This window comes from Vanessa atalanta, chromosome 6 (genome assembly GCF_905147765.1).
Source record: "Vanessa atalanta chromosome 6, ilVanAtal1.2, whole genome shotgun sequence".
Lineage (NCBI taxonomy): Eukaryota > Metazoa > Arthropoda > Insecta > Lepidoptera > Nymphalidae > Vanessa > Vanessa atalanta.
This window is the reverse complement of record NC_061876.1, coordinates 173,777-317,955: the sequence shown is the minus strand read 5'-3', so window position 1 is coordinate 317,955 and position 144,179 is coordinate 173,777. Positions and strand designations below refer to the sequence as shown.

At 33.1% G+C, this 144,179-nt stretch overlaps 1 protein-coding gene across 2 annotated transcripts; it reads right to left on the bottom strand.

Annotated features, from left to right (window-relative positions):
- Positions 1–28,573: 28,573 nt before the first annotated feature.
- Positions 28,574–138,394, bottom strand: LOC125064564 (somatostatin receptor type 2-like). 2 transcript variants are annotated; one of them, XM_047671670.1, is made up of 5 exons: positions 138,182–138,394; positions 98,570–98,631; positions 68,581–68,723; positions 30,537–30,588; positions 28,574–30,321 (listed from the first exon to the last, which is right to left on the bottom strand). In XM_047671670.1, exon 5 carries the CDS (start codon positions 30,261–30,263, stop codon positions 29,010–29,012), a length of 1,254 nt encoding a protein of 417 aa, XP_047527626.1. In that variant the 5' UTR covers positions 30,264–30,321; positions 30,537–30,588; positions 68,581–68,723; positions 98,570–98,631; positions 138,182–138,394; the 3' UTR covers positions 28,574–29,009. The 2 variants fall into 2 exon arrangements, with proteins under 2 accessions (XP_047527626.1, XP_047527627.1); XM_047671671.1 differs by lacking the exons at positions 98,570–98,631; positions 138,182–138,394 and adding an exon at positions 78,728–78,738.
- Between the last annotated feature and the right edge of the window lie 5,785 nt (positions 138,395–144,179).

The window sequence follows — 144,179 nt, the reverse complement described above, 5'->3', positions numbered from 1 at the left end:
TTCTTGGGGCTAAACGGAAGAAAACATGCATTATCTTATACTTAAAATAATCTTAGGTCTTCTCAGCGCAGTCAATACCAAGCCTAAGAAAGCCCACATAAACATTGTTCGTCTTTCTGCACACAGTCTTAAGAAACACAGAAGTAATACAGAATATGTTTAAGTCCGTCTAATAGCATCCCGTAACAATGCGTCATGACGTCATCAGAAATTCAATATGGCTGCTGTTGGCCGTTGCATTGAATGTGTTAAGTTCTAAGATTTAATTAACAAACAAATCATCAATTCTTATAGCTCGGAGTACAATACCATCAAAGCGTGTGAAGGCAGCCTTATCGCCCAACGTTATCACTTTTCGGCAATCTTTGTGACAAGAATTTAATTAACAGATTTAAAAATAGATTAACGAAAAATTGCTAGTAAATTATTTTCAGTATTAATCAAAAGCATTATATTAGCAATAACATTTAAAATAAGGAGGGATTTATATCAGTTTTATGTACCTCAAATAGAAGTAGTCAATAATGGTTTTTTTTTACCTTTCTGTTTAATTTTATTACAACCAAATCTGCATTTCGGTAATGGAAAGTAAGTAACAAATAAAAAGACCACATTTACAATTGAATACGTTCCCGAATTAGATGTAAGTCTGGAAATATTTTCTTATACTTCGAACTTTTCCTTTTTAGAGTTCTGTACTGCTCGAAAGTATACTGAGGTTTAATACCGAATAAAACGGGAGGTAATGCTCTCCACCATTGACGTTACTTGGAAATATGTGACCACAATGATTGTTTTTCTTTCATTTGGTTTTTAGTTCCTTTTGGAGCCTTTGGAAAAGCGTAATTGTAAACTAGAAACAGATTTTTTCTTCACAAAATATATATTACATGTACAGCCACAATTCCTTGTACCTCTTAATTTTAGATATAAAATATATCAATATCTTTTAGGCAAGCGATTGATTTGAATATGCCATTCCTTGAAGGTGCACATTTAAGTGGTTAGGAATTAGCTTCTTCAGAGCAAAATACTCGATTCTATAATTATTTGTCCACCCGTTCGAATTTAGTACCACTGGATTCGACAGCAGCGCTGCGAGACGAAACCGAGTACTCTTTAATAATGTACAGAACTCTCGGTAAAGCAGTGCAACTCACACTTTGTCGGTTTTTCCCTCCCAATTTAGTGAGCACTCTCTGATGAAATACTACGTCATGTTACAAAGGAGCCTAATGATTTTTCGTCTACTTTAAAAGTACCTAAACGACATTGACGTTCGAAAGAACGTTCGCTTATTTTTCATTTTCTAAATATATTTACGCAAAGTTTACTAAGTAATTTATTGAGAAATGAGTTCGTGTTCGCGTCTGTGTTTGCCTCAACGTATTATATGGTTTTTTTACCTTTAAAAAATTGTTGTGATAAAATATATTTTGGTTTTCGTAGTGCCATAATTTTTGTTATTGTTTTTAAAGAAATTAATTTAAAAAAATTGTACTTGGTAAATATTTTTACAATTTTAAATTTTACAATCATTACATGGGCATAAATTATTGGGTGTTAGAGAAAGGGTTGTGGGTGGTAAGTAGTGACCACTATATTTACTATCCTTTACGTTGACAGTCTTACAAACTAAGAGAACTAAGATGTTTTGTCCCTTGTGCGTTGTGTTACACTGACTCACACAGCCTCCATAACAGATCACAAAAATAATATGAATTGCTGTTTGGGGGGGCTGTAGATGACGTGATGATAGAGTGGTTCTCACATGGGATTGCTAAAAGCCCTTCCACCAAGTATTGCTTTCTAAGGAAAATACATACATTCCTTCATAAATAATTATAAAAAAACTTTGCGTCAATTTGTAATTAAATGTTTCACAACGTTCGTTACTTTTCCTTCCAAAAAATCTTGTGAAAAGTTTACAATAAATTTATTTGGTGATATTTAGTGAAAATAACACAAATATTTATAATATTATTAATTCAGTTGATTATGATTAAGACTTACTAGATTATTACCAAGAGAGTACATTTTTGTGCAGGGTTCCGTGGGGTTTATCCAAAAATCATTTATTCTACAGATTTGTATTCTGATTTGAAGAAGTGAAGTTTTAATCCAATTACAATCATAAGGAATATAAAATTTAAATCATATGGTAATAGCGGTATTTTGCGGGAGCGTTATGTGATTTACATTTCTCAATGAGCCAGTCAGTCTATGGGCTCAGGTGACACACCATCCAATGGTTCACTAGCTGGTCTGTATTCTTATAATATAATAAAATTCTTCGAAAGCGTTGTATGATTTTTATTTCGGTGAATTTATTGTACAACCGTTAGAGATATTTTTCCTTGCAGCATAATTATTCCGAAATAAAGGGGTCGAATGTTATTGTAGACAAAGAAATATCAAACTCCTTTTTCTTATATTATGTCAAGTCCAAGGTAAACGTGAAATTCAAATGATATAAACACGTTACCCGAACGATAAAGGAATGGGAAGTTGTCTCGATCAAACACGCGTTGTTTGATCCTGTCTATCCTCCAACTCATCGAATGTTCACTCAGAACAAAATATGTGCTAGAAAAGGCGACAGTGAAATTGACATCTTATAATGGAAATGTTTTTATATAAAATAGGTAAGATGGTGTTGTAAGTGGTCACCACCCTCTATAGACATTGGCGCTGTAAGAAATATTCACCATTACTAACAGTATTTAAAACGGGACATTCGTAGATAATGTACAAGTGTCGTGAACAAGACATTCGTAGATATCGAATATCGAGCTCCAACAAATAAAAATAAAAAACATGGTAAATATCCCGTTTTAAATACTGTTAGTAATAAAATTAACCATGTTAATTTAAAATCTAATATTAACCATTCCTTACATCACCAATGCGCCACCAACTTTGGGAACTAAGACGTTATGTCCATTGCGCCTGGAGCTACGTTGGCTCTCTCACCCTTCAAACAGGAACACCGCAATACAAAGCATTGATGATAGATAGGTATGTGACGGGCGGGTGGTATATACGGGCTTTCGTAACGCCCTTCCGATGAAAAGTGTCTTCGTTTGTTACGACTCATTCATTATGCTATATCTAAAGTATATTATTGTGAAAGATTTCGTTACTTTACGCTTTTGTAAGATTTTTTTGTACGATTATAATAGTGTTATGTCAAAAATTATTAAATCGGAGACATAAATGAAATTGTTTTTGTGTCAGAAACTTTACATAATGTACGCACATTTCATCAACATTTACAAATGAAAACTCACACACTGAGGTACTGAGATTTCTAGTTACATTCAATTCTGCAATTCGTATAAAATAGGTGAGCGGTGCAAGGAAATGTTTAGTAATCCATCCTCTATGGAAGTCATAAAATAGTATGAACAATGCATATCGTTATTCTATCGACTGTTGTCACTTTCAGAATTATTTCTGTTCTTTGGACAATAGTTTCGATTAATCATTAGTTCAAATATACATCGAACTGTTATAATAACTGTTGTACTTCAAATTTAATAGCGGACCAATTCTACCTAACTGAGTCACCTAAGCATCGTCGTTAACTGACAGAAAATACGAAAATATATACATATACAATAAGGAAATCATAATATTATTTATATAACGTTTCATGTTAGTGCCTAGATATTTTCTTGGAGTAGGAGAGACGGGCTCAAGGGACATACAATCTTAAATCGCAAGGTTGACCGCGTACTGTATGTCAGAAATATTTTCTATTTTATACAGAGAAAATGCTATGGGCGGTAGTGACAACCTCTTTCAGGTGCCCATGACGCCGTCTGCGTTATTGTAAACAATAAAAATAATTATTTTATCTTAATAAAGGCGTATTCAATCTCTAGATTATAATATAGGCATTATTTAAAAAATAACTTGAATAGTTTGCGTTTTAATTTGAAGCACATAAGCAAATTTTTTGAGATAAAACCCATTATGTTAACGTATTCAAAGAGTCGATTACAATTTTCGAACGATTTATTAACAAATAGCAGGAAATAAAAAGCCTTAACTTATTTACGTTAAGTTACGTTTAACGTAACGTAAAAAATATATTACCAGGAAGTATGTATCGAAATGGTAAGAACGGTTCTCGATGGGTGACCTTATATGGAGTGCTCTTCAGAATTTCTGGATATGGTTTCCATATCATCATTATACAATTGAAACATAACAAAGCGACGATAAGGCAAAAATCTTATTAGGTATTCGTATACATTTACATTGAATTCAATTAAATCACGACATCGCGTAATGGCACGCGTAATAAGCGCAGAATTTCCTCGTTGAATCGAAATTCCGATTCTAAGGGCTAACAATGAACAATCCTTTCCGTTGCCCACGAAAGCAATTATATTGGTAAATAAATAGCGGAGAGTGGAGATAATACCTATACCTGGAATTATGTTGTGGTATAAATCACAATTGTAATAAAATAACTACTGATGTTTATAACTAATGTTGATGGCTGATTGATTTAATTTGTACTTTGAAAATGATTAATCCAAAATGGTAATATGTGAAATGGAAAATTAAATTAAGTGTATCAGGATCGTTCGAGTGAGAAGCTTCGTGCAGAAAACCAGAATGTATAATAACAATTGAATATTATGTTTCGATTGTTTGATGCCTAAATAAACGTACGTATTTTGAAACATTTATTTCTTTCTCAACAGCCTTGGAGTCCGTGTCATTTTGTTTCATTATTTTGTAAAATATATTATTATTGTATGTCACCGTTACATATTTATTATTATGTAAATTAATTAAAATCTATTTGTTAAGTAACAATGATATATAATGCAATAATTTGATTATTGTATTCAATTGAATTATTATAGTACTGTAAAATTATATTAAATGTTATTTAAAAATAATACTACAAATTATTGTATTGGAAAGCTTAAAAAACAGATCTACAATAATTAAAATAAATTAAGAGCATGTGAATGTTCATTGATTTCCGTGCAGGGTAATAATATATCAATTTTATTTAATTATAATTATAATTTTGTGTAATTTAAATGTCGTTTTTTTTTTAGCATTAGCAGCCTGTAAATTTTCCCACTGCAGGGCTAAAGGCCTCCTCTCCCTTTGAGGAGAAGGCTTGGAGCATATTCCACCACGCTGCTCCAATGCGGGTTGGCGGAATACACATGTGGCAGAATTTCGTTGAAATTAGACACATGCAGGTTTCCTCATGATGTTTTCCTTGACCGCCGAGCACGAGATGAATTATAAACACAAATTAAGCACATGAAAATTCAGTGTTGCCTGCCTGGGCTTGAATCCGAATGCATTTTTTGTGGTAATTTAAAATTTAATATAATCTTGTAAAACGACTATTTAAAAGAGCTCATAAGAGTCTACTTGAATATATATTTTTTTGATCTGATTTGTCCTACTGCTGGGCAAACCGCTCCGAGATGGAAAGATTAGTAGCGTATTCATGCTACTTCTGTACGTTTGGAAAAAAATTGCAGTTTTGTTAAACTTGTAAGATATTCTGCAGTTTAAGTGCATAAAAATGTCGAATTTCCTCTCCACTAACGATACGATGTGAATATTAATGTTAAATGAAAGTACTTCGCATAAATTTGACTTTCAGAAACTATTAAGAATCAATTTCTGTTCACACATGTAAGTGACAGGCCAAATTGAATACGTAAAAGGAAATTGACGATATATTTTGGGCAAACGATTCCATGAATTTTATTTGCTGAATCAATATAGATTTCTTTTCATTCCGATTTCATACTTTTATTTATTAATCATTTATTGCTGTAATGATTCTAATAAATAAATATTTTGCATGTAATCTAAGGTCAACCATTTATAACGATAAGCCCTCCGATGTGATTCGATTGTAGAATTAGGAACCAGAAATAAGATCATAAATTCTTTAAGTGCGTTCCAGTAAAAGATATTTCGTTTTATTTGCTATTTTGATAAATGTGTTTAAGCGATGGACTGGAAAATACGCAGAATTATCATAAGCATCGAACTCCTAACATATCTCTTACATTACTGATATATTGATCTTGGTAGAATCGTTTGTCAACATCGGTTTTGTGCTGTAACCTAAACCTCAATTCGGATGAATCTATAGCTGAAAATATGCCTGACGTCGTTGCCAAAAGTAAAAGGTTTAAGCTGTTTATTAAAGCTAAAGATATACCATAAAATTCATGCATAAACCTTCTAATCTTAAACAGAAGGTTTGAAGTTTACCCCATCATGTTGCTCCACCACGAGTGGGAGTTTTTTTTTATTGCCGAGCACGAGAATTTACTGGTACTTACCGGATTTAAGCGGCTTATTCGTCGTCAGTTCCCATTCGTGTCACTCATATACAAATAAATATTATTATTGTTACACATTTCGCTCGTGCGATGCAATCAATACCAATGCAGCAATTCCCAATCACATCGAAATAAAACAACGAGTCTCATTAATTGAAAGCGTCCGCAGCTAATCCCGCTCCTAAGCAGCATTTCAAGATAAATTGGCGCAAGTTTTGCACATTTCCCAACCATACTCGATCAATCTCTAACTAATCCGTAATAATAAATTAAAACCTTAATTCCTTTGGTCTTATTTTCTTTCTTCTTGGATTTACTTAAGATTATATTTATCACAAGACCTGTTTATGAAGATGATCATGATCTGATCGTTTTCAGTCATGGAGGCCATACACAGTCTGTCACAGGCCATGCACTGCGAGCCTAAAATGATAATGATAATCATATCATAGACTGAATGAACGATAATCTGAGACAACTGGACAGGATTGCTTTGGCAGATGCGTTCCAACGGAGAGAAGGAAAAACGAATACTTTTAATTTAAAATTCTGAGCAACTAACCTAAAATATTTCTTTTATTAGGCGTATACGCAAACTGTCCACTAGAACAGCGTGGCAGTTACTGACTGTTTTATAAAATATACTTGACAAGTATCTAAAGAAACGATAATTTTATAACTTCAATATCATAGCATACGATAGATGCAAAAATAATATTGGAATATTCTCTACGAACTTCATTATAATACTAAAACAATTCGTTCAAAATTGAATTCATCTTTTCACTTATTTCGATTGAATCATAAAAATTCTTTACAGATAACACTACATCTGAAACGGCATTCGCTGTATTCAGTTATATTTTCTAATTCAAGTGACCACTAAACCAGCGATTTTAATAAAGACATAATACAATAAAAGACAAGATTCGCTAGTAGCTTACATTTACATATTAGTGTGACTTATCACGTCTATAATTTATTCATTTAAATAATTGTAATATTAATATTTTATATATTTAAAAAATACACGTCACTCCAAAATTTTGTTTTTAAATGAATGCTAAATTAATTAAGTAATTACTAATATTCCTATTTACCGCTCCTTTTAATCTTATCACTTATGCTAGGAGTGGGGACGATAATAACAAGAGGCCAGGGTTGATCCTGCGACTTTTTACATCGCTAGACGGCCCGTAAACCATTACTCTATTAACGCTTAAAATATTTTTTAGTAACATTATACGGTCAGTCTTTGTACGTTTACATTAATTAAAACTTAAATTAAGAATGTTTTCATTGAGCTGTGTATGCACTTGTAGGTTTTATGTAACCAAATCTAAACAACATAAAACAGAAATACCTTAGTTAAATGAGTAGTCTAACCTTGCCCTTTGAGGGTTATTTTCGTAAAATGATTTTGTAATCACATAAAGGTAACACAACAAATATATAATATAATATCTAATTATTTTCAAGCTCGTGGGTCTTAATGTTGTGGATATATAAGCCACTCAAATCCTCTATTTTCGTTTCGTAAGTGAATTTATAATAAGCATTCGAATATTTTGTAACTTATTCCAATAACGAGTGAGTGATAGGTATTTATATTGTATGTTATATTTTGTAGCTTAAAAATGTAAGTTTTTACTATTATAATATTAAATGGGCAACTAATGTATAGATCAACTCACGATGATATATTTTTATATAAATTTAATTCGGCTTTAATGATTTGGTTCGAATTTTGATATATATAAGGTTTTCATTTTAAAATTATTCTATATAGGAGTCTTTTTAGAAAAACGCAATTTGTATAGTAGAAAAAAAAATATAATGTATAAATTATAAGTACATCGTAAGTGTGCTTATTAAACTGATAAATTCAATTCGAATTTCTGCAACGGTCAATGTTGAAAGGTGCGTTGAATGCAAAAAGCAGACCTCGTGGCCACACCAGACAATGCCGGCGTAGTCGGAGCACGTAAGATGGGACTATTCACCTGCAATCTCGGGATGCAAATCGTATTAACGTCTATTGTGCTCACTCTTATGTTTACTTGGATTTGTGAGTCGGATGGTGCAGTTTGTTATTTAATTAAGAATCGATCTAACTGCGACCTATTCCGGCTTCGGAATCATTTTATAAGAATAATTATATAAATACTCTCTCTCTTTTCAGAACTCCTTGTTTTACTGATACAAGAACAATCTTTCTAGAAGGATTGAGTCTCATTTCGTTATCTGAGTTAAGTCCTGACGAGATGTCGTTGTTCATAACCACCCATTTCGTTGTATTTTGGCCCAAGGGTCATGTGATAATTTTATAATATATATATATTTATAATTATATTGTGTTATATGCATGACTATGTCTATGTTATGTATTTCATATAAATTAAATTAACATTTGATAATATCTTCACCGCTTTATTCAACTTCAAGTCTGCCCAAAAAGGTATCACTCCCCACGGCATGAGATCGTTCTTTAAGCGATAAGACCGTTTTGTCATATTTTTGTTACATATATTTTATCTCTGTGTGATATATTACACCGCGGTGTATAATAAAGCCAAAAGGCTAACCGAAATGTCCGAAAAAAGGAAAAATATAAGGTAAAATTTCATTCAGAGCTATTTAACCAATGTGATATAAGTATTCGCCATATTTTCATCCGATATATTCGCCCGTGCCGCACTAGAGCATCATACAAGACGGCCCGAGTATTTATTTACGCGCTTATCAAAAGAGGGTCCGTGACCAGAATAAGGTGGCGGGATCTTAGGAGATGTTGCATCTTAGAGGCCTATGTCCAGCAGTGGATTATGATCGACTGTTGACTGTTGAATATTTATATATCTTGTTAAACTATTGGATTGAGAAGTGTAAAAAACAATTTATTTATAGAACCTTATTGCTCCAATTTAATTTAACTAGTATAATTGTATTTAATTAACATGACTGTATTTTTAGATGTTGAAAAAGAGTAACTACTGAGTCTCTTGCCGGTTCTTCTCGGTAGAATCTACATTCCGAACCGGTGGTAGCTTTACTTTAAATAGTTTGTTAAATGACGATTCAAAAGTACTACTTGAATAAGGTATATTTTGATTTTGATTTTGATAAAAAGCGTTAGTTAGTTTTTTACGTCTATTACCAATAAAATGTTTACTGAGACTGTCTAGAAGAGATTGACGTATTTTGACTTTTCTGTTGACATTTAAGAGATTGCCAAATGATTCATACATAGTTCTGGCAGCGTTCATCTGATTTTTGTATGAATTATTAAAAATTATCGAGAGTATTCTGTAAGTCCAAAAACTATGATATTTTAAAATCCATACCAATATTATTATGCAAAAGTAACTTTGTCTGTTATCTATTCACGATTAAATCACTAAAAATACATTAATGAAAATTGGTATGGAGGTAGTTTGAATCCCAGGGAAGAACATCGTTTTTTATCACGTAATCATAAATTAAGGATGTGAAAAGGGGGACGAAAATTCGTATGGGGAATCTATCATTTCTTAAGTAAGGAATATGAAACTCATCGTAATTTATCTTTTCGTTAATTTATATAAGAAATAATTATATTTTTCATTTAAATTATATTAATAATACTAATTCTTAAGTAAATCGAGCATTATTTATCTTAAAAATATATTTAAGATAAATTAGATAATTAATTTGTTTTTTTTCGTCTTCCAAGGAATGCTGTTATGGCCACAGTGGTCTGACGTTGAATTATAATTAAACATCAGACCACTGTATAATTATTTGTAAATGATAATTCACGTATTTCACAAGTACATAACATATTATTAACACACGTAGAAGTCTTGTTGTTTATTCGAGTCGGATCATTGAATCTGTGAGTTAAATGAAATGCCTTAAATGTGTTCAAGGTTGTTTCTTTTAAGTATGTATCAAAATCGCTTCACACGTTTATATATTTATTATCATAACACACGTTTTGAATAATATCCTCAATAGTTGTGCCCAATAGTAAAAGTTTTCTTATATACATTATATTTTATTTTAGGATATTAAATGGGGTTATTTTATTAAGTAAAAAATATTTATTTAACAATTTTCGCGTGATTTCTAGAGTTGGGACCTGTCTTTATTGATACTATAACTGTTCCAGGAGTCTTCTTTAATATAAACTCAAATTCGTCAAAGATCTGTTCACTCACGAAAGCAATCCTCACGTTTAATTTTATCGAAGTTCATTATTATGTGTGGGTGTCGCTCGTACTTATAAGTCTTAGTAAGCGTGAGACTTACAAAGATAGCATTAATTACTAATAATTAATTATAAATGCCGAAATTTAATGTGAAGGGAGACGACTTCGGGAATGAATAAAGTTTTGCGGAAGATGAAAAAACATTTTAGCATGAACATAATATTTAAAACCAAAAAGAAATGATAAATAACGAACTTGTTACACAATATTAAGGCATAAAGGCTGCTGCGCTGTCATCACTCTATACCATACGCAAATGTGCCGCGTGTAGACTGCTCTTGCATCGGCCCCGAACTCATCTCTACACAATCCGCGTCACGAGGCGTTGACCAGGCACACGTGACGTTAGAAAGCAGAGGCCTTATCTTTTCACTACTCTAAATTTACAATCAATTATAAATATATAATTGTTGTAACTTTAGTTAGTCTAAATTAATTAACGTTTCGTGATCGTCCATTGCCTCTATTACTTATTATATAAAGTTAATAAAAACAAACAAACGAACATAATTCTTTATTACATTAGCAGGATAAAAATACGAGTCGCTGTTGTGTTGTAATGTTTTATTCAAATTACGTTGACTCTATTCGCCTCGATGGTTATCTGACAGTAACCTTAGATCAAGGTAAGATATTATTATTCAACGCGTTGGTTGCTTGTAAGGGACACGGAGGTGAGATGAAAATCCCTGTGAATAAATACGCTGAGATCATAATAACAGATAGACCCTCGGAACGCCGAAACTATTACAATATTTAAATTTCGAATGCCTTTTTGGTCTAGTTGGTCTGGTCGCAGATTCCGAGCTTGTGGGTTCAAATCCCAGGTCGGTCCGATAAGGAGATGTTGGGTTTTTCTGTCTATAAATCTCAGTAACCAAGGAATAGAGAATGCACACCTGTTGTTGCGCACACAGTCGTGCACTGCAATATGTCCTGCGTAGTTGGCTGGTCTCCTATGAGATACCCGCAGTGACCGAAATCGGAAAAGACGGCATCATTTAAAGCTATTAGAATAATTTTAAAATAGTGCACACACGTGGGACATTTACTCTCATTTATGGAAACTCGATTTTTTTCTCTAGCTTGAATCGATTGGAATCTTGTAATAACCTAAGGATAATTACTAGCCTGATGGAACCATGAACAAGACGGTGACTGAAATCGATTGGGAGTGGAAGGTAGAGAACTGACTTGGCGCTAGTTGGGACCTCTCCTTATAGCAGTAGATTATGATTGAGTCAGTGATGAGGATGATTTGTTGATGGAAAATTTGTTACATCTCATTCTTAAGGTTAGGTTTTTTAATAACAGCTTTTTACGCGTTGTAAATGATTTTAAGGGACCGCGTCTTCGGGGATGCGTCGTTCTTGAGCGATATTTCTCTATATTCATCGATTTATATTATAATAGACGTAAACCCGACTTTGCTCGCGTAAAATAAAGAAATCTTAACAAATATCAATATACTAACTACCGTACCGCTGAACGAAATCATTATTTGGAACACACTTTCTGAACGCACCCGTAAACGTCAAACTGTCATGTCATTGAATTTCATGGATTTGATGTCGAAATATCTCGATTATACGAATTTTGCGGATATATACATATATGTTATCGACTAAAAAATAATTATTTTCTCTATCTTCTCTATTATTGTGGATAAGTTTCGATCGAGTCTATCGTAGACCTGCACGAAATTATTAATATAGATAGTAGAATTTACCTAACTGAAATATTAATAAAGACCAAATAAGCAAGTCTAATTCATTAAACTTACTCAGATCTACACTCTAGTGCTTGAGACGTTGACATGAGCTTGTTATTTCAGAGTATTGGAACGGAAGTAACACAAGAGCACGTACTCCCGGAGCAGACAAAAGACAGGTAGCGTTTTAAATCTTCAAAACTACTGACGAGCGAATTCAATTGTCAGTATTTTAAACGACCTTCGAATCTAAAAGTACATCGGTCGCGTATTGCTTTTTTATGGTAATATCTTTGACTTATTCTATAGTTTAGTAGATTGAAAACGGTGATTTAACTCGTGAGTTACGGATTTAAATTCTTCACCACATATTATTTTAATAGTTTTGTTGACATCTTATTCTCATAATAGTCATTAAGAAATTAAACAAATTTTAAGGCATATAATAAAACAACTCACATAACCTTAACTTCCATTATATTAAAACCACTCGATACATATATTACTTATAACTTTAACAGCAAAGTCAGCAAATATCCGTCCCTCCAAGTTTTTCTCTCCGTCTTTTTTCTCCAGTTCCAAAATCCCGCGCTTGTCCGTGCCAGGCAGTACCAGCTCGCCTCACCACGCCACGAGACGGAAGTGACGGGAGTGCCACAACACAGTGTCGATAACCGAATCAATAATCATACTTCATACACGTTACTTTAATTTAAAAAAAACGTATTTAAAAGTCAAAGCAGTACTAAATATTATTATTGCAATTAAAATTATATAAGTATATTTTAAAAAATCATGACAGGCATTATATTTTGGTATTGGTACTGTTATAACAGTCCCTTGCACCCTCTAATGCCTACTCATCACTATCATTGTCTTAACGTCCCCTAGCCTAACGTGTAGTCAGTCAATTTTATTCGAATTTCCATATCCGACGGTTGTCTTAAGAAAAGTCAATTTAATTTCCTTTTTCAAAAAGTGTTACTCCCAAAACCCTACAACAGTACGAATACACAATTGCATATTTAGTCGTCCGTATATTCAATGAAGGCTGTAAAATTGTTCTGTTATTTATCTAAAGAATCCTATACACTAAAATAACTCGATAGATGTCGAAAATGACTATAACCACTTGCTATGAAAAAAAAAAGTAAAAAAACAATATACATGTTATTTTAATAATACGATAATATTTCTTAAACGAAGTTCATATTTCTAACCCTACACGAAGTTTTAGGAAAAATATTATCTTGAAGCTTCTTCGTTTCATTTCAACATAAAGATTCATATTTAGAATTCTGTAGTTGTATTTTATTCATAAATGTCCTTATGATGATATCTGAGTTTTATGTTATATAAAATAAAGGTGCATTAACTTAGTAATTATATTTACTTAAGGTAAATAAAATATAAATTCCTGTCTGACTATTGAGCTATCTGCAATCAACAGTAATTTTAAAATAAAACATAGTAACGTTTCATTTAGAGGAGATCTTAGGTTCGTGAAGTAAATCTAAACAGAAAAAGGAATCAACGGATACATTCAAATTCTTGGATAGCAAATATGGCATAAAATTAGTCTCTGAATAAAAAATGACTAAAACCTATCTAACGAGAAAAAACATTTAATTAAACAGTTGAAGCAATTTGCTTAAATTAAAACATGGTTGTTTTTTTAACTTATTTTTATTTTACCGGTGGCAAATGATCAGAATGCTCACCTGAAAGTGAGTACCACCGCTCATGGAATTCTGCAACACCGGGGAGCGTGGAGATAAGTTGCCAGCCTTTAAGAAAATTTTTAAGATTGTTTTTATTTTTAATTAATTTTAAATCAAACGCAAGTCAAACACTTCCCTCGGAATTATAGGATTATTTAATTTAATTTAATTTAATTTAGCGAAACTATTAAAATTATAATAAAAATAAATTATCTTTTTAACTAATTGTCTCCGATACATCTGACATTTAAGAAAAATCTCGAATCTCTATTGAGTTATGTTTATAGGTCTGATTTTTTTAATAAAAATAACAAAAATAATAAATAAGATAAAATTACCTTTTATTTTTTTTTATATAATTAACTGAATACTGTACCTATTGTCTCTTTAACGAGATGTTAAATTTTATTGTTCTGAATACTTTGTTTATGTTATTTATTCCTACAAATAGCCTGAGTGGGATATTTTCCTTTAGCTATATTTCAAATTTCATAACTTATTTTGACAAAGTTCTTAAGTGATTCATATATTTGGTAACAAATTCAACGAACTCTGGCTCACAAGTGAACTTTATCGCTTTCCGCCTTAGATATTATATTATGGTAAAACTTATACAACTACTTTCTTCAGTTATTACCGCTGAATATGTTTTACAGGGAAATTAAATACGTTTGAAGACAACATTATATAATATAATCGTAATTATTATTATATATTTTAAAATGACTATGTTTTTCAAACGCTTTTAATGCGTAAAACATCAAACCAGTTAAAATATTTTAAGTTACTCTTAAAATAATTAAATTTGAATATAATTAAGGTAAAATACAATTAGTATTTTACCTTAATTATATTCAAATGCAAATCATTATTTTATCGATTTAGTCGGAAATTATGTCACTGAGCTTCTTCAGATAATTGTGATGCTCTGCTTGAATAGTTAAAATTATATTAGAACTAGGAATAGGATCCCGATGGAATTTCCCACTGGCAACATCATAAAAAATTCAACCGAATGCTCTTTACTATTAGAGTTTTTTGGTTAATTTCATGGCTCTACCCCGACTTTACCTCGATCACCGGTGCATTACTTATTTATTCACGATGAATGTCTTAACTTTCACAACCAAATTAACCCTCTCAGGGTGACATTAACTAATACACTAAATAAAATACTAAACACCCATTTCTGTCCTTCTAACTTAAGAATGACGTACTTCCATACTAATTATCATCTCCAACCCCTCAAGGAACGATTTTTATATCGATTTACATATTTTAACTTAAAAATTATAAACTTCTACATTTTTTTTGCATTGGTTTCGTGGTAGATTTTCGGAGTCACTTTACCAACTGTCCTTTTATTATAAAGATAAAAATGAACATCGATTTCTACATTTCAAAGAGGAATAATTAATTTTAATAAATTAACAAGCCTGAAATCTCGTTATACTTTTGGCTCTTTATTCATTTTAAAATTGTATTAAGTACGCAATTATGAGTTGAAACGTTTCTCTTAAAAATAATTTACCCGCACTCACTAACAGATGATTCGCCGTCGTATTCAAATACGTATTTAGAAAAAAGAAATCAGTGCTATTTTAACATCGGTAAGACCACCGGAAAATAAAATAACGAATCGAAAAATGTAATTTAACATTACATGACGCGTTGATTTACTAATATTACAGTGCTGATGTGTTTATTGCAAACGATGTACTAAATTCGCTTGATTTATACGATGGCTAATGATACTATTTTCTAGGAAATGTAGCATCACGCGCGATTAATCTCTTAAATCCCTGATAATGATCCTTCATTAATTGTGTACCAGTTCATATTAATGATTCAAAAATAATATGAAATAAACTCAATCATTAAGTTCCAAGTAACAAAGATATTTGCAGAAAATGTTCGCAAATGTAACTCGATACCTTATGATCGTTGGTATACAAGTCACTTTTTCGAAATGTTGAACTATTTCCTTTGAAAAGTTGTAATAGAATTAAGGATGGGGACGATTCCGTGTGTCGTAGTTTTAATTCAATTGTGTTTAGTTATTATTGTCTCGCTGGTCTAGAAGCCATCTTAACGAACTGTAGATGCCGATGTTTTTGGGTACTGGACTTTTCCGACGAGAAGATCTTAATTAGAACGAGGTAAACTACATGTCTGTTGTTTAAATATAAATTGTTTTTATAATTTCGATGTATTAACTACTATACAAGTAACTTTATAATAAATAATTTCAAACAGTTTTTTTTTTTTAGTTTTTGTTCTTAAAACAATATCTTCAGTAATGGGATTGTATTGATCTAAAAAGCATATCGCTATATTTTTTGCAAATTAAATTACAATTCTAACACGTAGGGCCTCACATAAGTTTCTTGATGGTAGGGCTTTGTGTAAACGCGTTTGGGTAAGTACCACCCACTCATCAGATATTCTACCGCCAAACAACAGTACTCAGTATTTTTGTGTTCCGATTTGAAGGGTGAGTGAGCCAGTGTAACTACAGGCACAAGGGACGTTACATCTTAGTTCCCAAGGTTAGGTAAATATATAATATACACACATACATAATTATATGTATGTGTGTATATTATCTTTAAATTCCATTCTCCAAAGATTCTTGTGTTATTGCCTTTCTGTGTTACATATACATCTACCGAGAAGAATCGGCAAGAAACCCGGTAGTTACTCTTTAAGTTATGCCAGCAAAAAATATGTATAAAATATCCTGCCTCAAAGTCAATAATTACGAGTATTCGCTCCAAGCTTATTTTATTATATAATCTTGTGTAGATTAGTATGCCTTACTCATTATTGTTTTTTGTTAACTAATAATTTGAATTTATAAATCAGCAAGTTAAAAATATTTGCGAAATTCCGTTAGAGTTATTTCTACACAGAAGGGTATTGTATTCAAGTTTGTATTACGTAAGTTTACGAATTAATAACATCTATCGTAAAGATAGCTCTGTAATATATGTGGAAATACTTGATTAGTATTATTTATTGCTACTGGTAATAAGGAAAACTGGAGGTATTTCGTTATCATGTCGGAATGTTCTCTGATGGTAACAAAGTTGTATTCTATCGGTTTCAATCCATTAATCCTGTAAACATTTACGAACTTCGCCAATGTTTACCATAAAACTATAACCATCTATCATTTTATTGGTAAACTAGTTTGCCAGTGGCTTTTCTGTCTTGAAAGTAATCTTTTAAGCTGTGCGGACCTATGACGAACTACTGAGTTCGTGACGTCAAAACTACTAAACTTATTGGTTTAAGAGTAGGATCGACGCGGAATCGCCTGTAGATGCTTATAGGCTGTTAATTGGAACTAAATTAATTTATTGAATTTCGTTAATTCTTTTTGCCAAGTGAACCGGCGGTAATAACTAGTGAATTATATCATATGTGAACGAAGCGCTACGGTGCCTTGAAAGAATGAAAATTCGGTGAATGAAATTATCGATCGGAATGAATGAATACTTTTATAAACAGATTATGATACATATTTAAATATTGACGGCTGAGCTCGCAGTATCGATGTTACAGACAGTCAATATTGAACACGTGAAAGCTATTAGGGGAGTTACTTGTGAGTGAATTGCATGTGAATTTTTTATCGAAATTGCTAACATTAAATCGTTCAAAAATATCTACTAAACTAGAACTGAATAGCGTTTAAATATGAAAAAAAAAAATTCAACGATAAACAACTTAGTATAATAGTAGAATTGATACGTTTTAAGCATTATTTTTCCTGTCTAGGAGGAAGAATTGGAACGCTTAACTTATTTTGAAGTAGGAAATAGGTCACCTGTGAAAATAAAGGACTTTTCCATCAAGTTGTAGCCGAACTCCTCCGAGCCTCTTTAAATCACAAGAGTTTTTACCAATATTAAACAGTTTATTATTTAGGCGATGAGGAAAAAGGTATTCATTGATGTCCTTAGAAACATACGTTTCGAGAATACTTAACAGAGAGGAAAAATAATGCTGCGAAATAAATGTATCTGAAGGGAAAAAATCTATATTTTACGTAAATATTTTAAATTCGAGACATTATTTAATAGCAGAGTTGATAAATTCAGAGCATCTTCATAATGGTTAAATTAATTTATTCGTGTTATTTTCAGTGTCAACAAGAATTTCAATAGCCAGAATGACTTGTATTTATGTTGTAATTAAAAGGGCACCCTAAAGTTAAAATGTAGCGAAACGGGAAAAGTCAAAGATCAAATTTAAAATTTAACTTTTGGCAGAAATATATTTAAAGCAAAAAGAAAACATCTTAAATTCAGAAACGGTTGATCTATTTTCTATATTAGGGATTTTCTATATAGGGGATCTTTGTGAAGACTGAATAGTATTAGGGCCTTTACTTCAGTCAATATGCCGTGACTCTTCACGATTTCATACCAGAAAACCCGAATTTAGAGAGTTAAACAGGAAAAATACCAGTGATTGTATATATTATAATGGTCTATAGGGAACAATTAATGGTTTCTAATAAGAACATGATAGTGCTACTTACTTTAAGTAAGTTTTTCGTCCATTCTTCTGCTCATTTTTTAAACGCAAGTTGTAATTTGCTAGTCATGCCCAATCTATGGACCTTCACTCTATATCAATCAAATATATGTATTTCGAAATGAATTCGAAATTCTTTTCTTAAGTGTTGAACGCTTCGCCTTACCTCGAGTACTGTAAATATATCTTTAGTAGCAATCGTAAATCGAGCAATCGATACACACGTATTCGTATTTATATGTATTTAGATTTTATGTGTCAATATGTAGTCAATACATGCATACACTAATCTCGCAAAACAGTAATTCAGTAAAATATTCATTTTATTCTTTGGACCCATGACTATTGCACTGTTGTTTGAGGGTAGAACATATAAAAAAAATCAAAATATACTTTATTCAAGTAGGCTTTTACAAGCACTTTTGAATCGTCATTTAACAAAGTATTTAAAGTAAAGCTACCACCGCTTCGGAATGTAGATTCTACCGAGAAGAACCGGCAAGAAACTCACTAGTTACTCTTTTTCAACGTCTAAAAATACAGTCATGTTAGTTAAATAAAATTACACATATATGTATGTCATGTCTCCTGCTTGGAAGTCAACAAGCATTAACTCCACGCTTTTTTATCATCAATATAATCTTGTATCGAATAATATGCCCTCTTTACCAATGTATTTTTTACAATTGACTTGAATCTATGAATGAATATGATAAGTGGGCGGTGTAGTCCATAATATAACCGAGTGATGTGATGAGTGAGTTATGCAGACATTACTTATGTATTTAAATATAATTGAAAATGTAAGATCGCCAGCAATATTTTCTGTTTGGACTGTTATCTGTCTCTCTCTACATATGAACAGTAAAACAAAGTGGTTTTTAGCTTCTATCCGTATATACGCTTTTCTCTTAACAACTCAATGAATTATTTTACGGTTTTCACATACAAATAGAAATAACGATAAACGAGGGTTTGTTTATATAATTTGTAAATATTTTGTACAAAATCGCTGAATTATGGCGGTGTTTTATTCAAACATCGTTATCGTGCGCTTTCGGCTACATATATACGAGTATGTATGCACTAAAAATTGTGGATCTTAATAATTCCACGATATAACATGTGTATTTTTAAATTTACACTCATAGTAATTACATATATCTATTACCAAAACTGTTATCTCTAATTCATTATTAATCCTCATTCAGATAAATGTTAAGTTGGTCATATTCAGTTAGTTATCCAGTACATTTAATATAGATTTTTTTACAGTACAAGGTTTAAATGATGCGGGCGGTCGGATAAGTGGGTGTGATAATAGAATTAATACATGCTTGCCAATGTAAGCATACTTCTCATTTTCTTTATTAATATACAACCGCTAGAAGCCGGGTTTCGGGAACGGGTTTCTAGTTTGATATAACAGATAAAAGGGAAACTTAATTGTATAATACTTATCTCTGCTTCCCTGTAATTAATAATGAACTTGTAACCCTTACTTTCCGTTTGCTTACGGTACAGAGAACGTTTTTGAGCAATGGTATACGCATAGATAATAAGATACCGGGATATATAATTAATTTACCATTAACAAAATTAAAAAATATATATTAAAACTAAATTAATAAATTAATCTTATTATTCATTAAAAGAATACTTTTTCACTAATTATGGTGAAAAACAGCATTGTAAATCTGTTTTTTTTGGAAAGAGCAACTATGCAATTTTCTTGCCGTCTCTTCTTGCTTCAAATTAGTAGCTTAAGAAATATTAATATAATAAGATATTATTCATAAAATCATATAAAATACTAGTAATTTTCTACGTCTTTAAAGTACAGCCATGATTTTCTTTAACGATTCTTGTTGATGTGTATCATGTTGAACAACGTCAATATTTCCATTATAAATATTTATCTTGTGTCCTTTTTTCTCAGCACTTCTTCTTTGTTTGTTAAACATAATCGTTTTCTTTTATCGTATAAGAAAATTCCTCCAACAGCGAGCGATATCGAGTATGAACAACTTTAAATGATTCAAGTTTTGTATTTTAATATTACTCTTTGTTCGACTTTTAAATGTTGCAATTGCTGTTTTTAACTTTAACCGACGTTTCGCTAATTGCATTTGTCGTGGTCACGAGCTGACTTACAATCAAAAGCTGTGATCGTGAATTATTCAATATAATGGAATTCTTTGATTCCGATAAATTAATATTATGTTAAATGTACAAATATTATCGTTCAAACAAAATAATTAATTTGAATTGACAATAAAGTATTGTTCTAAGGTCCATTTTTTGTTTTTTTCTTAAGTTAATTAATATATTTCTTACATAACATAACATAACATAACATAAGCATCCCGTAAATGTCCCACTGCTGGGATAAAGGCCTCCTTTCCCTTTGAGGAGAAGGTTTGGAGCATATTCCACCACGCTGCTCCAATGCGGGTTGGCGGAATACACATGTGGCTGAATTTCGTTGAAATTAGACACATGCAGGTTTCCTCACGATGTTTTCCTTCACCGCCGAGCACGAGATGAATTATAAACACAAATTAAGCACATGAAATTTCAGTGGTGCCTGCCTGGATTTGAACCCGAAATCATCGGTTAAGATGCACGCGTTCTAACCACTGGGCCATCTCGGCTCATATATTTCTTAAGACAATGATTTTAAAGAGCTTTAGGTTACCGTCTGAACTTATTTGTAAATTCTGGACCGTGAACTCGTTGAAAACAACAAAGCCACACAATATTTTATTTTCCAACTCAATTTGCAGAAGCGTTAACTTCAATTTCATTTGGAGATGACCAGGAGTACGTAACTGGTATGTTAGTAACTTTTGCTGTGTTCCTGAATCGTGCCGGCCAGATGTTACGGAGCCAACGCGAGCGAACTTTTAAAGCACTTAATTCAACAAAATACGACAGTTTAACAGGTAAATTTAATGTTTTACTCTACTTTGAATTTATGAAAGTTTAATGAAAACATATATTCATAGTTAACAAGAACAATGAAACAACGTTAATAAGAAAAAAAGTGGGAGCTCATGGCAGATGTGACCGAAATTAATGGCCATTGAATGTATTTATAATTTGAAGTTTCGCCAGCAAAAAAAAAACATAAAGAAAAAGAGAGTACTCTTTGCTTAAACCGCGTAAAAAAACTTCGTTTCAATAAATAAATACGCGTCACGCACACAAGGGGCATGATGACATAAGAAGGTTTATTGCCGCTACCGTGAGGCGTTCGAATATGTCATACGATACCAAGGCACGCTAATACTTGTTTCACATCTAATTCTAGGAAGTTTTTTTTTGTAACGAGTTCGGCCAAAAGTACTACTCCATAGATACTGGCACTACGTACATTATAAGCCGCACCTTAGCAAGGGCTTATGCACATTAAATATGAGATGAAAGATGTGATACCCTTGTGCCTTTAATTATATTTTTATGAATTATAATTACAACCGGCTTTAGATGTAAATACTATTTCGTCTTTCATTTAATGACTAGTGGGTCGCACGCGAAAGTTCTCGTTTATACAACAGATTTTTACGAACTTAGAAACCTATGACAGTTTTTTTTATTTAATTTAATTTTAAACTGACGACGTCTGTTCGTGATTACATTTGTTTTTTTCATGATTTACATTTGTTTTTTTTTATACAGCCATAGCGCCGTGCTCTACGTGGCCAGTAACTTTTTCATGAAGAATCCTCTTTATTTTTCTGCGCATCTGCGGCTGAAGCTCTTCAAAATGAGACTATAACCGATTTTTATGCACAACTATCATCTCATTGTCACTAGACTATCATCCCATAATCACTGGGACAAAAATCTGCTTAATATATAAGATTATAATTCAATTATAAAAAAATGAGCCAGGGTGGGTCAGTGAGTTGAATACGACTCTTAACCGAATATTGCAAATGCAAACTCGAGTCTACCCTTCTCATCAGGAGGAAGATATTGCCCAACAGGAAGTCTTCTTAAGTATATGAAACATCACTTCACACCTTTGCAATATGACAATCATTATAATATATATATATACAAGTATGTATATAAGTTAATACCTTTGATTAAATATAAACTGCATGTGTTGAAACCACAACAAACTTAGTTGAGCAAAGTGAAGTTAGGTAATACGCTATATATAAAGTACTTACATATTCAAAAGGGTACTCGGACAGATTAACTGCGAGCTCAAACTTATGGTTGAAGCAGACACATTCTGTGGTACCGAGCTGGGGATTTAAAATATTAAGAGATAGATGGCAGTCAAGTAATTAATTTATGCTGGCTTACGAGCTGAGAAGGACCAATGCTCTTGTGGTTAGAACACGTGGATTTTAATGGACAATTGCGGGTTCAACTGAGTTGTTTAACCTCGCTAGAAAAACGTTAATTACACGTTTCCCGTTTATAAAATTAGCTATTTCATAAAATAAAAAAACGGGCATCTAAAAATAATCACTCGATGGTAAGATGTCACCACCGATGTAAATCGATAAGTGAAAAAGTCAAGTAATATTCTTCTAATTGTAGTCTATGATTAAAAACAAATACAACATGTCTTAAAGGAAAATAAAGTGTTAGGGCTATTAACGCTATTTCGATATTCATGGCTGAAATAAAATTAATTAGTTGTTATTTCATTATTTTTTCTTCTGCTTTGTATCTGCGTACTCGGTGGTAGGGCTTTGTGCAAGCACGTCTGGGTAGGTACCACCCACTCATCAGATATTCTACCGTCAAACAGCAGTACTCAGTATTGTTGTGTTCCGGTTTGAAGGGTGAGTGAGCCAGTGTAACTATAGGCACAAGGGACGTAACATTTTGGTTCCCAAGGTTGGTGTTGCATTGGTGATGTAAGGAATGGTTAATATTTTTAAAGCGCCATTGTCTATGGGCAGTGGTGACGACTTACCATCAGGTGCTCGTCCGCCTCCCAATATCATAAAAAAAAAACATATGTAACAAAGTTATACTGCTTATTAAAGTAATATTCAAGCAACACTAGCCCTTAATAGTAATATAAATAAATCTAATAATATTTGCTCGATGTTTGAATGACTTGATCTTAATACATTTTTATTTATTTTGGCTTATAGCCCGATTTAATCATAAACCTGCCGCGGGCATTTTAGTTCCCCTGAGTAAATTGAAAAATGTACCTACAAAGAAGGTTAAGGAAAATCCATTTCTTAAAACAAAATACAACATTTGATCTTAAATTATAATCAGCGTACATTGAAATTATTTTATTGTATCGACGAAATTCTGCATTAACGTACTTACAAAAAAAAAAAATATTTTTTCAAATATTCTACATAGAACTTTAGATTTTGATAATCTTTATTCTTTAAGCGTTCATCAGGACTAATTGAATGCTGGTGTACTTGGGGATTATTTACGTTTTTGGAAAGCTTTCGGTTTCCGTTAGAGGGAAAGAATTGTGACTAAAAAGTTCGTCTGGCTGTTTATTTGGACTACTATGTCCAGGATTATTTTTTTCATCGATACAATTTATTCGAACTTAAGTATTATAAAGATAGTTGGCTGATAAGCACAACGACACACATAAAAACTAACGAATATAAAACTATAACACTTAAAAATTTGACCCTCTTTATATTTGTAGTGGTTATTAATTCGTTTTTTATTTTTAGTTTTTTCATTTTTACTCTGTTATCTTCACTGGATGTGTGAGCAGGCATATCTGTGTGTGTATCGTTCTCTCCAAGTTTATTCGTACTACCTTATATTTCATTTTGATAAGTAAGTGAGTCAGTGTAGTTACAGGCACACCGCACAAGGAACGTCTATTTCGCAATGTCTGCCAAAGACTATAGTATGGTAGTATGCGCATACGATCCAATGACGTCCCGTAGAAAGGGATAAGTATATACCGTTGGTTTACGCACAGATGCTTTTTTCCAGCGGTAAAAAAAGACGAAATGAAGTTATTGCCATCAATTGGTCTGTTAGCCTTGTTAGCTTACCTTCCTACATAATAATTATTGTTATATTTACAATTTCACTTGGTGGTAAGGTTTTGTGCAAGCCCGTCGGGGTAGGTACCACCCACTCATCAGATATAGATATAGATTCAGCCGCCAACTAGCAATATGGTATTGGTATTGTTGTATTCAGGTTTGAAGATCTATGGGTGGAGGTAACCATCTTGTGACTTAACATCACGGCCCATTTGCCGGTACGCCTACCTATTACATATATATATATTTATATATTTTTCCTTATCGCAAAATATTTGACTCAATTATATCTCAATTTACTTCCGTGACGCGACTGTTCCAATCTACTAATAAATGAGAATTTCAATTAGTATTAATTATTCCGAAAATAAATGAACCATCTTGTTCGACTGTCCGACACCATTTTGATTCCTAAGCGTTAATTTATATTCAAAGACTGAGAAAACGAAGGCGATTTTTCTTTTCAATCTATTTAATTGAAATAATTAATATAATTGGATGTGCTTTAACTAATTTTGTTCTTAAAATCAGTGTAGTCAAAAGCTTTGCGTAAATTATTTCAAATGCCGTTATTAATAAATTTTAAATGACATTCATGATAATTTATTTATTTTTGATTTAATGTAATTAACATTATGCAACTCTTCTGGGTGACCACACATTTGTGATTCAGGTGCGTTGCCGGCCCAAATGTGTAAGCTCTTTCTTGAAGGTTCCCAAATCGTATCGGTATCTGACGAACTCTGGTTCCATAGAGTGGTTGTGCGAGGCAGAAAATGACTTAAAAATTTCGCTGTTATGGATCTAGGTGGTGCCGATGTAACTTGGAGTTTTGTTACGATGTCCGAAGGTGAAATTCAGCATTCGGGATTCATCCAAACAATTCCTCGGAACCTTCCTCGTGAAAAATGCAGTAGAAGGTGCAGAGTGATAGCTCAACGCAATAGCTCTACGCAAAGTCAAAGGATCAAAGAGGCTAGTAAGCCTTGATCGTCGATAATTCGAGCTGCTCTGCTTTTGAATACGGTCAAATAGAAAAATCAGAGACCAGTTGAAGTCAATATTCTTAATATTATTGAGCACCCAACTTTTTTGATGCCAATTTGGCTTAACCTTTCAATTGACCGCGGAACTGAACGAATTCGAAACATCAACGACACGATTCCGATACTAGCTGTGGCAGCAGGGCGAATGTTCTCAAATCGTGAAGATACAACAATAGTGACAACCATATGAGTATACATAATATTGTTGGAACATACTAAACATAACGTTTGCTTTTATTTTAGAAATGAGAAACAAAATAATAATAGTTTACTAATCTCATATTTAATAACATTGCATTTGGAAATTGATAATAGAATCAAATAATATTAACCTGGACCGTCGTCACAATTAATTAAGATAAATGTCACTGTTTTTTCAGTTTAAGTATTAAATTGAGAACTGTGATGGCCCAGTGGTTACAAGATGTGAACCTTAATTGATGAATCTGACTTCAAAGCTGGGTCAGTGATGAGTTCAAGCACCACTGAATCTTGTGCTTATTTTATATTAATAATTATTTTTATGCTGAGTGGTGAAGAAAAACATCGCGAGGAATCTGCACGTGGTTTATGAGAATCTGCCACGTGTATCCAACAACTCGTATTGGGACAACGGGGTGGTATAAGCTTTACTATGTTCTTCTCAAAACGGAGAGGTCTTTGAGCAGCAGTGGGATGTTAACAGTATGTTATTTTACTTTTATTACATTTAAATTTATAACATTTAATTCGTTATCACAAATAATTGATACGCGCTTTTCAAAATTTTAATAGTTATTGACAGCCTGTGTTAGTCCAGTGAAAATTTGGCATTCTTGGAGGGTTAGCAATGGGAACAAATATGGGCTTTTGCTTTCACTTTACATATTATATTAACAAGAAAGTCGTGACGTAACTTAACTTAACGGGACTATCATAAAAATGTGTAACCCTAATTCTGTTGCCACCGAGAGTCATGTTGCAGCTAAAATAACCTACAGAATTAAACGAAATACCAAGATCATACAGAAGTTTACAAAATTGAATTAAAAGCAAGTCACGTTTTACGAATTTAGCCAATTAAAAGTTTTCCTGCGATTTCAATTCGCCCCACAAGCAGTGTGATAACCACTCATTGGAGTGGAAATGCTTATAACTTGAATATTGCGAGCTGTCGGTTACACGAAAGCCTTAATTCGTTTTCTCATTATGTTCTATTTATGATACCAAGTCGATTAGCTTGATTAATTGATTTCAGTCTCTCGCAATCGAACAACAAACTTTTTTTTAATCAGCCTTCATGCGATAATTAGTGGTTTGGTAACTGTAAAGTAGTTTTAGTTGGAGTATTGTATATTTATGTGTAACCTTTTTCCTGAAACTTTCTTGAAATTTGTAGGAGACTTCGTGAAAAGGAATGAAAGTATGTAACAGGCGTATCTCGATGCTACAGTTGGTCGTCGGATATCATCAATCCATTTTTCGAGACGTTATAATATTAATATTCTCATTACCAAGGTCAGATGTTAAACTTCATATACGACTATTGCAACTTATTTATCCTTTCTAAAATTCATGTGTCTGTATTATTTTATTATCAGGCAGTATCAAAATCTAAATTTTAGCATTATTGGTGATCATACAGAATTCAAATGCAAATACAAGTTACCATGGGACTCTACGAAGACTTCTTCATTGACTCAGAATATGTGTCTAATTATAGTAGTTAGTACTTACTTAAATTATGTCTAACCTGTATCGATAGTCGATGCCAAAATGTTTCAAATTCGTTACAGCCAGCTATCAGAAATCAGTAATTCTTAACAGTAGACTGGGGTTTGGCAATTGGCAGGGTTGACATTCATGTGCTTTGAAAAGTTGACGAAACTTGCTGTTTCATTAGATCATAATAACACACAATATTATGTTACCTAGTCTTCGATAAGAATAGTCACCGTGGCCAAAACAAACAATAATTTTTTATCATTGCGCCTTTTATTATGTTACTAGAAATCATGTTCCTCTAAGATAAACAATCAATAATTAACGCGTTTAAAAAACATAATTTTCGATAAAAATCTATGTTAATTATAATTATTATATTAACATCATTTAATTATAGAGGATATTTTTAATAATTGCGCCCTTACTTTCGTTATTTATCCGAAAGAAAACTGTTTTGTAACACGACAATTCTAAATATTTAGATTTTTACCGTCAAAGTTTTTAACTGACATCAGAGTCGAGGGACATAACGAAATGTTTAATTTTAATGAACAAGTGGTCCCAATCACGATTAATTGGCGACTTTACTTACAAGTTCGTAACGTGTTTTTTTTTTAAACTAAAGGGTTATAATTTATTTCTTGGTCTATGTGTGCGTATATATGTTTGAGTTATTTAAGTGTTCTAACTACTGGCTCATATATACATTCAAATATAAAATATATTATACAGTGAAATATAGATATCCTTTCGATATTTGTCCCAGTAAAACGTTTGACCAAAGGAAATTGTAAAGTATGCAAATTATTCAGATACGGTGTTAAATTGAGGGTTATGAAGTTAATATATGAAAATACTTGTAATATAGGACGCAAAGGCTCCCTTCACCGCAATATTCTGATGGAATTGTATTACTATGGCTTAGTGGTCGGCTGCGACCCCGCCGGGCTCGACTCTATTCAGCTTATGTGCCTGTATTTGCGTATCCATCCACGTCGCCTGGCCTCTTCGTGTCTCCGCCTCTTCCTTCCTCGCCTCCTCGCCTCCTTACCCTCCCAACTACATGTCGCCTCACGTGATTGATACTCTTTATGAGAGCTAATATTTTTCGACCGTGCCTATTCTCAACTTTACGAACCACAATAAAAATCAGGGTATTCAAATAAGAAAATTTATTCATCACGAATTCAATTTTTTATTATAACTGTGAAATTGTGACAATTGTGTGAATATTTACACGATATGTACATTTATACAATAAACAATATTAATGGTATACAAATTAACTATTCGCCTTGCGATAAACTACCTAAATATTAATAAATTCTTCGTTACAACCCTAGGCCAAATAACATCGTTTTATCCATCCATCGAACACTTTACAAGATACAATTTAAGACAATCACTTATAAACAATTTCCTACCAGAAACTTGTACTCGTATACGCAGGTCCACACATTACATTTATTTTCGTAGAATATAAACCATTAAGAATTAAACCTTATTCTAAACTAAGTAATTCCGACAAGTGAGGAGACAGGGCTCGTGTCTCACGCAGCTGTCAGACACAATCACACAATTATTCCAGTCTTTATAACCCTAATCTATAGAAACAATTAAAGTGTCCTCCTCTAGCAGAGTAGCTGAGGCCTCGCGACACCGGCGCGAGGCCCGCACTCAAAGACGCGAATGCGAAACACCATTTGGTGCTATAAGTGGTGCCAGGGTAGATGGTCTTGTTTCCATGTGAAGAGCTTCGCTGGCAGCAATGGACCTCGAAGTTATTGCTGTAGATGCCTCAGACCTAGATCCACAAGCACCTTCTCGTGGACCTGTGAGACCACGAGCTTCCGCTAGAGCACGAGATTGAGCACGCGCTGCACTTCCTCCCTTCTTTCGGGGTATGACGCTATTCTCAACATGCAACGTAGCATTGACGTCCTTTCCTGCTGCACAAGTACAAGCCTTTAAGAAACTCTTCTTAAAATTGTCCGATAGGAAAGCGTAAAGAATAGGATTCATCGCGGAGTTACTATAACTGAAACAGGCCGCCACAAGGAACACCGTAATTGTAATGCGACTGGCGCACTCCGTTGGTGGTGAATATATCAAAGCAACTTGAAAAGCCCAATATGGCAGCCAGCAGAGCACATATACAGCTATGACCGTAAGTACTAATTTAGTCACTTTCCTGTGGGAGCGCTTCTTTTCTTTCGATTTGTTCTTAGGACCCACCGTCTTTAGCTTTCTTATTACGAGACAATAGAAGACAAAGATAAGGGTTAGAGGCGATGCGAAGCCAAGTGCAAAAGAGTACAGCGTGAACGAGGCCTGTCCTTTATTGAATTCTCTTTCTGGCCACACGATATTACACGATAGTCCGTTTTCAGTTTGTATCAGTGTGGTATACATGAAAATGGGCGTCATAACCAATGCTGAAGCCGTCCAGGCAGCTGCTGAAACTATTCGTGAGACAAAAGGTGTTCTTAGACGCGGCGCTGCTATAGGGTGACATACTGCTATGTATCTATCAGCACTCATGATGCAAAGAAATATACTGCTCGTAAATTGGTTTATCCCAGTGGATATCATATACGCCTTACACATGAATCTTCCAAATGGCCAAGCTCGTAGTGACATCGTGACGATCAGGAATGGTATTCCTATGAGAAAGCATTCATCAGCGATTGCCAAGTTTACAATATACATGTTAGTCACTGTTTGCATTTTTGAATATCGAAGGACGACATATATGACGAGCGTATTCCCAAGTAGGCCGACAACACACACTATAGCGTAGAGGATCTGTGTGACTACATACACGACGGGGAGGTTGATGTTGGGACAATTTTCATAGGTGCCGTTTAAAGTTCCATTGTGGTCGAAGGAGTAATTGTCGTGCCCATACATTTCCACGTCTTCGAGCTCCATGGCTAATATCAACTTTTTTCTTCGACGAAAACAATCTTGTCCACGAGCAAAGATTTACCTGTAAATATAACGATAAAAAATCGTTAGTTTTTAATAAATTGGCGTAAGCGATCATAATATTTTCATAATATTTTTTATTGAACATAAAAGACTAGTCATCCAAACTTAGTTTGTTTTTATTTCGTAAAAAACTTTGAGTATCGGTTGATTTTATAAACTTTTACTATTATTTGAGCGCTGCTGATTATTATTTAAAATAAAATTGAAACTTACATATTGCTTAAGCAATTACAGCCACGACAGCTCCGACATCTTATTGTTTTATCTGAAACAAAGGAGAAAACAAAACTTTAATATCACCAAACAACTAAGACAGACTCAGCGAAAACTTTAACTTTACACAGTTTAAATATATTTTTCTAGCATGTGAAAATAATTTTCTATTTTACGTAACTAGTTATAATATGATATAGAATTATTCGAACTGTTAAGAAGTTTATGTGCTCATTCATTGGCTTATTAAAAGATAAAGTTACAACAGTACAACGATGTAGATAAAAAGTTTTCTCCATGAAAAAAAAACTTTATATTTGAAATATATACAAGACTCACTATAGCATTGTCGAAGTCTACTATTCTCATATAGATATAACCTCCCCCCCCCATTACTGCAATGCTATTTAATAATTATGTTAATGTGTGCATCTTTGTAAAACAGCGGCGAATTCAGTCAACTAAGCTTTATCCGGCTTCCCAAGGGTAATACTGTGTAGACAGTCATATGTGTGTGACACGTAGGACACGGAATTTTATCTAGAATATTTTTAGAGGAATATTTCCACTGTATATTAGTTTCCCTGTAACTACAAAGTTATACACCGCGTGTACGTAGAAACTCACAATGGATTTAACTAATTAGTACAAAATATTCATAAATGGTATCAATATTCCTCGCGAATCAATTTGTCTATAAGTGAATATACAGATTTATTTGGAATTCGTAGAGATTAGCGAAAATACATATGTAAACATGGCGATGGATTTAACAAATAGGGATACAATTATTTCACATTACGAAACCATTATTGAATTTCACACGCGGATATTAGTTACTTTAAAAGGCCGCTGACAAGGAACAGATACAACACTAACGCTAATAGTATTCACAGTGGTCGTGTTTATGTAAAGATGATGGGTGGGCGCCGGCAAATAGAACAGTGTTTTGTCTTCAATTAACGTCACATGGTTCGTGTTATTGTTGTAACGGATTTAGACTCTGTACTATTTCGTTTTGAGTTTTCCTCCATTTGCTATCTCATGAGACTAAACGATTTTAAGGTTAGTCTTCGGCTTAGCAGATCGGACCAATTAATATATTGGATTATTTTATCGAATATATCTGAGTAGTAATGCCATGAAAATTATGAAAATCCGTTCGACGGCTGAACTACGGTCTCATCGGATTATGAGAGTGTCTGTGCTTGCGCACACAGCTTGGCGCAATAATATCTCTTGCCGCTGTGTGGTCTCTATAATGGTTAACATGACCAAAATCAGTAACAAGGACATTGTCAACAGTATTAGGAAGCGTTATTTTAAAACGACAACAAACAAAGCCTCGCGAAACCGCCTGGCACATTTTAGGTCGTGAGGTCCACCAACCAAACGCTCAAATTTGATAAATATAAAAATTAAGGTATCCTCGCTAAACAATTCAACGAATACTAACAGATATTTTATTACTTTGTAAGCTAAGAGTAGTACTGTTAAATTATTCTTAGTAACCGCTTATGGTTTTTGTGTAAAATTTTTTTTATAAAATATTAATAACGTCGAAATAATGTTTATAATGACAATGGTTGTTATGTACAGCATCTGCTAAATCCTCAAATCCTTTGTAACATCGAAAGCAGTTGAATTGTTTATTAATTCTGAAGTCGGTTAACAAAACAATGTGGTAATTTCAACCATCATTTAGTTATTTAATTTCTTACGATATATCTAACAATATATTTAGGATTAGCTGCCAAAGTACATACAGTACATTTTATAAACACCATCCATACCCTAGTGTCAGCGAGCGCAGTGACGCAACACGATGAGTGCGAATAAAACGTATTGTTTATTTACTATAGTAGTTAGGAATACTCAGTGCACAGTTTACTCAAGACAATATTGTCTCAATTCCATTTTTTATTTGAAATTTCCAGAACATGCAGCTTGTATACGTGTTATTTTTGTCCTTATTTTATAAAATAATAAAAGAAAGGGATACTACTAAAAATACACGCGATCAAGTCATCCCGTTACTAGCTCTCGGTGATGCTGCTTCTGCTGTTGTTTGGTGATGGTTAATATTATTATTTGTAACCAAATTTTGTATGGAACTACTCCAGTAAGATACTTTCTCCCGACCGGTCACAGCAAAGCGTCGTAAATCAGTGTTGGCTGTTTCATTTGGGACAGAGCACGATTGCAGACGTTGAATATACTTAATTTTGATTATTGTATTTGTGCGGTTTTTTTTATACATGGCTATATAGTTTTTCTTTTCTTGTAGACATTAGTTATGTTTTTTATGGTTTTTTTTTTTGATAAAATTCTACTAACATTTAGTGTCCACATTGTGTACATAGTGTAGTTGTCTCTTGGTCAAATTCCTTGAAAATTTTATGACTCTTATTCTCAATTTTTACTGACACGGAATATTACGGAAGATATTAGAATTCAACAGATGTATTACTTTACATATTACATACAGGATTATGTTAAATCGATCGACCCGATTATGCTAAGTAGATTTTAAAGGTTGAGCTCAGTTTCGATGTTACTAGAAATCTCTGGAATAATCCTTTAACTGGACGAGATACACCAGCGAATAAAATAAATCAATTTGACTAAAGGTCGTGAATTCAATCGGAGCCAGTCCAACGGAACTTCAAAGTACTAAATTGGTGTAATCAAATAATTTCAGGCTTGGGGTAAATGTCTTAAAGTCAGTTTGTGGCAAACTGTAAACTTCTTAGCCTTAGAATATAGATAATATGTTAGCCATACTATAATTTATCATCACTATGATTATTTTCTAATATCTACTTCTGGCATATGTCAGTCATTGAAGACCATAGGTGACGTGTCATCTCCAACATCGAGCGTAGTAAAATCCGTTGCTCTGTAACATATTTTTTACATTCCGAAATCTTATCATTTAATGTTATTTTATAAAATGTTAAATAAAAATAATTTATAAGAGCTAATTTGAATGAAGTATATTATGATTATTTTTTTTGATTTTATGAGTACGGTATTATGACTTGTTATAGTACGCAGTACGTGCGCGCATTACTTTTCATAATCTCAAACACAGCGTACGTGTAAAGCAACAAACCGTTTGTTTATGTTTGTACGGAAATATTATTTGTTATTACGGTAATGGTAATAAATACAAGCGAGTGGGCTACGCTTGCGTATTCTCAATATAACATAGTATAGAATTCAAATAGATATTCATATAAACATATAAACTAAACGGTTATTTTCTGACTGTTTTCGTGAACAGGGTATAAATATATTGTAAATTTTGATATAATATTTACAGCAAGTAAGTTACACTGTCATAGTACAGGATTAGTGTCTTTAGAGTTGGAGCCATATCCCGCTTGGATATTGGACTATGAAAGGGAAGAGAATTGTTGAATAACAAATATCCTGTTTTCATGTTTAGCCATCTCAGGTGTATTTACTCAGCCGAAACTCATGCTGGACGACGCGGAAATGATACAAAGTCGGTGTGGAGAGCTGGGAAGTGAAAACCGAAGGAAGACTTAGCTGGAGAAATCTACAATATCATGCTAAGACCTATCCGTAACTACAACGACATATTTATGATGAAAAGTATATTTATAAAATAAAACTGGTTAAGAGTGTTCCAAGGGTTTCAATACTATTATAGAAAAAACAATTGAAAATGTGTCGTCAACAATGTGAACAATAAAATATAAACATTTTAATACAAGAACTAAACTGTGTGGATATTTGAATAATTACGATTGACGCAAATGTACAAAAGTCATTCTAACTATAAATAAACCTTGCTTAGATTTATTAGGTGTACTAAAACTCAGACTATAATATCACCAGAAACAAATGTGGTTTAGATTTGACCGATAACTGCTACGAGATGAATTTAATACGTTATTGCAGATCAAGTGGGAAGTTTTGGGATTAATTATATACAATGCTTAATTGATTATACATAAAACAAACCCCATTTAACAGTTAATACAGACTATTATTGTAAATCTAGTGGGAACTACAGGCTTCACGGTTGCGAACGCAATAACAATCAATGAATGATATCGCTCATTTGAAACGTCGATAGTTAGAAATCATACAGGTTCCTAGAAAGCCAATTAATTATGCAGGTCGAACATACATATGAATGTATACCGTGAAATTTGATTTGTTTTCTCGAATTTAGTATTATAATACATATATTATATTATATTAAAATCGAGGTTTCCATCGCCTGATGTTCTATGAAATAAGTGATGGTAATACTCTTAATTAGGGAACTAATTAAAATATCCTTTAAACAAATTAGTTCCGAAAGTCCTCCATTAGATTGGATAGGATTTTAAGAGGATACGTTATATAGAAATAACTGTATATTATCGGTCCAGGTGTATTAACTTCCTAAGCTCTATATTAGTTTTATTCTAGTGAAATGTACGTTAGTTTTCTGGCTAACTTATAATTAAGTTTCGGTTCCTAAGCTCTTATTTTCGATTTCGAATTACCAGACAGATTGGTACAAAGTTTTTTTTTAAAGAATTACTACGTGGAATGGCAGACCGCCGGAAATTGATCTTTTAAATTAACGTGCCCTGAAAAGCCTGTAACTCTGGTCTGGGCTCTCTCCGGTATTATCGTATTGTTGTATCAACAGACTATGAGACTGAAGACAAGGAGAGTCCAATTATACTGCATCCACTAATGTGTATAGTGCAGAAGTGTGTGTACTATAATATGATAAGTATAACATTTTTTTCAATATAATTGAAAAAACATACGCGACCTACCGTAATTACTTAATTAATTTATAGCCAGTATAACTTGAAATAACGTTAGGATGAGTACGATACCCTATACGTCCAAAACATTATTAAAAAAATGTTTAGATATTTAAAAGTTATGGTCGAATTAACAATTACCTACGTACATAGATCCCTTTAAAACATTACATTTAATTTGGCAGTCGTTTAAATAGAGATCAATTACTGGTCGCATAAATGTGACTATAGAGAGCTAATATCAGACAAGGAGCTCAGACTGAAGTCAATAAAGTGAAAATCTAAATATTATGATGTTAATTATCAACCGCAAATATTTTAATTTCCATGTGACGCCGCTCGCAGGACAGACCCGGGACATATTTGTTCAGCCATAGTCTAACTTTATCTAATATGTAAATGTCGCTTTGATATTACCATGTGAAGTTTCATTAATAACAATTCGTATAGACGGCGAGACACAATAAACAAATTACCACAGTCATATGATCCGTGCTTTCCCTGCATTTCTATTGTATTTTAAATGCCTGAAAGGCTTCACAATCATAATAACAGGATAGGAATTTTATAATATGAAATAATAAAAATTCAGTCGTAATTTTTCTATTTTACGATTTTTTTTAAGCAAATGTGACTTCGTGTGTTTCATTGGTCTTCTTAATATGTTTGGATCTTTCACGAGCAGCTTCAACGATTGGTGGAAATACATTTACCAAATCATTTTACGAACTATACATTTTTCTTTCTTCTTTATTCTAGATTGAAATCCGCTGAAACCTTTAGTTATGATTCACGTGCCCTACTCACCATCTTCAAAATATATTCCATTTACAAACACGGTCTTGTCAAAGATTTATTACAGATAGGTAAATCACGGAACAGGCAACTCGGCCGAAAATAAATTCAGTTTTCGTGTCCATTGTCAAAGGGACATTACTTTTTTATGCCCTAATACCCTAAAAGCGAACGGGTAACCTAGGAGTGAACGGCGTATTATTTGGGACTTTTTATGAGTCATCCTTTTTTACTTTAGTGTCGACTTTGTGTGGGCCCGGAACGATTATTTTATATTGACCCTTATATTTACTTATTTACGTTTGTATAGTTTGATATTTCAAGAAATAGGAGATACTTGTCTGAAAGCCGGTTTTGTAATAATTTCTTATCGAATAATACATTTTCCTTACCAATTTTGACATATAAGGCGAAAAACATTAAAAATAGATATCGTTAATAATCGTAACAGATTCAGAAAGATGTCCTTCAGTTTTATTTTGTTTTTAGCTATTAGGGTTTTTAATAAATTTAATATTTTTATAATTTTTCAAAGTGTTAGTCACAAATCTTTGCCTTGCCTTTATTTTAACTGACACGAACAAAATAATTTCAATAAACGAACTAACTTCGTATATATCGAAATAGTTTATATATTTAGTATAGTCCTTTTAAATGCGTTGCTTTAATTTAACAGCTTTGTTAAAAACATTTTTTTTTTCAGAGTGTGTACAAAACAACACAGAACTTGTCTGTCTCATATGACCTGCACCCTTCAAATACCGGACAGCAAAGGGCCACTTATTATATCATCGATGTCCCAGCCTTTCGTGCGAAGCATTTTGCAACCTCATTTCTTATGCCCACGAGAAAAAGCAATGAAGGAATGTCTTTTCGATATTTGTGACCGATGTTCAATTCAATAGCCATTTATGCGCTCCATCTTCCTGAATTCCAATTACCATCACGGGTGATTGTGGGCAATTATCAACGGGCACCAGCTTCCAGCACTTCAGACATGCAGAAGTGTGCGTGTTAATATACTTATATCTTATCACTTAATTCTCAAATATCGACGGGATGACAATCCGACAAGAGCGGATATATTACTCAAAGCCACGTGGATTGCTCAGTTTTAATCAGTCTTCGACAAGTTTTCGCAGTGTCTGGTTTAAAGATCTAAAGTTAGAATATTCAAACTAAAATAAATTGTATCTTAAAATCAGATTGTAATATTATTAAAATTCCATGCAAAACCTTTAAAGGTCGATACGAAATCGACACGAACATCAAATGCCTAATTCGCACGTGACGTAATACGTCTTATCATTCGCGTCTCCCGGCGCCTTGCCTCGCGTATTAAAATGTGTCAGTTCGGCCAAATCGAATATGTCATACACGTAAAAAGTTGAACCTTAAATATATGAAAAAATAATACGAAGAATTCTTATTCTTATTTTAGTCCAGATTCGTGATATTATTTTGTAAAAATATGAGGTTCATTGGATATTAAAAAAAATCTAATTAATTATTACAAACTTGGTCTGGTTTTGCTATAATAGTGATGTCCAAACAATTAAACCTTCCTTTTGACAATTTTTCTACATAATAACCGACATAATGTCACATGAAAATCAACCAAGACTAAGCCACGTTTAATTATATCGTATGTTATAGAACACCCTTCAAACTCTTGTACCTAAATTTATAAATGAATAATATTATTGATTATAAGTAGATAATATGAATACTAAACACTGTTAAACAACTACTCATACTTAATAAAACTTTCCATAACGGTTAATTACCAAAAGTTAGTACAATTTACGAGCGTAATTAGTTAAATATCGATGGTATAATAACAATACGTAACGTCCAGAATCTATAAACAAAACCCTTAAAGGGTCGATATTAAATCGAAACGACCAATATTCATTTCACGTGCAGCACGGACACGATCTTAAGTAATAAGTCGCATTATGCAAGGAGCAGCGTGGTGGAAGTTTCAAACCTTTACCTTAAAAGGTTTTAACCCAACCATGGGAAAACAACTTTACTTTGGTAAAACATGATCGTGGGCTATAAACGTATTTTAAAGATTATTATTAATTGCCGGACCCGAATTCTTACGGGTGAAATAAAATTTTTTTAGTATTTTATTCTTTTTTTTACATAAAATTCTGGGTTCCGATTGCCGCCCACATTCTGTGTCCAATTTCAGCCAGCCAACCCACTCGAATACACAAATAAACAATAATTAAAATTGGTCCAGCGGTTAACTGTTATACATGCAAAACAAATATATATACGCAGGTAAAAATAATAAAATAATATATTTTTGAAAATATTCCTATATAGTTTGTGAATATTTTATCAACTCTTGATGTTATATAGTTATATATTTCAAGTATTCTAAGATATATAGCTTCAGCGAGCACTAATGTAGTCATTCGTCAACTGGCTTGTTAATTGTCGCTTGACGTGGATGATGGTGACATATGTAATCATGTCATGACAAGCCCTCGTCGTCGCTATGAATATACGGGAGTACGATAATTAACGTGACATTCATAAAGTTAAACTTTCAATCATCAGATTGAAAATTGATAAATTGATATCAGGATTGTGATGATTAATAAATTTGGAACTGTGTATGTTCCTGTCTCAGGATGCAATTAAAATCTTGAATCCGATCTTTTTTCTGTGTCATTAAAAGAGGTGTTTGGGAAAATGGTGATGGTGAGAGGTCACCGCCCACAGACTGCCACTGTACGTAATTTCAATCATTCTTTACATCGACGATGCGCTACCGCGAACTGTACCGATAGCATATCACATAAATCGACTCATTGATGTGAGGTATGTGTATGTGTAACAGTGGATGCCTTCAGCTTTATAGATAACAATAGGACAGACATTTGCCAAAGAAGCTATTACGTGTGCAATGAATTATTTTTAAAAACATGTTGGTCTGATGTATTGATTTTAGGCAAGAGGTATTGTTTTAAAACTTGTAAGAATAATTTTGATGATACTTCACTGAGTAAATGTATAAGGCTTAAGACAATTGAACCAACAATAGGACGTATATCGTGAGTTGAGTGAAACTATTTAAGTAGCTGTGATAACATTACAGCATTAAAACTTCATGCCGGACATCTATTAAATATTTATTTTTTTTAATGGACAAAACAGCTTCACCGCACTCCTCTGAAAGTAATCTCATCATCATGTAATATTTGAGACCTATAACATGTTTTTATGGAGGGATTTCATGCGGAATTTTTCTATCTTAGATTAATTTATAAGACAGAATTGAGAAATACAGGTATTTGTGTTATGAAAGCTTCTTAGATTCTACCTTATTGAGAGTTCATTCCCATAAACCGGAACACAATAATACTAAGTATTGTTGTTTGGCGATAGAATATCAGGATAGCACAAAGCTTTACCGCGACTAGAAGTAGAAGAGGTCTTATCGTATTTCCGGATCAGGTTTTGCGAGTGCGACTTGTTCGACCGAAATCTATCAATACGTCATAACTAAAATTACTGATGACATCTTTGTTTGAAAATTTTCTAAAATTTCTTTTTTGAGAAGACTGTTAAAATTATATTTAATTAGATAGTTTTCATGTGATATCGGAAGCATTTGTCGGTTGATTTCTATACTAAAATTGCTAATTTTCCTCGTGTTGATCTGCAACTTTGTGTCGTATTTGATCACCCCAACTATTTCATATTGTTCCTGGAATCCTTGACGCAGAATGTGAGGTATTTTCGTATAAATATGTAATACGAGCAATACCCGCAACTTTGCGGTGGCTTTCATCAGCGTATGTTTCAAATAAAATGTATTTCGACGATTGATACAAGCGACAAAAAATATTTAAATAGCTATTTGTAAATTATAAAAAAGCTGTTAGTTTAACGCCCTGAATGCAATGAATAGTTAAAACGTACAAATAAATTATGTACTTTAATATTTGTTACTGTAAAACGTATCGCCGTGACATCAGTTTGGATCTAATTTGAATAATATCTTCTTCCACATCTATACTATAGCAAATTTAATGTATTAATTTAAACTTAAGTATAACAGCTATAAAATATAAGCTAAGGGATCTTGGATTTTGTCTCTCGTGCCTCTAATAACACTGACGCACGTACTGGAACACACCGATACAAATTATTATTGCTGTTTGACTGAAGAAAGACTCCTTAAACGTGTCCTAAATCGGACCTGAACATAGTCTTATCACCGGTAATAAATAATTACTGCGACAGGCTACTTGATTGTTTGTATTTTATGGGATAACCTTCCTATTTTTAATTTATATACATGATGATAATCACTAAGGCACTCGTAACTGCTTGACCCACAAGGCTATCAATTTATTATATCAACGTACTAAGATGTACCTTGCTATTGGAAAACAAACACATTTTTATTTATTATACATGAGTATTCGAGTTTGAAAATCCTCTTAGTAATTACTTCAGTTTATTTGTATATGTATTACTAAAGATAACGTATATTAAAAGCAATGTTTTGTGATATAAACCATAAAATACTTTTATTTAAAAAACATGTTATTTCTAAACAGAATTATTAAAACAATCTTTGTGTTCGTCCCTACTAAATAGACCATAAACCTTTTTTTATTAGTTTGCCAAAACAGCGACTAGAGGGCGACATAGGCGGTTGGCGACCCCGAGCGTGCGCTTAGAGCCAGACTGTGATTATTTAACTTGTTGCGAATCACTTGATACCGAGCACTGATCCACGCTTACCCTCGCTAATTTATAATCAACTTTAAATTAATCCTATTAAAGTTGACTTTACAACGATACAGATTTTCGGTTTACTCGCTTCCAAAATCCCAACCTTAAATTAATGTATTTTAAAAGTGAATATCACAAAACTTTCGTACCACACCGGTTACGTTTTCAATAAAATCTCTCTCGTAATGGGAATATTGGCTGTGACGAACTCGTGTGCTTATTGAATGATGGAGCCGATGGCGCGTTTCGATTGAAAGAATTCGTTGCAACTTGAATTTCTGAGACAAATGTTGATAAAATGAAAAATGTCCCGATCAAACTTTACGATGCGAGAATATTGCGCGAGCGATTTTGGATACTTTTAAACTTTGACTGTTCGTATTAAATTTCGTACCTGATTTCAATTTGTAAAACAATTTCAGCTGCACAATGTTTCTGACCATAATGAACGTTTGAAACACATGTCCTTATATTAAGCCAATAATAATTGTATCGGATTGAAAGTGACGGAAAAAACGTATGTACTAATAAGCTAATTCTTGTGACGGACCGCTGAAGGAACTTAGTCTATAAAATCTATTAAAAACTGACAATACAATACAATGATATCATATTATAATTTTTGGCTATCTTTTAATAATATGTTTTCAAATATAATGTGTTTTCGTGGTAAGGCTTTATGCAAACACATCTGGGTTGGAACCATCATCTCATCACATATTTATTATTGTGTCCTAGTTTGAAGGAGGAGTGAGCCGATGAAACTACAAATCAAATCAATATATGCTTTATTCAAGTAGGCTTTTACAAGCACTAAACATCATTGTTTTAAGTTTGTTGAGGCATCATTGATGTCAGGGATGGCTTATATTTCTTCAAATACAAGTCTGCTATCGTATTTAATTTAAAAAAGGCTATATCGAATGTAAGCTTTAAAATCAAAACTGGGTTTCCGCTTCATAAATTCTTAATCTTACGTATGTCTCAGAACCAAGAGTTCGTGTAATTCCCAGATACAGTCTCATGATTGTCCTGATGTTTATCGCCTTACATTTCCTTTATACTGTTCTGGTAGATTTAACAGGGGTCGGCCTGGCCGGTGCTTTGTCTGCTAACAATGACTGCTTACAAATGGTTACATCGGAAAACCTCATACGTCATGTGAGACTATGAAAAGTTTTACTACGGATATTTTACAAAGGAGCCTTATTTGGTAATCTCGAAGATTTTTTTTCCTTTGGAACCCTTTCGAACAGCTAATAGACTTTTTCGGTTGATTCTATAAGATAGGAAGCAGGGCTGTCGATGGGCCGTCGAGTGTAAGTAAGCTTCATCCGTTGATATGACTTTGTTATAAATAGTATTATGAAAATGGAACCATACATATGTCTAACGTCTTTATATTATGCTTATCAGGCTTATCGACTACAGTATATGGGAGTGACCATAACATTTTCTGATTCTTATACTAATATTATATGAGTTTATTTTTACAGTTTAATGTAATTTTATTATAATAATTATTTAATATTATTTTCTCTTGCCCTGTTCTCTATTTTTTATTATTTTTGAACGAAAATATTTTATACGTATCTTTGAATTAATTGTTTAATAAATGTAATCTTATACTGTTGTGTTTCATTAATTAAAATAAAATAAGTAAATAATATTCATTAACGGTGTAAATTTTTATTTCAAAAACAAATGTAGATTTTATAAAAACAGCATGGTATTAATAACGTTTTACGGTTAAATATTGAATTCAACTTTGGACAATGTCGGTACTTGCTCTATCTTCCTGGCTGATTTCCACAAGGGAAATGCAAAAGTGACATTATAAATAACCCGCTTCTCTCACTATCAAACCGATGGGACTTCAATTTGTTAAAACTGGAGAGACTTCTGCGCAAGACCAGGTTTTACTTAAACTTTCAAACTTCGAGTTGCTACTGAGAATTTGTTAAGGGAAAAATTTAACCTATTTTATATAAGATTTTAAATTAACATGGTTATTTTTATTACTAACAGTATTTAAAACGGGATATTTACCATGTTTTTTATTTTTATTTGTTGGAGCTCGATATTTCGACATTATCTACGAATGTCTTGTTCACGAGACTTCTCGTGAACAAGACATTTTTAAATACTGTTAGTAATAATTTTTTGTTTTAACGAATCCAGCTAGCTACTTAGCCAGGCAGTTATCACCATCACCAAGTGACTCTACCATAACAATTTAGAACTATCACTATTCCAGAATATTTCGCTTTAATTTTACATTGTCCAAAAATAGCTAGAATATATTATTTGCGTGACTAACTTTCATTTTGATAATGCATTTTGTGAACTATTGTATGTTTGCGGCCGCAACAAAGTTTGAATAGAACACAATGTTGCTTTTGTTTTACGTTAATATTAGCATTCATTCAAATAAAGCCACTCTAAGTGGAATCTATTATATCTGTAACTTACATTTTAATTTTTCTTTTACACTAAAATTTTAAGGTAAATAGATAAGTATTATGATATTACGCTTTTAACTTGTATAAACTGGTGGAGATGTACCACGTTTCTCCATTAAGAATAACTTCGTTAAAACTTTAGAAGGTGCTATAGAGTAGAAGCCTAAATTTAACACTACTTGGCTTAGGTTTTTTTTGTCATTTAACGGAAAAGCTTATTTCTTCTCCCCGACTTGGTAAAAAATATTTCCACCTTACTCTAACATTTCACCTGTGTAAGTTACGTCACGATGTTTTCCCTCACTACTAACCAAAAGTTTAATAATGTACACATTTAAGTACATCATAAGGCAGTTGTATTTGCCAGGATTTAGATCCATCGTTATTCCGTTAAGGACCTATTTCATCCACGGTTTCTGTCTGTTAATATATTATAATAGTATATAAAGATACCTTAAGTAAATAGTAAACCATTCAAAATAGAACAAGTTTTGGCTAAAAGCTGTTTTATTTTAATACAATACTTATATAATTTATTTGTATTATTTTTATAAAAAAAGCTATTGGTAGGTGTTTTAAATCTTGGAAAATTAATCTGGCTGGAAAAACAACGACGTGCCTGAGCATCGAGCCTCAGCAGCTGAGTGGTAGTTTAATTCTCTGTGTAAATTTGCACTGCAACGTTCAATTATGGTTCTGATAATAATTGTCGTTTTAAATTGGGGTTTAGATTTCACTTTTATATCGTTGTTTTGTTAAATAAAATATGTTATTATTATTCTCAGATAAAAATAATTAAAAGCAAAGTTGGTGCTACCACCAAAACTTTACGGAGGATTTGTAGTACAATACCAAGTATTGCTGTATTTTGGTGTGTTCTGGTTAAAAGGGTGAGTCAATATGAGTAACTACAGGCACAATGGACAATATATCTTAGTTCTTTAGGATTAATATTTCTTACAATACCAATGTTCATGGGCAGTGGTAATCACTTACCATCTGGAGGCTAAGTTGACACAACATTGAGTCCCTTAAAACAAAAACAAAGAAATAAAATATTACTATATTAAATAAAGTAGACATTCGTGAGATGTCGTCAAAGGCCGCCACACAATACAATTTAATTAATTACCAATAGATGCCTCCTCCACAACAGATCGTATTTGATGGGAACCAATAGGCTTTAATTAATTCCACGTGCATCAATTTGTAGGTCTTCCTACAAATAATTATATTATATAATAACTAGCTACAAATAGCTACAAATAATTGTTTTTACTACACTTCATTGTGGTACGGAGACTTAAGGTAGATCTTGTATTAATTCGTACGTATCAATGTAAAGAAAGAAATATAAAGATTTTTTTTTCTGGAAATAAAACCAATCGATGGTCAAAGAACCGTTCAGAAACGTTTGTGTCCTAATTAAGTTTATAAGACCAAAGACTTGGGAATAAAGAATTCGTCCAGTAATCATTAGATAGTATAAAACAAAGTCGCTTACTGCTGTCTGTCCTGTATGTTTAGATCTTTAAAATTACACAACAGATTTCGATGCAGTTTTTTTGAATAGATAGATTGATTCAAGAGGAAGATTTATATGTTCAATGCACATGCACAATACAGTAGAGAAACACTGACAATCTTAGAGGTTTCTCAAGTATTTTCAAAGATATTACAGATTTAAAACGCAGGGGAATAGCGGTTTGTATTATCTAACGACTGAAAAACTGTGAACGTTGTATGAAATTCTGTAGTATTATGTGGCAAAATTGCACCAGTGCGAAGCTGGGGCGGGTCGCTAGTATTTTATAAAACTAATTGACGTCCACACTTCGCTCGCGTTTTTGGGATCGGTCAGGTGTTAAGGATAAATATAAGCATAAAGTCTTTGTCATTCCTTGCGGTTCAAGCTTGCTTCATTCAAAATTTCATCAAATTTGGTTTAGAAGATTGACCGTGAAAGAACAACATACAGACAGACATAAAGACAGAATTACTTTCGCCTATAACATTAGTATAGATGAAATATAGCAATAAAATCAAACAAAAAATCTGTTGAATCATTTGCATTGATTCTTGTCTGGTCTAAGATATGTGCTAATTAAAAATAAGTGGATTATTTCTATAAAAAAGCTTTAGATTCGATGTCTTGTTTAATTTGAGATATTAGAAGTACGATATTTTTAAATAATGTATCTGAATTTACGCTCACTCGTTGAGGCTAGTATTAAATACTATAAACAAAAATACGCGAAGACATACTAAAAACACAATTAACCCAGTTTGCCTTTCTACGTTTCGCTTCAAACACGAAACTTAATCGAATATTTTTGACGCGTTTAATTTATACAAAATATGAACACGTTTTATTACGCCGCTAAATTGGTGCGTATTAATAACTTAACACTGTCTAAAACATTAATATTGTTCTGTGTGTATTCTCACGTTTATTGTAACTAATATTATAAATGTGAAAGTAACTTTGTCCGTCTGTATGTCTGTCGCTCTGTCATTGTCAGACCAATAAACCGAATTCGACGAAATTTGGTATCAAGAAAATTTGAACCGCAAGACATAGGATTCTTATTTTGCCTCAAACATGACAACGAAGGCTTAAAACGCGAGCGAAGCCGCGACTGCTACTAGTATAATAAATTTAAACTGTACAAAAGCAATTTTTTGGACATTTTTAAATGACAAATATATGTGTTAGGTGGCTAAGGATGAAGGGAATTTAAGTATGAATAATATTGATCTTAATTGTTAACTTAACCAAATTCTTGGGTTAATTTTGAATTCAAAGCTCCAGTTCAGCCCCCATTTGTCATCACTGGGTAGGCTCAGCTCCGCAGTTTACGCTATAAGAAAAGTTTGGCAGTGAACTGATATCGAAACTGCCAGAAATGTATATTTCAATTATTTTCATAGTATTGAGTTGATTTCAGAGTATTGAATTGAGAGATTACGAGATCCCACTTAGGTTAGCCCTAAGTGGGATCTCGTAGGTGATTTTCATTATCTATATTAAAAAAATTGTCGTCAATATCAAACATCAAACTCCCAAATTCGAGGTATTATTTATATTACATTCATAAAAAACTTCATCAAACGATTAAAAAACTAACGTTAAAACATTTAATTAAAACCATTTGCCTCAACTGAAGGGTTTTTTTAATCCTGCATATGAATAAGGTCCATGCAGACGTTGCTTAGTTTAGCCTACTTTTGAACGTGAAATAAAATTATTTTTGAATTCCATAAGCTCCATACATTTGTGGACATTTGCTTTTAAGGTAAATATTTAAAAATCCTCAAACAAATACCACTTCTACAAAAACATCCGCTGTGTAAACGTCTCCCTTGTTAATGAGAAGGATTCAGAGCTTAATCCACTAAGCTGCTCTGCTTTTGTTTGCGAGATATATTTATCTATTTATGGAATTTATTTTAGAGCACGCAGAAGTTTTCACAGTTCTATCACAATATATATTTTTTTAATATATTAATGTTTATGTCGTTTAAAAGGCATTCGTGTTATAGTTATATCTCTAAGTGATAATCTTTATTTTTCTTGTTGCCGTTCTTTTTAACTTACCTTATTGTAAGTAATGATCTCTTGCGAAATTTGACATTTTTATCATTGTATACAAGTTAATTACTTTTCGACCGCCTTGTTCGTCTAGATATACGGCCGCTAGTCCTAAGTTCAAACGCCAGGTCGGGCTGATAAAAAGTTACTGTGTTGGGTATAAAAATCAGCCAATGTCCTTCTTGAACTTCAAACTTGCTTGTGAAAGAGCAACAGACGGAAAGACAGAGCTATATTCACATTTAATATAATATTAGAAAAGATTAGGCTATTAAAAAAATACGCACACAATTTAACTGATTTGTTCACTGTTTCGAATATTAAATGGACTTTGAGCTATCGAATATGTATTATTCGAATATAAACTCTATGTAAATACATTCTCGTTGTTCAGACGACGATCCCCAATTTTCGTTCGAATTGCACAGAATGCTAACACGCAAATTACAGTTTGACTGCATTCAAAATATTCCAATTTTGTATATATTTGTCGACCAATACGAAAAATAATTTACGAGACGTAAATGCAAACTGAATTTGTGGGTAATATTGAGAGGTCGCAAGAGGACCGTTTAAATTAACTTCGAAGACCCGTGGGTGTTGAAGAGGACTCCGAAATTCGGACGTCAACAAGCTTGTCTGGTGATAACTACTCGTTGGCTTCTACTCGTAATTGCTTCGTTTCCAGCCAATGAAGTTACAGTTGACAGAAAACGTCTGTTTGTTATACAAATAATTTAACGAATTGTGAATCTGTTACATTTTTAACAGAATTCACAAAACGTGGATGGTCTCACATGTCTGAATACATAATAATCAATTATGCCCTAACAAATATACTTATTGAAATTTTGTTAATTTTGTATTTGAGGTGTATTATATTTTTAAACTTAACAGTCAATGTTTTGTATAATATAATATTTTTTGTTATGAGAATCAAGAAAACAAGAAATCTCTTTATACGATGTATGCGATGTCACTATTTTTAACTCGCTTATATTAGCTTCACTGTTATCTATGTATTTAAAAAAATCTTGGAATCTTAATTTCACCCACTTCCCGGTTTTCGATTAGGATGAAATTTTGCACACGCACTGAGTTCTTATGACAACACATGACTAGCTAAGAAACGTTATTATAAATCCAACATGGCGGCCTCCCCAAGATGGCGGACAGGCTATTTGAAATGCACCCCATGATATGGGTATTAAAAGAAAGTGTTTGCTTTTGTAATTTTTAGTGCGTGCTAAAACCGTGTTTTTTAGTTTTTTAAGCTATTATTTTTATTTCTCCTAATATGAAATACGTACAATCGTAAAGATTCGCTTACAATAGCATGTTGCACATTTTATCGTTCCTATGAAATAAGACCAATGTCAGTCTCTATTATATTTCGATTTCGTTTAGTAAAATATGACGTTGTGATGTTATTATATTTCATTTTATTTAAAGACAAATGTAATGAAACTCTCACTGAAATACTGAAAACGAAAGCTTAAATTAAGTTTTACACCAAATATTTGAGATAAACAGTTTATCCGATACCAATATCCTATTTTAATTTGATTCTATATATAAATCTAAATTATATTGTTAATGTAATATCTAAATTAATTTTAAAAATATAATATCTATTGACGCTCTATAAGACTCTACTAAAGTGAAGAATATTTTGACTTTTGATTTATTTTATCATTCATTATTATTGTTACCAAAATATTATTAAACAACTAGCTGTGCCTGCGACTTTGTGCATGTTTGAATTTAACAAAAAAGTTATTGTTGTAGCTTATGTTTTTTTTAGTTTAGTTACTCCTTATTACATCGGCTATCTGCCAGTGAAAGTCCCGTCCTAATCGGTCCATCCGTTTCAGATATTAGCTTCAACAAACAGACCGACTGACAGACAAAAATTGATAAAATATTATTTTGGTATATGTACCGTGTATTCATACATATGCATTTCGTAAAATGCGGTTATTTTGATATTACAAACAGACACGCCAATTTTATTATATGTGTAGATTTTAAAAGCACTTATAACATACTTCTAGTTGTATTATAAATTATAAAAGATATAAAAAAGACCTGCTGAGTTTCTGTCGCCGGTTTTTCTCAGATCAGGGTGTTTTCTGTTCAGGTGGTTGTGTTTGATTTGACAATCAATAAGTAAGTGTAATGCTTCTACATTGAATAAAGGAATTCGATTTCATTTAATAGATTCAAACCATTATAGCATTAGCAGCCCGTAAATGTCCCACCGCTGGGATAAAGGCCTCCTCTCCCTTTGAGGAGAAGCTTTGGAGCATATTCCACCACGCTGCTCCAATGCGGGTTGGCGGAATACACATGTGCCAGAATTTCGTTGAAATTAGACACATGCAGGTTTCCTCACGATGTTTTCCTTCACCGCCGAGCACGAGATGAATTATAAACACAAATTAAGCACATGAAATTTCAGTGGTGCCTGCCTGGGTTTGAACCCGAAGTCATCGGTTAAGATGCACGCGTTCTAACCACTGGGCCATCTCGACTCTAAATCATTATAGTTCAAGCTATATTTAAAAATGTATTTATCTCATTCTTCGTCTCTTTTGTATTTAATAAACCAACATTATATTCATCTGTGTGTTCACTGCCACAAAGGCCAAAGGCCGACTTTCATGTTAAAGAGAAGAGTTCAATATTGATGTGATCGATACGTGTGTCAAAACTTCATCCGACACGAATCTATTCCCTCGCGATGCTTTCCTTCACAGAATACGAAATGCATTACATCTCGCCTCATGTATCATTTCATTTAAAGCATTCAGCGCCAGTATGAGTACATTGCCTATGATGAATGAGTACAAATAAAAATGCAAAGTTTTAGGTAGTTTAGATATATTTCTTTATTTTCTTGGCGGTACCTACGCATCAGATATTCTGCCGCCAAGCAACAATACTTGGTATTGTTGAGTTCTGGTTTGAAGTATGTGTGAGCCAGTGTAACTACAGGCCCAAGGTACACAACATCTTAGTTCCCAAGGTTGGTGGCATTGGCGAAGTAAGGGATGGTTAATATTTCCACTTACCACTTAACCTCAGGTGGCCCAAATTCCGTTCCGCCTACCAATTACAATAAAAACAAATTGCCTATGACGAATGAATACAAATAAAATGCAAAGTTTTAGTTTATTTAAATACTTTATCTTTTTGTATCTAAGTTCTTCTACCCGGCTTACAGTATAGTCAACGAGGAGAAATCGTTACGTAATGTAAAAGCGTTACGATCCCTCCAGATGACCTACCTCTCTTTATCTTTGACTCTTTCTCTTATACACGCTTTTATATAAAATTATTTTAACTTAGCTTCTGTCGTTATTCACACTGGATTTATAATAACAATTTCATTTCTTGTCATTCAATTATTCTCAAACATTGAAAATATATTTCATTGCTTACTTTTTATACATAATACCTTATAACGAAACCAACTTCGTTCCAATCGTGTGTCCGTGATACATCTCTTTTTTAACATTTTCTATCTGTGAATGAATCTAATTTTACTATATGGAAAAACATTTCCTTTGTCACTCCATTAAATATCAACTATTAAAAAAAAAACATATTTTTAAATTAGCTTGTTCGACTTAAAAATCTTATTTTTATTAAACACCTAATATAAAATAATCTAATCTTAAAAAATCACAGAGCCAACCAAGTTTTTGCTCATGGTAACGTATTTTTCATGGTTAAGTTCTAATTTGTGTTCTTACATAATAAAGACACCGAAATCGTTGAGTTTTTGAAAATAACTTCTGTCTGCACAATTACTAACAACAAATCGCTGAACCTTCATCATTTTATCCATAAACACGCATGAGAGCAATTGTGTGGAATAATCGCCTTCTTGAGGCACGAGATCTCTGCCCCGTTGGTGATTTATAGCACGAATATCTTCAGGCTGTTACATTTCCACTTTTACCTTTCTCTTGGTTATGAAAGAAAACTGTGACATATTTTTGAATTACGCACACCTTTTCCAAATCAATAACGGAACCTCAGGTCATGGCAGGTACATGAAATCAATACTGTCTACCGCTGACTGGACGTAGACAGACGATGGTGCTCAGGTATGGAAATTTTTCGCTGAGACTCGAAAACCGAACTTAGCTGACGAGGTGCTACTCTTAGTACCTACTTGCGGAAACATTTATTAAGTGGGTAATTGGAATCGAATAGCCTATAATGTGATTATGGTTAATTAGTTACCATGATTATAGTTTAATGGAAATTCAATGCTAGTATGCCCTAGGATGGGACAAATTCAGCTGTAAGAACAGTCCCATATTCTAATAAATTCGATATTCAATTATAATATATGTCTTGATATATTTATTTTAATATGAATTTAGTATGTTTGATAGTAGATGATGTAACAAGGTTTATGTTTATGATACTCAATTTTTTATTTTTACATTTGAGTTGATTGAATGAAAGGTAAATTGCGGTTTACGCTTTATCACGTATTAAAAAATACTTACTAGATTACGTTCAAACCAATTTTCGGTGGAATTTTGCATGGTAATGTACATCATATATCTTTTTTAGTTTTATCATTCTCTTACTTTCGAAGTTACAGGGGGGACACACATTTTACTACTTTGGAAGTGTCTCTCGTGCAAACTATTCAGTTAAGAGATCTATCCATAGATACGTCACACGAGTTTTGAGTTTCAGTTCTAAGTATGGGGAACACCCAATTAACTGTTTTTTTTTTTCTATTTTTGTGTGAAAATATTTATGCCTTTCACATAATACATCTACATACCAAGTTTTAACAGTATAGTTCTTATAGTTTCGGAAAAGAGTGGCTGTGATATACGGACGGACAGACAGACAGACATGACGAATCTATAAGCGTTCCGTTTTTTGCCATTTGGATACGGAACCCTAAAAACTGAGCATCATATGACGCACGGAAAATGTGAAATGTCGTAATTGATTGTTATTGCTATGTTACTCTTACTGCTAGGTGAGACAACAGATAATTACATCAAAATCCAGAAAAAAAATGTATTTCGACCATAAACAAACTATTTAAAAGATCTTAAGATTTAAAAGACTAGTAACCGTCATCCTTATTTTAAGTGTTCATGTCAGTCCTTAAAAATCAAAATTGTCAGAAAAATGTTCCCATTCCATACACCGCTAATGAACGAGTGATCTGGTTTACTGTTTATCTGGTGAACTATCAAAGACAACTATACGAAGTAGTTGATGTTTCTCGGTAGAATAAAGATTAGACAGTATGATAGCTTCGGTTGAACAAAGCAAGTATTTTTATCGTTTATAAATCTTTTCGTTTTTAACGGACAACAAAAAAATAAAAATCTTTATTTCTCTTTGGACATAATATTGTTTGAAGATTGACGTATTACTTAAGCTTATATAATGGTTTAAATTAAATAGAATTAATTCATTTTGTTTCCTATCTTTTTTATTTAATTTTCGTTTTGACAGAATTCATTTAGGCAAGACAAGTGAAAGGACGAGTGGTGTCGTGGGACTGATTGGAACGAAGGCACTTTCGGTATTTGTTATGTATTCAATAATAGGTATTATTAATTGAAGTTATTAATAAAAAATCAATGTGAATTAAAGCAATAACAAAAACTAAATTAAAACGAACCGTATATAAAAGAGACAGGGTGAAAGAGATAAAGAGGGAATGATCGCCTGGGGGGTGTAAAACCTTTTTTTCCTTACGTGATGATTTCTTTACGTGATCAAACTGAAACTCAAATTCTTTTATTCAATATAGAAGCATTACACCAATTTATTGATAGTCAAATTAAACACTACCACCGGGTCGAAAAAGGAAACACACTGACTTGAGAAGAACCGGCGAAAAAAACTCAGCGGGTTTTTTTTTTTCTCGTCAATCTAATTAAATACATATATTCTATACGTATACTCTACTGTAAGCCGTATAAAAGAACCTCTATTTTATGATATCGGTCGGCGGACGAGCAAATGGGCCACCTGATGGCAAGTGGTCACAGCCGCCCATAGAGAATGGCGTTGTAAGTAATATTAAGAATATCTGGTGAGTGGGTGGTACCTACCCAGACGGGCTTGCCTAAAGCCTTACCACCAAGTGAACTTAGTTCCAAAAACGTAAATAAATATAAATATAGATATATAACTTGTTGAGTTCCAGGCAGGATGTATAGTATTTAATTAACATTACTTTATATTTTTAAATGTTGGAAATGAGGAACTACTGATTTTTTTGCCGGTTCTTCTCGGTAGAATCTGCATTCCGAGTCGGTGGTAGCATCACTTAATATAGTTTGTTAAATGACGATTCAAAAGTGCTTGTAAAAGCCTACTTGAATAAAGTATATTTTGATTTTGATTTCTACTTTAAAAAAAATGTTTAATCGCTAAGCGAATTATGTGACCATAACTGTTTTTCTAACCGTAAAGAGTAAAAACAGAGATGCCAGTAAATGCGAAGAAACGCTAGAAGATAATTAGATATATACAAATCTCTTCCTTATAACATACAGGTGCGGGTTTTCCGGCTATTCACTTCAGTCACTGGTTATATTATGTAAGTTTGAATAGGTTTTTGATATCAACTTGCGCCTTTAATCAATATTCCGAAAGAGCCATAACTGCCTGGACCGATCTCAATTTGAACGAGAAAGGATTAATCGTTAATAGATATAACGACGGTGGGTGCTGTTTAAACTCAATACAAACTATAAATTAGTTAGCAGCTGGCCGAGGACACTGATTGATTGCGCATCGGAGTCGGCGTGGCTTCTAAAGCTGCGTCTGCACTTGATGAGCGATCCAACTTCTTTAGACATTTCCTACTTTGTTCAGTTGTCATATTAGAGAGCAAACATTTTACATTGGACGAATCTTATACATGATTACCTAATATTTATGATATGCAGATAGATACAGCTTAATTAGTAAAGTAATCAGGATCAATCAATTGAGCTGTAACTTTGTAGAGTAGTTGACACAGAGAATGGGTTCTTGCTAACAATTTTGATGCCAGTTCAAATACTGGTACGAATAATGTATTCCTTCAAGGGTTTTGCCTCCCCTTCTCTTCAACATTATTTTTGCAAAGGCCAGAGCCAGACCAGGCCAAAATTGGACATGTGGTTGTCATCAGTGGCTGTGTCAATTTATAAAAACAATTCGAAAGCCATTGCTATGGATTAAATAAATGTGTCAATTAGAACTTGACAAATTTTTGCTCCCGTGTGGCGCCGACTTTACTCGATAGCGTGTTGTCAGAGATAGCGGTACAAGATTGATCCATTTGTTTGCCCTTATATTCACACTATTAATCATGCTTATAGCAAAGCAATGGCAATTCTAAAGTATTAGTTAACTTTCTTTAATAGTTCTTTTTATATGCTCACTTTAAACTTTCGTGATTAATCAGTTACTTTGACGGAGATTATAGCTCTTTTTGTTGGATTTTCTTAGAGATTTGTAAAAATACAAACCTAACAACAAAAAAAAAATTAACAGCTTGTAAACTTCACACTCCCGAAGGGCTCTATTGTGCACTAGTTATTAAATTTTAATAAAGTATTACTATTGTGTATTTTAATTATATCCGACACATACAGGCTGGCTCACGATATTGCCTTCACAAACGAGTACGGTTATAAACACAAATAAAAAACATCTCCTTAATATAGTATACACTTTTATTCGTAGGTCAAATAAATCAACTACCTCGTGACTGCAACTAAATTAATACAGTCAATATCAAATCACTTTCTAATATTTCACGCTCGTATTCTGGAGTGAGTTTCGAATTTCTTATTACTAGCTCTGCTACTATATTTGGTTCAGTTTTGTTTACAGAATCCATAAAAAAATTGCCATTCGAAAAAAAAAATGCCGCATTGTTCGAATAGTTTCAACGTTTACGCAACATTTCTTGGTAAAGGCGTTTACTATTTGTTTAAGATTTAATACCGTTATAACTCACAAGCGCACGATATTAAATACTGTTGTCAAAACTTATATATTGTCTTTTCATTTCGAACTTTTAAGTGGAAACAAATTACAAATTATATGATTATAAATATAAGTAAACATTTGACAACATCACATACATACATTACTCTGATCCCAATGTAAGTAGCTAAATCACTTGTGTTATGGAAATCAGAAGTAACGACGGTACCACAAACACCCAAGACAACATAGAAAACTAATGATCTTTTTCTACATCGACTCTGCCGGGAATCGAACCCGGGACCTCGGAGTGGCGTACCCATGAAAACTGGTGTACACACTACTCGACCACTATTATAATACTACAATATATTACTATGTACAGCTTTTAAGAATCTTTTAATAATACTTGGTAGTCTAGTTGGGTACCACCCACTCAACATATATTCTACCGCCAAACAGCAGTACAGCTTAGTACTTTTGTGTTTCAGTTTGAAGGATGAGTAAGCCAGTGTACTACATGCACAAGGGACATAACAAATAGTTCCTAAACTTGTTGTAATGGCTGAAAAAAGATATTGTATCAAATAGCATTTTTTAGTAATATTAAAACACAGCAGTTAAATTAAAATGAGCCGCTGCGGTAAAATATTAAAGGACTTAACGTATAAATACCATAATTGCCGACGGTATAATTTTAACATCGGCAATAATGTAGGAATTATACTTATTATAAAGAGGCGTTTCCTTTAATATCATTTGGTATGTTTTTATCATACATTGTGATATAAGTAAGATTAAATTGAATGGTACGAGGATATCGGTATTAAGTTGGATATTAATCGGATTCTCTAGGGGATATTCTATAAGCAAGTGACGGAATCGTTCACCTGTCTAGACAGCTAATTCGAGAACCGCCAATGGTCAATTAGTAGACTCATAAGAAATACTTAGCGACGTTAAATTTATCAAAGAATACAAATTTTTTTGTATTAAATTACCATTTTATTTTAATCTTATTTAATATTTTACTATTAATTACAGTTAAAAGTAAAGAGCCTGGAAATGCACCACAGCTGGGCTACGGCTAGTGGGGAAACCTGCGGTCAATGAAAATTTAGTAGCGATGCATTGGAGTCGCTTGGTAGTTCAGCTTGATAACTTTTCCTCGAGAAGATGTTTTGATGTGGTCTGGGACTGGGAGTCCACTTAAGCCCGCTTGCGTGTCTTTATCATCAACAAATGTAATATTTCACTTGTACGCAATCTATCTAAGTCCAATTAACAATCCTGACTTAGTTATTTTTCATATATTATTACAAACGACGCTCACGTTTTTATTAGTTCGTAATAAAATTGTATCTCCGCAGTAATTTGCGTTCGTGCTATTTTTCAAGTTTTATTTTCTGTTTCGTTCGCTTCGTTAATTGCAAAATTTAAATTGTATTACATCATACATAACATGTGACTATATCTAATTTAAAATAAATAAATATTATTATTATTTACTAATTTTGTTGTTTAATTACTTTACATCTTTGGGTGAACCTGTGTGGATATCGCGTGGTCGAGTTTAACGGAGTAAGGTTACTACGCCGCGCAACCCTTTTTACTTACTGAGATTCTCGAAAATTGATGCCTCCGTTCTTTGAATCCATTTTGTATTTCGCATAACATGATCAGTAGAAACTGACAAGCACTAGCGTTAATATTATCACACGAATAAAACTAAAATGTACTCATTTTAAGTCCAATTCACTCTACAAATGCTATCCCCAAGTATTTCCACAAAGCAATTAGTAAGAACGAACCGCCATTTTGTTCTTCCGGCCACGCACGCCTCACTAAGTGCAACACAATAGAACGATACTATTGTCGATATGCTGCCAACTGGTTCCGTACAAAGGGATAATCTGATTTTTCTAATACTAATAAACAAGCGGAGTCTTCGTTGGAGAAAAGTTTTATTATATCGATGTTCTTATTAGCGACAGCGTCGTGGACAGTTTTAATTACTTTCTATTGGCAGACGTTATTAAAAATATATCTTTACTTTTAAATTTTGTATTCACATTTTAAGAGACCAACGGCTTCTTATACTCGTCTTGATTTTAATATCATTTATATCTAAAACATGATTATTTTGTTATATTTTTTGTATCAGTTGACCAACAAATTGATTATCAGTACGATAAATAGTCTTCGAAGCAATAGTGTTAAAAGATTCAGTACATAAATGTGTGCAAAATAAACGTATCTCTGTACAGTGACAACAAAGAAGGCATTATTATAATAACAATTTAATGTAAGATTACCAAAATTTGTTAGGACATCATTCCAAACGAAATTTTTCTTTTTTATAATTTATTCTCAACTTATTAAAGCTGAATTTATTAAATGAACAATTTTACTTTGGCCCAGCTAGGGCTGCCATCGCCGAGTATTAAAAGCATTAGGATATTGCAAAAATGACATTAGATCGAAAATAAAATGCCATCATTATATTTATTTGAATAACAAATAGTTATGTTCTGGAACCTTGTTTCATGATATATTGGTTTGTTTTTTCTTTTTTATTTCTTGTATTATATTTAAAAAAATATACGCTAAAAGTATGTTTTTGAAATTAATTGCTCAGGTTTTTCTCTAATTCGAGCATGTTTTATTTTGATATTTGTAGTTTTTCTTCACCGGCAAGCGTGCTTGGATTGCCTTTTCTCTAATCAGATAGATGTTCTAGCTCTTTAATTAATTAATAATCCATGATACGTAAACACATAGCTAGAGGCATATCATATATTTCATATTGAGTATAATATATCAAATAAATAGGAATTTATTATTTTTACGTCTTATTTATTTGCCCCACAGGCTTTTACGTTTTTTAGGGTGGACCGTTCGGTGGACACCCCGAACTGCAGACCCAGATTGCCTATGCTGGCACGCGTAAGAGCGTTTTTCGGCGAAAAGAAAGCTTTTGCGTTTTGCGTTTTTTTGTATATATTGTTCTTATATAGCTCCGTAACATTCTTATTATTATTTAAGCGAATGACATGACTACAATACGTTGGTAATACACTATTACCAACGTATTATAGTCGTAAAATATTCCAACGAATAAGATATCTGAAGCAAAATTAATTGTCAACAGTCTTTACTACGATACATGTTTTTGGAAAATTATACAGTTGGTAGCCCTAAGTCCAGCTGATTGTTCTGCCGAATTGAGTCGCTTCTCGGACGGTGTTAAACAAATAATGACTTTGCGCTCGTAACTAGAATATTTTTTTACTGTATTTTTTTTTTCATTTTACATGAGAATTCTTTTTTGCATTCTTAAAGCGTTATATATTTAAATTTTAAATAATACAAATCGTGTTCCTTTGAAATCTAAAATGAATCGCTACGACGCATATTACGTTTATTCGATAGCGATTCGAATTTCGTAAATATTTATGTGGGTAATTTTTATTTGAATCATAATTGTAATGTTTAAGTTCACTTTTTTATTTTTATATTGATATTTTATCTTTTCTAACCTTTTCTTTATAAATTATATTTTATTGACATATCCAGATCCAGAGTTTTATAATAATAGACGGAAGATTGTTCTTCTTGGTTGCATCGACAGTCAGATTAAGATGATGATATCATCAAATTTGACGACCTCCTTGGTCGAGTAGTGTATACATTTGTGTATTTAGTGTGTTTTTTATGGGTACGCCACTTCGAGGTCACGGGTTCGATTCCCGGCCAAGTCGATGTAGAAAAAAATCATTAGTTTTCTATGTTGTCTTGGGTGTAGGTGTTTCTGGTACCGTCGTTACTTCTGATTTTTATAACACAAATGCTTTAGCTACTTACATCTGGGATCAGAGTAATGTATGTGATGTGGTCCAATATTTATTTATATTTATTTATTTATCAAAATCTGTCGCACTTGTAAAGTAAAAAGTACAATACTAATCATAAAAAAATCTACGCGATCTATCCATCTCAACATTTTGTCTTTGTCTCAATACACGCTTGCGTTATAATAAACGTTGATGTTTCTCATATAAAATTCACGATCAGCGTTTGTTCCCCCACCGGCCAATTAACAGCAGAACGGGAACTTGGACGACGAAAATTTAATCTACTTTGAAAGTAGTGCCGTGCCTTATCAACTGGCGCTAACGTAATTTATTGTTTCTTGTTTAAGGCCCAATACTTGTTACTTGTAAACTGTTCGGTAATATTGTTAAATTAAAAAAATAATAGAATTTTACACGCCTAAACATTTTTCACTTTGACCTCAATCTTGTTTGTTTGCCTAATTATATTATATTTTTTATTTTAATTATATTAGTAAGAGATTTTGATAGAAATCTGAGCCAGCCTAGTGATTTGACAACGCACTTTCAATCGTAGGTTCAAACCCGTTCAACACTAAGTAATCGTGTATTCCACGAACATCCTGATGGCAGCAGCTAAGTGTTTGAATAAAGATGATTTGGATTTTAATAAATTAATAAGTTAGTAATCCAGCTATGGCAAAAAAGCAAGATATACGTAATAACGTTAACCTAGTTAATGATAATGAACCGAATTTACTACTTTTTATATCTAAAACCTACGAACAACCTCCCTCCCTCTCTGTTAACAGACGGGCGAAAACTACTATATATGTTCATAAAAGTAAAATTATACAAAAAATCTAACTCGGCGCTCGCTACAAGTAATAGAAGAAAAAAAAAACAAATATTATGAGTCAAGGCGCTAAAGCAATGTGAATTAAAAACAGCTGCCACGAAGCAAGATTTAAATCGCTTAGGTTGTCGTATATATCAGACATAATAAGCGCTCTATAATCCACTAAACACAGACATTCGCTGAAAATATTAAAAACTAGAGAACCATATATTTGGACAATCTAAAATTAAAGCTGTCGGTGCGCCCGCTCCCTTACACAAAGGTGGGTAGGTGGAAGCTGCGAGGAATAATGGAGAATGTAGCTCTGTTAATAAAAACAGAAGTGCCGGCTGTGAGCAGTTTTTACGTGTCGCTATTTATGTTATGAATTTTTGCAAGGCGTCGCGTAAAGAAGAAATATTTTCGTATGTATTTTACTTTTTTTTACACTAAAATATGTGAAATTACGTTTCAGAACACTTATTTTAGCGTTGGCTAAAAATACTATTAAACATACACTCCAATACAAAACAATTTATATAAATTACATTTTAAACATGTCCCTACGTAAATAATTTACAAAAAGTGTTTTTTATTGTACCACTAGTGATCCGCCCCGGTTTCAATTAAATTTCATTTACAATATACAATATTTAATTTACAATAATTAATAATGGTTTAAATAAGAATTAATAATGAATGTACCTTAGAATATAGACACAATATCACGGGCTTTCCTAGTGAGTCATTTTAAGAACTACAATTATATAATACCTACATTGTTTCGATGTATCTTCAAAGGTTTAGGCAGCGATAACAATGTAAGCGTACCAAAATAGATTTTTGGTTAAATCACCGTCATAACTCAACTGCTTGTACAAAATATTTACAAATTATATAGGTCTGTATGGATAATTTTAAAATATTTCCCCCATTTGTCGCCCTTTCAATTAATGAAAACATTACATACAGACAGAAACAGATGCGACTTTGATATAAAAAATTATAAATGTTGATCATAAAGTTTTATTAGAATGTTTATAACATTATTCCCGTAATAAACACTTTATAAAATAAAATGTGAGCGTTATCGTTATTTAACGATTTAAAAATGTTATTGTAAATATATTGCGTTTGGAATGTTTGAAGCGATTAGCGTTTCAAATGTTTAAAAGTCGCGTAACAGTGTCGAGTCATTTTGTTTTTTATATAGATAGGCGGACGAAGAAATAGGCCTGATATAACTAAGATGTTATGTCCCTTGTGCCTTTAGTTACACTGGCTCACTCACCCTACAAACCGGAACACAAAAATATTGAGAACTGCTGTTTGGCGGTAGAATATCTGATGAGTGGCTGGTACCTACCCAGACGGGCTTGCTCAAAGCCCTACCACCAAGTAAAGTCATATGGGAACAATCTTTACATTTTATATCATTGTTGCTTAAAGAAACATTTAAATTACCCTGCTAAACTAAGCTTCCTTTCCTCTTGAAAAGGAGGAATGCTTAGAAAACCAAGCATATTTAATGTATAAAACAGAATATTTGTTGCATTAGAGCTTTATAAATACAATCATGAAACAAATATTTGAGATTCTCGTAGACTTAAAATGCCATGAGGTCGGACCAATCAAATAACTTTATCGTCAACAAAATCGTCGCTCGTCATCTACATCCAGCGTTCCGTCGGCGTGCGTCGCTAATACCTCACGTTCCCGACGCGCATACTTTCACCTCATATATCTGACGAGCAGGCGATTTTATTTTATGCGAAGCGTGTCTCTTGAATAAACAAATTACGATGACATAAAATAATGACTTTATCATCAAAACCAGTTTAGATACGGAAGGTATTTCAGACTGAGAACAGGCTATCCAAACATCTCAGATACATTAAGTTTTAAGATTTATTTTTGTCAACAGCTGAGATTAGGTACTTAAATCTCGAGAGACCATCATGAAACTTTTTACATGTATCTTAAAGGAAGTTAAATTAATATTGCAACATCAAAACCAACTTTCAACAAAAATTTAGTAGACACGTTAAATTAAAACGAATTTTCTAGTGTTTTATTTTTTTAATAGACTTTAGGGCAGTAAGATGATGTGTTATTTTTTTAATAGACTTTAGGGCAGTAAGATGATGTGTTATTTTTTTAATAGACTTTAGGGCAGTAAGATGATGTGTTATTTTTTTAATAGACTTTAGGGCAGTAAGATGATGTGTTATTTTTTTAATAGACTTTAGGGCAGTAAGATGATGTGTTATTTTTTTAATAGACTTTAGGGCAGTAAGATGATGTGTTATTTTTTTAATAGACTTTAGGGCAGTAAGATGATGGTATAAGATGTTCATTTGAAGTGTAAACTTTTGCGAGATGAGACTTAAATTTAAATTAAGCGTTTTCTGGAGCATAAAGTTCTTCTGCCACGTGTATGTTGCACGTGATTTCGCCGTCCTTGCCCTTTTTAATGTAACTGGTAGATAGATATATTATTTTATTATTATTAATGCAAGTATTAGGTACAACACTATTACTATACTTGATTGCCTCGTTGGTTTAGAGGCTAAATTTAAAGTTAGGAGACCCGAGAGCTCAATCGGATCGGGTCGATAAAATGTTATCAAGTTTTTTTTTATCAAGACATTCTCGGTATCAGCTCGGAGTCTGGAACTTGGTACTCTAACTCGCAAAGCACTTAAAGATTGTACCTTCAACTGAACTATATACAGTCGTATCAAATTCGCCGTTCCATTGGATTATGAGGGTGAAGAAGTAAAAAGTGCACCTTTGCTTGTGCACACATTTCTACAAAATAATATATCTTAAGCCTCTCCTCAGTCAACTGACTGAATCTCTTCAGAGTGACTACAATTGGTCAATATTATATCGTTAAATCATACAGTAACTCTATGCGTTCGTTTGTGCTCTCGTGACAATTAAACCACTGAACAGCGTTCCTGTTGGAACAGGTGCGTCAGGAAGTAGTGGTTAAAGGGGAACGAATACAATCATGACGACCTCCTTTGTCGAGTAGTGAATACACCGGTTTTCATGCGTACGCCACTCCGAGGTCCCGGGTTCGATTCCCGGCCAAGTCGATGTAGAAAAAGTTTATTAGTTTTCTATATTGTCTTGTGTCTGGGTGTTTGTACTATCTACTTCTGAGTTCCATAACACAAATGCATTTGCTACTTACATTGGGATCAGAGTAATGTATGTGATGTTGTCCAATATTTATTCATATTTATTTATTTACAAGTATAAATTTTATCGGGTTGACCGAGCGAACGACGCGGAATAGCATTCAAACCAAACCTATTGTTTATTAACGATTGAAACCTCAATATTCCAAATGGTCAATTCCAAAATACCTAGTACATTCTGGATCATACAATTGTCTTAAGGTGTTCTAATAATTCAGCTTTTGCTCGACGTTGAAGGAACACACCGTAAGCCTGCACGAAAATGTGTTAATGAAGATGTATATTTCTTAGACTTGCAAACTTTCATAGAACGTGGAGTGGATTCATCCAGCTGTTGGACATTTATAGGCTGTTGGTTAAAGATTTCGTTACCATACATTTTCAAAATGCAAAAATACCTACAAAATGCCTTATTATTTGTATATCTATTTAATAATAGGCAAAAACAAAACAGTTCTGTATCTGTGTCTATTTATGAACCGTTTTTCTTTCTTTTTTTTAATAAATGTAATATATTTGTACATATATATGAGTACGAGTATATAGTGAAGTAATGTGCGTATTCCGTGGTCAGCAATATGGAGCTCGTCTCAATGTTTATACTGGCACAAGCCTCGCCGCGGTTACAATGGACGAACGTAAACACGTCATGAATGTTTAATGATCTAATAATAGCATTCAGCAAAACGCTATTAATAAAATCATACATAAGTTTATCTGTATTACTGGAGCTTATTTTTGTTAGCGATGCAAATTAACATTCTTATTTTAGCTAACGCGCGTGTTTATATTGTTTTACTATGTTTGTAAGAGTGAATTTCCAGATTTATTATATAATCAGATTACTCTGTTTATATAGTATATTAATCGAGAATGTATTCTGTAGCAAAATCTCACTAATACTCGTATTAAATTATTAAAAAAGAAGTCATATTTTTTTGTATGAGAATAGATGATAAAAAAATCATGATGTTTGTATGCGTTGATTTCGTTAGAAAGTTAATAACTTTCCCTATATGTAATTGACTAAATATTTCGTTTAAGTAAAATAGCACCTAATTACTGAGTTATTTCCAGGAATCATCTCGGTAGAATCGACCTTCCGATTTGGTAGTAGACGTACACACCACCTGGTGGTGGTAGATTTTTGACTATCAATAAGCAAGTGTAAACACTTCTATATTGAATAAAGATTTTTGACTTTGACTTTGCTACATACTATATAATTGAATCTTGTAATAAGACGATTCAAAAGTTCTTTTAATTAAGAGCCTACTTGATAGTATATATTTATTTATTTTCATTTTAAATTATATCGAATTATGTTTTTAGAATTTAAAATATATGAGGAGTCACGTAGGAGATATTACAGTTTACAACTGTTCGCGATAACACACAAGTACTCTTTAATTTGTCGCTCTCATAATCTGATGGCCCGCAATCCGAACGATCGGAGAGTACGCAGGAAGCTTTTTGTTATCCCCGTGGCACGAGAAGTACTGATGACTTTTGAACTCCGGGCTGACATAATAACGGTAACCCAGAAACATTTAATATGCTGAATATGAGATCGGACTCAAGACTTGCACTCTGCAAGTTTAAATTAGCTGGGACAAGGCATCTCGAATCCAACCGGTTAGCAAAGTAATTAATTCTTTTTTAAATACTACATGAATATGGACAAATATGTAAATCCATACAAACATAGTAGGGTTTCTGCAACCATTTTTGAGGACCAATAATGAAAATCTATGAAAGTCAGCAATGAGTTCTCTAGCGCACTTTCGAGTCTAAAATGTTTTAATATTTATTTTCGTTGAACGAATGCAGTTCCTTTAAATTTTAAACTAGCTGCTTCTCTACATCTACGTAATACGATTTCTTTCACAGAAAACACTCAGCCGAAGCAAAAATGGCCGAGTTTTTTTTAAGCGATACAAGTTTCATTTTAAATTAAATTTTTGAATCTCGTGAAATTTTTGGAATGTAATAAAATAGTAACTGGCAAAAATATAATTATAAAAAAAAATTAAATAATTGCAACGAAATATTTGCATGAATAACATTTACTATAAATATATTTTTATAGAATTCTACGATGTTCAGCCGATGCAGCCATTGGGGAACATAGAAGTCGTTATCAGTATGCAAATAAATAATATTGGAGTCCAAAAAAATGTATAAAATATTTGAATAATTTTTTTATTAACTTGATCTGTGTGCCCATCCGGTAACGCCAAATTTTCAAATATTCTACCCCTAAACAGCAAACTTCTCCTCAAAGGGGTGGAAGGCCTTACTTAGATACTTGGACGAAGGGCTTTGGGAAAGTCAAAATATATATCAGCAAATATACATATATGTATATCAACACGCTTTGAAGCATGGTCGCATAAATACCAAAACTTCCTCGTCCTCTTCTTCAGATTTTCCGACGGTAACTTTATTACTAAGTAAATATGGAAAAGTTTTCCCCGAGACAGTATTAAGACTTAAGTACTTTATGGATTTGTGTCGAAGCATCTAACAGGCTGTAAAGATCATATGTATTCTCAACGCTATTCGGGACGACTTTAGTTTGAAATAAACATGTAACTTTTTTCTTCTCAATGTATAAAATACTAGTTCGTAAACAAGGTGAAAAAAACACAGACTAGAGAGATGGAGGACGAATTGGATCGTTGAAGTCACGAAATTATTTACGTTCAATAAATTAATTAATACATAAATTCAATTACGTAACTATTATGACGAGCTTTTTTTTAAGTTTTATTAACAAGTGCGATTCGTACTCTTGTTCTAAGGGTTCAGTACCAAATATTGGTTAGGACTTTGTAATCTACCGACTACCTTAGTGTGAACTTCATCAGAATATCTATTACATTTTTAAAGAGTCAGTCATGTGATAAGCAGAGAGACAGACGACGTAGGCTCAGGCTCATGAGATGACATATGTTTGGTAATTAAATAATAGATTACAAGATAATGAGTGTAACAGATAAATTATTTGAAATTCATAACTATTTGTCGCCCTCGGCTTCGCTCTCGTTTTCGTGGGAGGTGAATAAATAGACTAAATTATTTAAAACTTAACTTTCAGTTTTAAGTATATTTGTCATAGGAAATAATAATGAGGGAAAAAAAATTATATTAAAGAAAACTCAAAAGTTCCGACTTAGCGAGTATCTTATTTGTTTCTATTCAAGTATTTAGTGTCGTGATAAAGTTATGTTTTAAGATGATTTGGTTCTTAATGATATTCATGTAAAAGAATAGAAAATTTATCCTATCCTATCCTATTCTTATTAAAAAATATCCAGTGGATTTCCGTGCGAGGATTTCAACTCCCCATCTTCGACTTCACTTCGTATCTCATTCGAAATGTTGAGAATTGACTTATTGTGATACGCCTTTTCGATCCGTGTATGAAATACATTTTATTATTATTATTATGATCACTTATTAAAGTCGCATGTCACATTCTAACATTTTAAGTTTATGTTTGTGGTGAGTTTCGAGTTCATTCTTGAATACCTCTACCGATGTTCCAAATACGGGGCAATATTGGCAAACAAAAAATGTATTCAACTAAACTGAATTCAGTCACATTTAGATTTCATAATTCATAAACAGATTTCATTGAGTTTAGATGTATTCATTTAAATTAAATTTCGCAAACAATGTAATACGAACCGTTTCGGATCTCCGCGTTCAACTACCGAGACGTCTCGGCTCTTGAATTGAAACGTACCATAAATTATGTACAGGAGTTTTTTCTTCACTGAGCATAATGACGCCGGCCTTACAATGCCGCTCCCCACTTGAGGGTCCCACTTTATCACAAAACACATTCCCATTCAGATATTTTTACATCCATTGTTGTATTGTCACCCATTGTCGTATCCATGTTGATCTCGCACTGTTGTATCGATATGTTATGCATGAGCAATTTGTTGTTACTGTGATCTGCGTGTTATGTTTACAAGTATCGTATTTGATCTATGCTATTTCAAATAGTGTATGAATAATTTATTTATTATGTTATATGAATGTTAGATCATGCATATTAATAACGTTAAATTTAAATTATTCGGCATATTTACATTACGATTTGTTTCATTGTCGATGGAAATATACGCTTCTGATTGTTTATTACACGTGTGTAAGTTATAGTTCGATAATTTCCCACAGGGCTGATGCCTTCTATCTAGAATATTCTGCAATTGGCAGGTACAGGTGGTTTGGAATTATTTTGTCCATACGTACGTTTCACAGTATAATTTTTCAGCATGCATATGATGCTCTTGCTTACTCGGGTTGGAAAACAATCTGTGAAGTATTTCTTCATATTCGAAATTAAAATATTATGTCGTATTCTTGTAAGACTTATTAGTATTTTAGAATCGTCATGTAATATGATCGAATTGAATATAAATTTACGAGCAGATTATAATGTAGATTGTACAGAGAAGAACAGCATGAAGTTACACTGATTAAATGACAAAAGCATTAAGCATGTTAATTAAATACAATTGGTATCCCGTATGAAAATCATTTTTACATTAGCAGCCTGTAAATTTTCTACTGCTGGGCCCTCCTCTCCCTTTGAGGAGAAGGTTTGGAGCATATTTCACCACGCTGCTCCGATGCGTGTTGGTGGAATACACATGTGGTAGAATTTTGTTGAAATTAGACACATGCAGGTTTCCTTACGATGTTTTCCTTCATCGCCGAGTACGAGATGAATTATAAACACAAATTAAGCACATGAAATTCAGTGGTGCTTGCATGGGTTTGAACCCGAAATCATCGATTAAGATGCACGCGTTCTAACCACTGGGCCATCTCGGCTCGGCGTTTGAAAATCAACTACTAATAACTGTAGGCTTATCAATCTTTCGAAAATCTAAATAAAAATATACTCTATCAATCAGTATCTAGCGAGCTTTCAAATCATCATTGTATAAATTATTATTTTTTAAGATTGTGACTTTTGTCCTACATATGTACGTCGGTTCCAATGTCCTTTTGCTTAAACATTATTTATTATTAATAGCCATTAAATCGAATTCCAGGAGCATCCTAGCAGATTCTGATAGGGATCTGAGTATAGAACGAATCCAACAGTTGTAACTTGATATTGCTAGTTTTCCCTCACTTCAGGTTTAACTTTTTTTTTACTATTTCAATCAGAAGAATCAATATTATTGTCATTTAAAGTATTCAATCATTGCATATATTGTTTCCATTCTACATCCTGCTAAACGAGTACAATGTAAAAGTTCTATAACTGCCACATTACACATAAACCATTTAAATATATGTGCATTTACTTCAATTTTATTGCAAACAGAGCTATGTTACGTTTCTATATAAGCGCGGGACGTTATTTAACTGCATTTTTATTACGCGACCCGCTTCTAACATACCTACGTCAGTCTTTACTTGTACTGTCCCTAACTTTGTAATGTCCTTTTACTGTCTCAGGTAAACATTTTAATGCTTACACTTCTGTAAGGCCTTTTAAAGAACTGACCTACTTAGTAACTTAATTAAACAGCGATGATTCGATGATGTTACCACCAAAATCTCTTCCAAAAGGCGTTGCATCTTCTTGTATAAGTGTTATGTTAATTGGTTTAGTAGTTTTTTTTTTTTATTAGGTGTTACCAAATAAAACGTAGGAGACGTTTTATTTGGTATTTTATTAGCACATATTAATAATAATGATTATGACATATGATAATTATGACAGTTAACATTGCTTACCATCTCAGGCGTCTTGGGTTCCGTAGCAGATCAGCACAAGCTCACCGACAAGATGAACAAGCCGATGCTATTAGATTTGGCCAGGATAGTCCGCTGATTTCTTAACCTGTCGCCCAGGCCTTCACCCCTCAGATTTCCGTTCGCTGGAAATAAATATTTGTAATGAGAAAGAAAGTATTTTTTGCGTTTATTATACTATTATTGTAGAACGAAAACCGAATGACGTGGTCAAGGAAGTGACGTCACCTTTGACACGTAGTAAAAGTGAGGGGTATCCATCTTGGGTTGTTATGGTGGTAACAAATTTGTAACTGTAAGTTGCATTCTTTTCAATTTTATAATATTTTGTTGATATGTAACAGAAACTTAGATAATTAGTGTTGGTCGACATTTATTTTAAATGTTTTACTGAATGGTCGATTACACTATACTGTAAAAGTTTTCCTAATGTTTTAACCATCATTAAATTTTTATCAATTATCATTAATTGAGCATATCGACTTTAAATAAATACCAATAAGCTTTAGTTTTTGAAAATAAAACACCAAAACAAAATTAACAGTTATCAATAAAACTAAGCTTATCCTGAATCAACGAATGATTCAGGCAGGAGACATAACATACATACATATATAATTGTATTTAACTAATATGACTGTATTTTTAGACGTTGAATAAGAGTAACTACTGAGGTTCTTGCCGGTTCTTCTCGGTAGAATCTACATTCCGAACCGGTGGTAAATTTACTTAGAATAGTTTGTTAAATGACGATTCAAAAGTGCTTATAAAAGCCTACTTGAATAAAGTATATTTTGATAAGCACAACGAATAAGGAACATGTAGTATCTCAAAGCGGATTAAAAAAACCGTTTTTTTACACTACACTACACTACACCAGGATCTACACCCAAAGTGTGAAGACATAGATTAATTATATAGATAGATCGTCACAGATATCACATGACTTTCTTTTAGTAATGAAAAAGCAATTGTTTACAATTTAAGTAATATTTGAAATCCTACAATTAATCAAATTAGAAAGCGTTTCCTCAAACATAAGGAAAATAAAATAAACGTATTTTTGTTCTTATAATAGAGTTTATAAGAATTTGCTTTTATGATTAATTTAATTTAAATTGTATTAAACAAAATCGCTTTTCTCGTCTATCCGTTTCCATAGTATCTCGCCTACTTGTAGGATTTCATCTTATTCTCATTTTATTTAGATAATTTATCCCGAGATGGCCCAGTGGTTAGAACGCGTGCATCTTAACCGATGATTTCGGGTTCAAACCCAGGCAGGCACCACTGAAATTTCATGTGTTTAATTTGTGTTTATAATTCATCTCGTGCTCGGCGGTGAAGGAAAACATCGTGAAGAAACCTGTATGTGTCTAATTTCAACGAAATTCTGCCACATGTGTATTCCGCCAACCCGCATTGGAGCAGCGTGGTGGAATATGCTCCAAACCTTCTCCTCAAAGGGAGAGGAGGCCTTTATCCCAGCAGTGGGACGTTTACGGGCTGCTAATGCTAAAAGAAAAAAAAATTTATCCCGGAAGGTTTATGTTTACATTGACTAGCTTCGCAGCCCAGCTTCATACGAGTACATATAGAAAATTTTAGATTGATGAACAAAACAATTTTTTTTTTTCTGGGTTAATTTCACTTCTCGATTTTTCTCTGCTATCGTATGCATAGACTACATAAACCTTTCTTTTGAGTCATGTTTGTTGATGAGGAACGCATTAAAATCCGTTCCATAGTTCAAAATATATAAGTGTATAGACAGTGACATTGTTTTATACCATGTAGAGATTCATTTTCAAATTGAAATTATTACACATTCTCTATTTTGTTTGTCTTTCGCGTACGCTTTTTATCTAGATATTAATGTATGTATACTCGTATATAACTGACTTTATGTATTTGTTTTAGGTAAACTATTTCAATACTTTAATTGTTAATATAATCTGCTAATGCAATCTATGTTATATAGATTTCACGGAATAAAAGTTATTTGCGTTAAATAATAACCAATTTTCAATTTAGAGATGATGTCACGGGCAAAGCCGCTTGTTTACTATACGTAGTAACAGCCTCGAGCTTATTTGATTAGCATAAATGTAAAACGTGATATATTTATTTGTAAACACCTTTATAATCGAATCCCTCAGTGGCGTTTAATATTTTATTGGACAAAAATCGTCGTAAGCACATCGCGTAAACAGTGCGCGTATCACAGCGATTTACTTAAGAGTTTGTATCAGTTTAATGATCGAGTGCTTTACTTAGCAAGGTTTCACGCTCTAAATATAATAATACAATTCCTTATGTGGTGTAAGTATTTTCCGTCAGAAGCGTTTCCTTTTAAAATGTTACGTTCAACAACTATCTTTGGATAGTGTGTCGAACAGAACGAATTGCCTCGTCCAGCTGTAGATACGGCTAAAGACTTCGAGGTTCTGAGTTCCGTTTGGGTCAATATATTAAGTTTTTATATTGAAAACTTATCATTAGTAGTCGTAGCAGTTTGGTAGTGTTACCTCTCCTGTGCCTGGAAAACACGTAAAGGCGCTAGTGTTGCATGTGATTGCTTTTCAGTATTGTCGAATTTCATTACTCGCGGTATTTGAGATTGAGGAAATAGAGAGTATGTGTTTGAGCACATATTTGTGCACTATATTTCCGGCATAGTTCGCTAGTTGGCAGTCATAACTGAACCCGGTAATAAATGGGAGGACATCACAATGTCTAGAAAATCATTCTGGTTTAGTTATTGATTGTTGAAAGAAAAACAATCTATTGAGCCCTTTGATTCAAATTTCACGTCCAATAAATCTAAGATTACACTCCATCTTTAGATCACTTAATAAACAACATAGTATTAAAACAATTAAAATAATTAAAAAACAATCTTAAGTACATAATACCAATGTCAAATTTGAGTGCGACGTGAGCGCAACGCTTAAACTAAAACGTTTCTGACGGTAGCAATCATTTAATCAACGCTGAGTTGTTGCACCATTCATTCTATTTGACTCATGAGCACATCAACAAAGTTAAAGCTAATTAATGTAACAAGGATTGCTGTCATAAATAAGTCTACGTGTGACGTTACGCGGTACCTGACTAGTGTTTCACCGTTTCAGAGTAATTAACGCGTTTTAGTTTGTATCCGAGGCGCCATCCGCTTTTAATTAAAATAAATAGCGTAATTACAACGCCTGTTCTTTATTACGTGTAAAGTTTTGACTACCAGGTAGTTTGAATATTTTAAAATTTAATTAAATTTAATTCGTTTGTTTAGTTTTATTTATAGCAACGATTAAGATTACAATGATATTTTTATGATTTTCTTGGTGGTAGGGCTTTGTGCAAACCCGTCTGGGGAGGTACCACCCACTCATCAGATATTCACAGACAAACAAAAGTACTCAGTATTGTTGTGTTCCGGTTTGAAGGGTGAGTGAGCCAGTGTAACTAAAGACACAAGGGACATAACATCTTAGTTCCCAAGGTTGGTGGCGCATTGGTGACGTAAGTAATGGTTAATATTTCTTACAGCGCCATGGTTTATGGGTGTTGGTGACCTCTTATTACCAGGTGGCCCATATGCTTTTCCGCCAACCTAGACCATAAAAAAGATAGATTTTAATTCTAACGCAATTAAATTATAATTGTTCCTTATTTTCCATAATTATAAGCTTCAGGGGGGCTGTTCTCGAGGGAGGATAACTAACTGTGTTAAACTTCTTATAGTGCACGTCTCCGCATAAACATCCGTTTTTCCTCACGCACATTAATTGAACGGCAAATTTGACATGACACTGTGCTGTGTTCCTGAAGCACGAGACTGAACCAAACGTCCAGATTCCAAGCTGCTATTGAATATTTTTTGATCACAAAAACCCTTATTTATCTAGCCCGAGGTTAAGACCAGGCATTGAAATCTGCGGGCCTGGAGACTTATATTTTAGATGTTATGAACAAGTAAATTGAATAAAATTAAAAAAGTAGCTTAAGGTCTTTTGTACACATTTCATCGTATAATAAAATCTAGAATTAATCTAGAAGTCGATAACCCTACCAGGTGGCCCATATACCTGAAAACGTATGTATTTATGTACATATGAAACAATAATATAAACAATAATTCGTTACCATTGGATAAAGAATTCCCACCGGTCATGTTCAGACGCTGTTCTAAGATAAACAAATTTATCAGCTCTCCTTCGCGTAATCGAACGTCAAGCTGATCGATTGTTTTTAAACAATGCTTATCCGTGTTTTACTGCTCTAAACGCCACCTGCTGTCTAATAACATTAAATGCTGAGCTGCATGGATATATATAAGTTTATTTACATAAGTATCATTTCAACGTTGAATCGCATGACTGATTCTATATGGGAAAATATATAGTTTTCAATGTGGTTAACCTTAACTTATTCCCTGTCCCGTGAGACACAAATCACTCATGGCTTTTTATTATTGAGAGCGATGTGTTTAAAATTCATTTCTACTATTAACTTCTCTAGATAGACTTTTATTCCAAGTTCTAAATGTTACAATTTCAAATGTCATCAAGTTGTAAAATTTATAGAGGTATTTTGGCGTCGTTTTTTGCTTCAGTATCGTCAACCGCCTTTATGATTGTTTCCCTAATATAGGAAGGGGTCACTGTTTCAACGCATGTAGAACTTATAGTCGGTCCCGTCACCTTTCCCTTGAACCAGCGTCAGTACATAATTAATTAATAATAATTTTATTTACTAGCAAATATATATCCTCTAAATAATTTAAAAATTAGCACTCTCGCACGAAAACGTATTTTGTATAACTTCATCTATAGGTACGAGTTACGTACAATTTTCCTGACCTAATTTTATTATCCGACCACGGCATAATCTCATTTACCTTACTGCCTCGAAGATATTATAGGGATCGAGTGTGTATACAAATACAGATGCTATCTCTACATATAATTGCTGTCATACTCCGATGGAACGGCAATACGGCCGGAAAGAGATAACGGGCAGAATCAAGGACTTTGTATGTTGTCGGAGGTAGGAGAGTGTAGTACTACAATCTCTGAGCAATAAATCGTTAAAAATAGCAATAAATTGTATACCTCGTGGTCTGTAGACTTTTGACAATTTAACGCGTTGTTGTAGACAAAAAAGAATGGTACAGAAAAACGCACCGCGCAATTGGTACCAATTCTTTTTTTATGAAAGCGTGATGCGTTCTTCTTCTATAACTATGTACAAGACAACGTGCCTACACCTTTCATTACATATTTTACCGCCAAATAGCAACATTTAATATTTGTGTTTTGGTTAGGAGCAACCCGCATCAGCGTGGTGGAATATGCTCCAAACCTTCTACTCAAAGGGAGAGGCCTTAGCCCAGCAGTCGGAAAATTTACAGGCAATTAATGTTAAAATATTAATGTTAGGAGGATGATGTCTAATATTTTTTACCGTGAGTGGTGATCAAGTGGTACACCACTTGATTTACTAGTCACTCTGCATCCCTATATAAGTTAAAAAAAGAAAACATTATATGTAGATATAATCCAATATAAATCCCCTTAGTATGAGAGTTCTCTCAAAAATAATTTAAAACGTATCTTTATCAAATAAATCTAATGGTTCTATATAAATTTTAAGCTCCCAAAACCGAAACATTTTTCGCAGAATGGCAACATTGATAACCGACCGAAAACAAACGTTTCAGCCGTTATTTTTCTCTTATCTCTGCAACTATAAATACGCCGGGTGTGAGTTTTATCACAAATATTTTTAGTGCTTTACGACCGAACAGATCACCTCGTAAACCTACAGGTGAAGCAAATCGACGCAAACGTAAAATCAAAAGGGCATATTTCTGTTTGATAACAGCGTTGAATGTTGAATTTCGTATGTTTAGTACCTCGTCGAGTGTACATTTTTAGGCGTATTTTATGTGAATGCCCTTTGTATCCTACAGTAAAGCCGTTAAGAGAAAATTTTCAGCTTGACCCATTTTTGTGTTACTGCTATTTATTTTTTATGGTATTGTATGGTTTTGCGTTTTGAGAACAGGTGTAAATTACTCATGTTAAAAATAACTAAGATTTTTGTGTGATTTTTAGTTTAAGCATCAGCGTTACGTTACTATTAAGATATATCCATGACCCCATCCTATGAGAAAGGTCATTCAAATAAATTCTTAGATAGAAGGAAAATATAGGACGGTATGCCTCTGTGGGTGTAAAGTTTGCTTGAAAAGAATCCATGGCTGAGCAATGGTGTCCGCTGTTTTTAAAGAAATAAGTTTTGAATTAAATAAACATGTCTGCTGTGCTTACGTATACGGTGTGATTCTATAAGAAAACAATATGCTCAACCACTATAAAAACGTATACCTACCTGAATTGAAACAATCAAAAATGGTTTTCACGTAACGAATCCTATAGTCATAAAAATATTTAAAATAAAGACAGAAGTATATTATTCTAAGCAATATATATCCTAAATATTAAAAAAGTAAAAAGTTATTTTAGGTTTAAATATATTTTCATAAATAAAGGACACAGACAGTCGGTAATTACGTAATGATTTATTGTTGGTTAACCTACATTTTAGGTTTTAAGTAATACCGCAATTTGAATTAGAACTTTTTCAGTAACGAAAAACAATTTTCTGGAACAGAAACTCAGGAAAATATGATAACAGAATTATAAATCGTACGCCGAAAAATTGCTTCTCAACGTGCATTTACTGTCATCCCCGAGTAATGCCTTAAAAATATGGATAAAAATTATATATTCAAAAATATGCAACAACACATTTTCTAGATTAACGAAGTCTTAAAAATATTATACAACCTTCGTCCCGAGAGAAGACACCTTAGCCTGGCAGTGAAACATTTACCGACTGTTACCATACTTTATTGCGCAATAGTTTATATAATTTTTATACTCAGATAGTTTCGCTCGAACGCAAAAATATTCGCTTCGTTACTTGGCATTTGTTAAATGTTTGGTAAATAAAGTATTGTAAACTAAAATTGAACAGAATTTTCTTTGATATTATCATCTTATGTAAATGTTTGTTTTAAAAGGTTCAAAGACCTCGTACTCATAAATTATGTTATAAATCTGCTAGAAGTTTGTTATACACCCATAATTACAATTATATGAGGCAGCGAGTTTTGGATTTTGCATCGCTATCTCTCTGCTTTTCTCACTTTTACGGCCAAACCACTGAAATTTGGAATGACAACTAAATCCCAAGGAAACATTTTAAAAGCAAGATACATGCTACCTTTTTACACCTAACATCTGAGGATCAACCTCTTAAAGGAAACGAGCCTGTACGAGCGAAGCCGCGGGCTACAACTAGTCCTTATTATAGTCCTTTCCGAATAGAGCTATAATATTAAAATTTATTTTATACACCTAAATTCAACATCATTTTGTATATTTGAACTTTTTCAAAGTGGGATTTTATGACGCCCTCGTCTTTGCCCGGCGACACTGTATAGGCCAATCAAGTCATACGCATTAACCCAAACTCAGAAAAAGTTATTCACAAAAATGCCCACCACCCTACCGCCCAATTCCTGAACTAAGTATTTATATATAAAATAATTTTGTTTCAATACTTGCCTCGATGTGTCCTGAATAGTACAATTATTCAGCTTCTAAAATAAGTCTGTAAGCCCAAAATTACATCGAAATTCGGCTTTATTTAAAAAAGTTTTATCGGCTTAGACTCGTATGTCAAAGTGGGATATAATAAAACAGTAATTGAATAATTAAAACGTCAAGTTGAGATTCAGTTATAATTAATAGGTGCCTCGTTTTTGGTCCCTAACAACTGGACATTTTTAGCTAATTTCAAACTTAATATTTGCGTTAAAATGTAAATGTCAAATGGCTGCTTCTACGTATGGAATCGAAGCTACCGGTATTGTCAGTAGCTATGTCAACAATAACTGTCTCTAAGGCTAAAAGCAGCAGTGGACTTCAATTGGCTAACGTAAAGTAATAAGAATAATATATATAGTTTGCGAGATCTAATTACACAGACGGCAAAATTTCAAATTGTAAGCATCATTAATTTACAAGTTTTTGACTTGTACACAAAGGCGATATTTTAGACCTTCACCAAACAAAAAGTACAACATGTACAAGTAATTTGTACGTGCCATTGTAGTCTGCCAATATTTGCGTTATATATTCATTATAATTCTTGAAGTGTAAAAAAGGAACGCAACAAATTTAAGTGCTAAGAGCATCTTTCAGCATTCAATCAACATTCAGTAAAATATCTATAACTTTAAAGCGCACTTTGTGTTTACTAATACTCTACTGAGAAAGGAAGCATCGTGAGACAATCTGCATAGGTCTCGAGAAATTCCAAGATATGTAAATAGATGTTTTATTTGCAGCAAGCGAGAGAGCAGATTCAAATGTAGTCAGTGGTTTTATCAAATATACATTCTAATGCCTATTTGGCAAAGGCTTGGCAGTAATAATTGTAAATAATTTAAAAAATAATATTTCAAGTAACAAGACGGGAGATGTTTTTTTGTAATAAGTTTTTTCACGCTAGAAACAGGGTAGGGTATGTTGGAATCAATCCATGCGGAGACAATCATATTTCTTTGTCCCTAATATAATCTCAAAACGATATTTGTGTTGAAAATATTATCTTGTAAATCCACTTTAAATGATTCCTATCAGACGAAATCTAAGGATAGAAGTAATGTAAAGATGTGTTTCGGAATATATGCTGTTTTCAAACTATTTTATGTATACTTTATGATTAATAAAGTTTTATCAAGAGAATCTCATTTCGCAGTTCGGGCAACTTGCTATAAAACAGAACAGCCACATAATAGATTTTTCAAAGGGACAGCAACTTTCCACATAAAATGAAATAGAAAATACACAAACTTCCATTTAATATTTATAAAGGAGATAGTTTTAATTTTATATCTAATAAATTCGAATTTACTACGAAAATTGGAATTTAGTTTTTTAATGGTATGGTAGTAGCTTTACATTTAATTCAACACTACTGCACATAAGGCAAGGAACATAACATCTTAGTTCCCAAGGTTGGTGGCGCATAGGAGTGGTTAATATTTCTTACAGCGCCTTTGTCTATGGGCGGTGGTGACCACTTACCATCAGGTGGCCCATATGCTCGTCCGCCAACCAATGCCATAAAAAGCTTAATGCTTGTTAATGAATTACCAATCTGTTAATTAATTTTAATTAACCAAATCAGATTATTTATGGCTTGTGGGTACACCTTCATACACTGCTACCCTATCCCATCCCATATATTTGGGACCAGAGCAGTTATTTTCTCTTCATCATTATCTCCATATTTATGCTTATTTTCCTGCATAGGTCCATGCGTAAGAGGACTAGAAATGAGCCACTTGATAGTAATTGTTACTGTAATAAATATCAGCCATATCTTATATCACCAATACACTACCAACCTTAGGACCTAAGATATTATGTCCCTTGTGCCTGTAGTTACACCGGCTCACTCACCCTACAAATACTATTACTAATAATACTAACGATAGCTGTTTAGCGGTAGAATGTATAATAAGGGAACCTACCCAGACGGGCTTACACTAATCCCTTCCACATATATAAAATACTTTTTGGTCATGCTCTTGCCTCATAGCCAATTTAATTGTAAGATGACATAACTTACTAACACAAATGACGTAACTTTTCTGAAGTTGGAACTTCTGGTACTGCTTTTTCCGTTCTTACGATTATCTATAAGCAAAATTATATACGGTTTGATGTCCGTTTTATAAATTTTAGTTTAGATAAAGCTCTAGTGACCCCCTAAGTATGCTATGAACACTAAAAGAGAACGATATCACAAAATATTTGTTTTGCTGATTTTCAACTGGACCTCCATATTTTTCCGATAAGGACGTTGACGTAGACCGAAACTCGAAGCCAGTTCCCATTGCCGGTCGAACGTGTGTGGTCGAACTAGCAAAATATCATTTTTAACGAGGTTTAAGGATCTGATCTATAAAATATAGTAAAAGAAATGTTATAAAAATAAAATGCAAAACTGAATTTGCATATTTCTTAAAATAAATTTACATAAGAACTATCTCAGGCGAACCTATTCTGAAGTCTTCTCTAATAGGCTTTCGACTTGAACATTGCCAAATAGTGAGGCATTTATCGGTTTAACTTCGCTATTAGCCTTTGGCTGAGAGCCAACGTCCATTTTAATCCTGAGCTAAGTTGCATCCAACATAACATACACTATAACATAAAATCACAAGCGTAATGCTCCGAGATCACGAAAAGCTGGGCTCTGACCGCTCTCGTAAACTTGGCTGAGCGATCGAACGAGATCACGTTTATATCATATCGATACTCCTCTGAAGCAAAGTATAAATTATCTCTAATTTTATTTAAACATTAAAATGGCAAGCGTTGCTTTTTATTGATGAACAATAGGTCAAGTAAATATACTTGCATTAGAAAATAATAAGGAAGTAGTTATCTGGTAAAGTTTCACATCTGCTCGGAAGACTTATAAAATTTAATATCTTTTTTCCGGACGGCGAAGTCGAAACTTTGCGAGAAGACAATGCGCTGTGTAGCGAAACAAAGGAAACTAATCTGTTCCGAAAACTAAAAGAGTCGCACGCTCGTTCTGTAAACAGGATCTACGGGTATCATGTTTTAACCATACCGCTTTATTACTGCACTTCTACGACTTTAGATTATACCGAGTATATATCCAGCTTAACTAGCGATACTAATAGAATTTAATTTTATATTTATATTCTTATTTTCTAATAAATTTAATGAAAGCAGAATAATTATTTTTATATCGAACTATTAAATTGTTCATCTCTGTCGTTGTGTAGGAGTAGGAGCTTCGTCCACTGTGCTTCTCAAAAGCAAGTACATGAATACACATCTTTTAAGTTTCGTGTTTTTATCCAAAATCGAAAATAAAATAAATAATGCTTATTGGGTCTTTGACTAAAACTCAGGGTTACTAGTAATATTGCTTAGATTTTCTTACGTTTTCTCCATTTTTCAATACATATATATTTAATTAGTTATTATTTCAAAAATAACCCTCAAACTCAGTATCGATCTTGGTTCGATTAGTATCTTAGATACTTAATAAGCTTATTCATAAATATTTTAATAAAATATAAGAATTCAATAATAATAGAATAAATTAAATTGAGAAAGAGAGAGATTAATTCTCGTAATAAGGAAGAATACAGTTTTGAATATCGAGATTATATTACCTAGGAACGCGAGAAATAGCAATGATCTAATCTTTTAAAGCGTACTCACACGATGACTAACTTATTTTAAAGCAAGAGAAATTAAATTAGGTAATCTTCCAAACTCGTATTGAATCTAAATTTGTTTTGTCAATTTGATTCAAAATCTATTCTGGTCTTACAAATGTCTCACTAAGCAGTCGATCGACCAGAGCTGTTTCATATGAAACGTTGATTTAAAAGATCACGTCGGGATTATGACTAAGACAGCGGACGACGTTAATAATGATGAGAGATATGACACAGATCGCTCAATAAACGGACTTGATTAAGTTTGTAAATATTTATCGCAAACAATAGACCGCGGATATATGGGATTACTTTGAGACGTGTTTGCTTTTCATGAAGAAATGTTTCATTCGTATTCCTGCCATGGGAAAACGTAACAGCCTTTCAATGTCCCACAATTAGGGGAAAGTCGTCTATTCAATTGATGTGAGGGACTAGATTGAATAAGCCCGTCAAGCGGCTTCAATTTTAGTGAGTTTCCTTAATATTATAGCATTGGTTCGGGCACATAGGTCACCTGATGGTAACTGGTTACATCGCCAACGCGCCACCAATCACTGAAATGTGATCTTATACTTGTGATGACTAGATGATTACTATACAGACCTTGCAAAATAGACAATTGAATGAGATTTGTATCTAAAAAGCAATTTGTGTGTATCTTTGTGCGTTGGTTATTATTACACAACGATATCGATTTATGAATAGGTTCTCTTATTACGATTATAGATGGTAACATGACTGTCTAACTTAAAACTTAAAACCTGTTTATAGAATAGAATCTAACATATTATATTTAGAAAGACTAAAGCTTGTATTTGTTTGATTTATATATCGTGTGTGATATACTTATATGTATTTAAAATGGTAAGTGTTTTTAACCGCTGTAAGAAATAGACCATGACCATGACTGTATGAAACTTACCATTTACCATCAGGTGGCACATTCGGCCGTCCGCATAAATAATTCAAAGAAAAACCAAAATCGTTTCATTTCAAAAAGTTTTGAATGTTCAAAATATTCACATTTAAAAGTCATATAATTATATTTTATATCTGTATTTGCTGTAACTTTAGCGGATATTATTATACATAAGCGGAATAATCGGTCGTATGATCTTATCGTTTCCGTTATGTGTCATAATAATAAATAATATAATACCAGTTGGATTGCATCATTAATATTTTTTATCATGTGGTGAGTGCGGCGCTATTATTCAATTTAATCCTGTACAGTTGATAAAAGAGCTTTACGTTAGTATTCGTTGAATTTAATTCAGGAATTAATTGAATTATATATTATTATTACATGAACATGTTTCATTAAAAAGCGTGACTATCTGCCGGTTATTTCTCTTGCATCTCGGCAGAATCAGCGGTTCGCTGGTAGCTTTAAAATTAATTCATCTTTCCAAAGTTTTTCTATAAGATACCTTTAATAATTTTAAAAATAAATGAGAACCGAATCGTTTCGCAGGTATTTAAAATTATTAAAATAAAATTTACGATATAATAAATGTAATTTCCATAATATTTTTCATCAAAACATACTCTAGTCGATGAGTTCGGTGGAACAGTCCGCTGCGTGACGGCGCGGCGCTAATGACCTACAAGTCCTCACGGACATTACGGAGCCACCTATCCTCATTTGTCATATTGTCCACCCTAACCATTGTATGTGGATGGATTGCTGATGGCGGAATGGAAAGGCTTTTTGCCATATTTCTTAATGGTCCATCAGACTAATAAAGCCTGGATATTTTCATCTTTATGCGTCGACTATTGTCGGACAACGTTACTTTATTACATTTCAATATAGATCCGTTCACTGACGAAGGCGTGCCTCTCGTGTTGAATTATCGACGTGCATTAACAAATATAATCGAATTTGTTTTTTCTGTCTTCATCGTCAAATCATTCATCTCACGTATAATAAGACGTATTTGTAAGCATGAGCATCACTCGTACTAATGCACGCCGTTAATAGAATGGAAGGGCGCGCCTTCGTGTGTGAATAATATTCTATAGATTGCTTTGGGTGATATGATGTTAAATTAATACTGAAAATACTCTCGTAGCGAGTATTAAATTTTGAAATCTTATATTTGAGCTGGGACATGTGTATATAATGTACATTATACATATACAAATATAAATAAACTAGACTGTGTTTAGATCAGACCTAGATACTATAGTCAAACAAATATTTGTCAGGACAGCAATCAAAGCCGTTTCGTCGTCGTCATAGACAGGCACGTGGCCTGCACTAATCAGTCGCTATTAGGTCAATATTTGTTCGTTTATGTCCAGATAATATATTACAAGTTACTAAATATTTTCTCTTTGCCTAAACCGCTAAACTATTTCGTACAACAACTCCAAGACTACACAGATGAGGTACAAAATATGCTTTTCAATAAGGGATAATATGAGTTTGACGTGATAATCACTACATAGTATAAAACAAAGTATTTAATATAGATCAATATGACCCTGTACAGCATGTAATTTAAATTAATATTTTCGAAGATATTACTGATGTCAAATGCAAGGACCAAGTGGTTTTTATCGTCTTACACCAAAAATGGCGTGAAAGTTGTATACAAAGACATTCTGTAGTATATTTAGTATCAACATTGCAATTATGTGAAGCCGGGGCGGGTCGCTAGTAATACTATATACAAATACAGTCTTTGAACTTTAATGGGGAAATAGGCAGCAGCGGTATTTTATGTCAATAATTATAATAAAAATGTACTAGTACGGGTTTTTTTTAGGCATTTGGAAGACTTATAAGTCTCGGATACAAAAAACTTTTTATGAATTTCGGCGTCTCTAGACTTCGTCTCAAAGTGTTTGGGTCATCGGTTTTCTCTATAACGAAGTTTATTTAAGAAGCAACATCTAAATTATACATGCTCTGTATAGCATAGGCTTCAAACTAGAACGGATCTATGCCCGTTCTAGTTTTAGTTCAGTTCTTCCGATCCGTCCTGAAACTATTAACAATCCATAATATGAACGAACAATACCTACCGCTCAATATTAATATAACCATTATATACTAATTATATAATATTTGGCAGGAATTATGATCGAGTGGCTGGATCATAAATCGAAACTAAAGCTTGTGAGCTCAAAATGTAAGCAACGGAAAATGTCATGTTTTTTAAATGGCGTAGGTAGGCGAACTGGCGAATGGGTTACCTAATCGTAAGAGATCATAGATAGAGATTGATACTGTAATAAATATTAATCATTAACTACACCGATAGCCAGTATATAACAAAACTAAGTATTGTTGTTTGGTTTAGGTTATAGGTTGAGTGGGTGATACCCAAACGGGCTTGCATAAAGCCTACCACCAAGTATACATAAAAGTCTTTAATGACTTTAACAAAAATTACAAACAGGTTGTCTTTGTATGTAGAGCGTATTTGAAGAGGAAAGCCAAACAGTCCTTATTTACTATTCATCAACATTAGTTATCTTTTGTTTTCTTCATAAAGTTTAATGAAGAAACGAACAAACGGTCTCCGATAGTGAAATTGACAAATATAATAAATGATTAATAATTAAAAATTATGTAAACATTCCGCCGTTTTACCGCCAAACTTCAATAACCGTATCGTTGTGTCCAGTTGGAAGGGAGAGTGCGCCAGTGCAATAAGGTTGGTGACGCATTGGTTATGTAAGAAATGTTTAAATATTCACATGCCGCCGAGGTCTATCGATAGTCACCACTTACCATCAAGTGGCTCATTTGGCCTACCCACGCCATAAAAAATATCATTCGCATCGAGAAATTAGAATTCGTTGATATTTTAAGATACTTAATACGTATACAAAAAAGCGACTACTCCTATCAGTCCTTTCAATAGTAACTATGATTGCATAACGATGTCACGTTGCTACTATTAATGACAGTGACGTATTTAAACTCAAAAATGATGCAAGCGTTTCGGAAGCGTGTTTCGTGAAACTGTTCCCTATTTAGCAATTTTCAAACGGCACGTGTCGTGTTGTGCGCTCAAATGGCACACGACAGACGAGTGTTGTTCTCAGTCGAGTCGTTGCAGCTGAGTGCGAAATAATAGAAGCGTGTCTTAAAGCTTGGAAGCGGTCTGTTTGAATTCATAGACGCTGCAAGAAATAACAGCCACTACTACACATATATACTCCAAGAACATGACATTCACGCTTGTCACCGTAGTAGTCTAAATTTAAATTAGGTATAACTGCAAAATTGCTTCCGCAGTAACATATAATTGGTGGGCCGTGGGTCCTTCGGACGTTCTTACATTACTTATTTAAATTGACTTATGTTAACTGTTATAGGACGCCTGATATAGTCGACCCAGACCCTAAGCGAACTCAGAACCTCGACAACTGCGGTCCTATAATCTAACCACTAGACTTACTAAGAAATTAATTAACGAGGCTCCATAGAATACTAATATCGTTGTTCTTAATTGATATCAGAGTTATTAGGACATGACATTAAAATTACGAAGTGGAAGACTTTGAAATGACACAGTTATTTGTTTTTCGTTGTTTTTTTTATCAAATGTTCGTATTTGTTAGTTGTATTTGTCCTGTCCTTCGGTCGAAGCAATAACAAAATTATTTGTAAGAATTGGTCACACCTGCACTATCAGAGCCTTCGAAGTTTTTATAATGTACTTTTCTCATTTGATAGTTTAGACGTTGTCTTTACAAATGGCCTGCCGTTTGCCGACTTTGTACCATTTCACGCAGGTGTGTATGGAGCCTTAATTAAGTAACTCCATTACATTTCGATCGCTCTTGTTTGACAATTAAGCGTTCATAGCGCTATAAATGTGCTATAAACACGCTGCTCTCATTTTCGTGAAACTATAAAAACTATATTGCCTGTCTATGGAACTGCGGCACGGCCTGTTTTAAGTTCGTATGCTTCACGCCTTATTCGTTTCGTTCATTAGTGGACTTTACGGTTACTTAATGACACGATACACTAATTAACTTGCTATCTAATATTTAAAATCCAAGTGGCTAGAACTCTTTGGGTATCTTAACTGAAGATTACTGCGTCAAATCCGAGTAAGCGCCATTGCTTCATGATTTATTTTCATAGTTCAAGGGCTATCGTTAATAGTTTGAATTAATATTTAAAAATAGCACACTGGAAAGCTGAAAGCTGCTTGTACAAACCATAAAACTGGAATATGCAAAGAAAGAATTGTTGCAATTCACGATAACGATCAATCATTTTAATGCAAGCCCAAAACTATTTGGCAAAGGAATGACGCCTCGACACACATTTTAAAGTAAATATCGCATGGAGTGCATCCAACGGAACCAATAAATACTGATTTATTGATACCCATTTACAATGAGTACTTCATTCTATTTAGTAAATAGGGTATTAAGACTGGAATTATATATGATAGAGAAACAGCTACGGAATTAATAAAGTAATAAGACGCAAACGTTTGAAAGACAATCAAATTTCGTGATAGACTAACTGTAGTGAGATTTGTCAGCAAGTGATACCAATAATTAAGATTCAATCGGATAAACAAGATACATTTTTATTTTCAATCAAACCATTCGTTTATTACTAAATCCTTGTAATTATTTTTTCCTTAACTGACTGAAGTTATTACTTGTAGGCGATTTGGAAGGGAGTAAGAAATGATTTTGCTATTATTGTAAGGGGAACCTTGCAATATTTAACATTATTTATAAGTTCAAAATATAATTTAATTAAAAACACAAGCCAAGTAAATAGAAAACGCTGACGCATTTATGTGATTAAATCCATAGACGGTAGAGCTCGTTATAAAAATTAATATATGAACCATTCACGGTTGCACCAAAATAGCCAATTCTTGTTTGAAAGTCTAAAATATCGATCATTAATTCTTGTATTATGCAATAAGCTTTTTTTATATGTCTTTGATATAATATTTAATCTGATTAAAAGATTTAAAAAAAAAATGTTCAGAGTTCTATAGTATTTTCACTTAATATAGTTTTGTGAAATGACCATTCAAAGGTGCTTGTAAAAGCCTACTTGAATAATGTATATTTTGATTTTAATTGATTATAGAAACGAAAGCCTCGACTCGAGAAGGACTCGAGGAGGAGTATGGATTTTCCGTAGATCAAACAACAACATCAAAATGATGTATGGTAATAATACAATAAAATAACTGAAATTTTGTCTTAGATTTTCGCGATTATTACACATTGAAATAAAACTAGTTTTTTAACGGATTTAATCGCGTATATTAATTATTTTATTTTAACATCCCGACGTTTCGAGCACTTTGCAGTGTTCGTGGTCACGGGCAAAGTGTTAGTTTTATTTTAACTGAAATTTACTTATCTATCCGTATCGATATGAATTTCAGTTGGTTGACTAACGTATCGCAACGGATGCCGCGAGTCCGCGTTCTTGCTACGAACGATAAATGACGATTTTGCTCAAGTTTCCAGCCTAAAGCAATTCCTCGGCTCGAAAATGACATCAATTATATTAAGACTAGTATTATATGTTGGTAAGTTCTGGAGATAATATATTTGAGTTAACTTCATGTTCATATATAAATGTAAATAAAATACAGAACATCTTGATTAAATAAAAAAATACATATCCTCTATACAAATAAAGACCCATTATTGTTTATTACAAGTACTTTATAGTTATCTATTGTATATATGTACATACATACATATAGTTGGATCGTTCACATGAGTGCTCAGTGTAATTACCATTACGCTGATTATGTTATTCAATAAGTGGCACTAATAGTCAGTCTGGTTAACCGGAATGGCTCCTTTGAGATATTAAATTATTAAAGCATGGAATACACTTATTATTTTAATAATAATCACGTCTCGCTTACGTATTCTGTCCACGACCTTGGCTGTGTTTACATAAAGCTATTTTTCAAGCTTACAAGCTTCACGTTTTATACGCAGATTCTTAACTGTGACTACGATATACTTTTATATTATATATACTCTCACTATGCTCACTAAAAAAAATATAAATATTTTTGTCACGTGGGTCAAGTGTCGAGTGGTCACAAAATATCCTTCATCAGAGGTCATTGACCTGTAATTATATCATAGCAATAGTTAGCTAGTTACCCTTATGTATACTAATGCTCTACACCTGAAGGCGGCTACGGCTTTAACAACAAGATCTACTAGATCCTTTATTTACATAGGGTCTAGTCTGCTTACCATCACACTTCGACCCATGTAGCAGTAAGTTCAATGCGGATAAAATCTCATGTGGAAATACCAGTGGAAAGAAAGAAAGGCTGTAGCACCAAAATTGTTCTTTTGGAAAATGAGGCTTAAAGTTTTTACGTTTAATCTCATTTCCCTAAAGTAGCATTTTTTACGGACCATATATAATTGGGATTGGCGCAGTGCATTAGTAGCATCGTAAAAAAGTTTTTGTGAATTCAGCATTTACGTTTTATATTTAATTCGATTGTATATTAAAAACTGATCAGGTAGAAATATACGATTTAGTTAAATGAGTAACTACTAAATTTCTTCCAATTTTTTCCATTAGAATCTATATGCATACCCGGCGGTTGCTTTAAATTTCTTCTACCTTGTAAGATGATTATTTTCAATTGCTAGTTTGAAGCTTTATTTGTTTATTAAACTAGCTGTGCCCGCGACTTAACATCAGCTATCTGCCAGTGGAAGCCCCGTCAAAATCGGTCCAGCTGTTCCAAAGATTGGCCGGAACAACAAACAGAAAAACAGGCAGATAAAAAATTAAAAAAATATATATTTTGGTATATGTACCGTGTATACATACATATGTATTTAGTTGAAAGCGGTTATTTAAATATTACAAACAGACACTCCAACTTTATTATATGTATAGATTATAATTTGGAATTTATTAATAATATTCAAATAGACAGATAGCTATCATGGTATGGTCTTGTTATGCGGAGGAATGAGGAACATATTGTGAGGAAGGTCGTGAGCATGAACGTGGATGGATATAGAGGAAGGGGACGACCAATGAAAATATGGATGGATTGTTTGAAAGATGATATGGCTGGAAAGAATGTTACTTGTCAGATAGAGAAGTATGGAAGAAGACATGCTGATGATGAGGACGATGATTCAAATAGACAGATGCTTAACAATATTATTATTATTATATTGATATAAAATTCAAAGAAACGCGTAGAATATGAAAATGCTCAATTTCATAATCTTTAAAAATTTCGACAGTCTCGTATTGGAATTATTATTAGAGGTCGTCTACGTAATACAAAATGCATTTTAGTAATGCTTAGTAATAATATAACGCAAACGTTTACCAAAGGAAATGCTGACGCGAAATATCAAACGTCAACTCGGAAAGCATCGAGAGGTTCGAGAGTCGAGCCTTTCTCGTGTCACATACATACATACATACTTGTGTATGCGTTTATTTTTAGCGCTCTATTCCACGCTCTCTTACAACTCGATAGCGAAAAATGCTGGCGTTTGTTCTTATTTGCTTAACAATATATACAATAAAAATATCCTGACTATGCGTAGCTTAAAATATGATATATAAAAGTATATTTTACAATAAATATATTTTATTTATTACGAAATGTTATTTTATTTAATTTTTCATTATCATCAGTTATTCTATCACATGCGTTAAATATTTTTAGATAGTAGTTAGTCACTAAGTCAATACACTAAGATTTGTCTGAGTTTGCAATTATTATGGCTCAGCACAGCAATACAAATTTTAGCTGTTTGATATAACTAACGGTCTAATACAACAAATCTAAAAAAATAGCAGTAATTAATTTAAAATAGCACCCCAGAAGCATAATGCATATAAGATTTAAAACATAAATTATCCAAGACGAACATTATTATGCATTAATCAAGGACACGCATTTCGATATCATATCAAATCGTTGCCAAGAAAACACTATTATCAAAGGCAAGATTACATTATTAGCGGAATACGACGCCCTGCGGCAACAAGAGGGCAAATGAAGGAGAATATTGTATAGGAAACACAATTAGAACGTTATTGTCCCGCAGTAATTGTGGCTCTCGCGAACAAATACCCCCGTTGTCATATGCAGCGATATTGCCGTCGATGCAGGCGATTATAAGCCCTCAGCGCATACAGATAGGAGTGATTATAAAAATAAATGATAGATGGAGGCGTACTAACAACACTTATGGAACGTTAATGTCGTTAATGCAATACTATGACATTAGTTTATGACGACTGTGTTATGTTTGTTAAGTGCACGTTATATGGGTTAAATGCATCGATATGAATTGCTGTAAAAACGTACAACTAGACATTGCTATTATAGTTGCTTGTGAACAAGTTAAGCTGCCTCTCCTTTAAGGAATGGTTTGGAACTTATCACAACAGGTTATTGTATGCACATGTGGCAGGATTTCATCCGATCCATGCTCTCATGATGTTTTCCTTCAACGCCTCAAAGTAATCCGCGCCATTGAATATGTATCTGCATTTGCATGTACCCCACTATCTTCTTTGAAACCACTTCATGGATTTTGATGGAGGTGTGTAAGCAAAAATTGTATATATTTTGTACAAAGTGCAGTTCTAAAACGAAAGACACATAACGATATTCTCGACTAATATTGCTTGTCATTGAACGCGCATAGTTTATAAACTTATAGACAGGCGGATTTAGAAAAATGTTTTTGCGTTACTTATTCCATTTATTGAGGGAGGTTTTAGGTTGTAGAAGTTCAGCCAAAGACCCTGGCCAGTGAACAAGTAACGTTAAAAGGGAAGAGTTAGTATGATCTCGACTAATGAAAACAAATGAGATCGCATTGACCATTCGGATGTTTTAAGTGGACGTCTTATATAATACGATCTCACGATACTATTAATAGAATTAATCATAAGATTTTTATATCGTAACTTAACGATTGGCGACGTCTCACTACACTCATAAGATTTCATTTATTTCTGTATTTTCCTCGTAATATAAACCTGGAAGATGTTTATGATATAAAAATAATTGACTGTTCTTATTTCCCTTCGGTCTAGTTAACTTATACCGCTGCAGATCCGGAGGTATAATTTTCAGATCGTGCCAATAAAAGTTTCATTTTTCTTGCTATTCTCATTATTTAAGAAGTTGGAAGATGCAATTTCATGCTTTTGGTACTACGTCGGATGTCTTTCCGGCCGTATTGCATTACCGTGCTATCGGACTTTGACAAAAACGGAGTAGAATGTGAACTTATATTTCGGTACACTTTATGCGTGATAACATCTACTAGTCCATCCGATCCATCCGATCACTCTCCCTATGAAACGAGGCATAAACCATGCTATTATAATTATTTATGATGTAAACATATAGACCCCATCAGTTATCCTGTTTCTGGTAAATTTATTACTTCCCAAAACCGCCAAGAGGCTCCCTACGATAAATAACGAGTATTTTCAGCACAAGATTGTGAATAATTATATCAGTTGTAATAATTTGCCTAATTGACCGTATACGGTCAGTAATTACACTAATCGGCCATGTTAGTGAAGTTTTGTCGCTGGTGATAAGGTACATGTGTATTTAATTAGAGGCCTAATGTAGGCGGGTTTATCGTCCGCGTTCGATAAGCGGCAACATGTCCTTGCATCGCTGTCGCTACAGAACCAGTTTTATGTAAAAACACCAACAAACATATTTTTGGAAATTGCGTAAATGGACTTAATTCGGAAGTAAATTTATAATAAATCTATCTTTGATAGAAAGTCTGTGATACCCATTTAATTACGTGAGATGTATTTTATTATTGGCGCGCCTTGGGAGTATGCCTTGAGGGTATGGGACTAACTCATATGCTTTCATATGCCCTCTCTATCTCTCTCTTTCTCTCTCATGCCTTCATACGCCCGCTCTGACGCCGATTTCTACTCCCATGTGTGAGTGTAGGGTATATTACAGCTTCGGGCTATAATACAATATGAATAAAAAATATATATTTATTTCATTGACGAAAATCTATGGTTTATAATTTGGATGGTTCCCATTTTTGTTTTTACGCACACGAGTATATATGTAGATTGTTGTGTACTTGTAAGTGGTCGCCTTCACCCAAAGACAATGGCACTGAAAAATGTAAATATGACATCCCACGCCATATATATAGGTTATATGTATGTGTGTTATAAGTGCTTGGTAACTTCAAAGTCGGCGCAAAGCCCAACTGGTAACTTTTTGAATCCTAACTAGATTTATAAATAATACACTTGTTGTAGCCCTTTTACGTCCTCAATTTTACACTGCTATCAGAGCGTCTAAATAATAATCATCTTTATAAAGACAAGAATATTTTTATAAGATTCTAGAGAATAACCTTTTATACCAAGTGAATGTGCCTTTATCAAGAACTCGCTTACCAGCGTCCTTACTCGCGTGCAGGAGACAGTTTAGTCTATTTACGTAACACCTATTACTACAAACAGCACGGTTATCTCATACTTTAATGATAATATAAAATGTTAATTTCTGTCATTTGTGTGAGTAATCAAGTCACACGTTTCGCGTGCAATACAGAAGTTACTACACTCATTCGCGTGACTACTCGCGTACAGAATTGATTTACAACTTGCGGGGTATTCAGTATTATTGTTCTTCTAAGAAAGTCCCCATTGTTCTGCGATGAAAGGCGCCCAACGAACGACGAGTTGTATACATCCAAACTTTACCTTTAAACAATATTTAATGTATTATATGAAAATAAACACTTCGTTCCATTTTATTATTTACTGTTATATGCGTATATTTTATTTTTAAAAACACGATAATAAAGTATGTAAATATTTATTACGTAGGATGTTCATGCCCCACTGCTGGGCAAAGGCCGTCTTCTCATCTTGCGATCTTAAGATGATATGCCGTACTGCACATGTACGTAGATACCCACTTGTTAAAATATCATTCATCTTGTGCAGGTTCGTATCGGATGTTTTTGTAGGATTTGAATTATAAATACAAAATAAGCGTCTCAAATTCATTACCTGCATGGATTCGACCCACAAACTTCAATGAAGACTGACGTCTTCTAACCACTGGGCCACCTCAGCTGAGAAAGTTTGTAAAAAAGCAAATTTATTGATTACTTCTACATACCCATTTATTATTTACACCTGTCAAATGTGGCATTAAACTTTGCCTCCTACAATGGTATAATTTAATTAAATGTTTTACTTATGTTACATAGGTTCTTTGCGTGGATTTTTTATTGACTTGAATAGCACGATACAAAAAAAGGTGATAGTCGAACCCAACCTTTAGTCTGCAGTCTGGTGGCATATGGAAGCTATTCGATGTTAATTAAATTAAGTACCGTCGCGACACGTTGCGATTATAATTTCTGTTTCACGACCGAATGAAAGATAATTTTATTAAGATAACGTAAAACCGCACTCGAATAGGTTTGAAACAAACTTTTTACGACCTCGCTATAGTCCTTTTAGATAAATATGTCAGTAAGAAAGCTATGAATTCCCAAAACTTTGAGATTCATTTTTGTTGAAAAGAATTTTACAAGCCAAATCTATAATGACTATATAAAGCGGTCCGCTGTAAATTAGCGAAACACTGCTTCTCAAATATCTTACAACAGAACGAAAAACTAATTGAAAATTCAATATAGAAGCGTTAAACTTGCTTATTTTTATATGAGCCTTAAATGATCGACCTAACTTGATACTAATTTGAGACATATGACATCTAAGTAATCACGTTAGGCTGTTTTGTTCTGATATCGACAATAAGAAGTTAATGCACAAATTAACACACGAACAAGTTTATAAATCTATATAAGTAAGCAAATAAGCATAAAGCGAATGTCGGTACACAGCTTACATTAAAAGGCATTGATATGCAGCGCAAAAGCGCTTTGGTGCAGCACGTGCTAATAATTATCACGCTGTAATTTGTCTGCAAATACTGTCTTTAATTTATCCGAAAAACTTTTATGTGTTTCTGTTTAAATTTAAATAGGTATTTAAATAGGCGATGGTGATTTATGAGATTCAAAACCTAAGTCACGAGGAAACTTTTTCAACATATTGGATAACTAAAAAATGTCTTCGTAACGATATATACGTCTTTCCGAGAAAAGTCTGACTAAACGTCGTGGCACGCTTCTGGTGTACAGTGTTATTCAACGAGAGTTCAACTTTAGTAATTGAACAATAGCATTCTTTAAATATCAGCTGTTAGCTGTTACTTTGTCTATGAATAAGTTAGTTTAAATGTTTGACACCTACTCAAAGATACTATTTTAATTTTTTTTTTTTCATATTTAGCAGCTTTAGCGATTTTGTCTACAAAAATAAAGAAATATATTAATTGTCTTCAAGGCGCTAACACTATTTTTTTTCTTCTTCTCTAATTCTTCCCGAATTCCAAAATTGATTATAAAATTATTATCACTGGTTATTTTTTTTAGATTATCAATGTGGGCTACATTCTCCTGGTCCTCGTAGACTCTTGCGCTATATTTAAAATATCTATATTGTTGTTATCGCTCGTGGGGGTCCCGAATTCTATCTTCGTTGTGATTATCCTTCTCGCTGTAATTACACCGGCTCACTCATCATTCAAACCGGAATAAAGCAATAAAGATACCTGTTTTACAGAAGAATTGCTGATAAGTACATGTTTGTTATTCAAACATCGGAGCGGTTACTTTAATTCCTCTTGACAAAAATTAGCGAGATATTTGGAAAAATATTTATAATTTAGATCATATTTTCACATGATACGATCAAAAATTGGCTTTGGTCTTTGTTACCGAAGTTCGTTATATCGTTATGTTTTTAATAAGAGGGATTATTTAGAATTTCCAACTCGCGTATTTCTATCCACTTAAAACAAATATAAGACGCCTGACATTTCGTTTCTTTATTCAATTTGCGTTTGTTTGATCGCCTTATATCTAAATATTTGATATTATTTGTGAAAGGATGTGAGCAATTGTTTGTGATCGACGAAATTGAGTTGTTGCTTTTTCCAATACTCTCATAATACTCTTATTTATTTGGGAAATAAATAATCATCTAATACATAGTATTGACATAACATCAGATAAGTTTCCTCAAATAACTAATATATTTAACATACTGAAATTAAAAATATAATTTATATTTATTTATTTCTTACAAACCTCATTTGAATGAAAACATAAACGCATGGAATACGAATAAAACAAACATCATCTTTTCCTTATAAGATATTGACCAATAAGGCGTCGGACGAAGAAGTTGTTTCATCACAGATGTCGACTGCGATTTAAGTTCCTTTGGGGTTTGCAATTGAACAAATTCTCCTCGTCTCTTTTAACACTGGGTCACAATAAAACGAAATCCGAAATCTGACAAATCCAGACGAACACTTCAGTGTAGACTTAAAAAAATCCAGAAAATAATCGTTGTTCTATATAATACCTCATTACTCGATGAATCACATAATAGCGCTATTTAACTTACTACTAACGGCATCTATTATCACGTGAAATACTTTTAAAATGTAACAATATATTTTTTACTAATTATACTGAAAGCGCTTTAACAACAATTGACATTGATAGGAATCGTTATGTAGACAGAATAACTGTAATTAGGGTTTTATACCAAGGACCCTTGTTAAGCAGACGGATTTAGAGCTTTACCCAAACCTCACTCTACTTCGGGATCCGTCAGAATTCCTGCTGAAGCATGCTGATGCACTATTTTCTCCGTTTGTATTACTTTTAGAATAAACTGATCTTGACAAATTATTCTTTCCAGCGCTTTCATTAGTCTAAGCTTACTTTGATGAAATACTTTCAACACAAACATTTATTATGCTCCGTAATCTAATTACCTACTATAATCACTCAATCTCAAATTATGGATTATAATCAGATCAGTCGAGATGGCCCAGTGGTTAGAACGCGTGCATCTTAACCGATGATTTCGGGTTCAAACCCAGGCAGGCACCACTGAAATTTTATGTGCTTAATTTGTGTTTATAATTAATCTCGTGCTCGGCGGTGAAGGAAAACATCGTGAGGAAACCTGCATGTGTCTAATTTCAACGAAATTCTGCCACATGTGTATTCCGCCAACCCGCATTGGAGCAGCGTGGTGGAATATGCTCCAAACCTTCTCCTCAAAGGAGAGGAGGCCTTTATTCCAGCAGTGGGACATTTACGGGCTGCTAATTCTAATGCTAATGCAATCAGATCAGACACGTACAAGCAGTTTTAAATCATAACTTTACATAGATAATTAAAGTCATTACAGGTTCGGCTTATAGAAATAGAGAATACGTAACATACTTTAATCATACATTTTAATTAATTTAATTAATATATCCTGCGTGAAAATTATACAATACCTTCTCAACGGTTTTTTTCGTCTTTAGTATAATCTTTCACAGAATAACATGATTTCGATTTCTAGAATTTACAAAACGTATGTCAGTGTTCCGTGGTGCTGGGCGAAGGTATCTTCTCCTTTTGTAAAGGTTCGGAACTTATTTAAGTAATGCTCCAATTTGGATTTCAAGTCCTACATGATATTTCCATTCATTATCAACTACAAATATTCTATTATAAATTGAAACCAAGTATATGAAATGTGCCTCGGATTGTACCGGTTGGTCGGTGAAGGTTTACGTGTTCCTACCACAGCGCCGTGTAATTAAGACAGAAAATGTTATTACACAAGAAAAGTTATTTATAAGAACCCACTTATTTGAATGAGAATAAATAATAGATAAATAGCGCAGCGAGTCAAGTCGTCCGTCAAAATGATGAAGCACCTGAGACGTCGACGGGGACACGTCGTCAATCAACGTTTTTTTTTAAACACCTATATTTAGAAATACTCCACAGCTTCAGGGCGTATTGAGATCTTAAACATTTATCTTTATCTATATTCATATATGAGAAGTTTTTTTTTTCATGTGTTTTTACTTTTTTTGAAAATCCTTCCATAAGAAATGTGAGACTTTTCTCTCTGACTGAAATTTGTGACAATAATTTCGTGAAAAGGATGGAATCAATAATTGGCTAGACGGACCTGTGGCTTGAACTTACATCCTAGGATCTACGGCCTATTAGGCTAGTCACTAGAATAAAGTAATATAAGTAACTTAAGCATAAACAGGCAAACTGATATTATATGATCACCTCGGCCGTCAGATATTCGCACTTTAAGAAAAAATGTAATAACTGACACTGTACCCACACTGGAACAGCTATTTAAATAAATTCTAGGTAAGGAGGGCCTTGTCCAGCAGTGTGATGCTAATAGGATTTTCTGCTGTCTGTTTTGTTTAATAACGCTGACCAATTTGCCACTGGAACTGTAATACAGAGTAATCCTGTTTGGCAGTTCAATCTGTATTAAAATTACAAAGAGGTGAAATTCGTTTATGTCATGATCCAATTCCATTTTTTTGTTCACTGGTAGCAAATAGACAATAGTCCAAGTAATTTTTACCCGTGCGAGGCTAGGATTAGGGCGGATCTCTGGTGACTAATAATGATATGTAATTGGTTTACAAATCAAAAATCCTTACAATATTTTCATTTATTTTATGTGTACAAAAATACCACAAAAAAGGATTGACGTCTAAAATGGATAAGTTTTAGTAGATTGTTTATTCGTTTGAGCAATGCTTTGATATTAAAAGAACACTCTTTTATTTATTTTGAAGCAGGTGCAACGACACTTTGCATTTTAAGTCAAATACATTTCGTTCACATTTTCTTTCATATAATTTAGTAATAATCATTTTCGTTGGCCTCGTTAGCAAAAGGAAAACTTGGAAAGGAAGTTTTATAGAATACATAGTAATGTTTATTATACTTAGATAACTGAAACCGAATACTCTGTACGAAAGTTACATGCAAAAACAATTTTTTTGTTAATAATATTTTATTTTATATTAATATTTTTAACAAAGTTAGTTTTTAAAAAAACTTTTTACTTGTGTCGAAGTCGTTTTTTTATGTGAAACACCTATAAGCGCATTTCCCAGGTAGGACCGACTCGGCATGACCCCTCTCATTTGTTTCTACTCCCTTAGAACAGATAGCAAATTATCATATACTTAAATACAAACTTGAATTAAAAAAAAAAAACCTTCAATTCAGGAGGTGAAGAACCTATTGCAGCAGTAAGATATTTCTATGGTTGCTAATGTCCATAAATGAATAAATAACAATATCAAATTATCGCTAAGTTTTATCCTTAGAATTCCCATTCCGAGCCACTTTACGAACTTACTCATAATGGTTTTACATTTTATTCACGTTTTTAGGAAAATTTAAGCATGTTTTTTGAAACCACTCGAATATAGTTTATTTTGATTTAGATTAAAACTTTTACGCTTGCTTTGTACTACTACCATTTCTCATATTTTATGTTATTATGTTATAAGTTCTGTTGTCATTTGACGTTCCTAGAAATAAGGAACCAACAACAAAAACATAACATTATTTCAAATTCAAAACATAAACATTAGTCGTATTCATAATAAGTATTGTAAACTACGAGTAACTAAGTGCTAGAAAGTATTTTTGAGTGAAATGTATTTATGTCTTTTTAATGTACAAGACTGCAAAGAACCTGCATATAATATAACGTGTATTTTCCACTATGGTTATTTTTTATAGATATTTTAAACCCCGTTTCAGTGTCTGTCGCATGTGGGTGCGTCAAACTCAAATTCAAATTTATTTATTCAATATAGAAGCATTACACTTAATGACTGATGATGAATGAAAACAACCTCACCCGAGAAGAACCGGCGAAAGAAACTCAGATTGTCTTTTTTTTGTCTATTTTATTATTTACACAATTGAATATGTATAGAAATAGCGTTCACTCTTATATGAGGAACTACTGTGTGTATTTCCATCGATAGAACTGAATCACGGGTACGTTTAGTTTGAAATGTTTATTTCTCATTAATAGTAATTCGCTTACATGAGTAAAACATAATAAATAGAACATACACTAATTGCGAGTACGTACAAGTTATATTTAAATTTTAATGTATAACATGTGGGTAATATTTAAAAATAATATCAATAGTTTCAAACAAATTAATGAAACAACAAAAAAACACAACTAGTAAAGCAATCTTGGAAGTGGCAAAGACTACCTTATTTTTGTAAATATACCATTTGAATGAGTTTTTGAATTTTGTGATTTTTTTTATTCCTTTATATCTGTTGATAATTGTTATATAACTGTACTCTTTCAAACATTAGATTCCTTTTACCGCAGTTAGTTCTCGGTGCGTATAAGACTAAATTCTTTGCATTCCTTAAAAAGTGTTCATGACTTTATAGTAATAGTTTGATGTTTTATAAATATTTTGCACCAAGTAAATAGCGTTGATATACTATTTGTTAATTAAGTTATATGAATAGTATTGACGACAGATTCCCTGGGCCATAGAATTATGAATAATATCCTCTGAAAATCTATTACTGTCTCTATTCACGCCTACGTCCGTATACGTACCGGCCCAGGTACGTCCCGTGTCAGGGTAGATAATGAATTATAAATTCGCTTACCTAATTTACACCAAACATGAAGAGTTGCTTCGTAATTTTCTAATGGCGATGGTTCAAACTACCTGTAATTAATAAACAAATTTAAATTAAAGAACTATCATAGGGTATGATACCCTATGATAGTTGTAACTTGTAGGTTCAGACAGATCTATTCACTCAGTTATTTTCATCATTATCGGTGTGTATTAGTATAAGTGTCGTTTGTGCGTACAGAATGTCGTGTGCTTGAGATGGCTAATCTAAGTATTAAAAACACAATACGCTTGTTATAAATTAATGTCGGTTTGAGTTGCATGAATACTTATTTGTCATTAACAAAAAGTTACCATATGGTATAAAATATCAGACTGGAGAGCCGGATTAAGAAAATCAATATCATTCTACATATTTTTTGAACCTCTGATGGATTTCAATAAGAAAAAATGTTTCACGAAATCATTATCGAAAGCCGGTCATTTCAGTACAATGTGTGAAATCGTGTAAATATTAAGTATATTATATAGTACATATACATACAGCCGCTAAAGATTTAAAAAGTTTTGAACCTGTGTTACAGTAAGCCTCGGTTATAGAGCTCTTAGATAAATTGAATTTGCATCTTCGATCTGTTTAAACAGTTCTCCAAACACTTAAAAAGTAGCATTGGTATCCAATTAGTGTAAAAAAGCAAGATTTTCCGAGATTCAGTCGATCTTTCAATTTAAAAATAATCATATATTAGTATTGAGATAATACATTTAATTAATAAGATTTTCCTTAGTTATTCGTCAATTCTATTCAATATATTAACATGTCAGGTTTTGAAGTGAAAATTCCTTATAATCGTGGTTTGATTTGAAACTTATTGAAAGGAAGAAGCGTCACGAAAGACGTTAAATTATTAATTTTCGCTTCTACCGTGTGTGGATTGCACTCACACACACACACACTTTGTTTATTATATTTCGTTTACAAATTTATAATTGTAATTTGAATACCATTTATACATTAATGGATGGCAAAGGATCTCCCTCATTCTATTTTAAAATTATTTTTATTTATGAGACAGTAACAGCTTCAAGTTAAACTTCCGTAAAAATAAAACAGGAGAAAAATACCGTGCATTCCCTTAGAATTATTATGTAACATTTTAAATCCAATTTAGCCAGAGACAAGTGGACCGCTGTGGAAATATTTAAAAAAAATAGTGACATTAAATGGCGCCTGACTATAAACACTTATTTACTTTTACATCATGTATAAACAAACGCTACTAAAACATTTACCTTCTAGATTTCCCATTTATTAACATTTTTTAAAGCGTGAGCGTTTAAAATTAAAAAGAAAAAAGAGATATCGTTAAACGTGCAAAAATGAGAGTTGGTATAAAAAAAAATTACCAAGTATTCGTAAATATTAAGAATTTAAAACTCCATAACGCTATATCAATACGTGCAGAAATACTCTTATCTGAGTACCAAAAATAAAACTTATGAACATAATCCAGGGTCAATCCGGTTGAACAAATAAAAAAAGTAAATCAAGCTAATGACGATGATAAATGGCGCTATATTTATTTGTAATTTTTAATTTTATAGTGACTTCTAATTTCGATTAATGATAATTTTTAACATTTATTATCATTTTCTGGGTAACATTGAGTAATTATATAAATAAATTAAATTCAAAATACTTAGTGTAATCAAAGCCGCATGGAATAGTGGCAAGAATGCTAGCTAGCAGCACGGAAATGATTCAACGGGGATCTGTTGAATCGCAATTCCGATTCTCTGGGCGTAAAATGAACCAGTCCTCATGTCTCCAGGGGAGGCAATAAAACGGGGTGCTAAGTGTTGTAGAAACGTAAATGAAATAAATCAATACCGAATACGTGACAAGCATGTTTACTATTTTATAATTGAAGTGCATTATGTCTGTATAATATGTATTTGTATTTTAAATGTTCGAAGATAGTAACTAGTGAGTTTCTTGCCGGTTCTTCTTGGTTTATTTACATTAGTAGCTTTAGGTTTAAGACAGTTGGGTAAAATGACAATTCAAAGTTGTTTAAGCCTACTTGAATAAAGTATATTTTGATTTTTATATTTTCACATTCTTGTTAATATAATTTTAAATAACGTTTCTTAATCTATTATATATTCGAAAACGATGGCAACTTTACATTTAATTCCATACTGCTGTATAGTATATGCCTAATTAAAATAAAATATAATATTTTGATATATTCGTAATACATGATTTCGACTGTAGCTAGATAGTAAAAGATTTTTATTCTAATATTTCAGGTGAATAAATAGATCTAGAGATAATCAATAAACGGTATTCCCTTGAGACGCAGACGAAGTCACGATAACATCTCTTAAGTAATAAATTGGAAACCTATTCAATAGTCAATCAAGTGAAACCTGAAATTGCTCAAACATTTCGATCTACCAATTTTTTTTATTAATAGTCTGTAAGAGATTGCCATAAAACAATATAACGCCTTCTTAGTTCTTTTCAGCTTGTTTTGAGATTTAAATAAAAGATATAAGATAATTTTCGGAACGTTATTAATATACGAGGACGGACGTGTTTAATTTGTAAACTCTAGTTGATTTATTGGCTGTTGAACATTATTTGACGTAATGTTCTTCCGATCCATTTCAGACACGGCGGCGATTCTCTATAGAGGCTGATTAATTGGGTAAGAAATGTTACGGTACACAACGATGTGCGCAAATACGGGCACAATCTCTACTATCATAATCTCGCCTTACGGCAAGCCCGCTTGGCTTTGTTATTTGCGATGTATTTCGGTATTATGAAAACGAATTCCTATCTCGTTGCTTTTTTCGCTTTACCCGAGAATAGCATGATATTTATTATATTATACACCAATAAATTTGTGTGATGAACTCTTTTTTTTCACATATATAATGTAAAAATGTAATGTCACAAATTCTCAGGACGAAAGTTCCAAAAAATAATTGAGGTCACCTTAAACGATAATAATAATTAATTAATACGTAGTTGTGAAAACTTAATGAATAAATTGTAATTAGAGAGCGGCGCGACTCCCTGAATACGTAAGTAGTTCTGAATAATTTTCACAGATCATAAATCAAACTGCGCTCACTTTAAAGTCCCATAAACATCGATCTTCAAATTCCTTCACATTAACAGAAGGGTCTATGCCTTGTGCTTTCAGTTTACACGTAGATCAAATTAACAGAGCTTTCACTCTAATAAACAAGTTGAATGGACCTTGCAGTAAAGAACTCTTTAAATTACTCCATTGCAATTCCTTTCAGATTGTTCTTAAGACAGCATATATACCTTTTATAAAGGAAAAGTTTTGGCGCACTTAAGGTGTAACCACAAACTAATCTAATTACTCTGTTATCTTTAACTTTTCAATTATTCTATCTTTAGAATATTTGTAATAGTTTTATCAAATTTATTGACATATCGGTTTTAGGTAAATCATCTCATCTCTCAGGACGAAGGACGTCCACTGCTGGACATAGGCCTCCCCCAAAGATCGTCACAACGACCGTTCTTGTGCAGCAACCAGCGGCTTCCCGCGACCTTAAATTACTATTTCCTTAGGTAAATTAAATTAGTAAATTAAAAAAAAAATCGTCAATTTAATATATTTTTATGATATAGTCAGGTAGACGAAAAAATGGGCCACCAAACTCCCCTAGGTTGTTTTATAAGCTAAAATGTCTTTTGTGTCTCTACATAAAAAAAAAACATAAATTATAACATAATAGTACATATAGTAAAGCATAAATGTAATCAAGTCGTAACTACATTTTTTAATATAAATATTAAACAAGTATGTGTCGGTTTGTTTGCGTTTCCGGCGTCAACAAGTCCGATGCTAATATTGTAACTGGAAAACTCGTAATAAAAGCAAACACGACTTTGTTACGAAGTGAGTCTTATTTATATAGCCTTAGGGTAGGATTCCGATTTACAATGTTTACTTATAACGTTGGTCTGGCGATAATTTTTTTAATCTACCATTAACTCTAGACAAAACGTGTGACAAAATATTTGTTCAGATACAAAGAAGATGCTGATAATGTACTTTTTTATCAATAAGATACATATTTAAGTACAACAGCACTATGTTCTACTCAAACGATTCAAAAACTAACTAAGCACAATGAGATAAATTACGCTAATGAATTATTTAATGAACCCAGTGGTTGTGGTTATTAATACTAACAAAATACAATTTCAACTCACAGAGATTCTTAATTGAGGGAGTTTGAAATAACAACGCGTTACTAATTGTATTGGTAAAGTTTAATTGTATTACACCACCTAAGTTTATTTTAAACAAAAACATTTCAGTTGAGATTGAAATGATTTCATCAACCATTGTTATTAGAAATAGTAACGTATTTATTCCGCTGCGGGTTTGCTTTCTTTTTCTTTTAAGGTGGAAAATTGCAGGCTGCAACTTATTCCACTACCCGACTCCCTCACGTGTTGGTTACTTACAAATACATGATAGTGACTGTATGAAACAATCTAAACGCGCTTATAAACCAAAAGGTGTTGCAAATGTCCATGGGTATCTATGGGTTGTCACTTTCCATTAGATGAGCCTACTGCCAGTTTGCACCCTATTCCATACAAAACGGAGACAGCAGCGAGCAGCAACTTGTTCGAGGACAAGGTGGTAGTCGCATGTACGACATTTTGTCAGTATTTGTGGGAGGGGGCCAGCAGGTGGCCCACTGGGCTCGTCAGACTAGCGCAGTACAAACGTTAAAATTATTATGTGTATAGCTATGATCAAATTAATTATATCGGATATTGTATACGAATGTCAATATTGTCATAACGACTGTCCGTTTAGATTGAAAATTCAAATGTAATATTTGACAACTTCGTATAAATTTAATTAAATGAATCATGTACGACTTAATTACGAGTATTGTGTGATTGTATTTACAAAATTAACAACAATAGATTGAAATGAAGTAATTGATGATATTGAAAATGATTATAATAGTTGAAAATAAATACAAATTTACTGAAACAAATATCAATGGTAGCACTGAAAGGACATGAGTGCTTCTGTGGAAAATCAAACATATTTGACCAAGTTATTGGTCAAGAACTAGTACGTCAAAGCTAAGCGAGTATAACGAGGACCGAGCAAAAAAATGAATACCCGGCCCAACTGGACATTTAAGCGTTATAAAGAAACCGGTAACTGAGTCGCATTGAGTGTCACGTGACCAATTACAAGCGTGGACTCGTAAAGGGTCACTCGAGCCTACCCATTAATTGTATTTAGACAAATTTAGGGAGGCTATGACTTTCGGAGTTACGAAGTAATTTATGACCAACTTACGTTAAGTATTTACCCAAACAACGGAGATATTCTTACTAATGAGGACCTTTACAACTTCTCATACAAGACCCCCCCCTCTAATGAGGCGAGATCCGGAGCTCCGTGTGTGAAAAAACAGGGTTCGGAGGGATACATTTTATGATGCCCTGATGTCTAAATGTTTTTGTTAGTTTAATGTAAAACACAGCTTAATGTGGTATTTAGTAATAATAATAGCCCGAGTCTATTGAAGGCTTGAGAATGTTTCAGATCGTATGGTACTAGCATCTAATGTAGCCCTAAGTAATTTTTTATTTCTGTAAGGAAAAGTTCCTGTCAGATGTCACCAGACAGGTGACAGGACCTGATAAGTCCAGAGAAAAGGATCCCTTATCTCCTTTGATTCTGCACCGAGGAAGAATAGGATGCATCTGCTGGTTAATCTTCAAAATTGGCTATAATTCTTTCAGGAAGTCTATTGGTGTGTCATAAATATAATAAAATAGTTCAATCGGCTCCATAGTTTTGTTCACACATACATATAACGCCCAGTAATCTGATTGTTCAGCTTACTAGGCGTTATATGTAAGCTTGTTTTCCCATATAAATATTTTAAAAAGAATTATACAAAAATTTCGTTTAAATAATAAAACACTATATAATGTTGCTTGCGTATACCTTGGGGCGTAGTTCCAGGGAGGTCGATAGCGTTTCCGCTCTATATATTAACAAGGCGATTTTTAAATTTAATTCGCCAAGCTGTTCTGGGCGATGTTTCGTGTTTCCACGCTTGTTCACTCGAATTGGAAGCAATAGGATGTCCATATATTTACAATAAATCTCTAGCACAAAAAAAGCACACGGCCAACTCGACTGCGTAAAAAATGGCCTAAAGCTGGAAACGAGCCAGACGTTTGAAACTTTAACTAACAGTTACATTCCAAGGCTTCTTTTTGAGCCTTTATTTAATACGATACCTTTTAAATAAATTGTATATAAACATGTAAAGTAAATAGGCAAACAACTTGCAACAATCCCACCTGTGGGCAAAGTCATCTCCCTTTAACGAAAAGGTCTGGTGAATGCACATGTTGCAGTAATCCAACTCAGCCAGGATTCCTCACAATGTGTTCCTTAACCATCAATCTCGAAATTAATGATGAAAATAAGTTAAGCGAGACCACAATAGTGACGGACGATAAATATTAACTTATTTATGAGAATAACTACATAAAACTTTGACATTTTTAGCGGACATTGGCGTAGTAAGAAATATTATCCACTTCTTACATCGCTAATGCGCCGCCAACCTTGAGAGCTATAATGTTATGTCCATTGTGTCTGCACTTACACTGGCTCACTTACCCTTCAAACCGAGACACAACAACAAGTATTGCTGTTTGCGATTTACCGCCATTATTTTAATATCTGATGAGTGGGCGGTACTTATCCAGGCTTACACAAAGCTCTACCATCAAATTGCCCTAATAATCGGTCAAATTCCAATCTCTTGTAACAGTCTACATCAAAAGGATAAAAGAAATCCGAGTATTTACCTAAAAGATCTTTATTTTAATACATTTCGACAAAGTATAGATAAGTACGGTCGTAAAATAAGAACTTTACACTGAGTTAGCACAGCCTTAATTAATGTATCACAAACTTTTTAACTTAATACATACTTCTCTCATGTTTGAAAAACACTTGCTAAAGGAAATTTATCCATATAACTAATAGTATAAACATGAAAATGCTTTGCTCTATATATGTCAATAAATACTGGTTCAAATTTGGTCCTACAGAGCTATTTTTCAAGAGCAAATCGAAACTCACTACAGAACACGATCGTGAAATTTGCGGAAGTAATGAGCGATATTGACTATTATAAATATAACATAAAATACATATATCAAAATATCGTACCAATACAAGTCAATTTTTTTTTACGTACGAAGAGAGTTCTCACTGCATTAATACATTCAGGTAGGGATTCAATTAGAGAACTTATACATCTAATTAAGAATCAGCATACCAGAATCGTTAATAACGAAGAATCATCAGGGACTTCAAAGCAGCATGAACTTTAAACTCGCTTGACAAGCCACCGTAACGCGCTGCTCTCTGAGTTAATTCAATTCATTCCTCTCGAGACAGATTTCATAACATAATGTATTAATTAGCGTAAATTAGCAATGCAAGCGCTGAATATATTCTTCGTAGTAATATTAACGCAACATAATTATAATAAATCTGTAAAAAGGATCACAATTTTCAATGGGACATGAAGAACTATTCTTCTGTCCGATCATAGCGGCCATTCTCCTTAAATATTAGCAGGATATATTATAATAACTAATATGTATAATATAATATATTACTATAATATAACATGATCTTGATAAAGCCATCACGAAACCGAATTAAAAATATTATTTTTAAAGCGATTTTTTTGTATTGATATGATTGTCTAGATTTTTTTTTAATAATATTACTTAGTGGTAGAACTTTGTCCAACTGTGTAGATTCATCACACAACAAATATTCCACCGCCAAACTTAGTATACTAGCTAGGGACATAAATGTTAGTCACCGAGATTGGTGAGGCTTGACAATGTCCCATAATTAATATTTGTTAAGGAACAATACCAATAATTAAAGAAATAATAATGATTACAATTTCATAGAATTAATATATTCCTTATGAAATGAAATGAATGTTTTAATTACTGATAAGTACGCAATTATATTCGTAACGAAATGTATTTTTCAATATTATACTTAATGCCATCCCCCTCGACTGCTCGAAGAGATAAAGACCTTTTTACTGGGAATTTATTGTGTATTTATATGGACATTTTATTCAACAAATACGGAGAAAAAGTACTTGTACTACTTACATATAAACAATTACTCTCGAAAAGTATTAATTTTAATAACGAACGACCTTTGTTAATGTCGTAAGGGACAGGCGTTTTATTATTTATAATTGGTGTTTTTCAAACATAATATTGGATTAATATAGCGTTATTGGCTGGTCCCGGTGGAGGAGAACACCACGAGCTCCACTCGTGACTGTCATGAGAGCCTAATAAAGCACAACCGAGAGGTCAGCCCCCATTTACTGACCAAATTAAAAGGATAATTGTCGCTAAAATTTCATAAATGATAACTTTTGGATCCGAAATTTTAATTAAAACCATTTTGTCGGTTCAGCTCTTCTTCCTTTCCACTGACGATATGTTTCCACCCGCATTAGAGAAGCTTGATAGAATGAGCTCCAAAACTTCTCCAATTTTAATTTTTAATGTTTGCCTAATATCCATAAATGTCATAAAGAACTTTATAATAAAACGATTTTGAATCAATTTATGTACACAAGGGCGCAAGAATGGCGCACCGTTTCTTTTGAAACTTTAAAAAGTACGCCCACCTCCCAAAAATCAATTCCAACTGTCAAAGATTTATGATATATGTCGGCATACAGTGGAGGCAAGTTTAAAAAGAATAAAATGTCTGTACTTCTGTTAGTCTATTTAAAACTAGTTACGTATTCAGGATGTGACAGCGCAGCGCCGTGTAATTTATTCATTAAGTTTTGACATTACGGATTTATTAACCATAATTTATTGTTTCAGCATTATGATGACATATTCTTTTGAATTAGATTCTTAAATAATATTGCTATAAAAAAAATATATATTATTTAGGTTATGAAGAGTCCATACGATCGTTTAAGTTGACTACGTGCGCTACCAAAAGGATAAGTTATGATTATTTTATCAAGAATTAGATTTTTTGTTTCATATATATAATTATAATTATTATCAATATCAAAACATATCATTTATATAGTAAAGGGTACAGTGTCCATCAAAGTCAGATATCATTAATAACTATATATTTTAGGTCCTTCCAGCCGGATATAATCCAATGTTTTTTTTAAAGATATGCTTGTATATAACACAGTGTTATGTCAATACGTCCGTGGCAAAGGATGTGTGAATTTGATAAACTTTGGCAAAAGTGGTAAAATTTACTTTTAATTAAATTGTGCGTTATACATGTAAATTATTGAAGGTCTGTTTTAAAGTCCGTCTGAAGCGCCTAGCAGTGGGAAATTTACAGGCTGCTAATGGTAATGCTAAGAATAAACATCTTTTTTACATTGAGTTATTAAATAAAGTCGACGTGAAACGTGTTTGTTGACACAGTATCGAAGCTAAAACATGCCAGCGAGACTTCTCAAATGTTCCCGTTTAGAAAGTTGCGGACTTATTTATGTATTGGGTAGAAAATATCATTTGAGGAAGTAACAAGTTAAAGTTTGAAGTCTGAATTTTTATGTTGAAGCTCCTTTAGACTTTTATTTGTAGTCTCGACTCTGCCAATTTCATTTTATAGTCGTAATAAGTTTTAAGTGTGTTTGAAGTGCGTCAGATCAAAACTACGCAAGTTGCAAAAAAAGTTAGTTTTGCTTACGTTTGATTTTTTAAATGTTTAATTCAATATATATTATTTTTAAATAGATTAAAAAAAATCTATAAGACTGTATCCTTTACCTATACACTAAATAAGTTAATTGAAAATGATCTTTAAATAATTATGAAATTTAAAATAAAGAGTTTAAAAATAAAATATTTAATAAATTCTGTACTGTGTTAATATTACGCGGGTAATTGTGTTTACATTAAAAAAAAAATTAAACAGTGTACAGAATAGAAGAGGCACTTCTTCTTGATACGTGGGTGATGGGAGAGCTGACTAAGGAAGGTTTTTGTCAAACAAACGTCAAACAAATGTAGAATGTAATACATTAATAACAATTGTTGATATTAAGTAAAATATTATTCTCTGTACAATACAATTATTTCTTGACATTATAATTAATGAAATCTTTAACAATACCGAAGTACTTGAACTGACATTTTTATGGTAAAATTATAAATATTCCTCACTGAAAAATATTTCATTTTCGCCGCTAGAATATTATTTCCACGTCGGTAGAAAGATACAGCATGATGGAGCAGAAATCTATCGAGTAATACAAATCGCTCGTTTGCAAGTCATTTAAAATAAAATCAGAATATCGAAGCGGAGCGTTGAATCGATTATGCGACGTACGACCGCCGAATAAATGAATGCAATGAACGATACGGCCTTGTCCGTACGTATATGAAGAACTATCCTCACTACACATGTCCGGGATGAAATAAACTAATTATTTTAGTTCTATGTTGAAATCTGATAGTTTCCAACCTGGTGATTTAGTTTTTTATATTTAGTAATTTTACCGCTATTAGTAAATGTCACCGATTTGAGGAAATCTTACTTATTAGATAGACATCCTACGGGCAAGTGTTGAGAAAATATCCAGTAGTTCGTTGAGAGGTATAAGCATTTATCCCCATCTCCCTTACAGACTCCGGAGTTTTGAACTTGCACACTTTGCACACAAACCATGTCAAATAACCGAGTCAAATGAACAAAGACCACTCTCACTAAATATGAAATAATTAAATTCAATTTGTATCTGCATATTAAATTTAATTTATTAATGGTTTCCATGTGACTGCATACGAACTTTTTCTCACAAATAAATAAATATGTAGACAAAATTGTAGACAGTTTCACTGTAGGAACGTTATACAATATTTCGTTTCATCTTCACTTTCCGCTGTAAATAAGACGGATGTTATTAAAACTATCAATACAAATATGCCACGAACAGCCATTACAGTGTTACTATGTTAAGAAATGTGACGAATTTGCGCTGTAAAGAATTTCTGAAGCTATTTTATAAAATTAAGCACTTTAAAAGTCGATATTTTCCCGTTGAATTCCGAAGCTAATATAATATTTCGCTTAACACAGAAGCTTCGCTGTTCGTTCTGGGTACGTCACTTTGTCGAGTGGTGCCTTTCGTCGGAGATCATGTAATAATCAGTAGACATTAATAATAACAGCTTCGTTCCAATGTAAAGTCATAGAACCACTTAAAATTAAAATGTAATTTAGTCGTTATGACACTTCATTTGAGACGAGAATTGTTTTTTCTGACTCCACTTGTTCCAATGCAGGCTGCATTGGGACAACTTGGATACACATGGTAGATTCTTATCCACCACATACAGTTTTCCTCACGATGTTTTCCTTCTCCATCGAGCATGAGATGAATATTAAACACATATAATAATATTTTTTTAACTAGTAAATAATGATTTAAATGTAATACGACCTCAGTAAATTCCTTTTTTTATAATTTTATTTCCATTAAAATTTACTTGATTAAAAACATCCATTGTCGTCTTGCAAGCAATGTTAACCTGTATAAATATAATATGAAATTTTAAATATATAAATAACGTTCATACCGCAATACAGACACGGCAGCCAATATTAACTGACTTAAGAAAATATTAAAGCGCTACATTATGTGCGTAAACACAGATGATATACCGAAAGACGTTATGTTCTCTCATTGTCAGAGTCCGACGGGACAGCCACCCGACACGACCGCAGAGATTATACGGCGTCACGAGCTCTCAAAGGCACAAAAGTGTAAGACTTCCAATTATCTAACTCCAGTTTGCTACCCAGGATTTCTAGAGCAAATACGTACAAAATATATACATATACACTTTAATGACATGGACAACGTTGATTCTGTACATCGCCAATGCGTCATCAACTTTGAGAACTAAAATTTTAGGTCACACAGGTACTATAATACCACTGGGTCAATATAACACTGTGCTACTGGGTCAAAACCCGTTGACACGGTCGCTGGTTGCCTGGCTACCGATGAGGAAAAGCCCGGGCAAGGAGGAGTACCTCGAGGCCCTTACCCGACTTGACTAATGGCCTAGCAGGAGGAACCCACTCTCTCAGGTACTATAAAGATATACAACTTTAAGTTTGAAGACAAACATGAAAACCGAAATTCTTGGCCTTTTTTCCGGCTAGGAAAGTTGAAATTAGTCACTTTTCTCTACTATACCTGTGCTATACATATAAACCTCCTTGACTCACTTTGCGCATTAAAATCCGTTGCGCAATTTAAAATATCTAAGCGAATAAACGGCGGGAAGCGAGTTGGATTTTATGTTATTAAGAGATAAACAGATCTTGTTGTACGTATACAAAACACGAGTAACTCACGTTTTCTGATCTTCGCTCCGTAAATTCTTTTGAGGCTTTACCCACAGCTGCCGGGGCGTTACGCTCGGAAGGCTTCATTTATGTTTGTACAAATATATACATATATTTACATAACACATATAATTAAAGGAACTCGCGTATACAGGTGACTAATATCCATTAAAAATATCTTCTTCAGAAATCCAATTTATTTAACTTGTAGATCAATTAATTCACATAGGTAGGTACAATTTCAACAAATAAATTCAAAATATTTTTAAGATTGAAAAAGAGGATAAAATCCTCGTCTGCGAAGTACCTTCGTAGTTAATTGCATGGTTTAAATCTTGCAACTGATTTTAAACAAGTTTCATTCAAACAATTGAGCTGTCTGCATTGCATTTGTTTTATTCAACACATGAGTAGACCGGAAGTACGTCATTTGTTTTAAATAAAATGAGGATTTAGTTTATCTTTTTTTATGGCATTGGTTGGTGGACGAGCATATGAGCCACCTGATGATGAGTGGTCACCACTGCCCATAGACATTGGCGCTGTAAGAAATATTAACCATTCCTTACATCACCTATGCGTCACCAACCTTGGGAACTAAGATGTTATGTCCCTTGTGCCTGTGATTATACTGACTCACTCACCCTTCAAATCTGAACACAACTATACTGACTACTGTTATTTGGCGATAGAATATCTGATGAGTAGATGGTACCTATCCAGACGGGCTTGCACAAAGCCCTACCACCAAGTGGTAACAAGTTATCTATATACCATTCAAATAAGCGGCAATTGTGAAAAAGTATATGATAATGACGACGAATAGTCCAAAAGTCAAGAATCTGTGACTTTTATTTATTTATTTATATCATGAGGTGGGCTGCATGACGATGATTTGATCGAGGCTTAAATTAGTTTAACTGAATCGTGATAATTATCCAGCTCTCTGATGTGATTAATAGTCATCAAACGATTCAACAATAATCAAGTCATGAGAAGGTTTAGCAATCAAGCGTTTTAACAGTGATTGATTGTAATATCCGGATCAGTTTATCCGAGTTAATGACAACTGACTGAAGAGATTAGTGAGCCGAGCGATGGCGCTCTGCCAACATCTACACTGACGACCACCGATCGCTATCTGATCGAATATCCTCATACTGGAATCTTTACAACGTAGAGATAAAAAGATCTATTTTAACTATTATATACGATGGATGGATTGTATGAAAGACGATATGGTTAGAAAGAATGTTACTTGTAAGATGACGTTCGACAGAGATGTATGGAAGAAGCAGACATGCTGCGCCGACCCCAAGTAAAATTGGGATAAGGGCAGGAGAATGATGGAATCTGTATTATTATTGTTTTATGTGAATAGTTAAGAGAATATGATGTTGCTTAATCATAATAAAAGCCGATTTGAACTTAAGCTAGAACACGTGAATCTTATGTATATCTAGCATCGCTTGGACCGGACGCCGCGTCACTTAGCTTTGAGATGTGTAATCTCTGATTATATAATTCATTTCTTGAGACAACGAAATGATACATTAGATGACATTGACGAGACAACGTAATGATGTTCTCTTGTCCAAAACAAGTTAATAGAACCAATCCTCAAAGCAAAGAAAAAAAATGTTTTTTTTTTTTTAATAACTGTGTAAAAAAAAATCGTGTTCAGTAAAAATGTTTTATTATTTATCTAATAACGCTCAACATGTTTCTACATCATGAACGCGTCAATATACATCGTAAGGAAATTTAAATAAAAAAAAACATATAAAAGTTTTATGCCAGATCAACATGGAATAGATCTTAGCAGTTTGTCAATCGCTCAAACACAATTCAGCGAACGCGATAAATTCAAAGCAGACCGCGAATTCTTCAGATCAGAAAATCTGTTTCAAATCTTTTGAAGTCAGAATGTAAATGCTTGAATTGAAGCCAACTTTGCACTTTCTATCGCTTTCCTTGAGATTTCATTTGTGCAATATGTCTTAGGACGTCTACACTCGTGAGACATATCGCGTGTCAGGAGTATCGGAGGTGGAGTATAAAATGAATAAATATCAGTGGAAAGGCGAGTGTGTAACGAATACTACAGTGAGTATATACGCTCTTGTTATTTAAATCTGTTAATGATAAAATACAAATTGCCAATAATAAACGAATTTACACTTTTCCATCAATCAGCTCATATATGTAAGTATGTTTTAAATAATAATTCGACAATCTCGCGAACTAACAATGCAATTAACAAAATCTCCTGAAGTTCACGATCTGCCTAAATCTGCAGTTAGTGCTGTACTTACTATATGCATTAAACAAGTAGGTGTATTATTACACTGCTCAGTGGTTCAGTGATTAAGTTTTAAGGCCGGAGATCCCGTAGGTCCAAGGTTCGAACTCCTGTTCAACCCATAAATTCTTATTGAGTTTTCTATCACAAAGTTCTCAGGAGCAGTCTGGAGTCACGAGTTAGCATTATTCGAACCGCCGTGTATCATAAAGTCTGAACTCTTACCAGTCGTATCAAATTTATTGTCCCTTCGGATTTTACTAGTGTGCTTACGCGCACACTAGTGCATATACGTACTTACAAATATTTCATGAAGCTACTTACTAGTCACCCTTGTGAACGTCCGTCGTGATCCAATATGGTCAAAAAGACATCTAAACTGTATTTATTTACTTTTTTGAATATTATTCTACAGTTGGTACTACCAACATCCGTGAAAGATCAGTGATAAAACCCTGAAGACCTGAATAGTGAGCGATGTTTCTGAGTTCCACTCGGGTAAGCACAATTAAATGTATACGTGCTTAATAATTTAATGTGTCACTGGAAATAACCAACCTGCTTTAGAGTAGTAGGGTGGAGTACGCTCTAAACCTCTTCAAAAAGGAAACCAGCAGTGGAATATATAGGCAGTTAATTTAACCTTACTAATAAAAATTCTGTTCATACAAAGTAAAGAGAAAAACTTTTTTAATAAACCAGACAAACACTGAAAACGTTATATTAGTTTAAACAAACAACCGTCAAACAGAAGCGAAGAAAAACTTATTTCAAAACTCAATAATATAAAGTTGACAGTTAAATTTGACATGATACTAAAGTATGTGTTAAATATCCACTAACGGCCGGAAAGGGAACCATGTCGCACGCATAATGTTTTCAGCCGCTTTTAAAGATCCCGTGTAAAAAAATACACGGTATTTCACTTAATGTTACAATGAGAGGAGTAGCGACGTGATTAATGGATTACTATTTATTACAGCGAGACGGAAAGGGTGCTTTAGAGTGTGCTCAAAACTAAATTTATGCTGAAATTAATATCGTATTTAAAAGATGTATTTTATACTGTTTGTTTAAATAGGTTTGTTTGTACAAACAGTGTAAAATAAATAAATTAAATATGATATTACTTTTAACATAAATTCGAAATGCGGTAGTATTTTAAAAATTGCTGTCTCATAGTTAGTGTATGATATTATGATGCCCTTTGTTAAAATGTTGCTGTCTTATACTCCTGGGTGTTGAGAAGTTCCGTATATTTTTCCGGTGTTAATTAAAAGTCCAAAAAATTACGTCTAAAATCGAAGTAAAAGTAAAGTGTAAAAAACTATCTAGAGATAAATCATTAACAGTTTTAAAACTAAACAAAATTGTTATTGTTTGGATATATACCTATTGCTTGATTTTAAAATCGCATCTCGCGAATACTGAAAAAAAATCAGCGTAAATCTTTTAGCTTTCTTTTGTTGATAGTACTCAGTGTCGACAGAACACCACCACAATATGGCATCGATGTGAGTCAGTGTGAAGTGTGAGTACGCCAATGTTATTACAAAACATAAGGAAAGGACATAACACATTAGTGCCCATGTTTCACTGCTTATTGACTGGTTAACTAATTCATTATATCTCTTTGAATGTCATTTGCTAGTTTGCACCAAACAGTGACATTAACCACAAATAATCAGTTCAAAGTCGGATTGTTAATTTATAAAAATAAAAGTATAATCTTTACATTTCTATTCCACGTTAATAAATCGAAATAACTCGACCAGAACTTGAACTCCGAATTGAATTTCCATTCGTATATTATAATCTAATATAAATAATAGATATAAATGTCACTCGTACGAATGATAAAAGAAAATAAACTCAATTCACGTTATGAATTTTAAATATTACAATGCAGCGCGATTCTGTTCAGTTGGTCGCGGTGGTTTGCGATATCGCATTCAGTTCGAGGAGATTTTCTTTATTCATATTGCAGTATCAGGAGCGTAAAAAGAATTTAAAATTGTATAAACTATTTATATCTATGAACTTAATAATACTTTGAGAATCGTTTACGAATATGAGAAAGGAATAAGATAAATTTTATTCAGAACGACGTAACGCAGACGCGAATAGTAATTAATCAAAGCACTAATAGAAAATTATCACAACAACCCGACTAAGAACAAAAATTTAAAATATATATATATATATATATATATATATATAACTGACTGTACCTACTAAATAATGTATCGTGCTCCTTACTGGGGTTCTAGAACCTAACATCGATTTATAATGATAAACGTGCTTTAAATGCCAGTGATCATTAGATATGGATATATATTTTATAATAAAATATATATCCATATCTGTGTCTATACACATAATATGTTCTTTAATAAACATTATTGAAATACTATTTGATCAAGGTGATAAATAATTATATGGTATATATGGTAATAATAATTTTAAGATTGTATTTCAATATCACCCAGGTCAATTATCAGAGTGTTTTAATTGAAATATAAAATACCAAGTAAATGATTTTGATTAATATTAGACTGCCTTCTATTGAAATTATCCTTTATATTTATTTCATTTACCAATCTAGCCCTCTAGTAATGGAAAGAGGCGTCAGCGAGTTATTTATTTGTTCCCTGTAAGTCCTCTAATGACAAAAACCGAAGACCTCATCCATTACACTTTTACATTGGAAATAGACGTTATTTCTGTTTGCTTAGAGTGAAAACATTTCTGAGTGAAATAAAAAAAATAGGTAATAAAAATACTGTTTAGTTCAGTTACGTTATTCTGTAACAAGAAACAACATTGACATGAAAATACGACATTGATTAAAATAATTAGGTATAAAATTAATTAGATACACGTAACAAAATGGCGTAGCATTGTAAATCAATTTTTCAAAACAATATTTCACGAGTGAGATATGAAGTGATTTCTTACAGAATTCCAGCAGTGCTGTAATCTAAGAACTCACATCAAAGTAACTCGCAAAACGTTTCAAGCCGACTTACAGTGATACGCTATTTGACACTTCACGATATCTGCGGTAAGTCTAGTTCTTAAAGAATTGTTCCGTAGTATGCGAGTAGTATGCGAACCGCTGCAGTCCTCATGTATTTAAATGGAAGCCGCATGCCGACGGTTCAGTTCCTCGCAGTACTGTGGTGGATGTTTATACTCGTAGTTGTGTTGGCGACATGTCGTGGTAGTACGGGCGGTGAGTGAGTAATGAGCTGTAATCACGTAATGGCGCGATTAGATAGCAACCACTTTGTAATTGTGCTGGTGCGCTGATATCGACGCTTTGGAATCGTTTAGCATAATATACTTGTATTTTGTCTTATTATTCCGCCCCGAACTGCGCTTGATAGATTTAAATTCACTAACAGATAAAATAAACTTAATTTTTTTAAATGATATACATACTTTTTCAAATCATTGTCTATGGAAACGAAATGACAGGAATCTCAGAGTAGTGATTAACTTTCTCTTAAAACACTATCCTGCATTTAGAATTGAATTATTTATTAACGCGATGAAAGAATTTATAGCCACAAATACAAACATAAAAAACTCAAGTCAAAGGTTCTTTTTTTCTGATAGGTTTTCATTAGCATTAGCAGCCTGTAATTTTTTCCCACTGCTGGGCTAAAGGCCTCCTCTCCCTTTGAGGAGAAGGTTTGGAGCATATTCCACCACGCTGCTCCAATGTGGGTTGGCGGAATACACATGTGGCAGAATTTCGTTGAAATTAGACACATGCAGGTTTCCTCACGATGTTTTCCTTTACCGCCGAGCACGAGATGAATTATAAACACAAATTAAGCACATGAAAGTTCAGTGGTGCCTGCCTGGGTTTGAACCCGAAATCATCGGTTAAGATGCACGCCTTCTAACCACTGGGCCATCTCGGATAGGTTTTCTATGAAGCTATTAATTTTACCTCAACCTTAAAGTTTATTATATATTTCGAAGTTGTCATAGTATTCAACTCCTAAGTTAAAACAAGAAAATTAGTTACGTGTCAACTACCAGCTGCTTAGAATGCAACCTCGGGTCATTGAAGGTCACGGGGGTCGCATTAGTACCAATGAGTGGCATTCATTAGATATCACGACGTGCGATCCCTTGATACTTTCTTTATTTTGTAATTGTATGCCGTACTTTTATTTAAAATAGCTTGAAATTTTCTTAAATATAAGCCCAGTGGTTCAATGAGTAATATTGAATCTACATCCAGACCGGAAGCCTTTCATGGTATAAATATAGCTTATCGTCCCATTGATGAAGCCCTTCTCTCCTTTTGAGGAAAATTTTCAACATTATCATTCATTCTCATCATCATCATCGCTCTAATGCGGTCTGGTGCATGAACTTGTGGCAAAATTTCATTGAAATTAGAGGCATGTTACACTGTGAAGAAAATGAATTCGGTAGTCTTAACGTCGACCTACACGGGAAATATTATCCATGAAGAACAAGTCTTATATTTCTTTCTTTAAATAGTTTTATTTAATTAATTACTCAAGCTGTACAATATTCATGGCTAGCAAACAGTACCCATTCAGCTTAAGAACTAAACTCGGAGCACACATCGGTCTCGTGGAAAAATGACTTAAATTGAGGCACAAAAGGAAAGTTTGCTGTCCGTCCGACTCGGTCAGATTAGCTGACACTGATTAATGCCCTCTCCCAACCCTCTTAAGTACATATGTATTGTTGTACATACAATAATTATATTCCTCAATCTTGTATATCTGTAATTATTTTAAGTCTACAATGTTCGAAATCTGTTAAATTTAATTCATATGTTTTCAAATAAATAGTTGAACTATAAAATTTGCAACGAACAGCATTTTAGACGAGATCCTTGATGGCATAGCCGTGTATTCGACCGATTTGGCACGAATTTAGCAGTCAGTGCATAGCATTCTTTCCAATCATATGGTTGACCGCCGTAACAAAATTACTTAAGCCACATTTTTTTAAATGAGGTAAACAGCCAAATTTATTTGGTTGGATGTAAAATAAAAACCAAATACACAAAATACGGGATAGTCTAGTCGAATAATTGTCAAACCTCTTACCATTCATAAAATATATAAATTTGAGTACATTTTTGTTCCATGCGCAAAGCATTCTGCAAGCAAGATGCTCTTAACTCAAATAAAATTCTCTCGTATAAAGAAACGACTCACGGTATAATTTCTTAAAAGCGAGATTTTATTTGCTTTTGTATAATATTAAGTGTAAGAGCTCCGCGAATATAAGCGCATTGCTTCTAAGCGTCTTAATGAAACGCGTCTTCTGATATATAGCCTCGTGCAGATATATCAGGAGACCTTCACGCCATTGCTCCTTCACTTTTTTATTTGTAAAAACGCTGCCTAAAGATACTCACTGGTCTATAGGCTACATTTAAATATGCTTCGACCTATGGAACAAATTCAAGTACATTTTTTTTTTTTTTAATTTGTATACATTATTTTATCTGTATTAGAAAAATGGCAGTTTCAGTATCCCATAATTGCAAAACAAGTAAAGCTGGTGCTACTGTGACTAATCAGTCTTCGAGAAACCGCCGTGAGAAAATATTTATGCTTCTAAAAATAGGCATTTTTCTTAAAGACTCTTTGCCTGCAATTCATTGTATCAATAATCATTTCATCAAAAAAAATAATATCTGAAAATTCTTAAATGCTTGAAACGGCCATATCGATGTATATGAAATGCACAATGTATTTAAGGTACTTTATTGGATAAGGATTAATGCTGTATTCGTATAAAATCACTTCGTAAATAAGCCATTATTTCTCGTTAATAGTCGAGGAATTGTGGGTTATCTCTAAGAGATAGACATATACCATTACGGACTACTTGAAGACCTTTTTAAGGTGTACAATACTGTAGTACATTATTTTGATCTATCTCGTAGGGGTCAGCCAGCGTTTGCAATGTAAGCGCAAAAAACGTGTTTATTTACGACATGACTTCAGAAACCTCTAAAATTATCGGTGTTTCTCTACTATATTGTGCATGTGTTATACACATAAATCTTCCTCTTGAATCAATCTATCTACATATTAAAAAAACCGCATCAAAATCCGTTGTGTCATTTTATAGATCTAAACATATGTACATAGGAACAGATAGCGGTAAGCGACTTGGTTTTATACTATTTAAAGATCTATACATTCATATAACTGTTAAATAAGAAAGAGTTAGTATATGCAAAAAAGTCTTTTACAGCGGTCGCTTTCAGAATATGCAGCAACAACAATATATGTATATATTTTGTACGCGAAATATATTAAAATGTCATTTGTATTAGCAAGAGATGATTTACAAAGGCGCTGTTATCGGTTTAGGAACAATAAGGCACAGGTACAGGCAACCCGTGATTAAAAGAGTCGAAGGTGTAGCGGCGGCTTAGGAGTACTCCGCGCTACAAGAAAAGTGAGTCAAAACAAAATATATTTATTCAAATAGTCAAGCAACTTTCAATCTTCGCATGTCAAGATTTTAAAATAAATACTTCCATCGCAAATGCCACTAACATTGGAAAAGAGTTTGGTAATCACTCGACCAATTTTGATAAAATTTTAATGTGTGCATTTTTGGGTTCCCGGACGATCTTTATTGAAACCAGTAGATGGAGTTACAGAAAAAGAAATTGATTCATATTTCACATAAGTAATGAGTATAGTATTCATTCGTTACAATAGTCAATAACATATACTAAGAATTGGCCTTTCAATTGCAAAAATAGCTTTTTCCAATCCGACTGTTTGTTGCAGAGATTAGCGCATTCAAGAAAAACAAACAAACTCTTTATTTATTATACTAGTATTGATGGAAACCTGTATAGAGTTTATTTACTTATCGAATTACCATTCAATAACTATGACAAACAAAAGAAAGAAAATAATTGTTCAGATAAGTAATTATGAAAAAATGCATTATTTAATCTAATTCAAACAAAATACAGTCTTAACAGAAAAGATCACGCTGCATAATTGATGTGGAATTAATTTGACTGATGAAGTCTTTCGACGGAACCACAATAAGGATTACTAGACCGACAGAAACTGGTCTCGGTCCTATTCATACAAGTAAAATTAGGGTAATCCGTAGAGCAATAACGCAAAGCAATATCGAATGTGGTCCGTAAAGGGCCTCCGTTGGATTGCTTAACAAACCCTTCGAACTTGAAAAGGCCGCGTCGAGGAGATACACTTACGAACAAAAGTGGATTACAAGTTATCAAATGGCAACATTATAATGTGTCACTTAATCCTCTGTATTTATATAAAAGCCTTTTAAAGCTTTTGACAACCTTAATAATATTTTGCATGATACGCATGAAACAAAATATCTTTTAAGTCTCATGTATATTTTATCTGTAAATTATTTAATGGTACTTATTTTAATATACTCAGAAGGATGTAACCCCGTTTACAAGTTGAAACGGGTAATAAGTATACTTGTCGGTTTCCCGCGAAACTTCGTGTTTATTCAAAAGATTTTTTAGAAATTTCGAAATCAATGACAGTTTTTGTTTTGATTTCATTTAAATATTGTAAACTGCAAATCACTCGTTTACATTTGGCGCCAAAATGATGAAACCTTTTTTGAATGAAATTTTTAATTTCAAATAGAATACATTAGTTCAGTTAAAATTCTTTGTTAAATTGTAACAATTTAGTTAATTGCTATCAAGAATTATCTTTATTTTTCTGCACATGTAGATGTGTAGAAAAATAAAGACCGAAGCTCTTCAAAATAATCATAGAGACCATAACCCATTTTTTATGTGCAGCATCTTCTATATTATAATATAAAAGATTTTTAACAGGCTTTTATTTAGTTTAATTTGACCCGCTTCCCAGTATCCAGCATTTTAATTTTAATATAAAATCACGACGACGGTCGACATAAAATTTTATATTTTTTATTTGCTTTTCCACCCATTAATCGTCTACCAGAACGTACCGTAAGTAGTAGCCAGTGTAAATACAGACACATGGGGCATAACATCTTAGTTCCCAAGTTTGGTGACGCATAAGCAATGTAAGGAATGGTTAATATTTCTTACAGCGACATAGTCTATTGGCGTTGGTAGCTACTTACAATCAAGTACCGCATTTGGCAGTCAATTATCAAATTTTAAAAAAAAGTACGAAAATCTTAAGGCATACATCGATGCCAATATGATAGAAATGAACTCCGCCCAATATTGACAGTACTTGTCCTAGTTTGCTAAGTCAAACTTACGGTTTGGCGAAGTAGCTGACAGCTCTTATGTCTTGAGGTGGACTCGGTATGTAATTTTGATATCAAATTATGTATAACCAAAGTAAGACCTGCCTAAAATATTTTAGTATATCCTATAAGAACAATTAATTAATTTTAATTTGTTTCATATTGCGATGTTTTATTATTTTCCTTGTAAATAACAAGAAATACAAAAATAAGTATGTTACCTGCTTACTGTTCGTTTTTAAAGTTATATAATTATGTACCGAGCAGTAGATCTACCTTGAGTGGAATCTATTTCCACTGCAGTAGAAAATCAACCTGACAGTGTGACCTTTCAACTTTGCCAAATTCAAATTTACATCTAACAATAACAATTTATCAAAACATCAGGCAACATAGTTTTCCTTACCAAAACGTCTCTGACGTCACGTCGCCCAACGGACACGATGAATAACGAGGGTTCTCTGGTTCGCTACATAACACTATATACGTACACGCGTTGTTATATATCCAAGAAGTCTTATCAGTTTAAAAGTTTAATAGAATTGTTTTATAAATAGATACGCATTGAATATTCTCTCCGCTATCAGATTGTAAATAGCTTTTGGAATTTCATCGTTGAATAATACATGTAAATTAACGACGAATGTTATGCGGTCTATACGAGCGAGATAATTTTCTAATGCATTCCTTCAAGGCAGCGAGTTTAATCTACGTGAAGCTGCCCCGTTATCATATGTATGCATTTCTCGGCTGTTATTAAATCCTCGCGTTATATCTCTTTTCTAGACTACGCGTCTAGAAGGATTCATATATAATCGAGCGAATTGTTATCGTTACTCGTTTACGCGACTACGTATAAATTTGTTTTGTAAGTAAGTTTGTATGTTTCGTACTATTCATGCCGTAATCAACTTATATAAATTAGCAATTATCACATTAATAAAAGTATCATAACTGATGTAATATCGAATATATATACCGTTGAATATCGTATCTGGGAGTATTCCCATAGCTATCGTCGCCCGGCGATTCTGACATTTGTTTAAGAATTGACAAATAAATAGCTGTATTATAAGTATATCTATAAAGCCTTATTCACACCATTATTACGAAATATCTACGTATAGCAAAGAATGTTATTCCGTACCAAAAGCCGAGCGTAGATAAGATCAACTTTAGCTAGAAACTCTGTTGGCCTAAGCGTGCCAAATATATGCAAGCGAGGCAAATAACACATAGTAGTGTTTAATAAAAAAAATTATAACAAAAAAAACGACTAACTGGTCTTTAGTGACATAGGTACTAATTCGGGATCATACGATGTTCACGAATATAAGTTATTGCTGGTACTTAGCACGCAATGCGAGTGCAATTTAGGAACTTAAACATAAGTACTGAACCGCGACTAACCGCGACGAAGTGACGATGGATTTGATTTGTCCACAACGGAAATTTGATACTTACTACATACATTTCATAAAATGAAAGTGCCTCGAACAACGTTAGTGCAGTCCAGTTGTGTTAGTGTAGTGTGTTCGTGGTATTTTAGTAGAAACACGGCTGTAAAAGCCTAATGCAAGTAGACGAAGCAAACTGAAGCAGTCTATGACGGAGCGCGCACTGAGCTCCGTCGGGTAATGAGCACGACAGGAGAAGCCACCCAACATCGGACAAAATAATAAACAAGGGATTAATACCAAATCAGTTTTCGATAGGATTTGCAAAAACTAAAATTCAATGTTCAAAGCCGCCTCTCGATAGGCTTCTACAACTTATAATATTGCAAAGCGAAAATTAACATATTATTAGCATATTCATACACAATGTATTTACACGTATTGTTAACGATAACAAAAACATTTTCCATTCAGTTTATTCTAAGCAAATGTGCTTTATAAATATTTAAAGTATCTTATCTCGAAAAAAGAATATCTTTTGTTAGAGTTTTTAAATTTAAGTTGACAAAAATAGAAACAAATTAATAAAAAGCAATATGTTAAAAGCTTTCAGATTGGGTCTCACGTCTAAAAATACGTGATATTTTTATATACAGGCGAAATGAAACGCCTACATGATTAAATTCCCACCGACGAATCCAGATTGCCTGCTGACGCTATACGTCCTCTGCTCTGGTCTGGTGCTGCGTTCTAATCCAGGGTTTGATTGTATGAAAGTTATAAGGATTTTCTTTAAACAATTTATATATTTAAATTTTCCACGATACTCGGTAAAAAATGGTCGTTGGTACTGAACTAGATTTGGTACGAACAGACAGAAAAAGAGACAAATCACACATACAATTGTACCATATTATAATATTCACACACACATGTCAGTTATAGTCCTGCGTTATTAGCTAATATTCGAGATTGGCTACTTTCTCAGATAGTTTAAATGTTAATAGGATTTAAATAAATTAAAAAATATTTTTTTATATAATAATAATAAATAAATATTGGACAACATCACATTCATTACTCTGATCCCAATGTAAGCACTCTTGTTATGGAAAATCAGAAGTAACGACGGTACCACAAACACGGTACCAAATCGAAGACAACATAGAAAACTAATGAACTTTTTCTACATCGACTTGACTGGGTATCGAACCTGGGACCTCGGAGTGGAGTACCCATGAAAACCGGTGTACACACTACTCGACCACGGAGGTCGTCAAATAGTTATACATAGTTATTATATAGCTTAGTATGGAATTCTCTATCTCAGATATTTATTTAAAAAGATATGCAATATCTTTGAAACGGCAGAAGCCAAGAATGAAATGATAAAAATTATTTAATAAAACGAAAAGACACACTAACTTTTTCAATATCATGTCATACAAAGTATGCAATAAATTCAAAAAGTGTTTTTTTTTATATTTTAACTTGAGAAAAATCTGTACCCTTAAATATCAGCTAATCTAACTGCAAGGCTGCAGATCTCAAGGTGTTAGGTTCAAGCCTCAGGTCGGTCGATAAAAGTTTTCCTATCTAAAATTTCTCAGTACCATATATCCTGTGTAGTCAACTACCCTTGAAATTCTCCGCTATGGCCAAAATCTTCCAGGAGGCATCCTCATGGCTAAAAAAATATAAGGTATAATAAAAATTCTATGACATTAATTAATTAAAATACACTTGAAATTAACATTATGAAAAGATTTAATATCATTCTACTACCTGAATACAACGACTACTACTGGTACTTACTATAATATCGTCATAAGTCAAACACCTAGAACAATTCCCAATGGTTTTCCCTATTATTCCACCTTTATTCAATCTTGTCACAATTTGAAAATAATTAAACAAATATATAAATAATCCACTCTTTAAAATCATTCCATTATTATAAACATTTCGATTAAAAACCTTATCATCAAAATCGGTTCACAGCCAATGAGGGAATATCAACGAAAGTACACCGAAAAAAAATAATTTCATACTGATAAGCTTTTTCTTGTAGAAAGTGGCGATAAACACGTTCAGTCATTATATATGTATGTTTTTTGTAATATGCTTGTGATTAACTTTGAGAATTAACATTCCATTACAGCTTGACCCGTGACGTATGGCCGATCATTTTAAAACGTGACCAGTCACGTAACTTGACAATTACAATAATTTTAATGCACTTACATACAATCAACTTCTAATTAATTTCTTCGTAATTATGAAAAAACGGTAACATGCGGTGGCATGCGACTTTTTTAAACATGAGTCTAAATAAATTGCCCTACGCCCCATGTGGTTTTGTTCACGCGTTTATTCAAATATTTTGTAATATATTTCCAACTAGTTTTATTACTGTGCTACAGAAAAAATCTTACCATCAGTTTCTCGAATATATTTCCGAGGACTGACAGCAGGTCTGAAGAACTAATTAAAAAAAAATCTTCCAGTTTTTTGAGAATGACTTTGTGGGCAAATTTCCGTTACTTGGGGAAATCTACATAATGAATACATTCATATATTTGCTTTAGCCAAATAAGACATTAACCATTCGTCACTTTGATATTTTGGGGCACCTACAAACAAGTATAGAACCAATTCTTGGGTAAACTGAGGCTTTCCCCTGATAAATTGTATTCTTCTATAATTCTGTTAGTTCTCTTCAATATGTGGTATCGGTCATGGATAATTCATCGTTATCGTGGTGAAGCGTCTGTGCTAAGAGGTCAGACGATTCCTTTGGACTATTAGGTTAGGTTAGTTGTCTTTTACCAAAATGTCATCCTTATTTGTTTAGATTCTCCTAACGACTCCTTACAACCCCATCTCACATACTTCTCCTTCTTTTGTTTTATACAGATTTCGGCATGCAGCGTTCCTTATTCTTCTACTTAAAGCTTGTTAAAAAGACACAGCACAACCGTGGAATCTTGTAATCATGACAAGTCTACTAGGATTTTTTTAAAAGCTTATTTTTATTTTGTATCGAGTAAAATCTATGGAAATTTCCATCACGTGACAAAACGTTTGAATTTAAGGAAACACCATCGTCTATGCCAAAAAAACATAATTATTAATTAGCAGATGCCTTCACAGCATTGTATCGATGTAACTTATTGTAACGACGTATCCAGTTGAAATGACTCTCTTAATCAATTTCGCAGTAATTAATTCGCTGAGTATGACAAATATTACCGGTTCGTTTGTTTGATATTTATCATACTTTGATTCCACTTCGTTATTTTAATTAAAACGTCGCTCAGAAATTTCTGCGCACTTTTTTGGCCTTTTAATTAAGTTCATTTCTTTTATTATTTCAGCAGATGGGTTTCGTTTGATAAATTACCTACTACCATGCCTATGGAAAGCGGTGACCACTTGGATTTCATTTATTGCCTTTTAAATGGACGATTTTTCATTCAAACAATACGTAATCTACTGATGAGTTTGTTTATATTTTTATTTATACGCACTAATCTTCTAAGAGAAATTGAAAATAAATTATTCGCATTTGATAGCTCCACTCTTGAGGAAGGTTATAGGCACGTTAATATCATGCTACGGCCCAAAGGGGCGGAGCAGGACGTTTAACGAGGGTAAAACCGCACGGAACAGCTAGTTAAAAAACAAAGTTGTAACATTTCATATTGTGAAAGAAATTTAATTTAATTTTCCCTGCCAATGAGGCATGTGCTTGTATTGTGCGAACTTGTGACTTTTACATCTCAAAGCTCGCACACTGTCCCCAATACAATACAATACAATACAAACGTATATCGACGACAGCATTTGATTGCTAATATAATATTCATAATAAAATAAAAATATTTCGTAAATTCAATTTGGCTATCACAATCTATTGCAAAAATTCCATTAAAATTTGAATATATAGCAGCTTTTTAATATATATTAGGGGTTTGGTTCTTAAACTAAAATACCTACTAAGGATTTCAGATATAGGATATGCGTGTATGAGGTCCAACGTCACGCAAATTTTAAAATGGATCAAATTTATGTTATTACACAACACAATCTAAGTTTACCGTACTAAAATAAGGCTGTACAAAATATTTACGTCTGTAATGTAGTAAGGAATAGTGATAAGCAAATATTTACGTGTAACCTTAAATTATGTGCCTTCGCACCTCCAATCTAAGTTACCGCACGCAATCAAATCAAAGCGGATAAGCTTTTATTAAGCCATTTCTTGAAGCTATATGTCTTATAAGAATGGATTAATTATTATTATAATAAAAGTCTCTCTCTGTAGGTTATAAAGCGTTTGCGTTATTTTAATTTAACCTTTTTTTCTATACGGGTGGCATAAGTTTGGTGTACATTGTTACATGCAATTTCTAACTAGCTATGTACACTAAATACTTTTGAAGAACAATCCTAATAAGCGATGCTTAATTAATTTATATCAAGAAATTATTAAAAGTTAAATGGAGGAAAATATCCAAGCCTTTAAAAGCAGTTAAAAATATTTTCATTAAAATGTTTATTTATGTTTATAAGTACTTTTGCATTATATGTATTGCTATTTGTCGGTATAATATATGACCAGTAGGTTGTGCCTACCCAGAAAAAAGCCCTACCACAAAGTGCACTTTTGAAGCGTCTACCGTGTTCACCAATTCAGCATATGGAATCGAGAAGAACCGGCAAGAAGCTCAATAAATGTTAAAATTTCTCGAACTAAAAAAAACATTTCAAATTCTTTCTGCGTTTGTTAAAGAGAACGAAGTATAAATAAACACGTACTGTGATTGTTTTGCTAACAGATTACTAGAGCATGTCTGAGTGACGCGTGGCGAGCCTCGAGGGGGGCGCAGTGGTGTGGCGATCCGGCGCGGGGGGAGGGAGGTGATGCGCGTTTAATTACCGCTATCGTCGTGTGATTGTAATACCGATGCCGCTGTTAACGGCCACGTGACCACAAGTTGGGCGCGCCACGTGACAATATAATTAATATACTAAGAAGTTTCGCGACATTGTCTGGTTTTTTTAATAGTGCTAATTTGAACGCTCTTAACGTGATTGTTAAACGTTTCAGCCAAGTATTTTCCGAGACTTAATACAGTAACAAAATATACTTCTTTAAATAAAATAAATTTTAAAAATATATATATTTGAGATTTCATTAAAAGCTTATCAACGCAAATGTACATAAGAAAGTGCTACTGTATTTTTAAAGCCATTTGTCAACATATCGCTTACGAGTACATACAGACATCTCTAACTATTAAATAACTCGTTCCCTCTTGAGTTTCCATAGTTTTTAGTAAAATACTTTGAAGGCTGATTTAAAGAAAACAAGAGCGTCTTGTACCAAGAAACAATCTTAAAATTTCATTTCGTTTTATAATTGATCTCGTGTCGACTGAGAAGATAGCCGCAGATTTACTTGATATTTTGAGTATCTACCGACCCTCACTGGACCGGTGTGATAAAACAGGCTAAAAAATATTATTCAATTGTGGAAAATTTATGGGCAGTATGTATACAGTTACAGCTAGTCGAAATCATACCCAATTCGCTGTGCACCAACCGACACATACCACATTACGGAAGAAGCTCTGGTGTCCGATCAATCAAAATCATCAACATCAAAATATATTATCAAGTAGGCTTTTACAAGCACTTTTAAATCGTCGTTTAACAATATATATTAAGTAAAGCTACCGCCGGTTCGGAATGCAGATTCTACCGACTAGAAGAAACTCAGTAGTTACTCTTTTCAACAATAAAAAATACAAAGTCATGTTTATTAAAAACAGTTATATACCTATGTATATAATATATCCTGTCTGGAAGTCAACAAATATTAGCTCCACGCTTTTTTATCATCTATGGTACTAAATGGTAGGGTATATTCATATACCCGACTTGACTCTAAAAAACTCTACAGCTTAGAGGAATTAATCAGTCTACAAATACCTGATGCAAAAGGTAACGGAAACAGAACAGAGCAGGAATCCAATTGGTAGTATCGTGTATTTATCCTCTTGTTTTTTTGATTCGAATCAATACTTGTCACTAAAATTGAATAAATGCAGGGGTGTAAGACCCTTGCCAAATGAAAAAGCTTACTTATAGGTAGCTTATAGGTACACCGACAGCTGTGACCACTCTTAAACGATACACAACTAACAACCTGGCCCGACGGGCTCGCCACTGCGGTGTAATGGGCGAAGCGGCAATTAGCGCGGCGCTGTTTTTAAGCCAAGGACAGTTGCGATCACAACCGCGTCTATAATATGACAACACTATCTCGTCATTGTTAACAGTAGGTTTTTTGTTCAAAATATTAAACTAGGAAGAAATTGTGGTGGACGATATAATGTCGAAATTACATCTTCATTTCCCACTACCTCTTTCCTATAAGCTTCAATATAAATATTTTCTTTTTTTGATAATTTTATTATTTAAATTTAATTTATTTTCTTAGTCTAATAATTCAAATGGATAAATGTATTGTTATTAGTTTAATAATTATAAATATTCAATGTCAACAATCAATAATTTCAATTTATTTTGAAAAGAGCACCTGAATGTAGTAATATAATTGTTATGGGCATGCCGTGTACATGTGCTCAGCAATGTAACCTAGCTCAAAATTGTGTAAGTCCGTAATTTTAATGTATTTTCTGATTGTAATCTGTCTGTGTACCTATGAATCAATACATGAATATCAATTGAACATATTGCGGGCATCATTTATGTCAACAACAACATAAAAAATATGAAAGTTTATCTTTACAAATATCCAAAAAAGGAAAAAGTTAAATATTATAAAATCAATTAATTAACTTCACATTAACAAAGGAACTTGATTACTCGTAAAATAATACGCCCTGTAACTGCAAAAATCTATATATTTTTACGTAACTTAAATGCACTTATGTAAAATTTATATGTCCATTATATCGCGGCGAAGACGACTTTCCACACTCGTGCGAAAATATAACCAAAAACAAAACTTGTATCACCGGTTAATAGATTTGTCTCAGACAAGACACGTTGCCATCCGCCGACACCGCGCGTGAGATTTCGCTGCAACGCATGTTCAGCGCGTTATCGTCGTCGTCAAAAGGAATGGCTTGATTTTGGTTCGTCTATTAAATATATATGTGCTTTTTTGTGATATGGGTAGGCGGACGAGCAAATGGGCCACCTGATGGTAAGTGGTCACCATCGCCCATAGACAATGGCGTTGTAAGAAATATTAACCATTCCTTACATCACCATTCGCCACCAACCTTGGGAACTAAGATGTTACGTCCCTTGTGCCTGTAGTTACACTAGCTCACTCACTTCAAGCCGGAACACAACAATACTGAATATTGCTGTTTGGCGGTAGAATATGTGATGAGTGGGTGGTATCTACCCAGACGGGCTTGCACAAAGCCCTACCACCAAGTAAAATGAAAAGGTAATGTGCTTTTTTACAAAGCTGCATTATCTTACAAATAACAAACTTTCGTAAAGAACTTTTAGAAAATATTAGCACTTCGTTTCCAAGATTGCGAACAATTATTTATTATTTATTATAAATAAGCGCTAAGCAATCGATATAACGGGAGCTTGAATCGGTGCAGATGAACTTTCTATTTCGCGACTTCGACACTTCTGAAATGCATACAGTATTTGAAACTCGCATAAATTTATTTTAACTATTCCTTTTTGTTCTATGGACTAATTTATAAAGTCGCCGATCTTCGTCGTTCAAATCCAGAATCAAGCCAATTGTAAAGCTTTGTGCAAAATATATCCTGAGTAGTCGTCTTCATTGGGAAAATTATTTTAAGACTACATATATTCAAATATATTTATCAAACATATTTGAATTTAAAAACAGAATATTGTAAAGTTATTTATTATATAATCATTAAGTATAAACATGAGCCGAGCTGGCCTAGTGGTTAGAACGCCTGCATCTTAACCGATGATTGCGGGTTCAAACTCAGGCAAGCACCTCTGAATTTGTATGTGCTTAATTTGTGTTTATAATTCATCTCGTGCTTGGTGGTGAAGGAAAACATCGTGAGGAAACCTGCATGTGTATAATTTCAACGAATTTCTGCCGTTGGAGCAGCGTGGTGGAATATACTCCAAACCTTCTCCTCAAAAAGGAGAGGAGACCTTAGCCCAGCAGTGGGAAATTTACAGATTGTTAATGTTGTAATGTTTTATGTATCTAAAGCTACATTCGAGTGAGACGTTATTTGTGTTAAATTTTATAATTGATATATTTTCGCCAAATGCGTGGAAATTTACCAAAATATAAGAATACTTACACGAAATTTAATAAGCTTTAACCGTAAATGAGCAAGTTAAACTATGTTAAGGTAAATAAAATGGACATGTATACATAGTATGTTACAATATACTTAACTATTATAATCATTTTGAGTTCAACGAAGCTCTGTACCCAACAGACAATAGAGGTCATAATTTATTTGTGTAGGTGACTTAAGCGGCTTTTGTACCGCACAAATATTAAACAGTAACATTTACATGTAGCTCGCATAGTTCGGACAACATATTCGGCCAGAATAAATAAAAGCCTGTATTCTTTTTATTTTATTTTAGGGAGGCGAACTGCCTTGTAAATGGTCGTCCGTCACCCCTAACCAAGAAGGCAAAATGTGTAAAATACTTCTGACGTCGTACCGTCGAAGTGCCGCCAACCACCAGATTAAAAATATCATATCTCATTCATCGTGAGTCAATCAAAGTTAAATCAATCAAGTCAATTTAAGTATTGAAATTAAAAACAGCATAGAACACCCTATCGGTGTGAAAGAAAAATTTATAGAATATGTCAACAGCTACATCGACCTAGGGAAACAAATGTTATTTTTGAAAACGCACAATGAAGACGAAATCAAAAGAAGAACAAATATATTTGTTTCTTCTTACCAAAATTTCTTCCAGGCCATAGCCTGGTCACTCAAAGAAATTCTAAAAGAAGACTACTCGATAAACCTTAAGAAAACTGTATTAGACGCCTGTATACTGCCCTCTCTACTGTACGGCTACCAAACTTGGATATAGACGACAAAAGCAAAACAACATAAATATATAACAACTCAAAGAGCTATGGAGAGAAGTACCTATCCTAAACATAAGAAAAATATAAAAAATCTGGAGCAAAGCAATCAGACATACAAAGGTAACAGTAAAAACTAACTTTTACTAACATTTAGACATAAGCAAAACACTAAAATCTAACAAGCTACTAACAAATACCAACATGAGAATTGGAAAAAAAGGTTATGGAAATAAAGGCTTTATTATTATTATAGTATTGAAATCGGCAAGAGAATCACGAACGAGTGAGTAGTCCACCCCCTTGAGCCAGAAGTTCAAATTAAACAAAGATTAGTTGCGCTTTTTGCTCGACATTTTTTGTTTTTGTTTGTCAATGAAGGGTTAAAATACCAATTAATACTAAGTGACCAAAATATAATAAATATAAATCAGGACAGAGAAATATTTTAAAGGAGTTTTATTAAGTATCGAGCCCTTAAGAACAATCGCACCGAAACTCTCTAAAAGTCATTAAGAATACAATAATATCGAAACTTATAGAATATCTTATCGAAACATCAGAATAATGATTTAAAGTGACTGTTGATAGTGTCTGCTTAAGCGATGCCTCTAGTCAGCCTTGACTTATATACTCGCGTGACGACGATCTATTTCTGCGACACTTGATGTGTAGATTTGCTTTAAGCAAGAAAAAGTGTCCTATTCAACTGTCAATATCGCCCATCACACAGTTTCATTGCCGGTTGGAAAATCCGACAAAATAAGGATTTAGCAATGACCGAAATTTTTCATTTTTCATTTATATATTTACCTGCGACCTCTCCTTAAGAAATAATTAATACTATTAATTAAGGTTACACATAAACATATCCAAAATTATTTGTTATTTGTATATCAATGTAGTTTTATCTTGAGGAATGTTAAAATGTTTTCAATCTAGATTACCGATATTATTGTAAGGTGTTGGTAATCATAATATAAAAACAAAATAAAATAAATCGAAAAGAATTTTATTAAAATAATCTCGTTCTCTTCGCGACCGCTTACGCGTAATACGCTTAATAATCTGTGAGCTAAACGAGAGATGAAAGATTCAAGATGCAGTCAAAGAGAGATAGCAAACTTTTTAATAAAGAGTTATAAAAAATACTGGAAAAATATCATACTATATACATTATGCTATAATATACTTAGTTGAAAATTAAAAAGGAGTATTCCAATTGATACTAATTAATTAATTCATTTTCTTGGTGACTAGCTTAGTACAAGCCCGGTCTGGGTAGGTACCGCCCAATCATGAAATATTCTATCACCAAACAGCTATAATTAGAATAATAGTTCAATTGCAAGGGTGAGTAAGCCAGTGCAACTAAAGCCACAAGGAACATAACAAGCTAGTACCCGCTGTTGGTGGCGCATCGGCGATCTGGTAACCAATCAAATAATCGGATATTATTTGAAGATGTATCAAAAGTTTTCGGAAGCCAAATTCAAAGCTTACGGGTAAAGCTATTGATCTCATTGCTGCTTATTTGGCTTCATCAATTATTAGCAAGTTATCATTTATTGTGGTTTAACCGATGAGTTGGTCCTATCTTCATGGGCCTGCCTTCTTGACTATTACCTTCAGTAAAAATATTTTCATGGAATCAGCTTCTACTCGTATATACTATGAAAATTTGACGAAAATAGTAAGCAAATGATTGTACGTTTTAAAAATACAACTATAATTATACTAAATGCTCATATTGTGCACTCTTCGTAAGACGTTATTGCGTTTGTTGTATTAATATATATATAATATATAATGGGCCATATTGATCTATATTAAATACACAATGAATTTAAGGTACTTAATCGGATAAGGATTAAAGCTTTATTTCTAAAAATCGCTTCGAAAATAAGCCATTATTTTTCGTAAATAGTCGAGGATAAAAATGGTTATTGTGGATTATCCCTATGAGATAGACATATACCATTGCGAACTTTTTGAAGACCTTTTTAAGGTGTACAATACTGTAGTACATTATTTTGATTTATCTCGTAGACTTCAACCAGTGTTTGTAATATAAGCACAAAATATGTGTTTATTTACGACATCACTTTAGAAACCTCTAAAATAATCAGTGTTTCTCTATATTGTGCATGTATTATACAGATAAACCTTACTCTTGAATCAAGCATACATAGGGACAGAGAGCGGTAAGCGACTTTGTTTTATGCTATGTAATGATTACGCCGAGATGGCCTATTGGTTACAATAAGTAAATCATAACCGAATATTACGGATTGAATTCCGGGCAAAACGTTTTCAGCGCCAAATATCTTTTGTGAAATGAATTGAGACATATTTATGCTCGGCGGTGAACGAAACATCGCCAGGAAACCTGAATGTGACGGATTCTACCCCAAGAAAACCCACAAAATGAGAGCGGACTATACTACTTTTGAATCTGTAATACTTCACTTCAAATAGATTCAAAAGACCTTACTTGTACTTAACTAAAATTGTAAACATATTTATTACTTTTAAATATTAAACCAATTTGCATTCGTATCTATTCGAATGAAGTTTGTGGTAACAAACCGCACACCGTTATCAGAAACAAAAGCGATACCGTCGGGAACATGCGAAACAAAAACATTTATATTTTTAAATGATTGTTGTTTTTAACAATCTGTATCGTAAAGATCAGTCGGATTTACTGCGTAAATATTCGTTGCTAACCGAAACGTCTGCTTCGACGATCAGCTCTGATTCCAGCTCGCCTCGTTACGAAAATGAACTAAAATTCATTAATACCGTTGAGCTTCTATACCGTCTCAAGGTTATATTAAGAAAGTATTCATATTAAAAATAATGAACTACGTCTAGAGTGTGACACAAGGCTCTAAGTTACCGAACTTAACGCGATCTTCTCTAAATTGTATAAAAGTATCTTTTACATCTGTCTGTATCTTCGCTAACTTCTTTTAAACTATTAATTATACTATAAACGTCTAAGTGAAAAAAGTCATTGATGTTATTATTACTTAACAAAACAATAAAACATACAATAAATTGGTATAGGTACGGCTGATTTGGAGGTCTTTAAAATTTTGACAAATAATACCACAGTGACACATGGTTAATTTTATAAATAAGTCAAGCCATCTTTAGGTTCAAAATGGTTCAACAACATTAAGAGCCTTAAATTTCCCACTGTTAGGCTAAGGCCTCCTCTCCCATCGAGGAGAAAGCTTAGGAGCATATTCCACCACGTTGCTCCAATGTGGGTTGGTGGATACACATGTGACAGAATTTCGGTGAAATTAGACACATACAGGCTTCCTCAAAATGGTTAATATGCTCGCGTTCTAACCACTGGGTAACCTTGGCTCAAATAGTTCAACAATTAAATATTATTATCCTTAACAAAAGTAATAAAAGTAAAATTTTCAGAATTTCCTTTCAAATTTAATATTTCGTTTCTGGTATGTGGTCATTGCAGCTACACGCTGCGCCGGCTCTATAGAAATGAGAAAATGTGCGAGCGAATGATGAGGATCCCTCATACTCGTACTTCTCTCGTACAGATACACACCTACGTAAATACACAAATAAGTTTCGAAGTTGAATGTATGCTAATTAGTACCACATGCACTTAAAATAAAATACATTTGACAAAATATTTTAGATGTATCATAAATAGTTATAACAAATACTTTAAAGTTATAATTAATTTTACACAATACCACGCACATAACATAATACAAAGTGATATTTTGTTATAACATACATACTAATAATGTAAAGAACACGAGAAAATACGATTGACGCGAAAACTAATAATTCTATAGACGTAGAAGTTTTATATTTCGATAAGTTATTACTTAACGAACAGTTTTGTTCAAAGGATTTAATATTAGTTTTATGTTTACAGCATAAACTAAATAACATATAATACGATGAAGTTAACTTTATTTTTTAATTACGTAGGTAGGTGGAGAAACAAGTGAGTCATCTGGTGGTAAGTGTTTACCACTGTACAGACATAAGCGCTGAAAGAAATATCGACCATTCCTTTCGTTTATCATTTGTGCCTGTAGTTACAATAGCTCACTAAGGTATTGCTGTTTGGTAGTATAATATGATACGAATGTATAATAGTTATCTAACCATTATTTTCTAAATCTACCAATCTACTTCTAATCCCGTTTATTTTCTAACCGCATACAAATCAAGCACAAAATCGACCGTAGTAATTCACTGATAGGCCACACTATCAATACAACGGGCCAATTAGATTAAATTTCCTAGGAATACAAACATGTTCGACCTAGATCTGAACTGCTTATAAAACTCACATACAGCGAGCCTTTTCATCGAATTTTTTAAAATACCATCAATTTCAAAGTAACGAGTTAGCGATTATACCGATAGTTTTATATGTTAAAGTGGTCATAAATCATAGTTCGGTAAATCGCGGTTATTCTTAGTCAAAGTCGCGGACGCGTGAGTAATGGAGGAGCGGCTTTCAACAGGCTATTATTCGCATTCAGCATTGTTTATTCGCTTTTGACCTTGACGTTAAAATGTATAAACGCAGACACTAGCCAAGCAGCGAGACATGCCTTCTCTCAAGTTAATGTTCTGAATGAAGCGATTTAACGATGAATCTCGAATTGTCTCGAATACAATGACGAATTATGGAGATTTTTCTCTAGATAACAAACTCTATGAATATTACAAATCAATTATATTAAGTACAAAACTATGAACAATAATAGACTTATATATGAGAACCAAGACGCAGTGGATAGAGCAGTATTAATTGATGTCCTAGTCGACGGCAAAGAGTATAAAAAAATATCGTAAAGAACTGTATCCGTCAGATTGAAAAATGCTCGTAAAAGCAAACTCGAATAAAGTATGTTTTGATTAAAACCTGCCACATGCGAGCATTTTTGCTGTTTTTTTCTCCGAAGTCTTGGGGAACTAAATTATTAATACATATGTAATATTGGCTCGATTATATCGACAATCGTTACGGATATTTGTTCTGTGTTTGAAGATCGGACAATAAATAAAAAGGACTCTGTTCCTACTACACGAGACCATCAGGTACGAATGCTTATAAAATATAAATATAATCTTCAATTGTAAGAAAGTATTTAGTTTCAAATATTAATTGTTAATAAAAAATACAACACAATATACATTAAAGATATGTCATTTTCCGACTGGAGCCAATACGACGAATACTTACAAACCAATTTCAGTATGACATCTCTCCTCACAAGAGCCATTAAACTAAGAGGTGGATCCTCACTACACGCTCCTAGCAATAAACTTTATACGTATAGTAAAACGTAACGAGTAAGTGTCTATATATGAATACGTTTAAAAAGATTAAACATTCTCGTCATTATTATAACGAAAACATAATGCAATAAATTTTACATCTTCCTTTTGAAACCTTTCCGACTTTAATTTCCATTATTTTCCATTATTAAAATCCACGTGACCCAACGAATCGGCCAATACACATCTACAATAAACTGTTTTATCATATCCAAAGTTCATAAAACTGACACACAAAACTCAACTGAACTCAATTGAAAATATGAGAGAAAAAAGTTAAGTAAATACTTCAGTGTTCCTATCTTGGATCTTTTTACACAATGAGCGATAAAAATGAACATTGAAATGCTGATGTAAAACTTTTGGGTCCGACGACTCTACTGCGATCAGGCGTCGGTCGACTTTGATCAGAACTAAACTAGAAATAACCCGAATTATAAAAGTACAATTATTTCATGTTCCTGTCTTGCTTTTACCTAGTATGTATATTCAAATACTAATTAATGTTAAGTCCTTTGTTTACCAGTAGCTTGGAACATATAAAATATTTATCAGTTGAAGTGTTATCTATCCATTACAACTTCAAACAAGTTGATTACTCTACCGAATAGTAGGTAAGCTTATTCGTAATTGTACAACTTTCAAAGTTTAATGAAATAAAATTTTCATAAAAATGTTATGTACTTACCGTTTAAATTTCTTCAAAATGTTCCAACACGTTAGTTTCAAACAATCCGATAAATATTGTTATTAAATATATACAATAGCACTAAATTCAATGAAGTCTGCAACTGTTACTTGCACTAAACTAATATTAACATTAAATTAAACTAAGACTCGATGTTAAGGTCGAGAAAGTTTCCAAGTCACTTCCACCGACGAGATACACGTCCTCACTGCAAGAGCGCGCCGCGCAAACTGACACTGGAGTCTCAACACTGCAAACTCAATTCACAACTCGTAGAGGTCTCGTAGCAGTACCCCGTAGCTCGCCTACGAATTATACAATGAGCGAATGGCGTACATTACACATAACTATCAACCTGATTCGTTCTCGTCATACACTAACAATGCATTTTTTTCAGTCTTATTATTTTTCTTTTGAATTCTCAGCACGTGCCGCCGTGTCCCATTGATCGGCTCTAATCTATTCTTTTCTATTGTGTGGTATATAAAAAGATTATAAAGCAATTCTATTAAATATATCATTTGAGAATTATAGTTTTAAAGTCTTTATTATTAGTTTTAGTGTTATCTAAAAATTAGAAAACTAAAAGTTTTAATACACGAAAATTTTACTATTATAAAAAGTGTATATGTTACAAAAAAAAAGTAATCTAAATAAAAAAAAAAAAAAAACATAAATAGCCGTGATCAGGTATTTTTAGATTTTTTTTTATTATTTTAAGAAGGTAAGTGTGCAAATGGGTTACAGTTGCTAAGTGATCGTCACAATTATATCATCTTGAGTATAAAACAAGACAATCCTTTGAATATTCATATCGGCGACGTCTCGTTATATCCAAATGTTAGCCTCGGTCTAGAGGCTGGCTTCTAAGAACGACTATCTCGAGGTTCTGGGCTCGCTTGGGTTGGGCCAGTAAAAAGTAATAGTTATTAAGATCACTTAAGATAAGCCCCTGTTATATGTTATCTCATCGCTCGACAAAACTCTCTCTCTCCTCTTAAGAATGTACATGAACATTATTCTACTAAATTATATATGGCAGGATCTGACATTTCCTTTCCTCTCTATATTTTTCCTTCATAACTGAGCACAAGATGACTCACAATCTCAACTCCTACTGGTGTTTATTCATATTCGAATTCGCAATATTCCAATGGGCTATCGGGTGGTTGAAAGCCTTTTCACATATATTTCATAGTTTCCATTTCAATCGATCAAAGACTGTCAGAGAAATTATATTTAAAATGCTAAAATTTACTTTAGATTTCTTGTGAATAGTGAGTTAAACATAATTAATGAATAATATTTTATGCGTAGACACGGGCCTGCACAATATAATGAAACTGAAATCATATTTTATTCTCTCTTTCACACAGCAAGGCATATCAACCACAAATAATAAAAAATATGTTTAAGTTATACTGCTGTAATATACAGTATACTCATTTGTTAAATCAGCAAATGTAATAAACAAAACAAGCAATTTCTAAACGTCACCATAATTCAACACGATACCAACATAAACCACGTCAGATATAGATTAGGCACGTGCTGATTCGTGTGCGTGCGCGTTTATACGTGTGGGTGTGATCGACAGCCGACAGACGGACCGACACGGTACCGACAAATTGAGGGAATACAACTGTGCCATTTCACGCGTTTAGCGAATATCTACTTAATTTTACATAAATGCCATAACACCGCATAGATGGACTTTGAATCGAATATTACGACTGATACTCACTGTCACTGTACTCGTATTGTTTCAAATATAAAATGTGAGTACGTAGTGGAAAAAGAAATACTACATTGACAACATGGAGAACTCTTTTATATATAATTGACGGACATCTAAATGTGCCACCTGGAGATGGGCGATCACGAGCGCCTATAGACATTGGCGTAAGAAATCTAAAACACCCTTTAAGCGCCAAAGCGCCACCAACCTTGGAAACTATAATGTTCTGTGCCTTATGCGTGACACAATAATACGTACTAGTATTGTTGTTTGGCGGTAGAATATCTGATCAGAGGGTACCAATTGGTAGGTATGTCGCCACATTGCACCTGCCACGTGCAGGTTACCTCACGATATTTTCATTCTCCGTCGAGTACGAGAATTATAAACACGTTTATGTTAGTGAAAGCACTGTCTTTTGAAGTACGAGTTAAATAATCCTATAAAAATATTACGAATTACGATACATTGCCACAAAGTTTAGTTAAAAAAAATGTTTTATATTAATAATAATGCTAACAACGAATATGTCTTAGCGTTATGCTGGATAACGATGGTGTTGCCGGGGACATATTACACAACCAGGGTCGTAAATAAATCACAACCTAAAATATATTTCTTTGAATGTACTTAAAATTTGAGACAAACCATATATTTTTAATAAGTGAAAGTTTAATAAATATTTATAAGTAGTCGTCGTTGTAAATAAAAGTGTGTTTATTTTATCAAAATATCTTCTTCGCTGAATTTCTTAAAGGGAAATTGAACTTTGTTATTTCGTAAGATTATTATTTAGCGTCAATTTCAGATCTCAGAAATTACAACTTCAAGGCTCGTTAAGTAGTGCTAGACAAAAACAAGTTTATATTTTACGACTTTCTCGTGATTACGTTCACGATACTTGATACGAAGATAGAGTTTTTAACGGTCTTCCGAATACAATGGTTATCTGTTTATCCCGAAAACATTTATGTTTGTAATTCCTCGTCAGTCTAGTGTTTAGCGTATGGGGTGTTAGATACCGATGTCTAAGGATTGAATCCCAGATCGGGTCATTAATGCTTTTCTATTTTAATCTCGTACCACCAACGTCCACACGCACTGGTACTGTTAGAAAAATTTTCGTTCTTGGCAACCAAGAGATATCACCCTTATTCCTGTAGTTACATTCGCGCAATCATCCGTCGAATCCGAACACAACAATTCTAAGTATTGCTGTTTGACGATAGATAGTCTATTTAATTATAATATAAATGACTATAAATGGTTAATAACTTTCGGATTAAGCCTTGATAAGAATATTTAAAAGTTATACTTTAATTAAAAAAATAAATCTATTATCGATATACGTATTTCACAAATAGTTTATTTTACGTACCGGAAACTAAAGTCGTTCCTATGAAACGGTACAATATTTTTACCTAAAGGATATTACGATGACTATGTATTTCACACACTTTTACGACTCAATAGAAGACTCATTCAGAAATAAAAATTTGATATTGTAAACAACATATGTTACAAAACACAACGTACATAGATCTAAAATGATTTATAATATTGGATGTTAAATGAAAAAGTACTGGTAGTACTGTCCACGACAAACTTTTTACTACTACGGCAACGGCATTTTATATAGCTGTATTCTGAGTTGAATAGTGAGTTTTGGAGCCCCGCTTGGAAGTTGAATGGTAAATCTATTTCAGACACGATGCAGTCATTATTTCTAATTTTTTAAATGTATTTATTGTTTATATTAAATAATATAAACTCGGTCTATTATACACGAACACAAAATATAAATATAAATTATATTCACACATTTGTTTCGTCAAATGTGTGAATATTTTTTACTGTGAAGTTTTCGTGTCTTAAATAAACTTTTTCATATCTTCTCATCTTGAAAAAATCAACAGTTATGAGGAAATCAATTGAGGGTCTGAATGTAGAAATAGTGGTTCAAGTTGTCTATTTATTTATCATCCTTACTTAATAAAAAAACGATTCATATCATTGTCCATATAAGTCTAATATGATTATACGATTCTAATAATGTGTATTCATCGCACTAACAATAGGTATCAGAATCTGAAAATGTATCCGTTCTTTTTAACAATGTCAGCTAGGTCTGGCTCTGTCGTTATTCCGCCGACCGGTCCGTTGTCGAACGCTCGCAATAACATCTGTATTCAAAAACTAAAACTACCCTGATTTTTAAAAGATCTGATCAATTAGACTGTATACAGTTTCTGTCACGCTAACTAGTTTCCCAAACCCAATATGAAAAAAAACAAATACGTATTTATTTATTATTTTGGTTTGCTAGCAAAGTATACATTAAATTTTGCTCCAATGATGAATGATAAAGGTGTATGTTATGCATATTCATTTACTTAAGAATTATATACAAATAACAAATAAAAACAGCTACTATACTGATTATGATCGGACGGAATGGTGGTGAGATCCTACTATTCAATTCCGGGGTAAAACCCTACTGTCCTCTCTCTTCCCTGATATAGGATGGCGCTGTCAATGCATGCAGCATCCCACACTGGAGCCCATCCTCGTTCGAAATGTACAAGCTTCACTCTCTTGCCATAATCAATAGCTCTATTGGCAATAAAACCAGGGACGTTGATAAAGACCGACAAGAAAGGTCGTGTAAGCCGATAGAATTTACTTCCTTTCCACGCCGGACATCCACACAAAACATATTTGCTCAAAGCACAGCGTAGTTCCCAGTCAGAGACGTTATGCGAAAATAGTAATGGTCAATAAGTCTCTCAAGATTTTTAACGCCAACAATCTGATACTTAAATTTTGAGTCAAACTATCGTGTGTAACATGAACCTATGGCGAATCCCAAAGTTTGCTTCGGTAACTTTCTTAGGGATATTATTACGTATTGCTTTAGAAATGTTATTGCATTTATAGTGATACTCAACATGCAGGCAATCACTTCATGCTTAAAGTGCATGGTACATGGTGCATGGTACATTTGCCAATTACTTACATAAAAATACGGTACCGAAAGGGTTTACATGGGTGGACTAGTTCCATTATATTAGTTCTCATTTCTATTAGTAAAGAGATTGAAATTATTAAAACATTAAATATCTAGTTCATGATGGTGGTGACCTTTTGGTCGTCGCAAAAAATCATACTTATTTTCAAGTGTATTTACACTGAATTGAAAATAGTCAATAGTATATGTAACCTTTAACATCGATAACCCTCGAGCCGTAATAAAATTTTAATACATACTTAAGGTTATGAGTTCGAAAATTATTCGGCACTTTATTTCTATAAGCGATGCTTTTTGGACAGATTAATATAATAACGGACTTCCAGCGGGTTGTTGGCATCAGTCGAGTGTAAAGTTGGAGCACTGAAACCTTTTGTTTATTATTTGTTGATATACCAACAATATATTGTTTAAATCTTAGAAGATTTGTATTTTGCATATAATCTTCTTTTCTATTACGTTAATTAACGATTACAGCTACAGTACTGCACTTGTCTCTAGTACTATAACATCATAAAAAATAAGTTTAATGTAATAATAATAAAATAGGAAGTTTTTATTTTGATATAAAAAATATAAAATGTAATACGTTGGAGAGAAAACCGCAAAAAATTATCTCTTAAAAATGTAACTTTAAAGATACTGCAACTTATTGTTATATGATAGGACATTAAACTCATTAAATATAAAAAAAGAAAGAGAAATATCAAAAGCGTCACAAATCTTATATTATCTTGATGATATTTTTGCAACAAATAAACTCGATATAGTAAAGGCCCATCACGATGAACATTCTTTTCCGATACAATCTTCCCTGCGGACACCATCATGCAGTAAGTATTTCCAAAGATCGAAGGCATGATTTCTCTTCCTCGAATCGGTCTGTTGGATGTTGCTTACAACTATAATATTTGATAAGAGCTCTTCTAAATGAAACTAGTCCATACTACTAATGGCTGGCTCTTACGTAGCTTGAACACTGACCCACCAACTTATAACGGTAATGATACATTCCCGATATGAATAAAAACTCAGCTTAACGTCTTATTTTTTTTTACTGAAATAAGTTTTAAAATTTAATTAATTAGATAGTTAAAATGCTTTGACTTGTGTATCTTTAAATTCCTAGCCTACCCTCGAGTAGTCTGTAGAATCATTGAAGCATGGGTGATAACCTAATGATTCCTTGCATAAATCCCTATCTCTACGTATAAACACATAGAGTCTGTTCC

Bases quoted from the DNA above. Each gene is read 5' to 3' on its own strand.
- LOC125064564 (XM_047671670.1), bottom strand. From the start codon at position 30,263: ATGGAGCTCGAAGACGTGGAAATGTATGGGCACGACAATTACTCCTTC.